General features: G+C 45.0%; 2 protein-coding genes and 1 long non-coding RNA gene across 7 annotated transcripts in view; 2 read left to right on the top strand and 1 right to left on the bottom strand.

The window, feature by feature from the left end:
- The window catches only part of LOC119626295 (uncharacterized), an 11,255-nt gene extending 136 nt beyond the window's left edge, over nt 1-11,119 (top strand). Inside the window, exons 1-2 of the long non-coding RNA XR_005242486.2 lie at nt 1-64; nt 4,530-11,119. The exon at nt 1-64 is cut by the window's left edge and continues 136 nt beyond it. This is a non-coding gene — a long non-coding RNA (uncharacterized lncRNA). The remainder of the gene's footprint in view (nt 65-4,529) is intronic.
- Nucleotides 11,120-45,143: 34,024 nt separating this feature from the next.
- On the top strand, nt 45,144-85,468 carry GARS1 (glycyl-tRNA synthetase 1). The gene is made up of 17 exons (XM_007981718.3): nt 45,144-45,540; nt 49,481-49,582; nt 50,633-50,735; nt 51,739-51,880; nt 53,424-53,512; nt 53,885-53,961; nt 60,331-60,476; nt 62,846-62,995; nt 66,305-66,467; nt 67,834-67,998; nt 72,266-72,373; nt 73,188-73,333; nt 77,415-77,500; nt 80,000-80,109; nt 82,876-82,969; nt 83,675-83,865; nt 85,164-85,468. The coding sequence occupies exons 1-17, from the start codon at nt 45,322-45,324 to the stop codon at nt 85,287-85,289; spliced, it is 2,217 nt and encodes a 738-aa protein (XP_007979909.1). The 5' UTR covers nt 45,144-45,321; the 3' UTR covers nt 85,290-85,468.
- Nucleotides 85,469-97,885: 12,417 nt separating this feature from the next.
- Nucleotides 97,886-133,130, bottom strand: CRHR2 (corticotropin releasing hormone receptor 2). Of its 5 annotated transcripts, none has more exons than XM_007981714.3 (12): nt 132,643-133,130; nt 128,205-128,330; nt 113,439-113,524; nt 111,419-111,528; nt 110,959-111,076; nt 108,669-108,822; nt 108,136-108,196; nt 106,533-106,605; nt 101,709-101,794; nt 101,359-101,494; nt 100,846-100,887; nt 97,886-99,414 (listed from the first exon to the last, which is right to left on the bottom strand). In XM_007981714.3, the coding sequence occupies exons 1-12, from the start codon at nt 132,701-132,703 to the stop codon at nt 99,274-99,276; spliced, it is 1,194 nt and encodes a 397-aa protein (XP_007979905.1). In that variant the 5' UTR covers nt 132,704-133,130; the 3' UTR covers nt 97,886-99,273. The 5 variants fall into 5 exon arrangements, with proteins under 5 accessions (XP_007979905.1, XP_007979901.3, XP_007979899.3 ...); XM_007981710.3 differs by lacking the exon at nt 132,643-133,130 and adding an exon at nt 128,468-129,639 and having other exon boundaries at nt 111,419-111,525; XM_007981708.3 differs by lacking the exon at nt 132,643-133,130 and adding an exon at nt 128,468-129,636.
- Nucleotides 133,131-143,460: the final 10,330 nt, after the last annotated feature.

Raw genomic sequence — 143,460 nt, 5'->3', positions numbered from 1 at the left:
TCCAGCAGGATGGATGCCGAGCCAACCCTGAGCTGGAAGAGACACCTTTCCTTCTTCCGAGCAGGTAAACTATTGAGTAACATCAAAGAATTTCATTTTTTCTACCCCTGAAAGATTTAAAGGTCTCCTCTTTTGTCAATATGCCCCTAGCTCTCCTGCCAGTTTTCTCTTGCCTCCTGCACAGTTTTTCTGTCTCCTTACTGTTGCTACTCTAAGATAGGGCTTTAGCCTATAGGCCAAATCTGGCCCACCACCTGTTTTTGCAAATAAAGTTTTATTGGAAGACAGCCATACCCATTTGTTTACATTTTGTCTATGGCTGCTTATACTCTACAATGGTAGAGCTGTGGCAGAGATTGCATGCTTGCAAAACAACATATTTACTATCTGGCCCCTTGCAAAAAATAAAAAGTTTTCTGATCTGTATACTAGAGAACGAGCTTCAGCTGATAAGAGATGATAAGGAAATAGTGCAACTCAAAATGGGACAACAAGGGAAAGAGAAACTAAAAAACAGAATATGTTCCTAGATTGTTGTGTGGGCAATGTATGGGAGATGAAGAATACTACAGTATTTACAAACCAGATAGTAAAAGCTTAAACAAGAAAATAAGAGTAAGAGCCAAGGAAGGCTGAGGTGAGAGGATTGCTTGTGCCCTGGATCGCCTGATTGAGACCAGCCTGGGCAACACAGGGAGACCCCGTTTCTACAAAAAACACAAACAAATAGCTGGGTATGGTGACACATGCCTGTAGTCCCAGTTACTCAGGAGGCTGAGGAGGGAGGATTTCTTGAGCCCAGGAGGCCAAGGCTTTGGTGAGCTGGGATTGTGCCATTATACTCCAGCCTGGGCAAAGAGCAAGACCCTGTCTTAAAAAATAATAATAATAAAAAAAAGAGCATTAAAAAAGGTGTACATATAAAATAACCACTGTAATAAAATTACAAACCTTTATAAATACAATTTTTAAAGTAAAAAAATACATTGCACAGAGAAAGAAACACAGCAGATATAATACATGATTAATATAAAGTAATGTGGCAGAATGGAGACCCAATATATCAGTAAATATGAGAGGACTCATACAAAGAAAACGTTTTTAATTTGACTCATCCTCTCAGCCTTCTTGGCTAGAACTCCCCATTCTCTCTTGAACCCACCCAATCAGGCTCCAATTCTCACCACCCCCACAGAAACTCTTGTCAAGATAACCAATGGCTTTTCAAGTTTCTACTGCTCTCTTTCCAATCCTCATTTTCCCAAGTCTCGCAGCAGTAGTTGACAAAGGTGATCCTGCTCTCCCCATCAAACACTTTTCTTTACTGATTTCTGGGATAGCACCTCTCCCGGTGTAGGGGAAGGAAGGAAGACTTCCTTTCCAGAGACTTCTCAGCATTTTTTGCTGGATTCTCCTCTTCCTGATCTAATCGAAGGTTGGATTCTCCCAGGTCTCCTTCCATGGACCTCTTCACTTTCCTCTCTTCTCTTTTTCTCATAGTATGTTCCATCATTCCCCTGGCTTTCATGGACAGGCTGATGATCTCCAGATTTGTATCCCAGACCCTGAGGTCTTCCCTGAGCTTTAGACTCACAGACCCAACTGTCTACTCAGCTTGGCACTGGCATCCATCCTGCTGGATTCTGCAGATCCTGCTACACAGATGCCACGGTGTGGTCTGTTTGGGTATAGATTAGACCTCTCAAACCTAATGTATTCAAAGCTAAATTCCTGATTTGTCATTCCTGCTTTGTTTCCTCTACAGTCTTCCCCATCTCATGAAGCAGCAGCACCATTCACCTCGTTGCTTGGTTGAACAGGGGGAGTCATCCTTGACCCCTCTCTCTCTCATAGTTTCTCAGTAAGTCCTGTTGGCTCTGGCCTGGCACAGTGGCTCACGGCTGTAATTCCAACGCTTTGGAAGGCCAGGACAGGCAGATGTCTTGAGCCCAGGAGTTCAAGACCAGCCTGGGTAACACGGTGAGACGCATGTCTCTATAAATACAAAACTTAGCTGGGCGTGGTGGCGTGCACCTGTAGTCCCAGCTGCTTGGGAGGCTGAGAGGTGGGAGGACACCTTGATCCAAGAGGTCAAGGCTGCAGTGAGCCGTGATTGCACCACTGCACTACAGCCTGGGCAACAAGCGAGACCCGGTCTGGGGAAAAAAAACAAACAAGTCTGTTAGCTCTAACTTGATCACTCTTTAATCTGCTCCACCAAGATCTCTGAGGGCTGAGCCACCCTCCTGTCTGGTCTGGGCTACTCCTGTAGCCTCCTAACTGGCTGCCCTCGCCTCTACGTCTGCCCCTGCTTTTTTCCTCCACACCTCCGCCAGCAGGATGATTCTAAAATGCAGGTCAGATCACACCACCCCTGCTCAAAACCCTCCAACTGCTTCCCATCCACACTTACAGGAAAATCCAAAGGACTCAATGTGACTTACACAGCCCTATGTATTCTGGCCCCTGCCTCTCTCTCCAGCCTCATTTCCTACTTTTCCCTCTCCTTCACCACATTCCAGAGGCCCTGGCTTCTCTCCCGTTTCCAGGACATGCCAAACACAGTCCTACCTTACGGCATTTCGCTGTCTGGAAGAGCCTTGCCCAGGCCTCAGTAAGGTTCTGTTCTCACTGCATTCAGCTCTCTGCTCTTCTGAGGGGTCCTCATAACAATCACACAAAACAGCACCGCTTCACTCGCTGCACTCAAACATTGCTTCACGTTTCCATAGTGCTCATCACCACTTGACAATACTCTGTATTAAACAGTTTTGGTGTTTTGTTTTGGTTTTTTTTTGAGATGGAGTCTCACTCTGTTGCCCAGGCTGGAGTGCAGTGGTGCGATCTCGGCTCTCTGCAACTTCTGCCTCCCAGGTTCAAGCAATTCTCCAGCCTCAGCCTCCCGAGTAGCTGGGACTATAGGTGCCCGCCACCATGCCAGGCTAATTTTTTTGTATTTTTAGTAGAGACGGAGTTTCACCATGTTAGCCAGGATGGTCTTGATCTCCTGACCTCGTGATCTGCGCCTCGGCCTCCCAAAGTGCTGGGATTACAGGCATGAGCCACTGCGCCCAGCCCAGGGTTGTTTTCGAAATCGGGTCTGTCACTCAGGTTGAAGTCCAGTGGCACGACCTTGGCTCACTGCAACCTCTGCCTCCCAGGCTCAAGAGATCCTCCCATCTCAGCCTCCCAAGTAACTGAGACCACGGGCATGTGCCACCACACCCAGTTAATTTTTTATATTTTTGGTAGAGATTGGGGTTGTTGTCTAGGCTAGTCTTGAACTCCTGAGCTCAGGCAATCCACCTGCCTTGATCTCCCAAAGTGCTGGGGTTACAGGTGTGAGCCACCATGCCCAGCCTAAACACTTTCATTTGTCTTTCTTTCCTCTAAAATATAAACTCCCTAAAGGTGATGACTTTGTCTTACTCACTACTCTATTCTCAAAATGTGGCACAATGCCTGAAAAATAGCAAGTGCTCAATAAATAATTGTTGAACAAATGAATGAATGGAGACATGGTCCTATTTTGGCCTGTGATTCAGTGTTTCCAAATTCCTGACAGATTTTAATCTTTGGGAATTAGGAATGAGAAATTAAAATGTATAAGCAGTCCGGGGAATTTCTGAAATCCTATATTAGGTACAGGTTGCCTCATATATGTTCATTTCTTTAAAAGATGAAACTATTCTGTCTGCTTTACAAAGGACTGTAGGTGGCTGGGAATCGTGGCTCACACCTGTAATCCCAGCACTGTGGGAGACCAAGGCAGGTGTATCACCTGAGGTCAGGAGTTCAAGACCAGCCTGGCCAACATGATGAAACCATGTCTCTACCAAAAATACAAAAATTAGCTGGGCGTGGTAGCACACGCCTATAATTCCAGCTTCTAGGAGAACCTGCTTGAACCTGGGAAGGGGAGGTTGCAGTGAACCAAGATCACGCCACTGCACTCCAGCCCAGGCAACACAGCAAGACTCCGTCTCAAACAAACAACTGTAGGCTATAGCAAAGACACCAACAGTGGAAAATGCCACTGAACATTATCAGATTGTATTAGAATAACAACACTGGGATCTTCTGGCAAGATTGCTACATGGAATTATGTGTCAAAGTTGCCAATTTAAGGACTTATTTTGCCTTCAAAACTTGTTATTTCTGGAACATCACTCCTAGAATTTGTATAAAGTATAATGTGTATACAGACTTATTAGTATTTATTTGATTTGCCAGAAACCTCACTGTTAGAAGCAGTCATGCCAGGAACACACTCATAACACTCAGCAGCTACAGGCCAGGCTGGCTGATGAGAGGCTGAAAGCGTCTCATCTGTGCTCTTCCGGGAGTGGTTCCCAGAAATGTCGGCCTTAGCCTGTGACCCACTATCAGCGTGCTGTTCTCTTGCTCCTCCCTGATGTCAGTGGATTCATTTTTACCAAAAATGTCTTGATGTTTATTGTTAAGCTTGAATTCCCACACAATTTTAGCACTTCCCCCATTTTCTTGATGTCTCAAATGATTTTTCTTAGGACTCAGAGTTGGAGAAACATGCATTTCCAGAGAAAAGCTGGGAAGAGACTCTTGCACGGAAACACTGTCTAAAAGCACTTTCACCTTGGTTGCTGGCAAACAGGCACGTAGCAAGCTACAGTTTAGGACCTGACGCCGCTTTGAAGGTGTGTCAGCTGGACACAGAAAACGAGGTTACGGAAACAACGGTCCCAGCATGGCTCACTCTCCACCACTCTGTGCTCTCTCTCCTCAGTCTTGTGGGGCTGGAGACGCAGTGGCTTAGAAGTGGGGTGACCTGGTTGTGATCAAAAGGCTCCTCCCTCTGTGCACCATCCATGGAAAATGTGCCTCATCTTGCACCACACACCAGCGGAAAAGGGAATTTTAGGAAAACTAGGACAAACAGAACTAAATAGAGCAGAGCCTCTAGTATGGGAAGAACAGTGCTTAAAAATTACAGAAATTACAAAAGATAAAATAAATAGAACATACTATATGAAATGTAAAACTCTTATGCATCATTTTCTAAAGAACAATATCAAAAGGCAAACGATATTACTTCCTTATTAGAAAACAATTTGGAAAAATGGGTCTTTTTTGCATTTTTGATACAATTTGCTTCAGTAATGCCACTGATTGGAATTTAAGGACATGATTCTAAATGCACAAAAGGAGATTTATATATGTGGATGTTGATTCAGCTCTTCCCTCTCTCCACCCAGAGCAGCCAGGCATGAGCTCATCCTCAAAGCTGGGCACATGGGGCCACTGTCCCAGGATGCTGGGTGTTTGGCCTATAAGGGATGAGGAAAGGAACTGCTCTTCATTGCAGAGACAGTGGGGCCTGATAAAGCTGTTCTGGCTACTAGATGGTGGTTGTGTTTATCGAAGACTACTGGATGCCTGCCAAATATCCGTGTTAGTCCATTTTCACACTGGTATAAAGAAATACCTGAGACTGGGTCATTTATAAAAGAAAGAGGTTTCATTGACTCACAGTTCCACATGACTGAGGAGGCCTCGGGAAACTTACAATCATAAGGTCATACTTTGGCAGAAGCAGAAGGAGAAGCAAGAACCTTCTTCACAAGGAAGCAGGAAAGAGAGAGGGCGCACGAAGCGGGAAGAGTCCCTTATAAAACCATCAGATCTCGTGAGAACTCACTCACTATCATGAGAACAGCATGGGGCAAACCGCCCCCATGATCCAATCACCTCCCACCAAGCCCCTCCCTTGACAAGTGAGGATTAAAATTGAGATATTGAGTTTGGAAGGCAGGAGGCGATGCTTCAGCCCTCTTGATGCTGGTTAGAATGTGCATCCGGTGACTCCTGTTAGTCCTGGTTCCTGAACCACAGAGGGAGTTGAACAGACTGGAGCTTATCCAGGCAATATGACCATCAGGAAACTGCGTCACTGAGGAAGTTCTGAGGGAGCTGGAACTAGACAGTTTAAAGCGATGGCCGGACAAACAAGTGTCTCCTAGGAGCCAATGGCTAAGGGCAGACGGAGCAGAGGGGTTGTGTATGGCCCCGGAGTGCAGAGCAAGTACTGGTGAACCGAAGTTACAGGGAGGCAGATGTCTGTCTAAGACAAAGAATCTTCTCTGGGTCAGAGCTGCCCATGTGGACCGGAAGCCTGGGGAGGAAGTGAGCAGCACAACCTGAGAGAAGTTTGAGAAGAGGCTGAGGAGTTCCTCTGCTCCCCCAGGAAGTGTGGAGCAGGAACCACATCTCAGATGCTGCAGGACCCAGGTGAGTCATCAGGAGGAGTGGCTCAGCTACAGGCACACACATTCGAAATTAAAACCAACAGCAGCATCAATAAACACTGTGCAGTCCAAGCAAAACCTGCTGCAGAGGTGGGATTCAGTGATGCCCAACCTCTGCCATGGAAAGTGGATGGGGCAGTATATTGGTTTCTTGGGGCTGCCGTAAGAAAGAACCACAACTGGGGGGGCCTAAACCACAGAAACTCACTGACTCACGGTCTGGAGGCTGGAAGGCCAAGATCAAAGTGTTGGCCGAGCCATGCTGCTGCTGAAGCCGCTGGGGGAGCCTCCGTGTAGTTGCTGGGAGCCCCAGGCGTTTGTGGCGTGTGGCAGCATCTCTCCAATCTCTGCCTCCGTCTTCACAGGGCAGTCTCTGCTCTGTGTGTCTCCAGATTTCCCTCTTCTTACAAGTAGCTTGTCCTACTGGGTTCAAAGGCCACCTTACTCCAGCAAGAGCTCATCTTCATTTAATTAAATGCATCTGCAATGACCTTTCCTGAATTAGGTCCTACTCTGGGGTGACTTTCTCTTTTTGGGGGACACAATTCAGTTCCTAACAGGGAGTCTGAAGTCCCCCCTGCTGGAGACTTGTCAGCCTGGAGTAACACCTCGCTTTGGAGAGGCTTTTGGCTTAGGCGTCGGTTTTTGCCTGGCTCATCTTCCTGGCTTGAATAAGCTTCCTCCTTCCCACCAAACTGCAAGGTCCGAGCACTATTTAGTGGCTGACCCACCTTCTCTTTGCTGAAGAGGAATACAGCATCTGGGATGCCGTAAATAAGAGCTGAGAGGGGCCTGGAGGACCTCTCTGAGGTCCCCCTCCAGGAGCGGGACCTCTTCTGCTTGGAACCCTCTGGCTCAGAGGCTGTCACTGAAGGCTTCTGGAGGCAGAACTTGTGCCTAGCTCCCGCACAGCCCTGGCTTTGCCGTGCTGTTGATTTGTGGGTAGCTTCTGCCCTCTGCTGGACAGAGTGAAACATGCTCTCCTTCCGTTTCCGAGGACTCTTGCCTCCCTAAATCACAAGTTCACAAACTCACAGAGCAGAAAAGGGCCAGAAGGTCAGCAGTCCCAGTCCCACTGTTCAGAGGCGGATACTGAGGCCAGAGAGGGGAAAGGCCTTGTTTAAGATCACACAGATAGTTAGAGGAGGAGCTGGGACTAGAAATGGGTGGCCTTCCTTCCCACAGCAGGGTCTGGAGGTGTGGAGTCCTGGAGGAGAAAGAGAAGGCACAGGAGGAGGGTTGCACCTTACTCCTAGTAGAGACACCAGAAAGCAGGTGGGCAGTGTAACCAGGACCACCAGGTCAGTCCACTCACCTAGGAAAATCTCCTATCAGGCTGTGTGAGTGATCCCAGCTTTGCCTAACTCCACAATCCTAAAAAGTCACCTATAAACAGAACCTTTGTCAATCAGATTATTTTCCCCTCTCCCACCTTCTCCTGTGTCCCAGATACAGGTTTGTGGCTCTTACCAATCTCATCATAGGAGGCCCAGGGATAGTATAGTAGTTAGGGCAAGCGCATTGCGCTAACAAATAGACTTAAAATGTATTAATAGCTCACACACAAGGGAAGTTTACTTTTTGCTCGTCAATAGTTCAGTGAGTCTATCAGAAAAGGGAGGGGAATGGCCGGGCGCGGTAGCTCAGGCACTTTAGGCGTATCACAAGGTCAGGAGACGGAGACCATCCTGGCTAACACAGTGAAACCCTGTCTCTACTAAAAATACAAAAAATTAGCCGGGCGCGGTGGCCGGCGCCTGTAGTCCCAGCTACTCAGGAGGCTGAGGCAGGAGAACGGCGTGAACACGGGAGGCGGAGCTTGCAGTGAGCCGAGATTGCGCCACTGCACTCCAGCCTGGGCGACACAGAGAGACTCCGTCTCAAAACACACACACACACACACACACACACACACACACACACAAACAAGATCGTCTCCAGTGACCCTTCCTCACTTGGGTCCACTGAGTCTCTGATAAATGGCTTAGTTATCAGCTTTGGTTTCTAAATTTGGTGGATGTGGAGACAGAACTGTGATCATCTTCGGTGCCCTATTAATTCCGGACTCTCTAAGTAGATAGCGTATGAGGGCAGAGTTCACCTTCTCCACTCTGAGAACGTTACACCTCTCCAGGATGGTGCCGAAGGAACCTCCACTCTGTCTAAATACTGAGACATCCTCTGGCTGAGCCTGATCAGTATATGAAATTGAGGCAGGAAAAAAGTTTGGACCTGAAATTTTCTTTTTATCTTGAAATGGCAAGTGAATTTAGTCTTTCAACTTTCATTTCCTACTGGGAATTTCATAATGGTACATTGTTTCTATTACACTGTAGGACATCTTATTGTTGGCATTTTATTACTGGGGAATCTTAGTTTGTCATTTAATCTCCTGGTGGAACATGGGATGAGCTCCATCAGACCATGTGGTTCCCGGAGGAAGCCGAGGGTCAGGCTGCTGATTCTTGCAGGCCAACAACAAGAGGCAGATGAACTGGGAAGGAAGAAAGTGTATTTTTATAACCAGGTACAGGAAGAAGACCTGAAAAATATCACCAGACCAACTCAAAATTACAGTTTTCCAGGGTTTATATACCTTCTAAGCTATACGTCTGCATGTAAGTGTGCATTCATCTAAAGACATAAGTGATTAACTTCTTCTAATCTATAACTAAGGTGTGAAGACCTTCTTCTGGAGCCTCAGTAAATGTATTGAATCTAGATGGGTCCAAGTGCTGGGGTGATTACCCTTATCATATCTCCTGCTAAATCACAGAGGTGTGAGGAGTTCATTTAGACCTCCAATAAAATTTGTGTCTTCAGACCCCCAGTAAAAACTTTTTTTTTTTTGAGATGGAGTCTCGCTCTGTTGCCCAGGCTGAAGTGCAATGGTGTGATCCCAGCTCACTACAAGCTCCGCCTCCCGGGTTCAAGCCATTCTCCTGCCCCAGCCTCCTGAGTAGTTGGGACTACAGGATCCCGCCACCACGCCTGGCTCATTTTTGTATTTTTAGTAGAGACGGCGTTTCACCATGTTGGAAAGGCTGGTCTCAAACTCCTGACCTCAGGTGATCCACCCGCCTCAGCCTCCCAAAGTGCTGAGATTACAGGTGTGAGCCACTATGCCCAGCCAATAACAACGTATTTAATCCTAAATGGGTCCTGTTGAGAATTCCTTCCTCCTCTTGTCATGGTTCAAGGCACAAGAAAGGCTTAAGCAAAAACTTGGAATAGAAGCTTTTGTTCTATTCCAGCCTTTGTATAAGGTCACTGGCTCCTTCAACTTTCAATATTTAACTTAATCACTCAGTCAGTGCTGGAACAGTTGTTACGGAGGCCTGCCTGTTCAGCTGCTAGAGAGACCTAGGATGCCACAATGTGGATGGGCAGAATTTAGGATGGGAAATAAACTAAGCAGGGAGTTTTCAGCCAAGGGTACAGTGTCCTTGGAGAGGATTTGATGTATACATTTTAACTGTTCCGGCCTCAGCTGATGCTTGGTTCATCTCCCAGGACTCTATTTTCCCACAGTCCTCTCCAATGGGTGCTCCTTCATCCCTGGGCTGCTCTAGACCACAACCTCTGTGTCTTGGGTAAAACTTTGCTACACTGAAGTTCTTGGCTCTTCCAGTCTAGTCAGTGTCCACCATCTGCCAACCTCCTGCTCTCTGCCTTCATCAGTGAAGACCGTGACCATAGGCTCTCAGCTTCCTCCCCACTCGGAAGCCTCCCATGACCCTGGATGACATCAACACGTTCCCATGAAGGGTCATACTAACACCCAAGCCCGCCCTATTGCTTCAATCTCTTGACCTACAATCATCCCCATCTCCATTAATTGTCACATTAATGACAATTCTCATGGCAAATAATGACAATTTGTCATTATTCAGAAATGCACCATTTCTGAGATATAGGTTTATTATCCCTAATCTGAAACTCTGAAATTTGAAATGCTCTAAAATCCAAAACCTTTTGAGCACCAATGTGATGCTCAAAGGAAACAATCATTGGAGCATTTTGGATTTCAGGTTTTCAGATTAGGGATACTGAACCTTTATAATGCAAATATTCCAAAATCTGAAAACATCTGAAATCTGAAACACTTCTGGTCCCAAGCATTTTGGATAAGGAATATGCAATCAGTATTACCTTCAACATCCCACTCTCTCTAACCGCAAACTCCCATCCTTCTAGCTCTCTAATTTACTTATTTCTTCACCTCTCCTTGTAAATGTTAAAGGAAAATAAATCTTGGGACTCCCAAAGTCAAAGTCACTAAGCCAAAGTGAAAAGTCAATCTGGGAACTGCAGGCAGACCTGCCTCTCATTATATTCCTAAACAAGATAGCTACAAAGATTTAAACAAACAAACAAACAAACAAACAAATCTACATACCTCCCTCACAATTTGCCCACAAGAAAATTCCTTGTGAACAAAGGACAGAGAACTCAAAGTCATCCATCTGATCACGTGAGACAAATGCATATCTGATTGCTTCCTTTGCCTTATGTTTCACTGAGCCAGGCTAAGGCTTAAGAGACTAGTCCTGTGAATTGTGTATGCAGTGAAAGGCTAATTAGAAACTCAAAGATTGCAACTGTTTTTCTCTTAGCTACCTATCACCTGGAAACCCCCTCCCTGCTTCCAGCCATCCCACCTTTCTGGATCACCTGATGTACGTCTTAACATATATTGATTGATGTCTCATGTCTCCCTAAAATGTGTAAAACCAAGCTGTGCCTCAACTACCTTGCGCACATGTCATCAGAACCTTCTGAGGCTATGTCATGGATGTGTCCTTAACCTTGGCAAAATAAACTTTCTAAATTGACTGAGACCCATCTCAGATATTTTGTGTTCACAACTGGTAACCACAGAGGGATTCTGAGTGGAGATGCCCCTGACCTTTGACAACTCTATCAGTGCGTGGTAGCAGCTTGAGCTGTTTTTATGGCTGAAACCAATAGGACAATTGACTGAGGCCTGGGAGCCATCCCACCCCCAGAGAATCCCTGATCTCCCCAAATTTGTTGAGATCGGAAGTTTATTTTTCTGTGCAACTCCTTTTTTGGAGTTTTACTTGCTTCCAACAAGGAAGGCAAGTTTTCCTGCTTCCATGATGATGGAAAGCAGGTAACTCCTTTCTGGAGTTTGGGCTCGTTTCCAGCAGGGAAGATGAGTTTCAGTTTTTTCCTGCTTCTAGGATGGTAGAGAGCAGACTTCAGCCTGAGACCCATTACTAGGTAAGTAGCTGAATTGGGGTTTTTGTCTTGGCTAGAGTTAAGATTAACAGCCGGCTGGTCTTAATTTCTCCTTACCTTTAGAGCACTCAGTGACCATATAAATTGTGTGATTGTGTGTTTGTTTCACTTAACTGTTTTTGTTGTTGTTGTTGTTTGTTTCTGTTTCTTGTTGTTTTCATCTTTTCCCATTGGGTTTGACCAACTCTATCCAACTTGATCAAATCCGAAGGAAAGTTCCAAATTATGGAGATCAAGACCTCTGAATTGGCTAAATTCCCGCAACTGAAAAAGAAAAAAGAAAAAAACAAAAAAGAAAAAAACAGCCGGCAAAAGGAAAAAAAAATTTTTTTTGATTTTTATTACCTTAGGAGCTTTATTTACATAACAAGGCCATCTTTTGCTAACCAAGCCAAACTGAAAGAACAATGGTTGTCCCCCAGCGATGCAGTTTGGAAACTAAGGTTCTGTCCTTATTTTCATCATGACCGCCTAAGTTTGGTTCCTAAATCAAGCCCTTTCTGGTTTGGTATTTGCATTACATTTGAAATATCAGCAATTTGTCCTAGCTAAAATACAGTAATGAGATTTGAAGGGAGTTTTTTTTAAGGAGCTTAATGGCTAAAAGCTTAAAAGCTAACATCCAAGGGGTGTGTGTGTGTGTGTGTGTGTGTGTGTGTGTGTGTGTGTATTTAAAGCCTTGTTTTTCTCTCCTACAACTTTTTGAGCAAAATTTTTTTCTCCGTCAACCAAATTCTGTTTTCTTCATTTTACTTCTGCTGCCTCTTCTTTCTCTTGCCACCCTCTGCTGAATGAGGAATCTAAAATAGTTTCTAACAGCCTGGGATTCCTTAAAGAAAACAGAGAAGGCACCAGACTCCCTTTTGAGGAGCAACCTCTGTTTTTCCTTATGGAACCCAAAGACTGTAAAACAGAAAAGTTCGTCTCAGATCTTACACTGCTTGCTTTTGTATTGTTACTGGTCTTTCTTTCTTTCTTTCTTTCTTTCTTTCTTTCTTTCTTTCTTTCTTTCTTTCTTTCTACTAAAATAATTATTTTAGTCAAAGAGTAATAACAGAGGTTACTCTTGGTTGTTTAAAGTAAGGAAGAGAGTATTTCAGACACTTAGAGAAAGGTTTATGTTAAGAAAAAAAAAAAAGGAGAGTGCACTTATAAAACCATCACATGGTCTTAGCCTCATAATAATTCTCTTTTTGGAGACCGAGGATTCAGTGTGGGCTCTGCCCAGAGTTCAGAGATCCAGTTAAAAGACAGACTAAATTTAGAACTACCTATATAAATGAAATCGGTCTTCTTATACAATCCTATGATAGATTTCTGTAATTTTATGTTTGATTTGGCTTTCATTTTTACTCTTCCCCTACTAGTGAGAGGTGAAGCCAGCTGGACTTCCTGGGTTGAGTGGCGACTTAGAGAACTTTTCTGTCTAGCTAGAGGATTGTAAATGCACCAATCAGTGCTCTGTGTCTAGCTAAAGGATTGTAAATGCACCAATCAGCACTCTGTGTCTAGCTAAAGCATTGTAAATGTACCAATCACCACTTTGTGTCTAGCTAAAGGATTGTAAATGCACCAATCAGCACTCTGTAAAAATACACCAATCAGCACTCTGTAAAAATGCACCAATCAGTACTATGTGTCTAGCTAAAGGATTGTAAATGCACCAATCAGTGCTCTGTGTTTAAAGGACTGTAAACCCACCAGTCAGCACTCTGTAAAATGGACCAATCAGCACTCTGTAAAATGGACCAATCAGTGCTCTGTAAAATGGACTAATCAGCAGGATATGGGTGGGGACAAATAAGGGAATAAAAGCTGACCACCCCAGCCAGCAATGGTAACCCACTTGGGTCCCCTTCCATACTGTGGAAGTTTTGTTCTTTCACTCTTCATAATAAATCTTGCTGCTTCTCACTCTTTGGGTCCATACTACCTTTATGAGCTGTAACAATCACCACTAGGGTCTGCGGCTTCATTCCTGAAGTCAGTGAGATCATGAACCCACCGGGAGAAACAACTCCAGACACACCACCTTTAAGAGCCGTAACACTCACTGTGAGGTCCACGGCTTCATTCTTGAAGTTGGCAAGACCAAGAACCCACCAAAAGGAATAAATTCTGGAAAATCTTGGCAACCACGAAGGGACTATAACCAATCAGTGAGTACCATTGGACCCCTTTCACTTGCTATTCTGTCCTATTTTTCCTTAGAATTTGGGGGCTAAATACCAGGCACCTATCGGCCAGTTAAAAGCGACTAGCACAGCTGCCAGACTAAAGACACGGGTGTCAGGCTTTCTGGGAAAGGGCTCTCTAACAACCCCTGACTCTTCAGAGTTGGGAGCATTGGTTTGCCTGGAACCAGCTTCTGCTTTTCCTGTACTTCTGGGCTGAGCTGAGGATTGGCAGAGAGGAAAGCCATTCAGCTCCAGGGTCCCGACAAAAAGTTGGCTGACTCTGTAGCCATGAGTGGAACTCTCAAAGTCACATCGCTCAAGCGAGACTCACCCATCTATCCTATCTATCCTGACCCTTGCCTCCTGGGTCCTAACGCCTGTCAGACAAACTTCCTCCTGCCTCTCTTCTCCGAGGCTAGTCCTGCTTCTAAAAACCACTCCCTATCTCTGATGCTTTCCTAGTTTCTCTTATAAGAATGATTTCTAGTATAAACCTCAGGACTCTGTTCCCTTCCTTAGGCATCTGGGCTCACCAATCAGAAAGACATAATTTTTGCCCAAAGCCCCACTGGGGGAGGACTATCTGGAATCTTAGGATCCCTCCTCAGACTAGCAGGCCTAACAAAAGCTATTCCTAAAGCTAGGATATGGGGAACTTCAGAAATGATATTGCTCCTATTCATATGATGAGAAGTGAGGACAAAAGATGTCACTCTTCCAACCCTGGAGATCCCTTCCCTCTCTCAGGGCATCGCCCTCCACTTCATTTTTGGGGCATAACATCTTTATAGGACAGTGGTAGGTCCCAATACTAACAGGAGAACACTTAGGACTCTAACAGGTTTTCGAGAATGTGTCAGTAAGGGCCACTAAATCTGATTTTTCTCGGTCCTCTTTGTGGTCTAGGAGGACAGGCAAGGGTGCAGGTTTTCGAGAATGCATCTGTAAGGGCCACTAAATCCGACCTTCCTCGGTCCTCCTTGTGGTCTAGGAGGAAAACTAGTGTTTCTGCTGCTGTGTTGGTGAGCACAACTATTCCGATCAGCAGGTCCAGGGACCGTTGCAGGTTCTTGGGCAGGGCAGGGGAAATAAACAAACCAAAACCACGGGTGGTTTTTTCTTTCACATGGAAAACACTCAGGTATCAACAGGCTCACCCTTGAAATGCATCCTAAACCATTGGGACAATTTGGCCCGCAAACCCTGAAAAAGAAGTGACTCATTTTCTTCTGTACTACAGCCTGGCCCAATATTCTCTCTCTGATGGGGAAAAATGGCCAACTGAGAGAAGTATAAATTACAATGCTATCCTGCAGCTTGACCTTTTCTGTAAAAAGGAAGGCAAATGGAGTGAAATACCTTATGTCCAAGCTTTCTTTTCATTGAAGGAGAATCTACAACTATGCAAAGCTTGCAATTTACATCCCATGGGAGGGCCTTTCAGCTTATCCCCATATCCTAGCCTCCCTATGGCTCCCCTTCCTATTAATGATAAACCTCCTCTAATCTCTCCCGCCCAGAAGGGAACAAGCAAAGAAATCTCCAAAGGACCACAAAAACCCCGGGCTATCGGTTATGTCCCCTTCAAGCTGTAGGAGGAGGGGAATTTGGCCCAAACTGGGTACATGTCCCCTTCTCCCCTCTGATTTAAAGTAGATCAAGGCAGACCTGTAGAAGTTTTCAGATGATCCTAATAGGTACACAGATGTCCTACAAGGTCTAGGGCAAACCTTCAATCTAACGTGGAGAGATGTCATGCTATTGTTAGATCAAACCCTGGCCTTTAATGAAAAGAATGTGGCTTTAGCTGCAGCCTGAGAGTTCAGAGATACTTATCTTAGTCAAGTAAATGATAGAATGACAGCTGAAGAAAGGGACAAATTCCCTATCGGTCAGCAAGCTGTCCTCAGTATGGATCCCCACTGGGATCTCGACTCAGATCATGGGGACTGGAGTCGCAAACATCTGTTGACCTGTGTACTAGAAGGACTAAGGAGAATTAGGAAAAAGCCCATGAATTATTCAATGATGTCCACCATAACTCAGGGAAAGGAAGAACATCCTTCTGTCTTCCTCGAGCAGCTATGGGAGACCTTAAGAAAATATACTCCCCTGTTACCCGACTCACTTGAGGGTCAATTGATACTAAAAGATAAGTGTATTACCCAATCAGCTGCAGATATCAGGAGAAAGCTCCAAAAGTGAGCCCTGGGCCCTGAACAAAATCTGGAGGCATTATTAAATCTTGCAACCTCAGTGTTCTACAATAGGGACCAAGAGGAACAGGCCGAAAAGGAAAAGTGAGATCAGAGAAAGGCCACAGCCTTAGTCATGGCCCTCAGACAAACAAACCTTGGTGGTTCAGAGAGGACAGAAAATAGAGTAGGCCAATCACCCAGTAGGGCTTGTTACTAGTGTACACCTTAAAAAAGATTGTCCAATGAGAAAAAAGCCACCCTTTTGCCCATGTACACTATGCCAAGGCAATCACTGGAAGGCACACTGCCCCAGAGATCAAAGGTTCTCTGGGTGAGAAGCCCCCAACGAGATGATCCAACAACAGGACTGAGGGTGCCGGGGGCAAGCGCCAGCTCATGTCATCACCCTCACTAAGCCCTGGGCACGTTTAACCATTGAAGGTCAGGAAATTGACTCCCTCCTGGACACTGGCATGGCTTTCTCAGTGTTAATCTCCTGTCCCGGACAGCTGTCCTCAAGGTCCGTTACCATCTGAGGAATCCTAGGACAGCTTATAACCAGGTATTTCTTCCACCTCCTCAGTTGTAATTGGGAGACTTTGCTCTTTTCACATGCCTTTCTTGTTATGCCTGAAAGTCCCACACCCTTATTAGGGAAGGACATATTAGCCAAAGCTGGAGCTACTATCTACAAGAATATGGGGAACAAGTTACCCATTTGTTGTCCCCTGCTTGAGGAGGGAATCAATCCTGAAGTCTGAGCATTGGAAGGACAGTTCAGAAGGGCGCAGAATGCCCACCCAGTCCAAATCAGGCTAAAAGACCCCACAACTTTTCCTTATCAAAGGCAATATCCCTTAAGGCCTGAAGCTCATAAAGGATTACAGGAAATTGTTAGACATTTAAAAGCTCAAGTCTTAGTAAGAAAATGCAGCAGTCCCTGCAATACCCCAATTCTAGGAGTCTTCCTAATTCCCAACATTAACATTGCCCCAGGAAATCAGACCCTCTCAGTGCCTCTCAAAGCTCAAGTCTGTCAGTGCAGAGTCATACAACTAATACCCCTACTTACAGGGTGAGGAATGGCTACTGATACAGGAACTGGAATAGCCAGTTTATCTCTTTCATTATCCTACTACCACACACTCTCAAAGGATTTCTCAGTTTACAAGAAATAACAGAATCTGTCCTTACTCTACAATCCCAAATAGACTCTTTGGCAGCAGTGACTCTCCAAAACTGCCAAGGTCTAGACCTCCTCATTGCTGGGAAAGGAGGACTCTGCACCTTCTTAGGGAAAGAGTGTTGGTTTTACACTAACCAGTCAGGAATAGTATGAGATGCCACCCTGCATTTACAGAAAAAGGCTTCTGAAATCAGACAACACCTTTCAAACTCTTATACCAACCTCTGGAGTTGGGCGACATGGCTTCTCTCAATTCTAGGTCCTGTGACAGCCCTCTTGCTATTACTCACCTTCAGGCCCTGTGTTTTTAACATCCTTGTCAAATTTGTTTCCTCCGGGATCGATGTCATCAAGCTACAGATGGTCGTACAAATGCAACCCCAAATGAGCTCAACTAACAACTTCTACCGAGGACCCCTGGCCTGACCCAGTGGCCCTTTGGCTGGCCTAGAGAGTTTCCCTCTGGAGGACACTACAACTGTAAGGCCCCTTCTTCACCCCTATCCAGCAGGAAGTAGCTAGAGTGGTCATTGCCCAATTCCCAACACTTGTTGGGGTGTCCTGTTTAGAGGAGGAATTGAGAGGTGAAGCCAGCTGGACTTCCTGGGTTGAGTGGGGACTTGAAGAACCTTTCTGTCTAGCTAGAGGATTGTAAACACACCAATCAGTGCTCTGTGTCCAGCTAAAGGATTGTAAATGCACTGATCAGCACTCTGTAAAAATGTACCAATCAGGGCTGTGTCTAGCTAAAGGATTGTAAATGCACCAATCAGCACTCTGTAAAAATGCACCAATCAGCACTCTGTGTCTAGCTAAAGGATTGTAAACGCACCAATTAGCACGCTGTAAAACCGTGCCAATCAGCGCTCTGTGTCTAGCTAAAGGACTGTAAATGCACCAATCAGCACTCTGTAAAATGGACCAATCAGTGCTCTGTAAAATGGACCAAAGCAGGACATGGGTGGGGACAAATAAGGGAATAAAAGCTGACCACCCCAGCCAGCAGCGGCAACCTGCTCGGGTCCCCTGCCATGCTATGGAAGCTTTGTTCTTTCACTCTTCATAATAAATCTTGCTGCTTCTTACTCTTTGGGTCTGCACTACCTTTATGAGCTGTAACACTCACCGCGAGGGTCTACAACCTCATTCCTGAAGTCGGTGAGACCACGAACCCACCAGGAGGAACAAACAACTCCAGACATACCACCTCTAAGAGCTGTAACACTCACTGCAAGGTCCGTGGCTTCTTTCTTGAAGTCAGTGAGACCAAGAACCCACCAGAAGGAATAAATTCCAGAAACACTAGCACCAGACTCTTTCTCTCTGTACCTTGAGATGTAAATTTCATATCTGACTTTTAAAGGAACTAAGAGTTCCTTTAATATGCATATTTAGGAGTATTTTAGCTGACAACTGCCTAGGGTAACAAGATCAAGAAATTGGAAGTCTAAAATAGGAGGAAAAAAAGTGGTCTTGTGAAATGATAAGCTCTACTTCTATCTGTATGTATAATACATCTATGTATTTATGTGTCATGTATATGATGTTTCACTACTAAAAACATATAAAAGTGCTGTAATTAATTGGCTTAAAGAAAATATGGGGCTTTAAATCAAATACTTTATCAGAGAAATAGAGATTTTAAGCCAAATGTCTTTTCAAGTTCATGTGACTTAAGTAAATCTTTAATAAATAAATAAGCTGATTTTGAAAGTATTCATGAAATAAAGTTAGAATGACTTCAGAATTGTCAACATACACTATTGTTTAAATTTATTGGTAAAGTGATTTCATATTTATCTCTGCTAGATGTCAAAATTTGGCATGAGGGTTATAAAACAATGAATGCAGTCCAAAGGAAAATTATCTTTGTGTAAAGTTTCATAAATAAGGCATTTAATATTGTTTAGTTAATGAAAACAACTAAATCCTGAGTTATTGGCCAAAAAAAGAAACAATTTATCTAGCCTTAAGTTTCTTACTTGAAATTCACAGTCTATACAAATGATTAACTGGGAAATAACTTTCAATGATAACTATCACAGTTTTCAAAAGTAATCTCAGTAAACTATTAAAAAATTAATTAGGTAAATGTAATGGAATAAATGCTTGTAATTAAACTTGTATAATTTAGAATCTAAAATTATATTAAGTTAAATAGTAGGTACTCATTAAACATCTGGGTCATTTCCAATCTAAAAAATTAGGCTAGGTGCAGTGGCTCATGCCTGTAATCCCAGTACTCTGGGAGGCCGAGGTGGGTGGATCACAGTCAGGAGATCGAGACCATCCTGGCTAACACAGTGAAACCCCGCCTGTACTAAAAATACAAAAAATTAGCCAGGCGTGGTGGCATGCGCCTGTAGTCCCAGCTACTCGGGAGGCTCAGGAAGGAGGATGGCATGAACCTGGGAGGCAGAGCTTGCAGTAAGCCAGTAAGCCAAGATTGTGCCTCTGCACTCCAGCCTGGGTGACAGAGCAAGACTCTGTCTCAAAAAAAAAAAAAAAAAAAAATTATAGAAAAATATTTTTCTAAAAAAAGAAATATGTTCTTATTTAAAGGAAAATAATTTTTTATCTAATTCAAAGGCTATTTAAAAGTTACTTACGAAACAAGGTAAAAGTAACCACTAAATAAAAGTAATGTAAAGAAAGTTATAAAAGGTATTTCTGGCAAGAAAAGTCAGTAGGAAGATAATTTTATCTGAGAAAGAATCTTGTATGGTAAATTTTTGGCCTAGAATAAAATGACTGGTTAAGAAAGAGGGATGTTCAGGACAAACCAGAAATTTCAAGTGTTACTGGTAGAGGATCCTGACTATAAGTCATCTGGGTTCTTGGCATTTTGCACAAAGAATTGGACAAAATGCACAAACAAAGCAACAAAAGAATGAAGCGATGAAAGCACAAATTTATTGAAATGAAAGCACACTCCACAGAGTGGGAACAGGCTCCAGCAAGCAGCTCAAGAGCACCAGTTCCAGAATTTTCTGGAGTTTATATACCCTCTAGAGGTTTCTTATTGGTTATTTGGTTACACCCTATGTAAACAAAGGAGTAGCCCATGACCAGTCTGATTGGTTGTGGTAGGGGACCAATCTGAGGTACTTCCCATTTTTTATCTGCAATGCAGTGCAAAGGGAGTAACCTCTGATCCTTTTGTTACTTGGGTGTGGAGAGGTGGGGTTTTTCTTTTCATTAAATCCTAGAAACTCAGCACAAATCAGCCTTAGGTTCCCTGTCTCCAGATCCTATTCTCCTGCCGCATTTTCCCCTGAGAGATGTGATCCCCATAAATCTTTCTGGGAGGCAGAAGGACTGATGGTGTTTCTTACATAACTACTTCATGCTGACTTGGAGCACAGTCCATACCTACTGGGGATTACAGAACTCTCACCCTGCTCTGTTTAGTGGAGACAAGGTTACTTCTTGATGGCTGGGGTTGACATCATTATCTGAAACTGGCTGGTAGCCCTGCTGCATGATTATAATGGTCTCTAGGCAAGAAGAAATAAAGCTGGTTAAAAGATTGAACAAACATGGTCCAAAAACCAAGGCAAGTATAACAATTAATAGTGGACCTGCCAGAGGAAGGAGACATGAACCCCAACTTAGCATTTTGACTAGGAGCCCAATGACTCAGACAGCTGTTGTCATATCTTATGGTCCCAATCGGCTAGTTTTTGGGCGGCATCCCTTACTCATCCTGATTGGTTGACATAAAAACAGCATTCTTCCTCTAGGAAAAAGACATAAGCCACCTTCTTCAGCATTTAGGAGATCCAGTCCCCTTCTATTTTGCAAAGCCACCACTGCCAAAGAGTCTATCTGATTTTGTAAGGTAATGAGAGTTTTGGGCAGTGTCACCCAAGCTTTCCATAAAATCCTTGGACAAGCATTGGTAATAGGATAGGGAAGTTGCAAGCCTGCTAACTCTCATTCCTACTCCTGCTGTTATTCCTAGCTCTACCAAATGTGGTATGAGTTGGATGGCTCATTTGTGTCTAGTGGTTGCAGTTAAAAGTATAATGAGGGATTGCTTGTTGGGAGCTATATTAATTTCGGGGGCTAAATAAACAACTGTACAAGTTCCAGGCCAATTGGCTGGTAAAACTAAGTAGGAACTGGTCCCACACGGGAAAAAGGGTCCTTGTTTTTCAAGACAAAATTGTTTTCTATGGCAAACATGTGGGTTAGCTTGTTGTTTTCACTTTCCCAAGCAATTAAGGTCCCTGCTAAGGTGGCCAAGGGAAAATGTGAACACAGCTAGTGGGCCTACCTTGACAGTACTTAGACTATGTATTCTTTAAAGTGTTCTTAACTAAGGATGGTTTCCATAAAAACTGTACAAGTTTTCTAAATGATGCAGCTTGGGTAACTACATAGCTTACATGAGCATGTGAGGGTTTAATCTGTAGGGTGTAGTTACATTGGTGACTTTAGGTGTCCCAGGGCCTGATCAAAATTTTGGCTTCTCTTAATACAAAGTGGTGCCTGGAATTTTAGTTCTATGTACATTGATATTGGGCCCCAAATGGGTTTCTGAGGGGAGCAGCTGCAGAAAGGTTGCTCTGATAGGACTGGGGAAGGTTTAGTGCTCATTCTGACATTGTAACCGTTGTCATTTCCATAATTTTGAGGCTATATAAGTCAGCCAGGTTCATTAATTTGAAAGGAGTTTCTCCCTTGTAGTTAGGATGATAGGTCATTTTTTCAAGGGCCCAAGATTGGGCTGGGATCAGGATAGTAGTGTGTTTGGATGATGATGGAGATAAACAAAGCCAACAGTGCTTTGCCAAAGCTGGACTGGTGGTATTTAACAGTCTTTGTGTTGAAGTTTTTAATAAATACCCAGAATCCATTAATCACCAGAGGGGTAAAGTGAAACTCTGTTGTAAAATAAAACTGATTCTCAGTATGTAAGGTCTTAGTATATACAGGCTGTGGGTGACCATTATGGCATAAAAAAAAATACTTGTTATTTTGTTCTATAGATAAAAATTAATTAAAACACTTTACTAAATTATTACAAAGAAATGATTCAATCCATTTGTAAGAAAGCAATTAAATTGTAAAAATATAAAAATGGCTACTATTATATATATTTATATTACATATATTTATATTATATGTAAAAATATAAAAATGGCTTATAGTAAATATACAAGAAGGACACCAAGGAAAGTTGATAGGAATTTACTTATCTTTTGGCTGCCTTTTAAACAGGTACTTCAGGTCTTACACAGGTTCACAGGTTTAGTGGCTGTTGGGATCTTCAGGTTCCAGGTCTGGGGCTTCAGTTATTGCAGGTTGGACCCTGGAAAGATGTATCCAACTAACTATTCCCAGTACTTTGACTGCAGAAGACATGGCCAGTACCACTGAAAACAGCCCCTTCCATTTGCATTGTAATTGTTCAACAGGTGATCCCTCATTCCATGTTTTAACAAGTATCTTATCTACTGGCCTGATTTTGGGTTGCTGGTTAGTTCCTGGTGTGGGGAGTCTTTGAGTTCTAAACTTCTGTAAAGCCTGATGAAATTGTCTCAGGTTAATTAGAGATGTTACTAAACTGGCTGTTTCTGGATCAGTAATTAGATCATTATTTTAAAATGGCCATCCAGGAGCAGTGGTTTAGGCCTGTAATCCCAGCATTTTGGGAGGCTGAGGCAGGCGCATCACTTGAGGTCAGGAGTTCAAGACTAGCCTGGCCAACATGATGAAACCCCATCTCTACTAAAAATACAAAAACTAGTCAGGCATGGTGGTGTGTACCTGAAATCCCAGCTATTCAGGAGACTGAAGCAGGAGAATTGCTTGAACCAGGGAGGCAGAGGTTGCAGTGAGCCAAGACTGTGCCGTTGCACTCCAGCCTGGGTGACAAGAGCAAAACTCCATCTCAAAAACAGAAAAGAAAGAAAATGGCCTTCTGTATAACATTTCATATGAGCTCATATTAATTATTGCTCTAGGAGAATTATGGGTTCTTAAGAGGACTACAAGCAATAAGCTGACCCAAATTTCTGATATTTTCTAACATCTTAGCTAACACCCATTTTAAGAGTTTGATTAGCCCTTTCTACTTTCCCATGTAAATAACTTTTTATTCTGAGATCCTAACAGCCCCTTGAGTTCTAAAAGATGGGTCTTTATCACGTTAGAGGCTTTGGGGTAATCCAAACTAGGGGATTTATTTCCTTTAAAACAAGCTTAGCAACTTCATGAGTCTTCTCTGTTCTCACAGAGTAAGCTTCAACCCAGCCAGTAAAAGTGTCTATTAGTACTACCAAAAACTCATATCCTTTGCAGATTGGCATATGGGTGAAGTCTAATTGCCAGTCTTCCCCTTTAACTTTAGCCAATATGTTCACACACAGAATCTCTTTTACAATTAATTTTTCATAAGCCTTCCACAACTTGTTCAAACCTTTAGATTGTTCCTATCTCACTTAAAACCTCCTTTCACCCTCTAAACTTAGGCAAGAAATCTACATTTCCATGCTTTTTACCAAAAGTACATTCTCCTTTTCTTACATGAATTATTTTCATAACTTACCCAGACCATCTAAAAACTGCTTGGACTTTCTGAGTTTTCCTAAACATCCTTCTTTTTAAACAACCAGTCATTTTACTTTAGGACAAGAATTTATCATACAAGATCTTTTCTCATACAAAGCCACCATCTCTACAACCTTCCCTCACAAAAACATATCTTCATATATATAACTCTTCACATCTCTCTCCCCTACTTACTGGTTCCTTACCACCTTGTTTCATAAATAACCCTTTTTTTAAAAAGTCCATAATTTGAATTAACTTTCAGATAACCTCCAAATTACACAAAATCATTCTTTCTCACCAATAACACATCTTTTTTGGGCATATTTTGTGTACAGAATTATATATTAACTATAATTCATATCCTTATGTATTAGTCTGTTTTCATGCTGCTGATAAAGACATACTCAAGACTGGGCAATTTACAAAAGAAAGAGGTTTATTGGACTTACATTTCCACATGGCTGGGAAAGCCTCACAATCATGGTGGAAGGCAAAGAAGAGTAAGTCACATCTTATGTGGATGGCGCAGACAAAAGGAGAGCTTGTGCAGGGCAACTCCCATTTTCAAAACCATTAGATCTCCTGAGACCCATTCACTATCATGAGAACAGCATAATTCAATCACCTCTCACCTACTGGATCCTTCCCCAAACACATGGTAATTATGGGAGCTATAAGAAGAGATTTGGGTGGGGACACAAAGCCAAACCATATCACCTTAGTAAACTTAAATTTTAGTGAAACCTTGGGAAGCAAAAAATCCTGAACTATCAGATATTAGCATTTTATAGATAAAAATAATTCCACAATTTTTGGGAACATATTCCTCCATATCACAACCCTTTCTTAATTGGAAATGACCCAGATATCCAATGAGCATCAAAAATACTTTTAAGATTTTAAATTACACAAAATTTACCTAAACATTAATCCTATTTACATGTACTTAATTCTTTCATTTTTTAACAGTTTATCTAGATTACTTCTGAAAACTGAGATATTAAACATCATCATTTAAAGTTAGTTATTTCTTTGTTAACCATTTTTTAATAGCCAATGAACATCATGTGTTCACCTAAATAAGAACCTCAAAGTTAAATACATAGGCACTTTTGCCAATAACCCAGAAGATTTAGCTAACAATATTAAATTAGTCTCATTTGTCAAAGAAGGCACATAAACTAAGACCATTTTGTTTTGGCTGGGTTCATAGTTTTATAATCTTCTATGCCAAATGCTGACACGTCAACATTTCTAGCAAAGACAAATATGAAACCCAGACAAAAATGTATGCTGACAATTCTGAAGACATTTCTATTTTCATTTTACCAATAATTTTAAAGCCAGCTTGTTTAGTAAAGATTCACTTAAGTCACATGAACTTGAAAATTGCTTGGACTTATTTATTTAATTTATGAGTGCTCTTTTATTTATAAGCTGATTTGGTTGACACAACGTGTAACAAGTGTACATACAAATAAATACATCTAGACATGTTGATACACACACAAACGAAGATCCAATAGCTTTTACCTTGGAACTCTGGCCATGAGATAGCAATACAAGTTCACAGGGTTTTACATGGTTACACTGTTTGCCCCAGTAGGTAATCCAGTGAAGGCTGTGAACCAAAATTTTTGGTAAAGCAGTTTCCGTGGCAGTTTGATTTTTAAAAGCCAAACCTCCTCAGACTCCAAAGAACACTGGAGCCAAATAGCACCAAAGGACAGCATCACGTGCTGACCAGCCCTGACCCTTCTTAGAACAGCAGCACCAAAGCCTGGATACATGCAATGTCATCCCACTTTCCCATTCAACAGCAAACTCCAGATTCCAAACAATATTGGGGCCAAATATTATTGCAAAAGAATATCAAACGTTTTCTCTTTAGATTATCAGGGTCAAATTCATTTCAATGGTTGAGGATGCAGCCAAGTGGAAAGTCAGGTGGAATAGATGGAGTGTTTCCTGTAGTGGTCTGCAAGAGAGAGAAAATTCTAAGGAAGGCTTAGTACTAGACTTGAGAACCTCTGCCTAGGGCATCCTGTTTGGAGAGGTTGAGGTCTGGAGTTGGATCCCCCAGGGCATCCCCCTTTGGGGTCCAGTCTAAAAGTGTCAGACATCTCTGACCTTAGTGGGCACTAGTGTTGCTTTGTATGTTTTCCCTCCAGAGGCAATGGTCTAATATGAGCTTTTCTTTTGTCCCTGGATGAAGGTCTCAGCTTCTAGCATCCTACCAATTTAGATGGGCCATATCTTCCTGCATTCCTTGCAAGACTAAGGAGGTTCCCGAACACTGTGGAGTTAACGGTACCAAGGTTGGTGGGGTATTCCCCATGAAGAAATGGTGCAGAGGGTATTTAAAAGATTGGGTTTATATTGGGTATATAAAAGATATATAGAATTTTTATGGGTTTCAGGGCAAGCAAATTGATGCCAAAGCAATGACCACCAAGCTCCCCTAAGTGGAGGTCCAAGATGTAGAATGTATTCTAAAGCTTGTGGGTCCCAAAGGTCCTCAGTCAGTCAATAGATTGACTAGAAGAGAGGTCAAAACATCTAAGAGATATTATCTTTTGTCCTTACAGGCTAACTCTGTGGAGTAATTTAGCTTAAGAAAAGAGGGTTTAAGACGCCTAAAATGTGTGTGAGTTCGCCCTGGATGAGCTTCTGCTGCCAATTGCGTCACAGGTAGGGATCAGGGACTACAACTAAAAAAGATACAAAAGAGTCCCTCCGCCTTCTGGGCAGGGAAGCTATCCCAGGTTCACTCCTTGGCCTTCAGGTGACACTAGAGAGTGGTCCCGACCAGTTGCCCTCAATTACCAAGAAGCTACTAGGAAACAGCCATTGAAAGACTAAAAAAAGGAAAAGGACTCAGGTCCGTCACCTGAACCGGGCAGTGGTGGTCAGGCACTTTCACACAGAAACCTTTCAGTTTCATCGGGGAGTGGCCCTGATTAGAAACCTGCATTGGCCTCTGTGCTTAGGCGCTGTCCACCGAGGGTCCCAAGCTGGAAAGGGAAAAAGAGAGAGAGAAAAGAGTTCCCCTGTAAGGAGCAGAGAGGAAAAGGGAAAACAAGAGAAGAAAAATAAATCCCAAACTTTGGGCTTACCTCCTGGCTGGCTCGCCAATATATGTTACTGGTGGAGGGTTTTGACTATGAGTCATCCGGGTTCTTGGCATTTTGAACAAGGAATTGGACAAAATGCACAAACCAAGCAACAAAAGAATGAAGCAATGAATGCACAGATTTATTTAAATGAAAGTACACTCCACAGACTGGGATTGGGCACCAGCAAGGAGCTCAAGAGGCCGGTTACAAAATATCCCGGAGTTTAAATACCCTCTAGAAGTTTCCCATTGGTTACTTCCTTATACCCTATGTAAATGAAGGAGTGGCCCATGATAAGTCTGATTGGTTGTGGGAGGTGACCAATCAGAGGCTGAAGTGAAGTTACAAAGTTACACATGAAGACATGGCTTGCAACCAGTCTGATTGGTTGCGGGAGGGGACCAATCAGGGGTACTTTCCATTTTTCATCTGTGAGGCAGTGCAAAGAGCCTCTGATACTTTCGTTACTTGGGTCTGGAGAGGTGGGGTTTTCCTTTTGATTCAGTTCTAGAAAGTCAGGGCAAATTGGCCTTAGGTTCCCTGCCTCCAGACCGTATTCTCCCACCTCACAAGTATGTCTGTGTAAATCATAAGAGGATTTATGGAAAAAAAAAAAAAACTTTTACATGATCAAGTTGTCTATAATTAAAGGGAAATTATTTTTAATGGTCTTTCCAGGAACTGGGTTTTAGTGTTTCCTAAAAACCATTTATATTATAAAGAATCTCAGCACTTTGGGAGTCCAAGGCAGGTGGCTCACATGGTCAGGAGTTCAAGACCAGCCTGGCCAAGATGGTGAAACTCCGTCTCTACTAAAAATACAAAACTTAGCCAGGCATGGTGGCAGGTACCTGTAATCCCAGCTACTCGAGAGGCTGAGGCAGAGAATTGCTTGAACCCAGGAGGTGGAGGTTGCAGCGAGCCAAGATCACGCCACTGCACTCCAGTCTGGGTGACAGAGTAAGACTCCATCACAAAAAAAAAAAAAAAAAAAGGAATTGGTTAGAACAATGGAATTTTCTTGAAGTACTGCTTCATTCTTAATAAAATTAATAGAAGACATTATAATTTTAAGCAAATTTCAACTTGTATTGCATCTCACTGTTTTCAGCTTTCTCTCCCCTTTTAAAGTGCCTGAAATAATCACTCTATTCTTCAACTTATTTTCAGCTTCTGTAAGTTTCGTTTTTTTTGGGTTCTGTTGTGGTCTGATGCTAAAAATGTTTTCTCTTAAAGGTCTAAAGGATATGTTCCCTTCCAACATAATATTCTGTGCTCTTGGCTTTAAATTGTTCTATGAAATTAAAAATTTTCACATATGACCCAGGAAACATTCTTCCTATGTCTAACTGTGTCCAGAATGGGTTCCTTCCTATGGGTTCTTGGTCTCACTGAGTTCAAGAATGAAGCTGCGGACCCTCACGGTGAGTGTTACAGTTCTTAAAGATGGTGTGTCTGGAGTTTGTTCCTTCAGATGTTCAGATGTGTCCAGAGTTTCTTCCTTCTGGTTGGTTCGTGGTCTTGCTGACTTCAGGAGTGAAGCTGCAGACCTTCACAGTGAGTGTTACGGCTCTTAAAGGTGGCATGTCTGGAGTTGTTTGTTCCTCTCAGTGGGTTCATGGTCTCACTGACTTCAGGAGTGAAGCCACAGGCCTTCACAATGAGTGTTACAGCTAATAAAGGTAGTGCAGACCCGAAGAGTGAGCAGAAGCAAGATTTATTGTGAAGAGCAAAAGAACAAAGCTTCCACAGTGTGGAAGGGGACCCTAGTGGGTTGCAACTGCTGGCTCGGGTGGCCAGCTTTTATTCGCTTATTTGGCCCTGCCCACATCCTGCTGATTGGTCCATTTTACAGAGTGCTGATTGGTCTGGTTTTTAGAGTGCTAATTGGTGCGTTTACAAACCTTTAGCCAGACACAGAGCGCTGATTGGTGTGTTTTTACAGAGTGCTGATTGGTGTGCTTATAAACCTTTAGCTAGACACAGAGGCTGATTAGTGCATTTTTACAGAGTGCTGATTGGTGCATTTACAAATCTTTTTAGCTAGACACAGAGCACTGATTTGTGTGTTTACAATCCTTTAGCTAGACAGAAAAGTTCTCCAAGTCCCCATCCAACCCAGAAGCCCAGCTGTCTTCATCTCTCATAACTAATTCAAGTATCTCTTTCATTAGTTTTGACTTGCAGTTAATCTAAATGGATTCTCCATAGGGAACAGCAGTCACACTGCAGAAGCTCTTTTCTTTTGCTTTTGGGTAACTGGCCTAACAACGGATTTTACACTTTATATTGAAATAATTCCTATGTCATTATCACTAAGTTTTGGTGTGCTTAGAAAAAACTGAGATTAAAAGAAAAAATATTTTTCATTAAGGTTATTACATCTGTGTAACTTTCTGTATGTGCTTTTAAAGTCCTTGTGCCATCAAGTTACAGGGTTTAGACTCCTGGGTCTAAAAAGGACGCCAAGTCCTGCTAAATCTTAAACCCTGACAGCAGTTAAAGCTTTGTCTTCAGACCCTGTAGAAGATACCAATCAAAATAAACTGTGTTCATGAGAAACAGGGCCAGAAATGAAAACTATTCAACTCCTCAAGACCCAGGAACTATCATGGAAGACATGGATGTGTGACATTGTAAGAGCCAATTTTGAGAGCTAAAATAAGTTTAGTTTCTCTATAAATTAACCATTAATGTTGAAGGCACTGATGCAAGACTAGCATATGGGCCTCTGAGTCAGATTAACAAGGTTTTCTTGGAGCATTAACCCACTCCTTAATAAAAGGTTATAAAAAAGGCTTATGGAAATTACATCTTATGGTCAAGATGATTAAACTATTTAATATTATAGACTGTTTATAAAATTTTGAAAAACAAGTTTAATTGACCTCATTCTATCTTGATTAAGGCTTATAGTTTGGGAAATGAAGTCTCCTCTCAAAGAATAAGGGTTTTTCACCTTAAAAAAACTCTTTGAGTTATCACTTTGTCTAAATGAACGACTTTATAATGACCTGTGATCCTACTTTGTGCTATTAAGTGTTTTAAACTTTTTGTTTGACAAACCTTCCAAAATCAAATTCTAACTTTGGTCCTCATTAATTTTTTGATATTAGTCCCCTGAAGTTCAAAAGAGACATGTTTGGTTTATTTGATATAATAAAATCATACAGGAAGTATTGTCAAGTAAGAAACAATGTTTAACCTTCTTTGGATTATATTTATGCACATGTGTTATTGGTATGTGTTTGAGAATTGTATGAAATTCCTGTGATTCTGATATGTCTTGGCATATGTTATCAATGGTAATTATGATTATTATGTAATTATGATAATTATAATTATGTAAAATTGTTGTATGCCACAGAAGTAACCAAACATCCTTGTCAATTGTGTCTTTATAACTGTTCTAAGACTTTTGTCATCCACAGTTGCTTAACTTTTATCCTATTCAAAAGGTGGTTTTATAATCAGCTATGGGACTCTGACAGGTGCTCCTGAATGCAGGCTTATAATAACTTTGGAGACTGTGACACTAGAAGAGAGGAAAAACTTCCAAGACTCCATTGGAGAGCTGAAATGTTCATGAATATCAAGCAGAAAAGGAGTTAACTGCCTGGACTGAACCAATAGAAAACTGAAATAATCCTTTTATGACTTTTTGCCTAAGACATTGCTGACCCTTTATTTTTCAGAGCCAGGAAAACTTTTGAGCTATTTATAGTTTAACAGTGGAGTAAAGTATATTCCTGTAAACAAAATTTGGAGCATATTTCTCTCTACCTGATTTCTCCAAAATTTAGAAACCAGTTGTGAGTATTCTTAACTTATGGCAATATAGTTATTTGCATATATGCAATAAGAATCTTGCCTTTGAGAAAGATTCTTTCTCAAGAATGTTCCTTTGTAACAGGGCACAATTGGAGACGCTGGTTATTTTACCAAGGTTTTGACTGGAATGGGATGCTTTCAAATACAAATAGACTCCTTTAAAGAATGAAACTTGACTTTAGAGCCAATAAAAACTCCTTGAGAAAGCTGGTCTCATACCTTGTCTACACAGTCCTGAAACAGGGTGACCTGTAGTGAGCAAAGAATGTCACTTTCTGACAGGCCCAAGAGCCCCAAGTTTTCTTGGGATGTTGAAATGAGGAATTCACTCAACTAATGCAAGTATTTGCAGGCACAGGCCAGGCTTAATGCATTAAAGTTAAATCTGAGTGGAATAAAGTTCCAGCAAAGCCAATAAAAAAAAAGAGGAGCCTATATAGCAAATAATTATTCTTCTGACTTTATGCAAATACTCCAGCCAAGTATAATAAGACTGAAACTTATTTTGCAAATGAATTCGTCCTACGACTTGTCTTTAGGGAAAATGAGACTGGAGAGAGGAAAATTATATTTCAACATAAACTATAGTACACCTGTTATTATATTCCAGTCTTGTCTTGCCTAATGTTTTTCTATTTTTATTATTTTCTACAGTTTGGATTGAATTCTAAAATTTTTCCTGGCTATAAGTCTCCAAAATAATGTTTTCAATTTTTTTCTTCTTTCCTTTACTTCCCCCCACCCCATTTTTCCTGATTTGAAATCACTTAAAATTAAGCAGTCTTTCTTAAAGCCCTACAAACTGAAGCTAGACAACATAAATTTCAGAAGAAAACAATAGCAACCTATTTACACACATAAACCACTTTCATACCTGCCTACTGACATGGGCTTCAGAGTAATACAGCCTATATCGATTTTCCAGGATTCTTCTTCATTTTGTTTGTTTGTTTGTTGTTGTTGTTCTTCCTTCCTCCCCCTATTTTCTTTTCATAGGACATGAGACTTCATAACCTACTAAAAATGAGCTTTCCAAATAACGTGGTACTTGTCCATCTAGGAATAAACTATCCTAGCCATGAGAGATCAGACAAAGCCTGAGACCAGAGACTTGTTTTCTTCTAAAATGCTCTCTCTGAAAGATTTTAAAAAGAAAAGGGGAGAGATGTGAGAGGAAAACAAATCTCAGGACTCCAAAATTACTAAGCCAAAGGGAAAAGTCAAGCTGTGAACTGCAGGCAAACCTGCCTCCCATTCTATTCCTAAACAAGATAACTACAAAGATTAAAAAGCTAATTGCTTGTGGACAAAAGACAGACAGAACTCAAAGTCATCCCTTTGCTCACGTGACATAAATGCATATCTAATTGCTTCCTTTTCCTTATTGTTTCACTAAGCCAGACTAAGGCATAAGTGACCATTCCTGTAAGTTATGTATTCAGTGAAAGGGTAATTAGAAACTCAAAAGAATGCAGTTGTACCTATGACCTGGGAGCCCCCTCCCTGCTTCATGTTGTCCCATCTTTCCAGATGAAACTGATGTATGTCTTACATATATTGATTGATGTCTCATGTCTCCTTAAAAATGTATAAAACCAAGCCGTGCCCAACCACCTTGGACACATGTTGTCATGTTATCAAGACCTCCTGAAGCTGTCTTGGATGCATCCTTAACCTTAGCAAAATTAACTTTCTAAACTGACTGAGACCTATCTCAGGTATTTTGGGTTCACATAAAGTTTTAGACATGGACTCACTGTAAAAGTAAAGCTTGTTGTTTCTAAGAACTACATCGCGGAGATGAAAAGAGGGGGACTTTCAGGCTGGAAACTATCACATCCACATTCCTTTGCACATCAGCAGCAGAGTCTTTCTTCATACATGGACACAATCCAGGCTCCTCCCTGAGAATTGCCTTGCAGTCAGCAGGAGATGCAGTGTGTTAGGACACTTAGAAATGAGAAGAGTTGGCTGGGCGCGGTGGCTCATGGCTGTAATCCCGGCACATCAGGAAGCTGAGACGGGCGGATCACTGAAGTCAGGAGTTCCAGACCAGCCTGGCCAACACTGTCTCTATTTAAAAATACAAAAAAATTACCTGGGCATTGTGGTGTGTGTCAGTAATCCCAAGTACAGGTGGCTGAGGCAAGAAATCGCTTGAACCGCCACTGTACTCCAGCTTGGCAGTCTGGGTGACAGAGCGGGACTCCGTCTCAAAAAAAAAAAAAGAAAAGAAATGAGAAGAGTTTATGATATAATGCAGGAAGGGAGGGGCAGACCTTGAAGACATAAACTTAATACATTTCAACACCATACATTTGAAAGGGGCCACAGGACTGGCCCAGAAAGCACTCCATATGTATAAAAGGGCTGCAGTTTGTCCGGTGATATAGAACATTAAGAATCTATTTGTTTGTTGAGACTTCAGCTTTCTCTTACTCCAAACATGCTGTGCAGTTTTGCCATGGAGGGCTGATGTCTTCAGTAGTAGATACCCCAAGTCTCTTGATGCCTCTTCTTTATCCCTACCAATTCTCTCTCTTTACTTCCTTCCCCTTCCAATCTTGAGGCCTATATTAGTCAGCTCAGGCTGCCATAAGGAAATACCATAGACTGGGTGGCTTATGCAATAGAAATGTACTTATTCACAGTTCTAGAGGCTAGAAATCCAAAATCAGAGTGGTTCTGGCATGGGCCCTCTTCCTAGCTTGCAGACGGCTGCCTTCTCACTGTATCCTCATGTGACAGAAGGAGAGAGCAAACTTCCTGATGTCTTGTAGGAGCACTAATCCCAGCATGTGGGCTCTACTTCGTGATCTCATCTAAACCTAATTATCCTCCAAAAGGCCCCATCTCCAAATACTGATACATCGGGAATTAGGGCTTCAACATATATATTTTGGGGGGCACAATTAGCCCAAAATATGGCCCAAGTCTATCATTTTGGTCATTCTTTTGCCAGTGGTCTTACTCTCATTCCCTTTTGTCCTCCTGGTGCAACCTTTTAGTCAAACCCCAGCCTGGGATTAGGCCAGTAGTCCCTTTCCATGGGGCAGCTCCCAGCTGTTGAGCACTGCCAGGGAAAATCAAAACAGATTAAAGACGTGTGGTCACTGAAAATTAGGGTCTTCCCAGATTCATGTACTGATATGAAAGAACTATCACTTATACATGGTCTTAAGTTTAAAAAACAGCAAGATGCATTTCAATAGGCTTAATGCAATGATTTCTGTAGAAATGTAATGTGTTATCTATGTGAAATGGACTTGTGTTTGCTTAGAAATAGTACAAGTTGGCCAGTCGTGGTGGCTCACACTTGTAATTCCAGCACTTTGGGAGGCCGAGGCAGGCAGATCACCTGAGGTCGGGAGATCAAGACCAGACTGACCAACATGGAGAAACCCCGCCTCTACTAAAAATACATGGTATTTTTACGGGCATGGTGGCGGGTGCCTGTAATCCCAGCTACTAGCAAGGCTGAGGCCGAAGAATCACTTGAACCTGGAGGGTGAGGTTGTGGTGAGCTGAGATCACACCATTGCACTCCAGCCTGGGCAACAAGAGCAAAACTCCATCTCAAAAAAAAAAAAAAAAGAAAAGAAAAGAAAGAGTACAAATTGTGAACCCAGCTGACAAAAGTATTTTTAAATGTAGAGGTAATTTAGGTTGTAAAAATATAAACAACACAAATGCATTCTAAATATTTAAAACCAGAGGCTGGGCACAGTGGCTCATACCTGTAATCCCAGCACTTTGGGAGGCCAATGCTGGGGGATCACTGGAGGCAGGTGTTGGAGACCAGCCTTGGCAACATAGCAAGACCTCTCTCTACAAAAACCAAAAAAATTAGCCAGGAGTGGTGGCACATGCCTTGAGAGGCTAGGGCAGGAGGATGGCTTGATCTCATGAGTTCAAGGCTTCAGTGAGCCATGATGGCACTAATGCACTCCAGCCTGGGTGACAGAGTGAGAAACTCTCTCTAAAAAATGTGTGTGTATATTAAATATTGATATATATTAAATATATGTGACTTGTCCCCCTCCCTCCTTATTCTTTCTCTCTCTGGCTTTCAATTTCCAAGCCATATGCTGCTATAATATTTGTATTTTCCAAAGAGCTTGTATTATTTTTGTAATTAGAAAGAATAAAGATTAAGAGGATGAAGAAAGAACTATGGTAAACAAAGTCTATGAATTAGGTTCCTGGGACTGCCATAACAAAGTACCACAAGCTTGATGGCTTAAAACATCAGAAATGTATCATCCCAGCGTTCTAGAGGCTGGAAGTCTGAAATCAAGGCCTCAGCAGGGCTGTGCTTCCTTGAGTCCCTGGGTGGCATCCTTCCCTGCCTTGTCTCAGCTTCTAGTGGTGGCTGCCACCTGTGGTGTTCCCTGGCCTGCAGCTGCATCACTCCATCTTCACTTGGCATTTTCCCTATGCAAATCTGTCTGTGACCAAACTCTTCTAAGGACTCCAGTCATATTAAGGGCCCATCCTAATGACTTCATCTTGTTTATATCTGCAAAGACCCTATTTCCAAACAAGTTTATATTCCCAAGTACCAGGAGTTGGGATTTCAATAAACATTTTTGGGGGATGCAATTCAATCCATAACAGTCTCCAAGCTCAGCTGGGCCTCCAGCACTGGCCTGAATTGTTTACACATCTCCCCAACAGGGTTTACGCTGGTGTTCTTTATAGGGGCTCTTGCAACCTCCTCCATCCTCCACAACATTACAGCCTGGCAACCTTTCCCCTCACATTTAACAGGTGACTTTACCTCCTACTTCACAGAAGTCACAGAAAGGAAATCTCTGAATTTCATGCAGCTTCTACCTCTCACTTCACTCATCCTCCTTTCCTGTTCTCCATCAGCATGTTCTTCCACAGGTCTAATCTATGTCTTATTTTTTTGGATCCCTTCTCACTGATGCAGGGAGCCTGCTCCTCTCCCTGTTCCCTCCATACCAGGAAGTGACACCACAATTTATTCATTTTCTTAGAGTAAAACTATCTACAAGTAAATATTATTTTCTTCTCTTGATTTTCCTCCCTCCTGCAGTATGTCTTTCTATCAGCAAGTCTGATTTGCTTCACTTTCAAAACAGCTTCTAAATCCAACCTCTCTTCACATCTCCACTATTTGTACCCTGAGCCAGGCAAGCTAAAGGGCACCAACAATGATTCCCTAACTAGTATCCTGCCGCCATCCTCATCCCATTCCAGCCCAATCTCCACATACAGCCAAAATCATCCTTTTAAAGCAGACATCAGACCATTTACACCCCTGCTTAAAATGCTTCAGTGACTTCTCATTGCACTGAAAATACAATTTTCTTACCATGGCCCACAATATCTATATGATTTAGCTTCTGCTTACCTCTCTGCTCTTATTTTATACCAGTCTCCTCTTCACTCACAATATTCTAGACAGACGGGTTTTCTTACTGTTCTTTTCACTGGCCAAGTAGGTTTCTACCTCAGGACCTTGGCACATGCTCTTATTATGACTGATTCCTTGTCATGTTCATGTCCTAGAGCAGATGTTCCTTCCTCAGAGAGGCCTGACCACCTATCTAAAGACCACCTTCATCTCACATCACGCTCTGTCAATTTTCCCTACTTTATTATTTTTAGAGTATCAATATCTGAAATGATGTATTAATCAGCTTATTTTTATTTTGCCAATCTGGTCCCAAAGACTATGAGCTCCTTGCAAATAGGAACTTCATCATTTTTGTTCACTGCTGCCCCTCCAGTGCCTAGAACAATGCCTGGCACATAGTAGGTGCTTGGTAACCTTTATTGAATGACTATGTGACAGGTGTAGGACTCTCGTGCAGCATAGAAGATTCACAGAGGACACTACCTCACTCCCATGACATACACGTTTAAGTCCTAAGAGGTCTCTTGAAGGCCAAAAGTTTGGTCACTCAGTGTCAAGTTGAAACACAGGAGTCCTTTCAAAGGTTCAGAATCCCATCACTAGGACCCAGTTTCCACCAGAGCAACACATGACCATTTCTCCCTGAGACCCTGGCATTGTCACAGTCAGTGAACAGGTCTCCATTTCTTCTGGCACCCACAGGCCTTGATTCTGCAGGTCTTCATCTCAGAGAAAATCTTGTCACTCTGGCCACTTCTGCTTCTCACTCTCCAAGCCCCTGAATGCCACCCCCCCAACCCTACTTTTACAGATTAGAAGATAAAGTTTTCCCTTACCTATGCCCTGGGAATCAAGGAGGGAGGGAAGGGAAACATACCTCTTCCCTCCTGAGGCTTCTGTACCAGTGAAATCAAAAGAGAATTAAATCTTACAACAAATGGCACTGCTTCAGCTATTGACACTATCCCACAGAATTCAAGGGACCTCACCTCCTCATTTTTGGAGGACAGAGGCTAAAACAAATCTTTGCTAAGGGAGGCTGGAAGTTGGGGCAAAACATTATTAATGGGTCACGAGCCAGAAAGGAGAGTCAATGAGAGAGGATTAATGAGGCCAGATCCTGGCCCACAAGCTGGGCTCACTCATCCTGCATTCTGAGGCTTCTTCAGTGCACCTATCTGCTTTGGCTCTTGCTAGGGCTGCGTGAGCCTAAGGAAATAAGACTGAAAAAATCAAGCCTTGTGTATTAGTCTGTTTTCATGCTGCTGATAAAGACACACTGAAGAGTGGGCAATTTACAAAAGAAAGAGGTTTAATTGGACTTACAGTTCCACGTGGCTGGGGAAGCCTCACAACCATGGCAGGAGGCAAGGAGGAGCAAGTCACATCTTACATGGATGGCAGCAGGCAAAGACAGTTTGTGCAGGAAAACTCCCCCTTATAATAACCATCATATCTCATGAGACTTATTCACTATCATGAGAACAACACAGGAAAGACCTACCCCTATGATTCAGTTACCTCCCACTGGGTCCCTCCCACAACATATGGAAATTCAAGATGAGATTTGGGTGAGGACATAGCCAAACCATATCACTTTGGAACTCTCAGCTTCTCAAGGGGTAAATGTTGATTAAATGACTATACGACAGGTGCCAGGGCTCTTACATGGCACAGAAGATTCAAGGAGGATACTACCTCACTGCTGTGACACTCATAGTCAAAGCCCCAGGAGGCACCTTGAAGGGACCTCCCTTCTCAAGAAAAGGAATGGTATACTTGGTTCAGGGAAGATCCCTGTATTAGTTATCTACCATGATGTAACAAATTACTCCAAAACTAGCAGCTTAAAAAACAACAAATATTTATTGTCTCAATGTTTTTGAAAGTCAAAAATATGGGAGAAGCTTAGCTGGCAAGTTGTGGATCAAGGTCTTTCATAAGGTTAGATTCAAGATGTCATCTGGGGCTGTAGTCATTTGAAGGTTGGACTGGGGCTGGAAAATCTACCTCCTGCATGGCTCATCCCCATGGCTGTTGGCAGGAGGCCTCAGCTCCTCACTGACTATTGGTACTAATCATAAAAAAGCTGGAGTGGCTATATTAATGTTAGGCTGAACAGATTATAAGATACAAAGTATATTTTGAGATGAAGAAGAATATTTCATAATAATAAAAATGTCATTTGCCAGTAAGATATAACAATTATAAATGTGTACATGCCTCATAACAAATTCAAAATACATAAAGCAAACATGAAAGAACTAAAGGGAAAAATAGACAAATCCACAGTCGTGGTTAGATATTTTAACTTCCTCGCTTAGTTACTGATAGAACTAGATAAAAAATTAGTAATGATCATGAAAGTTGTCAGAGTCTAAGTGGAATTACTTACGTCAAACTCTAACAAAAATCAATAAATAACGCTGGGAGGCTGAGAAGTGAGGCGGTGGCGGGGGGGGGCAGGGCTTGCACACATATCTGTGATAAGAACTCAGTTACAAAGACTCTCTGACGAGCTCTTACCCCCCCATGCCTGTAACAAGAAGTTTTGTCAAAGACTTCCCAAACTGCTACATGAATCACAAGGATAGCCAGTCAGATGTACAAGAACACCCGCCTGACACACTGTCTTCACTAATGAACTGGCTTCAACTCCTGTGATAAGCTGCTGTAACCAATATTCTCTTTGTTTCAAAGCAAATTATGTGTCCTTTTCCCTGTTGCCTTTAAAAGCTTCCCCTTGCCTCAGCCTCTTCAGATATGCCTATTGTCCCAAGAGCCCCATGTCCTGGATTTGCAAGTCCCCTGAGCATCTCAAATAAACTCAATATCTCTGGAGAATCTCCCTCTGTCTGTTATTTGGGGTGAAGTAATATAGAAGACCTGAACAACACTATCAACCACCTTGATCTAATTGACATGTATAAAACATTACATACGATAACTGGATAATACACACTTTTTAAGTACACATGGAGTGTTTGCCAAGATATACCATATGTTGAGTCATAAACAAGTCAGTAAATTTCAAAAGGCTTTCTCAGATCACACAGGAATTAAACTAGAAAGCAACAATTAAAATAATAGGATATGTTAAAAAGCCCTAAATATTTGGAAATTAAACAACACTTTTCGATAAGGAGTAAGTCAAGGAAGAAATCAAAAAGAAAATTAGAAAGTACTTTAAATTAAATGAAAATGAAAACAATGTATCAAAAATTTGTGGATTGAACTAAAGCAGTAAGTAGAAGGAAATCCATAATTTCAAATGTTTGTCTTAGAAGAAAGGCTTATAAATTTTCATACTGAGAAGCTAAAAAAGAAGAGCAAATTAAACCCAGGGTAAGTAAAAAGGAAAACTTATAAAGATAAAAGTGGAAATAAATGGAATAGAAAATAGACAAAATAATAGAGAACATTAACAAACCCGAAACTTTTATGTTTAACAAAATTGATAAAGTTGTAAACTTTCAGCAAGACTAATCAAGAAAAGAGCGGGAGAGAAAAAAACTAATTACTGGTATCAGGAATGAAAGAGGAGATTTCATTCCAGATCTTATACATATATTCAAATAATAATACTGGAATATTATGAACAACTTTAAAACAATAAATCTGATAACTTACATGAAATGGCCACATTCCTTGAAAAACAAAACTTACCAAAAGTGGCAAAAGATGAAATAGAAAGCATGGATGGCTCTGCATCTGCAAAAAAACTTTTCCACAAAGAAAACTCCAGAATTCACTGGTGAATTCTATCAAATGGTTATGGAAGAAATGAAAACAATCTTATAAATACTGAAATTTCAGAAAATAGAAGAGAAAGAAACTCTTATTTTATAAAGCCAGGCCAAGACCTGACAAAGATACAAGAAAAGAAAATGATAAGCTGATATTTTTCATGAACATACAGGCAAAAATCTTTATCAAGATGTTAGTAAATAAAATCCAGCAGAATATAAGAAAGACAAAATTAAGTTGAATTTGTTAATATTACACTAAATAGAGAAACATTGAACACTTTTCCCTCTAAGATCAGGAACAAGGCAAAATGTTCATTCACTGCTTCTATTCAATATTGTGCAAGATGACCCAGACTATGCAACCACGCAAGTAAAAGAAAAAGGCGTAAATATTGGAAAGAAAGAAGTAAAACTGATTCTATTTACAAAAGATATGCATATTAATATAGAAAATCCTAAGGAATCTACAACCCCTGCCCCTACAAAACAAATAATAGCACTTATAAGTAAAAGTTTCAACATCACTATACAAAATCAATTTTATTTCTGTACATTAACAGCAAACCAATGGAAAATAAAATAACATTTACAAGACTCAAAGAATAAAATACTTAGGAATACATTTATTTACCAAAATGCATTCAGTCCTTTAAACTCCCCGAATTAACCTACAGGTTCACAATACCAGCAGGTATTTTTAAAAAGTTGGCAAGTCAATTCTAAAATTTATATAGAAATAGAAAGAACCTGGAATAGAAAAACAATTTTGAAAAAGAGGAAAGGATAGACAATATACATTATTTGACTTCAAGAATTATCCTCAAGCAACAGTCATCAAGGAAGTGTGATACCAGCATAAAAATTATTGATAGATAAATGGATCATTAGAACAGAATAGAGACCCCAGATATAGACCCACCTTATATGGTCAACTTATTTTTGACAAAGGCACTACAGCTGATCAATGGCAATAATTTTTTGTAAGCCCTTCTTTTTTCCAACAAACAGTGCTGTAGCAACTGGATATCTATGTGGGAAGTGTCAGGCCTCTGAGCCCAAGCTAAGCCATCCTATCCCCAGTGACCTGCACATATACATCCAGATGGCCTGAAGCAACTGAAGATCCACAAAAGTGAAAATAGCCTTAACTGATGACATTCCACCATTGTGATTTGTTTCTGCCCCACCCTAACTGATCAATGTACTTTGTAATCTCCCCCACCCTTAAGAAGATTCTTTATAATCTCCCCCACATTTAAGAAGGTTCTTTGTCATTCTCCCCACTCTTGAGAATGTACTTTGTGAGATCCGCCCCCAGCCCCAAAACACATTGCTTTTAACTCCACCACCTATCCCAAAACCTGTAAGAACTAATGATAATCCCACCACCCTTTGCTGACTCTCTTTTTGGACTCAGCCCGCCCACAGCCAGGTGAAATAAACAGCCATGTTGCTCACACAAAGGCTGTTTGGTGGTCTCTTCACACGGACACATGAAACAGGAAGAATGAACTTTGACCTTTACCTAAAACTATACACAAAAATTAATTCAAGATGCATCATAGACCTAAACACAAAACTATTAACATTTTGGACAAAAATATGGGTGAATATCTGAGTGTAGGCAAAGATTTTTTAGAACCCAGAAAAAAAAAAAAAGAAATTGATAAATTAGACTTTATCAAAATTAAAAATTTCTGCTTATCGAAATCATCATTAACAAATAGGCACGCCACAGACTGGAAGAAAATATTCATGAAACATGTACCTAGCAAAAGACTGTATCCAGCATATCTAAAATTCTTATAATTCAACATTAAAAAGCAAAGACAAAAAATGTGGATGTTTCACAAAAGAAGAGGTACAAATGACCACTAAGCACATGAAAACACAATCAACTCTATTAATCACCAGGAAAATGCATAAAAGCCACAAAGAGATAAAGCTGTTAGAATAGCTAAAATCTGGAAGGCCAGCAACATCAAATGTTAACAAGGATGTGGAGCAACTAGAACTCTTACATATTGCTCATAAGAACATAACATAATACAACCACATTGGAAAAACTTGTGACAATCTAATAAAATTAAATATGCATCTATCATTTGACTCAGCAATTCTGCACCTAGATATTTACCCAAGATAAATTAAAACATATATCTACACAAAAAGATGTATGAGAATGTTCACAGTAGCATTATTCATAATGGTCTAGAATATGAAACAACCCAAATGTCTATCAACTAGTGAATAAATTAATAAATTATAGTATACTCACACAATGGGATACTACAGAGCAAAAAAGGGCAAATTTCTGATATGTGAAACAATATGGATTAATCTCTCACACATTATGGCCAATTAAAGACATCAGACACAGAGTACATATTACATGATTTCTGTTTGGGTGAGGGAGAAAGGACAAGATGGAGGAAGGTGAACAAGAAGGCATAATCCATGTTGCTTCTGGGTTCTTCCTCACCAAATTTCCCGCGGGCGGGAAAATGCAGCCCGCCCCGGGACGATGCAGATCAACCGAGCATGCGCCAGGTGATGTCAATCCAAATATCGAAACTTACCCAGCCACGCCTATGGAGACGCCCCTATTACGCCCTTATCCCACCCACTGCCCTCCCCCTTCCAGTACCAATGCATAAAAGTCCGCCACTGGCAGAAGCCAGCCTGACTTCTTCGGCCCCCACATTCGGGGACCGGGGAACCTCACCTGAGAGCTCTGGCGCGACTTCCCTGGCCCGCCCACACCTGAGGACCAGAGAACCTCGCCCGAGAGTATGCGCATATTTGCAATAAAAGACTGCCACTTTCTTATGTTCTTTGGCCTCATGTTTAATTATTTAGCTCTCCTAAATTAAATTAAATTTAACAAAACAATTTCATTTATACAACAGTCTAGATCTAAGAGGAAAATAAATCAAAATAGTGATTGCCTGGTTGTGGAGGGTGGGACGACCAGGATGACATGCAAGGGAACTTTGTGGGGTCAGGGAAAAATGTTCTTTATCTTGCTTGATGTTGGGGTTACAAGAGGGTATTGCTTTGTTGAAACCCGTTGAACTATACATTTTGTTCATTTTAATGTATGCAAAATGTATTTCCCTCAAAGAAATGAACTTTAATAAAGAAAGAAAAATATATGATCATACATACACAATACTAGGGCCTCTTGCAGGGCACTTAAAGAGCCCAACCGAGAAAGGGGCTAAACTCACTTGAAGCTTCATTAGCTATGTAGAAAATCTGCCTCTGCCCCCAGCTCACATTCTGGCCCAACATTCACTCAGTTGTGTGACCATGGACAAGTTGTTTGATATCTCAGTCCCTTGAATCCCACATGTGAAAACTGGGAATAATTATAGAACCTATCTCACTAAATTGGTGAATAAATTCCATGAGATAAATTAGAACGAAATGGTACATAGTGAGTCCTCAACAAACGTAAACTATTATTATTGTGCAGACACAGTTTTCAAAGGAAAACTGTTTGGGAAATTCTGCCAAGGGCCATGAAGGACCTACTGAAGTGTCTTGAGAAGAGAAGGGACACAGTCAGATTTGCCTTTCACAAATAATGACTGGGCCGAGCGCAGTGGCTCACGCCTATAATCCCAGCACTTTGGGAGGCCAAGGCGAGTGGATCACGAGGTCAGGAGTTCGAGACCAGCCTGACCAAAATGGTGAAACCCTGTCTCTACTAAAAATTAAAAAATTAGCTTGGCGTGGTGGCACGTGCCTGTAATCCCAGCTACTCAGGAGGCTGAGGCAGGAGAATCGCTTGAACCCGGGAGGCGGAGGTTGCAATGAGCCAAGATCATGCCACTGCACTCCACCCTGGGTGAAAGAGCGATAGTCTGTCTGAAAAGAAGAAAGAAAGAAAGAAAGAGAGAGAGAGAGAAAGAAAGAAAGGAAAGAAAGAAAGAGAGAGAGAGAAAGAAAGAAAGAGAGAGAGAGAGGGAGGGAGGGAAGGAAGGAAGGAAGGAAAGAAAGAAAGAAAAAGGCTGAAGCAGCAGTGGGGAGGATGAATTGGTGGGGGAGGAGGGAAGAACAGATTTGGAGTCCTTTCAGGACTGTTCTAACATGAAAATGGATGAGACATTATTGATCTAAGGAATTCTTTAGAAATAAAATACAGTTTTATTCAAAGGATATAGAATTTCAACATTTTAATAAAAATCTAAATAAAAATAAAAGTAATACTTAAAATGATTTTCACATTTAAAAATATTAAAATAAATTCAAAATTACCTAGTAAAATAAAAGCCCAATGAATTATAATTAATATCAAATCTTGAAATAAAAGTGTTTAAAAATATAACTGTTCAATATTGCAGAAACTTCTTAAGCAACCCACCCTGCTCATGTTGAATTGGAAGAACTTCTCCAGAACTGCACACTGGAATGGGAAGAGAACTAACATGGACTGTCATACTATTAGGAAAGGAGACTTCATTATAGTGAGCCCATCTACTCCTGCACACTCCTGGGTGGGATTGTGGGTGACAGGAGATGTTTGTGCTCTGCTTCAGTGGACACTGCCGAAGAGCTCCCAAGTGGCTGGCTGCACCAGTTGACACTCCCCTGAGCAGTGTAGGAGAGTCTCAGAGGGTCACTTGGCATTTTCCATCATTTTCATTTTGGCCATTTTTGCAGGTGTGCACAGTGCTCTTTTTATAACCAACACATTATTTTTCTCTTCTTTTTCTGGAGAGGGAACCCAGCTTTTCTAGGCCCTCCACCCTTTGGGCAGGAGGAACCAGGTGTGGGGCAGGCGGAAGCCATCTCTGGGTGGTTGGTCTGCTGGGGCCTAACCACAGGAGGCAGATAGATTGACGCTATGCCAAGCAGAAGAACTTATCAGGCACCTTTTGCCTTTCCTCATCTCTGCTGGTTCAAATCCTGCTCGCCTCGCAAGGGCAGATTGGAATTTACCTTCTCCAGAAAGCCTGGGGTGACCCTTTCCCCTCACTCCTCCGCCTTTCACCAGCGTTTGTCTTGACATCGGTGGACCAGGAATGTATGACACTGGGAAAATCATTAACCTCTCTGGGCCTATTTCCTCATCTGGGGAACATCTGCACTTGAGCAACATAAGTCTAAGGTCCCTATCTGATTTGATGTTTTGCGACCCTTCTAAGGCGCAGAGCGCGAAAGAACAGAAACAGAAGTGTGCGTTCAAGTAGGTCCGCCGGGATGACACTCGTGTAAAAACCTATGCTTTGAAGGTTCTCGTGTGCCTCGGCCTGCAGGTCTCGCTCAGAGCTGTGTCTCTGAACATCCACCCCACGATGCTGGGGTGGCTTTACGCACTTCTGTACAAATCTGTTCACTCGCAGCCCTACCCCTCGCCCGAGCCGGAGAAAACCCTAGGATGTGTCCTTCCGGGTTTTGTGTCGAATCTGCGGCGGCGACCCGGCGCCGCGTCGTGGGGTGGGGAATGTGCGGCAGCACGCGCGCCGCGGCGTTTACGCGGCGATTTCATCATGCTCCGGGCCGGGCCGCGCGCGCCGCTTCCGTCGCCACCCTCTCTAGACCGCCCAGGGCCGCCGGCTCATGCCCTCTCCGCGTCCAGCGCTGCTTAGAGGTGCTCGCGCCGCTCTACTGCTGCTGCTGCCGCCCCGGCTCTTAGCCCGGCCCTCGCTCCCGCCCCGCCGACCCCTCAGCGCGCCCTCCTGGGCCCCGATCTCCTTCCCCGCCGCCTCCCGGAGCAACATGGACGGCGCGGGGGCTGAGGAGGTGCTGGCACCTCTCAGGCTAGCAGTGCGCCAACAGGTACCGGTGTTTTGCGCCCTCTGCTAAGCCTTCGGCTCTTCTTCCAGGGCCCTCTTCTGGCTATCCTTCCCTCCTCCCCGAGGAACTGTCCTCCTCTTCGGTTACCCCTTTCTTTTCATTCATCCTCTGGCGTCTTCTTCGCCTCCCCCACTTTGGTCCCAAGTGCCCCGTGCGTCAGCCACCTCAACTCCTGCGGACCTCCGTCCTCCTCTCTGTTTGGATGACTCCCTGGAACCCCTCCGACTTCCTGCGTCCCTCTCCTCTGGCTCTGTTCTCCCTTCCCCATTCTGTCACAGCCCGCGTCTCTATTTCCAGTGGGGCTGGGATCTGTGACCCTTTGGTTCTCCTCGCCACCTAACTGAATAACCTTCAGTTTTCCAGGCTCTGCTGTACTCTTTGTGCACCGTGGGTGGATTGCTTCCTAGTACTTTCCGTGGTCAATGATGAGCCGAAGAACTGCCGGTTCTTTCGTCTTACGGCCAGGCCCTTTAATCTTCAGGACGCTTTGAATAGTGTTTCCTTATTAACATCTTCCTTCATTCAGTGCTTAGTTTAGCCGAATGATTGGCTGAGTTGAAACGTGGATGTGGGGAGGTGTCGAACTTCTTCTATTAATGCTTTGAACTCATCATCCTTTGCTCGTGTCATCTTTTCTGGCTTCTGAACAGGCCATTTGGAACCAGTGAGCTCTCAGATCGTAAACCTGGGAAACTAAATGTTGCGGAGTTACTTGGTGAAGTCAGCCATCCTTAGTATGGAATATTTTGAAATTTGATTTTCCCGAAGGTGAGGGAAGGTTTCATGGGCTGGAGGGCTTGGTGATTTAATGTAGACCTCCTTTACCTAGGGCACTGCCATAGAGATTAGAATTTAGAGATGGCGAGGAAAAGGTTATTTCAGATGATTCCCATATCCAATTAGGGAGAGCCAGAAGCTTGCAGTAGGACCCCGGAGATCGATGACCTAGTAGTAAACACCAAACGGGTTTCTCCTGCATGGGCGCCTGATGCAATAATTTGCCTTAGCTACAGAGGGTGGAACCCTCTCTCGGAAATAATTCATTGGGGCATAGCTGCCGCAAATTCAGCCACTTTGCCATCTGTCCTCTTCGCTGGTTTGAGCCTGACCGATTTTAATAAATAGCCTTTCATTTTGAAATATCACCACGGGCTTAACTTTTTTCTTCATGATTGGTGTCAGAACACAGATTGTATATTCTGTCTCCCTCCACCCACCTTCCACTCCACAAATAAAATTAGGTGTGGTTCCTTTGTCTTTTCTTAACTTGCCATTTTTTTTTTTTTTAAATATCCTTCCCTTTAGAAGGGAGCATACAACTAATTTGGGGAGAAAAAAAACCACACCCAAACCCCTCCCTCTGCCACGTTAGCCTGGAACTGCAGTGAAAATCATCCATCGGTAGTTAAGACTGGATCAAGTTAACTAAAGTAAACTTTGATCGCGGCAGCTTTCCGATGCTGTTACTGCCTTGTGTACTGTTTATATTGTCTTGATTATTAATTGTTTTGTACTTTAAGATATTTTGCGAGTATGTGAGTTAGTTGATTTAAGTTAGTTGGGATATTTTTTCTAATTTTCCAGGAACACACATATATCAGTTAGTTAATTGTGTGAATTATTGAGTCCGATGTCCGCTGAAAGATAATTTAAAGAGGATCTAATTTTACCTATTTTTGTTTATGGGGAAATGAGACACGCTGTCACCCCTATCCATTTTGGATAATTCCATTGTGAAGTGCAATTGAAAACCTTTCCGGAGTGGGATTTTTACTTAACGACTGGTCTTGTTAGTAGCACGTTTCATAGACATTTGTTAATCTGGAAAATGAATGAGTGAGCTTGTCACTTTAAGAAAACAGTGGTTACTATTTGTGGCCAATAATAACCTTTGGGGAAATTTTAGAATTTGAGAAAACGCGTATCTTTTGCTGTGAGCTTGGCAGCTTCACAGTCCTTAAAGATATTTGTGATGAGATGAGTGGTGATATTAACAAACGTGGATTTTTTTTTTTTTTTTTTTGATAGTAGTTGGATAATCTGCATAACTCAGTGAACCAATATTTTTCCAGGTGACCAGTGCATGATATGAAATCAGGTATTGGTGAAAGAGCCATTCAAAGCTTAAGATACATTAATAGATTTATTCTAACAGTACAAAAAATTCATTGCTATAGTTTCTGAGTTAGAAATAACCTTGAAGAAAGTAACACTTATCAGAGTTTTGAGGTAGTATCAAAGAATATCCACAATTATACGAAACGGCTTTTAAAATTATTTTTCCTTTTCCACCTATGTATGTCTTTCTTCATATACTTTACCCAGAACGTCATATTGCAAAAGAAGCAGACTTTCCACATTGGTCTTCTAGAATATTTCACAGATTACGGTTACCAAAATAATAAGTGCTAAACTCAAAATTTAAAAACCCACAAGGAAACGAGCCACCTTGAGTGAGACTCAGGGGAAATGGTAATAGAATTAGATTCTCCAAAAGTATTAGAATAATCACATACTTTTAAAATGCTTAAGATAATTTTTTAAAATAGAAGGAGGACTCAAAAACATGAGCAAAGAACAAGAGACTACCAAAAACAATCATGCAGTGTGAAAATGAACCACATATTGTATGGAAATGGATCACTGAAATTAAAAACTCTGTTGGGTGCCCAAGGGCTCTATCAATTTAACAACTTTAATTACTCAGCTGAAAGTTTTTCATCCTATATAGATAATATTTTGTTTGTTTTCTCAGATGATCTAGTTCACCATATTACTATAAATATGGAATTAGTATAGGTTGTTGGAAGTTAATAAAATAATTCAGAAATATTAGCAAGGAAAAAATTCCAACTATAAAGAGAAAGGCAAAGGGAGATGAGCCAGCAGTGACTGAGAAGAATGATCAGAGAAGTGGGAGGAAAACTGAATAATATTTTTTTGTTTTTTGTAAGCGAGAGGAGAGAGATTTAAGAAGGTGGTCGATTTATTGGTTCTTCTGTGTTCTCAGTACAAATCTTGCTCTTTCTTACTTTTTAATCAATGCTTTTCTCCCCTCCTTTTTCTCCCCTCTATACCCAAAGGAAAAAATTCACCCTGTGAGCAGTTATTTGTTAACTTGCCTGTATGTTCTTCTAGATTATAAATGAAGAGGGCAGAGACCTTCATCGTAATGACCACTCGCATAATAAACATTTGAATTGCATAATTCTTTTTTTTTTTTTTTGAGACGGAGTCTTGCTCTGCCGTCCAGGCTGGAGTGCAGTGGCCGGATCTCAGCTCACTGCAAGCTCCGCCTCCCGGATTCACGCCATTCTCCTGCCTCAGCCTCCTGAGTAGCTGGGACTACAGGCGCCCGCCACCTCGCCCGGCTAGTTTTTTTTTTGCATTTTTTAGTAGAGACGGGGTTTCACCGTGTTAGCCAGGATGGTCTCGATCTCCTGACCTCGTGATCCGCCCGTCTCGGCCTCCCAAAGTGCTGGGATTACAGGCTTGAGCCACCGCGCCCGGCCTTTTTTTTTTTCATTTTGAGATGGAGTCTCACTTTGTTGCCCAGGCTGGAGTGCAGTGACGTACGTGATCTTAGCTCACTGCAACCTCTGCCTTCCGGGTTCAAGTGATTCTCCTGCCTCAGCCTCCCGAGTGGCTGGGATTACAGGCGCCCACCACCACGGCTGGCTGATTTGTGTATGTTTAGTAGTGATGGGGTATCACCATGTTGGCCAGAATGATCTGAAACTCCTGACCTCAGGTGGTGAAGAGGGCCTTCCAAAGTGCTGGCATTACAGGCGTGAGCCACCACACTTGACCTGAATTGTATCATTCTTACATAGACTTTTTAAAAGGCATGCTTAAAAACACATTTCTAACATTTCTTGACTTCTGAAACCAATTCTGAATATAAATTCTTTTTGTTGGCTAGGGAGATCTTGTGCGAAAACTCAAAGAAGATAAAGCACCCCAAGTAGATGTAGACAAAGCAGTGGCTGAGCTCAAAGCCCGCAAGAGGGTTCTGGAAGCAAAGGTGAGTCCTGGGATGCTAAAATAGGAACGTAAGTAGGTATAGGATTGTTCATCTTTAATTTCTTTGACTGGGAGAGACCTAGAAAAGTTTCTGAACAAGTATCATTTGGTTTATCTGTTTATCCATAATGCCTTCTTCTCCTTTCCCTCTACCTGGTAGACTCCTCATCCTTTCAAAATGCAACTCAAAATGTCAACTTTTTAATAACGCCTTCCTGATCCTGCAAATTCTAGACTCAATACGCTACATGAATTTCCATGGAAAGGATTGTGCTCTTCTTTACGACTTCTCTTATGTCTGGAATAATGATTTTTGTTTGTTTGTTTTAAGGAAAAAGTCTGTTTATTTGATACCTGCTCCCAGACCTTTCAAACAATAGATCTTCCATAGATCTCCCATCACCAAACTTAAGTTGTTTGGGGTTTTAAATTAATCATTTTGCTATAGCAATCCACTAACAATTCAAATATTGCTTACATTGCTTATCAGTATCTACATCAAAGTAAACTTAGTCTTTTTTTTTTTTGAGATGGAGTCTCGCTCTGTTGCCCAGGCTGGAGTGCATTGGTGCGATCTCAGCTCACTGCAACCTCTGCCTCCCAGGTTCAAGTGGTTCTCCTGCCTCAGCCTCCCAAATAGCTGGGATTACAGGTGCCTGCCACCACACCCAGCTAATTTTTGTATTTTAGTAAAGACGGTGTTTTGCCATGTTGGCCAGGCTGGACTTGAACTCCTGACATCAGGTGATCCACCACTTCGGCCTCCCAAAGTACTGGAATTACAGGCATGAGCCACCACACCTGGCCAAGCTTAGTCTTGTAATCTTGGAAATGATCATATATTTTCCTAAATGATGAAGTAAAGTTATCTTTTATATTAATCAAAGGGAAAAAAAGACCTGTGGCTTCCATTGTTTTTAACCTATCAAAATCTTGTCTGTTTGATAAATTTTATATTTAATTCTGGTGAGGAACACACTAAATTCGGATACATAAGTTCAGATTCCCACCCACCCCTCCAATCACTCACTTTTTATTTAATCTCTAACAGGAGCTGGCGTTACAGCCCAAAGATGATATTGTAGACCGAGCAAAAATGGAAGATACCCTGAAGAGGAGGTTTTTCTATGATCAAGCTTTTGCTATTTATGGAGGTAAGGGATTAACAACAAAAAGAACTGTTGTGTTGTTAGTGGCTCTAATATTATATTTAAATCGAGAGCATGACTTGCCTGTTGATACCGCTTGTATCAGGCCACAAAGCAGAGGATAGATGTTTTGCTTTTGTTTGCTTGGAGTCACCATTTGGTGTAATACCTGTTATTTTTCTCCACTGTATTTAGTCTTGGAGAGCACTATTTTCCATTAGGATGTAGGGAATTGTTGGAGGCCCATGTATGTACTCTTTTTAAAATGCAGTGGCGACTGAGGAGTGACAGAGGGCCGTTGTCGTACTGGCTAACTACACTGTGCCCCTTCACACAGGGGCAGTGATAAAACAGTCCTTAGTTTATTCTTTATGGTCATCTGCCAGGAGAAAGCATTCGTCCCAGGGATGTAGATAAATCACTCTGAATGCCATATGAAGGTATATAGGCAAATACAATTCACTGATGAAATGTAAAACTGTATTTTTCATAGTCAGTGGATTATTACCACAATGTTAGACATAGAGTACTTTGCCACTGAAAGTTGACTTGAGTTTGGCTAAGCAGATCTGTAAATGTTTACCCTTTTGAGGTTAAATAGTGCCTCAAATACCCAGGAATAAAGTAGAGAATTGGATGCTAAAATTATAGATCATTGTTATCAGATGTTGTGAGAAATTATTTTCTAATTTTTATGGCAGAAAACTATAATCTGTTTTTTCATTCTGTTTCTTGTATAAGGGGAACTTTTATTGTAGATTTTGAGCTAGTCCTGCTTGAAATTAGGGAATAAATAGGAAATTAGTAAATGGTGTAAGAGCTTTTTTATTTTACTTCCATCAGCTAGCTGAAAGTAAGGCTCTTCAGTATTGAGGGATTTGCATTGTTGACTTGAATACACTTTTAGGGAGTATGTGAAGTCTTGTAGGTATCAGTTTCTCATGTCTCCTTGCCTTCATTTGTTCAGAGTAACAAGGTAAAGTATATGTTTTCCTCTCATATTCTGTAGGTGTTAGTGGTCTGTATGACTTTGGGCCAGTTGGCTGTGCTTTGAAGAACAATATTATTCAGACCTGGAGGCAGCACTTTATCCAAGAGGAACAGATCCTGGAGATCGATTGCACCATGCTCACCCCTGAGCCAGTTTTAAAGTGAGATCCTGCTTTGGAGTGGGGAGAATCCTATTTTAAATAAAACAACTTATTAAATTATTTAATATGCTTATCTAAATAACTTCCTGATTATAAAGAACTACTCATGTTCATGTAGAAAATCTGGAAAATATGGAAAAACAAAGAAACATATACCTTCTGCTCACAGATAGCCATGTTAAGTTGATTGTGTTTGTCCTTCCAATCTGTTTTTTCTGTATGTCCCTATGTATTTCAGTGTTAGCAGTACACTGCTTATTTTCATGTAATATAGATTAATATATACTCATGTCATTCTTCCTCTAAAGCATTTTTAATGACAGCATAGTATTGTTTTATGGAAGTGCCATAATATGTTAGTTTGTGCCATATTGAAAGCATTAAGGTGTTTCTCGTTTTTGACTGCACTGAATATCTTGATAGATGGATTTTTGGGTGTATCCTTGATTATTTCCTTAATACAAGTTTTTAGAAGTTCTGAGCAAAGGTATATTTGTAGAGATTTTCAATTAAATACTATTTGTATTGAAGTTTCAATGCAGAAACTTAGATTATTCCTACCAACATTATTGAAAGTAGGGCAGAATTTTTTTTTTTTTTTTTTTTTTGAGACAGAGTCTCGCTCTGTCGCCCAGGCTGGAGTGCAGTGGCTTGATCTCGGCTCACTGCAAGCTCCACCTGCTGGGTTCACGCCATTCTCCTGCCTCAGCCTCCCAAGTAGCTGGGACTACAGGCATCCACCACCATGTCTGGCCAATTTTTTTTGTACTTTTATTAGAGACGGGGTTTTACTGTGTTAGCCAGGGTGGTCTTGATCTCCTGACCTAGTGATCCGCCCACCTCGGCCTCCCAAAGTAGGGCAGAATTTCAGAATGTGAAACTGAACGAGGAATTCTTGCTGTTTTATAACTCGTCATTATTCATTTAAGGTTGCCTGGTGGAGAGCTAATTTTTACTATTGGCATCCGTTAGGTTCTCTTAGTAATTTCAGCCAGTTAAGATGAGGAATTCTGGATGATGGCTCTATAAGATCAAGACTACCTATCCTTTTAGCTACTTGTTCCACCAATAGGAACTTTGTAGAGATAATACCAATGTCAGTACAGGTTTCAGTGGCAGAAACCACTTTCTTAAGGTTCAATGTCTATACTGAACTGCCATGAATTCTTAACTAGTCAAATTCCCAATGATTTTGACCTTTGTTTAGATCACTAATAATAATGGCATAGGCATGGATTAATTGATCCTGAAGAATAGTACAGACTTTATGACAACTTGTAGAAAAGAATTGTCTTTTTATTGTGTGGTTAATGTGTTTTTTCTTATGGGAAGGAAGAATGTGGGAGAGGGTGAAAAAGATTTGAGGAAGAATTTTCTCTGGCATACTTTACCGTCTGTCATGGATACATCATTACTATAGATGTGGGAGCTTCCATCTTTGAGATACACAGATATAAACACTGATGGGGAATTATCTTATAAGGGAATATCTATGTGTAATTTGTATGAGAATGACGAATTGAGTTGGCGTTTGTTAATTTAGGACCTCTGGCCATGTAGACAAATTTGCTGACTTCATGGTGAAAGATGTAAAAAATGGAGAATGTTTTCGTGCTGACCATCTATTAAAAGGTGAGGTTCTTCATCTCCTTCAGGTAGGATTGATCAAAATAAAAGGTTTAAATTTTCTCTCAGATGTTCTCCATTAAATGTTTTATTGAGGCATAACATTCAAAGAGTAAACTGCACAGATCTTAAGTATATAAATCAAGTCCCTTATTTTTTAAAAAAGTTATGTGTAGATTAATTAGTTATATACAGATAATTTTTCTAATTAGCAAATGAATCGACAATACCATGACTACTGCTGTAAAATCAACCATGGGATTCATGTAAATTAAGAATTTTATCCATGGATTTACTTTTTAATTGTCCAGCATTGAAACTGAAAAGTGCATTGTCCTTTTTCCCATTGATTATCATATGTCAACACTGTTCTTACAGCTCATTTACAGAAATTGATGTCTGATAAGAAGTGTTCTGTCGAAAAGAAATCAGAGATGGAAAGTGTTTTGGCCCAGGTGAGTACTCTGGAGATGTTATCAGAGTAACCTAGGTGGTCGCTGTCCTTCTTCCAGTGTTTAATGATTGTTGCATTTCCCATTTTGCTGACCCTGGCCACATTGTAAAGAAGCAGAAGTTAATTCTGTCCTTTATAGCATCTCTTTTTTTGCTGTTTTATTTTCTTCTCTCTTTTGTGACTAACCCTTTATTTCAGCCAAAACTAACAAGTCAGTGTAAATAGGCATTAAATTTGTCTGTCCTTGGAAACTGCTTTTCTGGATTTAATAGCTAAAACCACAGGAGTGACTGATGATGGGGTAGTGTTCAGCACTGGTGTGGAGATTTCTGGGCAGATAACTTGATGAGCACTTTCTCACTAACTGTTTGATCTGCCTCTGCTTGGACCCTGATTTTGTGCTATTATTCTTAGAACCTCATCAGCAGGTCCCTACTTTTCTGTCCTTGCTTTTCTCAGTTTGCCTGTAGTTCTAAAGTTTTATAATTTGTATATTTAAGCTGACAAATTTTAGATAAGACAAAAAAGAGACCACAGAGATAATTTATTCTGACCTTTTGCCAATTGCAGGAATACTTTCTATATTAGAAGTAGTTCTTATCCTTTTTTTGAGTCACAGACCACCCTAAGAATATGATCAAAACTGCACGTCTCCCTGGGAAGATGCATGTGCTCAGGTATATATATATATGTTGCTGGTGTCTCACCTCATCTATCGGCTGTTCCATTTAGGCAAAGTATATTTCTCCAACACCATGTTTACTCATGAGGTCTACTGAGGCTCACTTCTTAAATTTTATTTACTTCCTTGGGTGAAAAACAAACAAAAAACCAGTACAGTGATTAAACCTATTTTCTTTATACTGATCTCTGTCTCTCTCTGTGTCTGAATATAGAACTCCCTAATTTGTTGTTTTTTTCTCATGGGAATTACTGGATACTTTTCCACTGTTCTAATTTTTTTTTAGCATGCTTATTTTTCTCTGTGATAGTTAACTTTTCAACATAGCTAAAATAATTTCTCCTTCATTTACATTGAAAACTCTCTTAATTTGGCTGTTGAATCGTCTGCTGATTTATTTTGATCCTTGTGGAGTATAATTTTATCCCTTGCTTGAAGCTCATTGTTTTAGTACAGTTACTCATGGTTTAGAAAATTATTTCTTATATTTTGATGCTGTTGAAACCACACGTTCATCTCATTTTCTTTTCCAAAGGCATGCCCTTTATTAGAAAAAATGGAAAGTGCCTCTAAGTATCCCTAAAATTTTCCATTCAGAATTTTAGATTTACTGAGGTTTTGTGTATATATATGTTTTTGACCTTAACAGTATCATTCATTTCCAAGTACGTTGTCAGAGTTGGGAAGTAACTAGTTGATTTGACAAGTCAATTTATTGTTTGAGCATTGGCCTTCTCTTTTACTTCAGATCCGTGTTCTAGGAGAGCAATTTGTTTTTTGATTTGCCATATCAGATACATGTACAGCTGTCAATATAATCTTCAATGAAAAGTTAGGGACCCATGGGAAATGGTGTAGCACTCAGAAATGGCCCTGGTGGATTCACTGGCTGAAAGCCCATCTGTTGCTTAAGCACAGAATATCGTTTTCTGCACCTTAGTGTCTGACTCCTTTTCAACTTTTTGAAGCACGATTGTTTCTTTAAAGGTCCTGATTCACCTTCTGTGGTAGGAAGACCTCTACTCCTATTATGTGGATTTAACAGCTCAGAACGAATTCTTTTGTTTCTCGTCTCTGTTTTTGCTGGCCCATCTCTGGATGTTCCAGTTTTAAAAATCATTTTTAACTTGTTTATGAAAAATTCAAAACATACGAAATTTTATATGTTAAATAAAAACGTAATAAACAATTATGTACCTATCCCCATGCTTCACTGTTAAATTTTTTTGTATCTTTTCCCCTCTCACTTTACTGACTTCTTTCCCCTAATTTTTTGTGTGGTAGGGTGGGGACAGAGTCCCACTCTGTAGCACAGGCTGGAGTGCAGGGGCATGAACGTGGCTCACTGCAGCCACGACCTCCTGAGCTCAAGCGATCCTCCTGTCTGGACTTCCCAAAGTGCTAGGATTACAGATGTAAGCCATGGTGCCCAGCCTGAATTTTTTTGAAGCAGATCTCAAACATTATTTTATTATACCTGTAAATTTTTCATTATCTATCTCTAAAAGAGAAAAATCCTTTAAAAATAAAGGCTTTTTAAATGATTTAAAAAATCCTTTTCAATCCTCTTACCTTGGGAAATGTTAATAATTTAATATCAAATATTTAATCAGTGTTCATGTTTTCTAGGCTGTCTTAAATATTTCCAGTTTTTAAAATTTGAATTGGGATCCAGATAAAGTCTGTACTTTGTGATTGGTTGATATATTTCTTAAATCTCTTCCAATCTATATGGCCTTCCTTCATTCCCTTTTTTCCCAGCATTTTCATTAAAATTTTTTTCAAGAAGCTGAGTCATTTGTTCCTTACTGTTTTCTACTGGAATTTGGTCTGGATTTGGCTAATTATGTTATTGTAGTGAGGTTACACATGTTCATCTTTTTCTGTATTAGATTTAGAGGCTTGACCAGGTATTTTTGGCAGGACATTTGGTTAAGTGGTGTTATGGCCTCCTGTCCAGAGGTACATAGTACCTGGTCAGCTCTTCTGTAGGCTGTGGCCATTGATGTCCATTGTTTAGGTGCATTAACTGATGAGGGGGTTTCAAAATGGTGATTTTTGTCATTCTGTTATATATTTTTTTTTTAGCTAGACTATTTCTGTATGGAAAAACTTTTTCTATCAACTATTTGATTTCTCTGAGACACCATTTATAAAGAAAAGTGAGAAAAAGTGCTTAATCCATTCTCCCACCTATTGTCTTTTTTAACCTGTTTTCCATTAGTTGGTTCCCTAACATCCTTCAGAAATTCATGAGTTCCTGCCTGCCTTTTCCTTTTTTCTTCCTACTGTTGTGAACTTTAGATTCAAATATTTGATATTCAGTCAGTTGCATTTATCTTATTGATGGTTAAATTGTCCAGTCTTTGGTGACTAGGAGTTCTCCGCCAAGTCCTTTTGACACAACCCGAGTAGTCTCTGAAAACTTCCTTTAATATGACAAGATATTGCCATCTCATCTTGTACATTTCCTGTCCCAGACTTGGAATAGACATTTCTCCAAGGAGCCCTGGTACTTATTAGTGGGGATGGTATTGATCACTAATTATAGACCTTGTCAGTGATCTGAGCTAGGAAATTGGTATTTTTTAAAAGGTAAAATTTTCGTGAGTTAATGTAGATACTTAATAGTTTACTTAAAGTTAGGTTTATGTGGTTTTTACTATGTTAATCTTAAATCTCTCACCTTCATGTAAGCCTCACCAAAAATCCCACTTCTCAGCAACAAAACATGACTATTGACATGCCTTATCTCCCACTGTATACGTTAACAGTCTCAGAATGACAGTACCCACACCACCATCAGCAATATGAATGTTAAAAACAGTTAAAAACATTTTTATTCTTTTCTTTAGGGATATGCCAGCAGTGTGTAGTCTTACAGTCTGATAACTGTATTTAAAGTCACTTGGAGTCATTCTCTCTCTGTGGTTATGTCATCAGCTAGATATGCAGTTAGTCCATGTATTTCATTTTATTTTCAGTATTCAGGGTTTCATTTTTAAAAAGTTATATTATAATCATATAGCACAATAGCAAAGACTTGGAACCAATCCAAATGTCCATCAGTGATAGACTGGATTAAGAAAATGTGGCACATATATACCATGGAATACTATGCAGCCATAAAAAGGATGAATTCACGTCCTTTGCAGGGATATGGATGAAGCTGGAAGCCATCATTCTCAGCAAACTATCACAAGGACAGAAAACCAAACACTGCATGTTCTCACGCATAGGTGGGAATTGAACAATGAGAACACTTGGACACAGGGTGGGGGACATCACACACCTGTCGGGGGGTGGGGTGGTGGGGGAGGGATAGCATTAGGAGAAATACCTAATGTAAATGATGAGTTGATGGGTGCAGCAAACCAACATGGCACATGTATACCTATGTATCAAACCTGCACGTTGTGCACATGTACCCTAGAACTTAAAGTATAATTTTAAAAAATTAAAATTTGTTTTATAATCATATAAAGCATTTTTTATACCTCTAAAGGCAAATCTAAAAAACAAGGTATATTTAAGTAGTCTACTATCTCTCTTCCCTTCACCTTCCCTCCTTCCACTTCCCTGCTTCCTGAGGAGTTTTTAACTTGAAACAACTGCCTTTTTTAAAAAAATAGAATATAAACAAAAACGTAGATACTTGTATTGCCCCCCTTTCTAGATAAATGGTTGCATTCCATACACACTTTTCTCCATCGTGGTTTTCTTCACATAACAAAATATTTCAGAGATTGGTCCCTCATAGTATATAGAGATTGCCTCCTTCCATTTTATAGCTACATAATTCTGCATTGTGTGGATATATTTTATATAACCAGTTGTCCACGCTGGACATTTGGGTTATTTCCCATCTTTAACATTACAGATAGTGCTGCATTGAATAATCTTGTGCTTATATCTTTTCATGTTTTTGCTATTGTGTCTTTGGGATAGATGCCTGGAAATGGGATTGCTGGGTCAAAGGATACATACAAATGTAATTTTGTCAGATATTGCCAGATTCCCTTTCCCAGGGGTTTTGATTTCTATCTATATTGGCGGAATCTTTTTCCTCCTGGTTTCTTTTTAAATTATGCCTTTTATTGGAAAGCACTATATATTCTTGAATTACCTGGGAAATAGATGTTCCTCAGGCTCTTTGACTTTCTGCTGTAGTAGGACCAGCTTATATTTACGGTACCCGTGTCTTGAAGGTCACTGGAACAGTTTCCTCATTGATCCAGCCTCTTGGGTAATTGTATAATGTTATTTTGTGGATTCCCCCTAAAATTCTGTAGAAATAGAGTCTAGAAGGCTTAGTGTTTTAAATCGCATGTTCAAACCTGGAACATGTGGTTAGTGTGAGTGAGTTGCCTTTTTATGGAGTGGAAATACCATTGGATTTATGAGGGGAGCAAACATAATTGCTCTTTATTGAGTAGGTATTATGTACCAGGTCCTGCCTGTGCTAAGTACTTTACATGTTTTTAATCTTAATAATAGTCTTACATAGTGAGGTAGATGCTCTTCTCCCCTGTTCTTAGAGAGGTTACGTAAGACTTAATCTGTAGTCACACAACCCATAAGTGGCATAGAGTTGGGAGATACACCCAGGTCTTTCTGAACTCAAAACTTCAGTTCTTATGGCCATTAATTGATTTATTGAATTACTTTGTTTCTATTAGGAGACTTTTAAGTTTTAAATATTGCTTACTATTAGATGGTTTGTCATAGCCACTTGAAATTCTTGAATTGGAGGTCATACATCATTTTACAGGATTTGGCATTGATGATCAATGTATAGAATGTGCAATACACTGGAAAATGCTGAGGTTAATAAGATACAGCTTCTATCTTCTAGGAGCTTAATATCTTAGCTCCTAAGGGAAAGTTCAATGCACATTTAATTACTCAATTGAGGAGAGGGTGGTGGCTATTAATGGTATATTTGCTTGACTGGATCTTTAAAATACAGAGAAATGCAGAAATGCACCTTAAATGTGTTCAGAGTAGTAAAATTCAGCTTTGTAAACTTATTTATGTAATTTCAGATTCTTGCCAACTAATAACTGTTATAATTGAATAAGAGGTATTTTGCTTTATCTTTCATTTTGAAACAGTGACTATATGAATTTTAGGTCCCAGAAAGATATTGTGTTTCTCTCTCTTGATAAATGGAAAGTGTGTAAATTGGTTATGGGCTTTTTATTTTTATTTTTATTTATTTGTTTTTTTTGAGACGGAGTCTCAGTTGCCCAGGCTGGAGTGCAGTGGTGCGATCTCGGCTCACTGCAAGCTCCGCCTCCTGGGTTCACCCCATTCTCCTGCCTCAGCCTCCCGAGTAGCTGGGACTACAGGTGCCCGCCACCATGCCTGGCTAATTTTTTTTTTTTTTTTTTTTTTTTTGTATTTTTAGTAGAGATGGGATTTCACTGTGTTAGCCAGGATGGTCTTGATCTCCTGATCTCGTGATCCACCCGTCTCGTCCTCCCAAAGTGCTAGGATTACAGCTGTGAGCCACAGCGCCTGGCTGGTTATGGTTTTAATGTGGGTGTCCTGAAGGTTAGGTTAAGTGTGATGTCTCTGAATTTTGTGTGAGTTGTAACAGTGGATTGCTAGGGTTATATATGATACTTTATATCTTATGCCTTGTTTTCTTTGTCTTTTACACTAATTTCTTTATATGTCCTTTAGCTTGATAACTATGGACAGCAAGAACTTACGGATCTTTTTGTGAACTATAATGTAAAATCTCCCATTACTGGAAATGACCTATCCCCTCCAGTATCTTTTAACTTAATGTTCAAGACTTTCATTGGGCCTGGAGGAAACATGCCTGGGTGTGTATCACTTATTGTTTACCTGTTTATGTAATGAAGTTTTTAAAATTGCTTATAGTAAAAGGTAAATATCAATGTTATGAAGGAAAAACTTTTAAAAAGTGATATACAGAACTACAGATGAATATATTATGGAGAAATAATGGCAGAAATAAGTCTTACTTTAAAAAAATTCTTTCTGAATATAATTTCTGTTTTGGTATATATGTATTTTTTGGCCATAAAATAGATATAAAATCTCTGATTACTATATCTTCTAGTTATAGCTGCATAGGGCAGAAGGGACAGTTGAAGAATGGTTTTGAAAGCCATTGAACTTATTGCTGAAGGATACTTTAGAAACCATTTAGTTTAGCCTGACACTGTCCAATGGAACTTTCTGCAGTGATGGAAATATTCTGTAATCTGTGTTGTCCGGTGTGATTAGCTACCAGCCACATTTGGCTCTTGAGCACTCGTAATGGGTCAAGTTCTTCTGAGGCACTGAATTTTAAAATTTATTTCATCTTAATTGAAATTTAAATAGACATGTGACTAGTGGCCTACCATATTGGACAGCATAGGTGTAGCCTGTTGATTTGAAAGATGTGGTTTTCACGGATAAAGAATATCTAGTTAGTTTACAGTATGATTCAGAATTGGAATCTTTATCTTCTGATTCCTTGTCCACTGTTTAACAGACTTAGCCAATGTTCCCTTTCATAGCTTTAGATATTTTTCTTATGTTACGGTAAGAGAGTAGGTTTTTGCTACATGAGCTAGATAGATCATGTTTCCCAGAGGAGGGACTGAAGAATAAGAAAAATTAATTGTGACAAAATGTGTCACAGTTAATTATTCTAATGAGACATCAGATTGATTTGGAATATTTCATGGAAAGAGGCCAGTGGCAAGCCTTTCGTTTTGGCCATATGTACAGAGAGTCATAAAACGAGACATAACCCGTGACCCAGACGTTCCATTTCTGGGAACAGATCTAAGGAAATAATTCAGAAGGAAAGGAAACTATACTTACAAGAAGTATATAAACTAAAAGTAGAAATAACCTATTCAGTAATTTGAGAGTGGTTAAACAAATTATAGTAAAGTGGATTAGTTTAGTATAATATTCTGCCACTAGTAATGTGAGAAATTTGTGCTATTATTTAGAAAATGGAAAAGTATAAAATAAATAATACATAATTTTATACATAGTAACTGTAAATATGCATGTAAACTTTACTTACATTTGGATTAAATCTGGAAAGGGCCATAAAAATCAAAAGAGTTCGTTTGTTAAGTAAGAAGAGGGTACAATTTTAGGGTTTTTACCCCTTGGTTTTAAAGTTATTTTAGTAAAATACTTATTTTGAAGTAGGCCACTGGGAGCACTTCCTTAGTGGATGTTTTGCACAGGATATTTCCTAGGAAATTGAGAGGGCAGTGGCTTTAATAGTGTATTTGCTTGACTATATCTTTAAAATACAGAGAAATGTGGAAGCCTCTAGTTGAAAATATAAAATACTGCAGAGAATAAAATGATTTGAAAAACATTGAAAATTACCTGACTTGGTGAGGTGATAGTGATAAGTAAGTGCTGATGTTAAATGTGAGCCCATACTGATTTCTTTTTAGCCCCTCAGTTAAGCTTTAATATGTGGGTTAACAGGGCTAAACATAGGTGTAGGTATTATTTTCCAGAGGATCTAAGATTGTCATCTGCCTTCATGTACATGATGACTTAGAAAACATCAGGTGGCACTATGGGAGAGGTGGTGTTTTTTTTTTGTTTGTTTGTTTTTTGAGATGGAGTTTCACTCGTTGCCCAGGCTGGAGTGCAATGGTGTGATCTCGGCTAAGTGCAGCCCCTGCCTCCCGGGTTCAAGCGATTCTCCTGCCTCAGCCTCCTGAGTAGCTGGGATTACAGGCATGTGCCACCACGCCTAGCTAATTTTGTATTTTTAGTAGAGTCGGGGTTTCTCCATGTTGGTCAGGCTGATCTTGACTCCCAACCTCAGGTGATCCACCCACCTCAGCCTTCCAAAGTGCTGGGATTACAGGTGTGAGCAACTGCGCCTGGCCTGAGGTGGTGTTTTTAAATTATTTTTATTTCTGCTTTTTGAGAAATGGAGTTTTGACTCACTGATGTAATTAAATGAAATGGCATTGCCAACAGTAGTATTGCCACACTAATTAATACATATTCTAATACTTGCTATGAAAATGTTTGATACTGAGGAAAATATTTCTAAAACTTCATTTTAGGGCCTGTACAACTTTGTCATGAAAATGGTATATTTAGGACTTTTAGGATTTGTATCTAGAATTTCAGGATTGTTGGAAAACATAATTTCTTTCTTTGTAACAGACTGATTTACTTAAATTTATAGGTACTTGAGACCAGAAACTGCACAGGGAATTTTCTTGAATTTCAAACGACTTTTGGAATTCAACCAAGGAAAGTTGCCTTTTGCTGCTGCCCAGATTGGAAATTCTTTTAGAAATGAGATCTCCCCTCGATCTGGACTGATCAGAGTCAGGTACTGCTCAGGTTACTCTTACAAATTAGTGAATGACCTTGGCATTGCATTGAAAATGAAAACTTGCTATATTGAAACAATTCTGCTTCATAATCCTGATTATGAATTTATTTTTGTCTTCTCCAAAAATCATGTTTTACATTTGGAATCCTCTAAATGTAATCTCCAGGATGATAGGCAGTTTTGAGTGACAAAAGTGAACTTGAAGGGAAAGGAAGGAGGATGGAGAATATCTTAAATCTCACCTGCTCCAAAATTACCTTTTTCCTTGTTCATCATATATTTCAAGGATGGTAGTATCTTGATTGTCTAAACCAAGGCATTCCTGGCAATGGTGATGTGTATGAAAGTGTGGAGTGGGGATAGGGTGAAAGTTATGACAGGAGGATTGTTCTAGGTGTCTAGGGCAGACAACATTGGTAAAGTTGGGGTGAGGATGTATCAGTAACCAACTGGTGTTCTGGACACAACCTCTGTCCAGGTATTTGGGGGCCTGTATGACAGAAAGGCCAGCAAGCAAGCTTACCCTCATGACTCGTATTCACTCACTTGCCTCTATTCAATTAGCCTACTTTTGTCTGATCTATCCAGGGTTGTGTGGGAAGGCATATTGGGGCTGGTGATTTCCACATTTCTTTAGAAATTTATTATGACTTAGCTGTTTATGACTTAAGCTTTTTGTGATTTCTATACATGTTATTCCTGGTACCATCTCTCAGTGTAATACATTCCATATAAAATATGAGGTGTAGCTCAACATAACTTTCTAAGGCCCCAAAGTGTTTTCCCAGCCCCAGCGCCCACCCATTTCCTGTCTTCTCTTCTTACTCACTGTAATTACAGACTTGAGTCATAACATAGCCCAGGCACTGACTCTGAATCAAAGCATCCACAGCACCTGCCTCATCTTGTGAGTTCCCATGATGCCATCTGGGAGAAGATGCCTACGTTCTGTGCAAACTGTATCTCTAGGCCCTTCAGGCTTATAATTTAGGAAGGAGGGACTTACAGAGGAAAGAATGTGCACAACTTAGAGGAAGTGGGGGGAAGGACCCCTCTGGGCTTTCATGTAAAAAGAGGAGGTCATCAGAAACTTTAGCCAGGTATGATAGCAATGAAAAATTTGTCAGATTTGAGTCTTCGCTTTATTTCCCAGTGTCTGAGTGTTTTGTTTGTTTGTTTTTGACTGTTTCAATATCTCGCAAGCATGCCTTCCCAAACTGAGGAAGCTGTGTAAGACTGACCTTGTCTAAAGCCAGTGTTACGAAGAGGGTTTACACAGAGAAGGACTGAGAAGTAAGGCAGTGTCTGGGGCCTGTGCAGTAAAAAAGTGGTGGGTAGGGAAACCAACTTGGAACTTGGGAGTGATCCCAGGGGTTAACTGGTGGAAAGGCTCTGGGGTTTGTCAACAGTGTATTCTTTGGTCATTTTTACTTCAAAGTGTTGTGTCGGAATTCTGGCTAGTTTTGTTATGTCCCTTGCAAGTTCCTGACCAGAAGTCCACTAATTTTTTCATGAGTCAGCATCCTCCTGGCTTTTGTTCCATGGTAGGACATGTAGTGTTCTGATTCTTCTTGATGGCAGAGTTCTCTGGTGATTAATCTTTGCATAGCTGTATTTCCTTTTGTTAGTTTAGGGGTATTAGATTGTTCATATGAAGATTTTCTAAAATTTTATTTTATTTTGATTGACTTGTCTGTCTTCCTAGCCTGTGTATATTTTAGTTCTCTACAGTTTCAGGTACAGTCTCTGAACGCAGATAGTTACTCAGAATTCTGATGATTCCTGCCTCCTATCTGAGCTGAGATTATTGATGAGTAAATTTTGTGTGATTTGTATGATTTCAAGTCACACAGTGTGGTGCTTTGATATGCTTAAACATTGTGAAATGATTACCACAGTCAAGCTAATTAACATAATTATCACCTCACATAGTAACTTTTTTTTTTTTTTAGTGGTGAGATCTACTTAAGATCTACTCTTTGAGCAGATTTCAGGTATACAGTAAATCATTAACTATAGACACTGTGCTGAGATTTGTGACGGAATGGATGGAAAGACTTTGGCAGCAGCCTTTTGGAGATTCTAAACAGGGCCCTTAATTTATCCTGTCCCGCATTGTAGATGTTCAGTTGCTGTCAGCCCAGTTACCAGCTATGTGAGAACAAACATCATGTTTGTTTCTCTCACATTTATATGGGCGCAGAAGATGTTTCCTAGTTGTTGAAAGACAGCTAAAACATAGGTGCTGTAGGACCAAATAAGAGACACTATTAAAAAATAAAATTTAAAAATTAAACCTCTTTTGCAGTATATTTCATGTATTTTTAGGATCCATTTAAGCAATTTTACATTACTTGTAAAACATCTGAAATAATCATGGAAGTACACCAGAAAATGTGATTTTTCTTGAAAGAAGAGAGATTGATTTTGACTCATAAAATTAACTTGAAACACTTTCCCCCCAAATAGCTACTAAATTGCATTCAGAGAAATCTCTTTGGGAAACCATTACAGTGTGCACTTCATCGTTAGGTAATTAGCTTGATGTTAGCTTGTTCAATTCATGCCTTATGTCCTTTGCCTTGAATAACACTTTATTTAAGAAACTCTTACTCCAAAGAAACCAGCTGTATGATGCCATTATTAGTCATTTACTTTTTTGTAGCAGTAAAGAAGAAGAAATCAAACTGCTGTGAAAACTAAAGAACCATTTCATTTCGCTTTTAATTTCCCATTCTTTGAATGGGATGAAGAACTTCATTTAGTGTATACTTATAAAGACTTGCTAATGCGTTAAGGAAAACCATTTTATCTGGATGTCACTATTCAATATCTTATTTCTTATTTTGCATGTGCTATTTGCGTATGTTTTCCTAATTTAAAAAACTGTATTAATCTGCCTTTAACAAGTTATTTTCAGTTAAAACTAATAATCTTTTTGAATGTAGCTGGAGGGAAGGAATTAATACTTCAGAGAAGTTAGATCATGTTTATTTTAAATAGTGAGTAATAAAATTTTCATTAATGTGTTTAAAAATAACAACCTTCACATGTACCCCATACATTTGTAGAAATATAATACATCAAAAAAATAAAAATAACAACTACCCAGACAAATTTAATTCAAAATTTTTTTGGCCATTCCCTTAGGAAACCAACTTTCTGTTTAGTAAAAAAGATGACTGTAGTATGGAGCCTTTATCACTAGAATGCAGTTGAAAATAGGGGCCTTATTTACTGTTTGTTTTATTATTATTATTTTTTGTAGTTAATATGCAGATATATTACTTATGTTTTTGCTTTCAGAGAATTCACAATGGCAGAAATTGAGCACTTTGTCGATCCCAGTGAGAAAGACCACCCCAAGTTCCAAAATGTGGCAGACCTTCACCTTTATTTGTATTCAGCAAAAGCCCAGGTCAGTGGACAGTCCGCTCGGAAAATGCGCCTGGGAGATGCTGTTGAACAGGTAGGATTCTGGAGGTAACTTAACTTAGATTGTGCCTGTTCAGGGTTTGCAGTAATTAGCAAATTCTATGTGTTCTGGGTAACAAAGTATTTTATTTTGGCGGTCATTTGCTTTTTATACAGTACTTGGTTTTGTACAGAATTTATTATACAGTATTATTATAGTAAGAGAAAAATCACCTGAACATCTCAATTTGTGGGCCTTGGGGCTAGCATGAAAAAAAAAATGTTTAGCAGAGCGCTTGGAAAATAGATCTTGGTTTGCATTGTGCCTCACCAATCTGACTCTCAACAGTATGTACTTCTTTGGGGGAGACAGAATTGGACCCACAGAGAGCAAGCCCTCTGGGTTTCAGACTCTTCTGTATTCATAGCAGTGGAATAAGGCCTTGCATATAAGCACTTTGTAAATATTTGCCTGGAGAAGTGAGTGCATGAAAACTTGCCAACAGTAGCTGCTGTCCACTAGTGGAATGAATTGCCTCGCGGAGCAGTGAGCTTCCTGGCCCTGAAAATATTCCTGGCAAGATTGGTCAATAGCTTGTCAGCCACTTTGCGGAGAAGACCTCTGCAGTGTATGGAGATGGGGCTAGATGTTTTCTAAGGTCCTTCCAAACACTAAAATGATTATGTGTACTCTATGGAGTTCACAAATTTCAGTGGGTAAGGGTACATTAAAATCCCCTCAACATGTCTCATTACTTTGGTTAATTCAGAAGGGAATGTCTTTGCCATTCCTTTTTTTTTTTTTTGAGATGGAGTTTCGCTCTGTGGCCCAGGCTGGAGTGCAGTGGCCAGAACTCCGCTCACTGCAAACTCTGTCTCCCGGGTTTACGCCATTCTCCTGCCTCAGCCTCCCGAGTAGCTGGGACTACAGGCGCCCGCCGCCTTGCCTGGCTAGTTTTTTGTATTTTTTAGTAGAGACAGGGTTTCACCGTGTTAGCCAGGATGGTCTCGATCTCCTGACCTCGTGATCCGCCCGTCTCGGCCTCCCAAAGTGCTGGGATTATAGGCTTGAGCCACTGCGCCCGGCCGTCTTTGCCATTCTTTAGTGTCATTATGAATATTGTTTTTAGTACTGTAGATATAGAAGGTATGAGGTACTGGGCTGAATTTTTGCTGACCCACTAAGTATGTTGGACAGATTTTGAATAACTGCATTATCATCATCTTGATATTAACCCATTAAAAAATAACCAAGATCTCATTCTGAGTATTTGAAATTGTTTTGAAAGCAAGATAAAATAGTTTGCGTTGGGTTTCAAATATTTTTCAGTAGAAGTCAATGGAAAATGGTATCTTGGCTTTCAAATTAATGTGTGTTTTCTTTTCTTCCTCCATGCTTGCTTTCTTACTGGTTGATTTAGGGTGTGATTAATAACACAGTATTAGGCTATTTCATTGGCCGCATCTACCTCTACCTCACGAAGGTTGGAATATCTCCAGATAAACTCCGCTTCCGGCAGCACATGGAGAATGAGATGGCCCATTACGCCTGTGACTGTTGGGATGCAGAATCCAAAACATCCTACGTAAGTGGAGTGCTGTTTACCATATGGTTTTCACATTGTTAACTTAGGAGCCCAAAAATGGATTTTTGTGCACTTTATGCCACAGAGGAACAAAGGGAAAAGAAAAGAGATCTTTTCCTGAGCAAAATGGAAAAAGCAGTTGCCTCCTGCCTTTTTATGTGTCCTAAGGAGCCCGTTGTAGTCTTAGACAGCTGAGAGAGTTAGTTGATGATGGGACAGTGCTGATGTGTACACTAGCTGTACAGTGTATTGGCAGCATTACTGGCAATATCCTGGAGTGGATCTAAGACACATTGGCCTCTCCTTCCTGGCAAGAATCCCAGCAAACATTGGAAATGGTGGAGAGGTTGAGTAAAGAAACTCATAGTGCTCTTAGCTCAATGAGCTATGTGGTAGCTTTGGGGAATATACTAGTTGATTCTGATCTCTTGCTTAAGTATTACCTTTCTCAAATGTTATGTATTTAACTCACAATTCACAGATGATCTCGAGGTACCCTGCTGCCCCTGTGCCCTGTCACCCCTCCAGCCTCCACCACCAAACATGAACATCAGTACTGAAGCTGAGGGACGAAAGGCATTTGCGTATAGGAGATGCTTTCTATACTGGTGGCAGGAGGAAATGTGGCATCTAAAACAAGGCTGAGAGTCTTTTGGCATTTCCCTTCTTGGGTGTTAGAGAGGCTTCCTCACCTGCATAGAAAGAGACTTTATTCTAGTCCAGGGTCATTTGTTCCACTGCACCCTTTGTTCAGTTTTCACTCTTTATTTATTTATTTATTTATTTATTTATTTATTTATTTATTTTTGAGACAGAGTCTTGTCTGTCGCCCAGGCTGGAGTGCAGTGGCCGGATCTCAGCTCACTGCAAGCTCCGCCTCCCGGGCCTACGCCATTCTCCTGCCTCAGCCTCCCGAGTAGCTGGGACTACAGGCGCAGTTTTTATTTTTTTAAATGGCTTTCTTTTTATGGATTTTTGAAAATCAAAAATCAAAATCAGTCATATTTTAAAAAGTAATGACTACTTTTTTAAAAACAAAAAGGAAAAGATAATTCTGAAGAGTATTATGTAGAAAATGAAACTTCCAGTTATGTGCCTCTCCCCAGGTGTTTTATGTCTCTTCTTTGTATTGAGCAGACATTTTCTATAAAGGACCAGATGGTAAATATTTTTAGCTTTATGAGTCTCTGTCACGTAACTTTGTTGTTGTTTTTTTTTTATAGCTTTTAAGACATGTCCAGACTGGCTGGGTGTGGTGACTCATGCTTGTAATCCCAGGACTTTGGGAGGCCGAGGTGGGAGGATTGCTTGAGCTCAGAAATTTGAGACCAGCCTGGGCAACATAGCAAGACCCTGTCTCTACAAAAAGTACAAAAATTAGCCAGGTGTGATAGCACGCCCCTGTAGTTTCAGCTACTTGGGAAGCTGAGGTGGGAAGATCACATGAACTTGGGAGGTTGAGGCTGTAGTGAGCCATGACTGCACCACTGAACTCAAGCCTGGGCAACAGAGTGAGGCCCTGTCTCAAACAAACAAAAAAAGATCATGCTTAGCTCCATGGTCTTGGGTATGTCTGCCTTCTCTAGATGATTTTTCTATGTGTTCTAACACACACGCGCATAAATGCATAATAATCTGCATATGTTTATAAATGGCTATTAATGATGTTGTTTTTAATATATTCTTTTTCCCTTTGGAATTAGGAAAGAATTACTGTAATCTTTAGGATTTTCTTAGCAAGCTTGCTTGACATATGTCAAAATGATAATAGTAATTATTCTTAGCATTATGGGTGATCACTAATTTCTTTACACTTTTTGGATTTTCTGGGACGACTTTTTATTTTCAGATCAAACCAACAAAATGTTTTTCCTTTTTTATGAGAAAAGATTATTTCTTTTCTTTTGGTTTCATACCCAGCTCCTTCTCTTAGTTTGCTCTGACTCTAATTTCAGATTAAACCAGATGTTATTCTTGCTGTCTCCATTAAGTAATTTGCTTAAGTCTCACAGCCAGTGAGTGGTGAGGCTGGGATATAAACCTGGCTGTCTGACGCCAGGCCCATGCTCTTAACAGTCATGCTGTACTGCTTTATAAACCCACTGTATGCCTGCTAGTCCTTATCTGAGTGCTACTGGGAGGCTGGGGATCAGAAAATGGAAAGTCACTGGAAAACAGGGCTAAATGAAACAAGAAGCTCCAGAGTCCCAGATGCTCTTAACGAGAGGGGAGAACTCCCTTAGAGAGTTTAATACTTTTGTGTGCTTTATTTTTTTTTTTTTAATAAAAAAAGTTACCATTGTAGTTAATGCCACACCAATCCCCTTTCCCTCCAGAGAAGTAATCACTATCCCAACGTTGTTATTCTCAGGCACGTTTTTATAATTTTACCTTTTAGTGCATAAATGTTAGTTGACATCTTTGGTAAATTATAACCACCAAACTGTATGTTTAAGAACATAAGTATATTTACCAGTCGACATGTATAGGGAATGTCAGATTGCCAGATTGCATGTTTTTAGGCTTTGTTCTTTAATTCCTTTTGTTGTTTTGTGTTGGAGTTTCTGAGCTCATATGAGTTTTATATTTGCTTGCTTTATTACAAACACCCCATGTGATAACATGTGCTTGGAAAGCTGAGTAGTTTTGTCTTTTTTTTTTTTTTTTTTGAGACAGAGCCTTGCTCTATCACCCAGGCTGGAATGCAGTGGTGCATTCTCCGCTCACTACAGCCTCCGCCTCCTGGGTTCAAGCGATTCTCCTGCCTCAGCCTCCCGAGTAGCTGGGATTACAGATGCATGGCACTGCACCTGGCTAATTTTTGTATTTTTTGTGAAGACGGAGTTTCTCTGTGTTAGCCAGGCTGGTCTTGGAACTTCTGACCTCAGGTCATCTGCCCGCCTCAGCCTCCCAAAGTGCTGGGATTACAGACATGAGCCACTGTGTCTGGCCAAGCTTAGTAGTTTTGATGGTTTAATTTCCCCAAACTCTTTGGATCAAGGACAAAAAAAAAAAAAAACAACGAATCTTCGTGAGAAGGACTAACTAGATATCTACCAAAATAAACTCTTTACAAACTCTTTTTCTTATTGAAATAACGGATTCTTAAGAGTTTGTCATAGTTGGGGTTGCTATAAGAAAGTACCACATATGGAGTGGCTTATAAACAACGGCCATTGATTTCTCACTGTTCTGGAGGCTGCAAGTCAGAGATCAGGGTGCCAGCATGGTCTGATTCTTGTGAGGGCCCCATTCTCAGTTGCATACTGCCAACTTCTTGTTGTATCCTCACATGGTGAAAGAGGGCAAGAGAGCTGTCTGGGGTCCTAGATTCCAGTGATTAGGGCTCCATCCTCATGACCTAATCACCTCCCAAAGGCACCTCCTTCTAATACCATCATGTTGGGAGTTAGGATTTCAGTATACGAATTTTGCCAAGGACACAAGCATTCAATTCATTGCAGGTTCTTTGAAAAAATTTAAATTTTGCTTTTTAACAGTATCTTATGTATGTATTTATAAGACAGAGAACCTGGCATCAATGTGATCATAATGCTCTTATATAATTTTATTGTGTGACCTAAACTTTATCCACTCTTATACTGAGTTGTCTTTTGTTCAGTAAAGAAAGTGAATTGAATCCAAATGCCCACATTTATGGCAAGCTGAAGTAGGTGTTTAGTCAGCCATCTGATATCAAGTTGTGAGAACAGTAGGTACTTCATCCAAAGAATTATGGTTTCTGCCAAATTCATTTTGATTCCTGTTCACAAATTTGAACCAAATTTACAGGCTTTGTCTAGGTTCACATTTAATTTCCGTAATTAAATTCCAGAATATATTAGTTTACACCACAGACTCAGTATGACAATATAAATCCATCCGGAAAGGAAGACTATTTTGTGTACAGTGTGAATTATATATTTTTTCTTTCATTTTTTTTTTTTTAAAGATGGGGTTAAACTCCTGTTGCCCAGATTGGTCTCAAACTCCTGACCTCAAGTGATCCTTCCACCTCAACTTCCCAAGTACCTGGGATTACAGGCGTGAGCCATCATACCCAGATCCGTGTGAATTATATTTTATAGGTTTATTAGCTGCCTAATATATGAGGCTATTCCCATTTCAAATATTTATAAAATTTGAATGAAGATTATATAATCGAATTATCCTTGAATATATGAAAGGGTTATAATCTGCATGCATTTGTGAATGAACCCAATGTAAGTATAAGTAAGTAATGTTTTTATTGATTATATCTTTTTAGGGTTGGATTGAGATTGTTGGATGTGCTGATCGTTCCTGTTATGACCTCTCCTGTCATGCACGAGCCACCAAAGTCCCACTTGTAGCTGAGAAACCTCTGAAAGAACCCATATCCTTTCTGTTCACTCCAAAAACTCAGGATTCACATGTGAACATCTTGCTAATGACTAAGTCCAAGTCTTTACCGTGTTCTACGGATAAATGGAGATGTTTTTGATACCGTAGTAATACTTGTTTAAACCTATTATTTTACCTATCTCTTTGTTCCTTTCCTATTCTCTGCACTTGTAGTCTGACGTGTGCCCACTCAATGTTTGGCCTTTAAAAGAAGCATATTGAGAAAAATGCTCTGAATATCTTTCAGAGCGTTAATAGTTTTTCTCAGCTGTTTCCAAAATGCACTTCACACCTGCACCTACCTACATGCTCTTTAAATAAAGGGTACCTGGTGAAAGCTTTTTCCATTAAAAGATGAGTGTCATTTGATAGTAGATGAAATAATAATTTAACTCACTTGGTCTGAAAATCAGCAAAATAGAAATTTTCTTTCTTTACTAGGCAGTGAAGTTATGAGCTGATTTCTTAGGGGTAGGTCAGTGACAGGAAATAGATCTTGTTTTGGGCATTTTAGAAATAAATTCTTATCAGAAGTTCTTATGCCATGGGTTGGTCATTACTGATTAGATAATATCTCTTTTTTCTCACTGTAACTGGAAAAGTTTCTGTTGATGGTATTAATTTTGGGTGAGATTTGCTTGAATGATTTTGTGGACAGGTGTTTCATCTTGTCTTAAAATCAACATAAACAGGATCTGGAGTACTGATAGAGAGCTGGGGTGGTTTTAAGTGATGACTGTTCTCAGGCTCGTTTTCTGAAATACTGAGGCAGTGCTGTAGTTTTGGATTCCTTGACCACTTCATACAAAACAGTCAGTGTTGTTCAGTTTGAACCCAATAAGGGAGCAATTGGTAAGGCGTATAAGAAGGATGCAAAACTGGTGATGGAGTATCTTGCCATTTGTGATGAGTGCTACATTACAGAAATGGAGATGCTGCTGAATGAGAAAGGGTAAGATTTCAGGTGTTTAGTCTTCCACGGACTCCAGTCAGTTGTATCTTCGGCCAGGTTCTAAAAGTTAGGGTGTGATTAATTTCTTAAGATTTTTTGCAGGTAAGTACTGTATCTTGGCTGCATTTGAAGGACTGTCTTTGCTGAGATTTTGGCATTATAGCCTGGAAAAAGATTTGAAGTAGTATATAAAGACTTTTTTTTTTTTTTCCTATTAACTTTCTTAAAGCGACTTACCCAGCTAGGAAGGGTTAGAAACTACATCTACCTCTCAGGTCACTTCTCCTTTTTGGAGGTTTAGAATACTCTCTGTAATTGTTTAAGCGTGAATATAAACAATAGAGAAGGCGGGGCATGGTGGCTCACGCCTGTAATCCCAGCACTTTGGGAGACAGGCAGATCACGAAGTCAGGAGACCATCCTGGCTAACACGGTGAAACCCCATCTGTACTAAAAATACAAAAAATTAGCCGGGCATGGCGGTGGGTGCCTGTAGTCCCAGCTACTCAGAGGCTGAGGCAGGGGAATGGCGTGAACCTGGGAGGCGGAGCTTGCAGTGAGCCGCGATCTTGCCACTGCACTCCAGCCTGGGCAACAGAGCAAGACTCCGTCTCAAAAAAAAAAAAAAAAATAGAGAAAATCCTTTAAAGGAATACAACAAAATCCAGCCCTGAACAATGTAAAATTTACAATATCCAGCAAACGATAAAAATTACTATATATATATATGAAATAGCAGGAAAATGAGGAGTAAAGTCAGTTGAAAGAAACACCTAGAAAAAACATGATGTGGTAAATACATAAGGATGTTAAAGCACTTATAAATATACTTCATGTACTCAAGGGTGTAAAGGAAAACATGAACATATGAGGTGAGAAAGGGAAAAATATATGTGTAATATGGATATAAACACATGTTTTTATATATATAGACAACATGAAACATTTAGAGGCAGTATCTCAAATGAAAATGTCACTGGATGGGATTAACAGTAGATTAAACATTACAGAAGAAAGATCATTGAACTCATAGCAACAAAAACTATCCAAAATGAAGCATAGAAAAAACAAGACTGGGAAAAAACTGTCCAGTGGGACAATATCAGACCATCTAATGCATGTGTAATTGAGAGTCCTAGAGAGGGCGTATAGAAAAAATATTATACAATAGCTGGAAATTTTCCAAATTTGATGAAAACGATAAAACTACAGATTGAAGAAGCTTAGCCCCAAGCAGGATAAACACAAAGATGACCATATGAAGACACATGAAAATCAAATAGCTAAAAACCAGGGATGAAGAGAAGAACCTTTAAAGCAGCTAGAGGGGAAAAAGACTCATTACATAAAAACAAATGAAGATAAGAATGATTAGAATTCGTATCAAAAACTATGCAGATCACCATATAATGGAATGAAATCTTTTAAAGTGTTTTAAAATTCCTACACCCAGCAAAAATATCTTTCAAAAATGAAGAGGAAATACTTTTAAGACCCAGCTTGCCCAACCTGCGGCCTGCAGGCTGTATGTGACCCAGGATGGCTTTTGATGCTGCCCAACACAAATTCATAAACTTTCGAAAAACATCATGAGTTTTTTTTGCAGTTTTTTTTTTTCTTTGCTCATCAGCTATGGCTAGTGTTAGTGTATTTTACGTGCAGTCCAAGACAGTTCTTCTAGTGTGGCCCAGGGAAGCCAAAAGATTGAACACCTCTGTTTTAGACAATCCAGGGCTCTGAAATTGCACTACCAACAGACTTCTACTATGAGAATTGTTAAAGGAACTTCTCCAGGCAGAAGTATGAAAGTTTAGATCTACCCAGAAGACTTAAGAGATCTAGAAATGATGAATATGTGGGTAAATAGAAATGGCATTTTCTTTCTCATCTCTTAATTTTTTTAAAAGATAATGGAGTATTTAAAGTAAAAATAATAATATAGGCCGGGCACGGTGGCTCAAGCCTGTAATCCCTGCACTTTGGGAGGCCGAGACGGGTGGATCACGAGGTCAGGAGATCGAGACCATCCTGGCTAACATGGTGAAACCCCGTCTCTACTAAAAAATACAAAAAACTAGCCGGGCGCGGTGGCGGGCGCCTGTAGTCCTGGCTACTCGGGAGGCTGAGGCAGGAGAATGGTGTAAACCTGGGAGGCGGAGCTTGCAGTGAGCTGAGATCTGGCCACTGCACTCCAGCCTGGGCGACAGAGCGAGACTCCGTCTCAAATAAATAAATAAATAAATAAATAAATAAAATAAAATAATAATAATACAGAATTTATAACACGTGGAAGTAAAATGTATGCTATCAATAGCACAAAGGGTGGGAGCAAAGAATTAGGAATATACTCTTGTGAGGTGTATACGTTATATATGAAATGGTGTAATATTACTTGAAGATAAACTGTGATAAGTTAAAAAATGCATAGAGTGAACTCTAGAGCAATCACCTGGAAAAAAACCACAAAAAAAACCAAGGGGTGTAACTAATAAACCAATGGTAGAGATAAAGTAGAGTAAGAAAAAATATTCCACAAGAAGATGGGAGAGGAGGAAAAGGAACAAAGAACAGATGGGACAAAGATGAACTCTTGCAAGTTAAAGATATCTGTTTCAGAAAAATTTTAAAACATTTCTGGTCTTCTAGAATTAACATCTATTTATACTAAAACAATATCAAATCCCATTAAAATGGACTAAGTTATATTACTAATTAAATATCATTATCCATAAACACAGTTTGCTTTATTACTTATTCTCAAGTAATGGCTGTCTCCTTGCCAATTGCAACTCTTTTTTTTTTTTTGAGATGGAGTCTCACTCTGTCACCCAGGCTGGGGTGCAGTGGTGCGATCTCAGCTCACTGCAACCTCTGCTTCCCAGTTTCAAGCAATTCTCCCACCTTAGCCTCCTGAGTAGCTGGGACTACAGGTGTGCACCACCATGCCTAGCTAGTTTTTTGTATTTTTAGTGGAGATGGGGTTTCACCATGTTGACCAGGCTGGTCTCAAACTCCTGACCTCAGGTGATCTGCCTGCCTTGGCCTCCCAAAGTGCTGGGATTACAGGCGTGAGCCACCATGCCTGACCCAATTGCAACTCTTTTATAGCTGTTCACTATGATACACTTAGACTGTGCTCACAGAGAGGGTGAATATAACACTGTGTATGTAATGGAACCTTTAATGCACACACACACACAGACTTCAGACAGAATAGTAAAAACGGGAGAATTCAGTGAACACCAGTCAGATGAGGCATGAGATTATCACAGGTGGAAACAAGCAAAATGCAGTTGTTATGTATGCCAAGTATCCAGCTTCCGAGACAACCACATGAGGGCTCTCTATCCTAGCACTGAATTGCTTGGGAGGCAAGAGAAATCCAAATTGATACTCAAAATGTGAGGAAACACCTCCTAAGCTGAAATACAGGTATTACATGAAACTATAAGAGTGAATTATTATAACCTGAAACTGAATGGGCATATCTCAGGACACAAATACATGGCAGCCAGTGATTTGGGGTGGGGGGATAATATTTTATATTGCCGTATGAAACAGAAACATTAAACTTCTTTTAAACTGATCTTCATCAACACAAATGTCAAAATTTATTTTGAAAATAGTGTGGGCATTGGACTGTAAAATTACCTTGTAAGATGGCATGCTGGTTCATTTGTACATTTGTTGGGACAGTAATGAGAACCCTTGTGTTTTTACCAGCAGGCTTATTTCTGACAAAGTTGTTATTATTCTAAAACTGAATTTTCAAAAAGTTGTTTTTGGTTTTACTTTGATCTCAAAACCAAAGGTCATTAAGTCATTAAGTCACTTGTGGAATTTTATGAAACTAGTCAAAATTTGGTGTATCTCCTCAGAGTACTTTTTGGTGCCATTGTTAGAATAATACTTAATTTGGTGTTTCTTATGAAATAATTTAAATTTGACATCACTTATTATATCTGGAGAGTTGATCAAGTTATAAAAATAAAAAACAATTTAGCAATCTACAAAATTCCTTTAAATTAAGGCATGGGGTGCCTGTTTGAACTAATACAAAATGTATTTTGTTTCTTTGTAGGGAATTTACAATTGAAACTGAAGGGAAAACATTTCAGTTAACAAAAGACATGGTCAATGTGAAGAGATTCCAGAAAACACTATATGGTAAATTTGTAAAAATGATAAACAAAAAGTCACTGCTCCCTAAAGCTTTTGCTGTTGTTTGAGACAGGGTCTCGCTCTGTCACCCGGGCTGGAGTGCAGTGGCACAACCTCTGCCTCCTGGCTGAAGCATTCCTCCTCCTGTCTCAGCCTCCCAATTAGCTGGGACTACAGGAGCACGCTACCATACCCAACGAATTTTTGTATTTTTTGTAGAGATGAGGTTTTTGCCACGTTGCCCAGGCTGGTCTTGAACTCCTAGGCTCAAGAAGTCCACCCGACTCGGCCTCCCAAAGTGCTGGGATTACAGGCATGAGCGGCCACGCCTAGCCCTCATTCCCTGTCTTTTTTGGCAAAATAACGTATTAAAAAGTCCTTTAGGGGCCAGACGCGGTGGCTCATGCCTGTAATTTCAACACTTTGGGAGGCCGAGAGCGGGTAGATCACAAGGTCAGGAGTTTGAGACCAGCCTGGCCAACATGGTGAAACCCCATCTCTACTAAAAATGCAAAAATTTCGCCGGGTGCAGTGGCTCACGCCTGTAATCCCAGCATTTTGGGAGGCTGAGGTGGGTGGATCACGAGGTCAGGAGATCGAGACCATCCTGGCTTACATGGTAAAACCCCATCTCTACTAAAAATACAAAAAAAATTAGCTGGATGTGGCGCCGGGCACCTGTAATCCCAGCTACTCAGGAGGCTGAGGCAGGAGAACGGTGTGAACCTGGAAGGCGGAGCTTGCAGTGAGCTGAGATCATGCCACTGCACTCCAGCCTGGGCGACTGAGCAAGACGCCGTCTCAAAAACAAACAAACAAAAAATACAAAAATTAGCTGGGCATGGAGGTGCATGCCTGTAATCCCAGCTACTCGGGAGGTTGAGGCAGGTGAATCCCTTCAACCCGGGAGGCTTGCAGTAAGCCGAGATTGTGCCATTGTACTCTAGCCTGGGTGACCGGGCGAGACTCTGTCTCCAAAAAAAAAGCCATTTAGACCAGTGATGTTTCATACTTTTTTAAAAGTTAAGAAGATGATTGTTTTTTTGTAGAACAAATTATGTGAATCAGGCAATGAGTAATTTGGAGCATATATGGAGGATGCTGAAGTTTATTTGTGGCTGAATTGAAATTCCTGGAAACAGAATAGTAGTGGGTGTTTGAGAAGCTACTGCCAGTGGAGAGAGTGAGCCTTTGTTCTTGGCCTGTCTTGTAGCCAGGCTTCCGTGAGCAGTGGTAGGAGTAAGCAGGGGCTTCTCCATCACGCTCTGGGGCTTTATAGCCACGATCCTGGTAGCTAGTTCAGAGCTGCACATCACCATTACTCAGATACCACAGAAGGATGGGGGGGGAATGCCTTGATCATGTTTCTAAAATATTACTCTTTATCGTAGACAAACAGGATCTCTTTTCCTCTACATGTGTGAGGTTTTGGTTCCAATGATCTCATTTCCCAAACAACATAAACTCTCCAAGGTTATGCCCAGTTATCTTAGACCTGGGCAGTGTTTAGCAGTGCTTCTTCCTTTCCACATAATAAGTAATAATTATCAATGTATTTCCTGTGTATACCACGGGTGTTGTCTTACCCACAGGAAGAGCTGTAGGCCACTGTAAGATGTCTTTGATGGACTGCTGTTCTTTGAGCAAACTCTTCCCTAAGGGTGTCCTGACCCCAGAACATTGGTAATACAATGCCAGTAATTTGGTTCTGAACAAGTTCTCATCAAGATAACAAGCTAAAAAGTTAAAGAAACACAAACCGTGTAATACTTTTTGCGTGTAGGAATTGTTTTTGTTAATTTTGCCAGCTGTGTTAGATTTTAAATTCTAGCAAATTCTTATTAAAAGCCTTAGATTTTTTGTGCTTTCTGGGTAGCCAAGGCAGGTGATAGAGACAAAGTGTAGCTGCTGCTATTCGTAGTTTGCCAACTGGTGAAGAAACATTCTGGTAACTCAGGTTTCGTTTTTACACAGTATAAACAGAATTTGGTGAAAGGTTTTTTCCCTCCAACTTTCTCTTCGAAGTCATGTTTCCTATTAGCAAATAGTTTTTAGGTATGTTCTGGTTTCTTTGTTCTGATATACAGAGATAAAAAATCCATCTAGAATAGAGATATTTTTAGTGCTAAGAATTTTTTTTTTTTTTTTGAGACCAAGTCTCGCCCTTGTTTTCCAGGTTGGAGTGCAGTGGCATGATCTTGGCTCACTGCAACCTCCGCCTCCGGGGTTCAAGTGATTCTGCTCCCTCAGCCTCCCGAGTAGCTGGAATTACAGGCACCTGCCACCACACCTGGCTAATTTTTGTATTTTTAGTAGAGACAGGGTTTCACCATGTTGGCCAGGCTGGTCTCGAACTCCTGACCTCAGATGGTCCACCCACCTTGGCCTCCCAAAATGCTGGGATTACAGATGTGAGCACTGTGCCCAGTGAATTGTTTAGAGAGAATCTGAAATGCATTATGTGGTATTTGAGAGAATGTTATTGAATTTCTATCTCTTTCGCAGTGGAAGAAGTTGTTCCGAATGTAATTGAACCCTCCTTCGGCCTGGGTAGGATCATGTATACGGTATTTGAACATACATTCCATGTACGAGAAGGAGATGAACAGAGAACAGTAAGTTATCATGTAGTGTGCTGTTATAGTGTCAGATAATAAAAATGTTCTGAATTACATTGTGAAGTACATTAATAAGACTCTAGAATGATCAATTAGTTATTACTATTGTCTACTAGTGCTGTTAACATTCATCTTTGCTTAAGTTTTTATAGACAAACCACTTTCCTGTGTTATCTTATTTGCGCTTTAGGTTATTCTAGAAGCTATTGTTTTAGTTGCCTGGTGCTCTCTATTCTGAGACTGAACCAATTACTTTGGGGAACAATCTACATTATGTCAGTGGAAGGAATGGCACTTTCTGGATATGCTGTGTTTTCAGAAATTTGGGAAGGATGAGATGACTCATAGAATTTAGCCAGACCACTAAGCTCTATCTATAGTCTGGTAAAGTATCAAAGGGAACCTCCTCAAACTGCATAAAATTGTCTGGGGTACTTTTGGGGTAAAGATATGAATTCCTAGGTTCTACTCTGGAGATGCTGATTCACTAGGTCTAAGACTCAGGGATCTGGGTGTTTTTTTAATAATAAGAACCCTGGGTGATTTCACTGTGAAAGCTTGACAGATCATAAATGGGATAATAGTTATCTGGGGTATAGCCTTTCCTAGCATTCAAGTATTGCTGAAGATAGAAGATTATAAGAAGTCTTCATCAGCTCCCACGAATTTTCTTTTGGTTCTGATGCTTCTGAATCACTGCTCCTTGCCTTCTTCCTCTCTATCTCCTTGCCTTACTTCACCATTTTTACCTCGCCTCTGCCTGCAGAAGTTACACTCCTGGTCAGATTGCTAGGAAAGCCAACCAGAAGAATGGCTAAAAAGGAGAGGTTGTATATGTTAGGTTAATTGAAAGAAACAGCGTCATCCACTTGGCCATTCTAAAGCTTGAGTGTATGTAATGTTAGACATCAACCCTGTGGTTCTTTCTGGGACATTTAACCTTGAAGGATGAACTAGTGCATTCTCGGCAGCAGTACTTCAGTCTGACACACTATTGTAATACATAGCTAATAAAGTTAGTACTATACTCTCTGCCCTGAAGTTGCATCTTCATTTCCCAACCTTGAAGAAGCAGCCCTATTCATTCAACCGATTGTAAGAACCTGGGCTAGGCCCCAGGTACGCAAACATAAGGCTTGGTTCTTTTTGAGAAATGATGACAAACATAACTGCGTGTGTTCTTTTTAGATGTCAAGTCTGCTTCAAGCTTTTTCTGCTTATTTTTCTAATAAAAAGGTTTTAGAAAATCTTTTAGCTGTTCCTTTGAATCTAACTACAGCTTTAATAGAAATTTCATAAGGGCTAAACAAGAATAAATTAGTCACAGTGTTTTATGAATTGCGTGAATTCCCATGATGAAGAGAAATTTGATTAGGCTGTGGGAAGCCAAAAATGCTTCTAAATTGTTAGCACCTAGTTCCTCAATCTATTTGCCTATAAATTTAGTAGAAAAACATTGCTAGTGAAATTCTAAAAATTATTTTTCTATAAAGTCAGGTCCCTATTACTGTCTCATATTAAATAGAAATATCACAAGATGGAGGAAGGGAATATAGTTCTGAACCTTCTGTGATGTGAGCAGCAATGTTGGTGGAATACAGGCCTTACTTAGAGTGGGATATTCATTGCTTGGCATTAAAGGTTCATTGAACTTTGGGTAAGAGGCTAAACTGGAATCTGTGTCATTCATTATTTTTATGGGACAAATTTATTCTGTGTTTTTGCCTTCGAGTGAACCTTTTGTACAAGTATTAAGAACTGCCTTCAGTTCCCATTTCCAACCCAAAGTGGTAGATTGGTTTGCCTTCCACAGAATATTTTTATTTTTGCTTTTTTTTTTTGGTCTCGCTTTGTTGCTCAGCTGGAGTGCAGTGGCATGATCTCAGCTGACTACAGCCTCAAACTTCTCGGCTCAAGCAATCCTCCTGCTTCAACCTCCCGAGTAGCTGGGACCACAGGTGCGCCTCACAATGCCCAGCTAATTTTTTAGTTTTTGTAGAGATGGGGTCTTGCCATGTTGCCCTGGCTGGTCTTGAATTCCCGGGCTCAAGCAATTCTTCTGCCTCAGCTTCCCAAAGTGCTGGGGTTACAGGCAGGCGCCACCGTGCCCAGCCTTATTTTTGCTTTCTTTGATTTCTGAGTTACTCAGAAATTATTTCAGGGCAGTTTAAGAAGGCTGTATGTACTTTTTAGTGTAGGTATATGGAGCATCTTTTTTGTTTTGTACTATTTCTTTTGGACATATGTTTGTGAGCTAATTAAACTTTTCTGTTTCACTGGGTCACTAAGGCTCATAGGTTCTTTTCTTAAAAGACAGAATAGGCTTTTGGTTTGGGGCACTGCCACTTGTTTGATGATTTAGGTAGTCTCCACAGAAAAACTGTCTTATGTGGGACTAAAAATTACCATCTTTTATATGTAGTAGCTTTCAGAATGCTTTCACATCATTTGACTTTTTTAGTAACGGGCTTGTGAAGCAAGCAGAGCAGGTGGTGGAGACCTGCTTTTTAGATGGAGAAACTAAGGTTTAGAAAGAGAGCTCATGAGTTGGCCCAAATTTGGAGCTGAAACCAGGTGTTTCTGATGCTGGTTCTCCTGCTTCTCTTTTGCCATACTGCTTTTCATGTCATGTTTTCTGGCATTTGGGTAATCATGTTATGCTTGAACACTTGCTGAATATTAACCTCTTTTGGTTTGGGGTATTAGCATTTAGATATTTACGAATTAACATATTTGGATTTTTTTTCTTTTTAAATCATCCAGTTCTTCAGTTTCCCTGCTGTAGTCGCTCCATTCAAATGTTCCGTCCTCCCACTGAGCCAAAACCAGGAGTTCATGCCATTTGTCAAGGAATTATGTAAGCAAATTCAATTGGGTAAACTCCATGGGAACACCATCAGGAGACTGAATCTTAGGAAATGTATCGTTTATTTCAATAAAAATAGAGATTGAATAAAGAATATAAATGATTTTATAAAGAGTACATGATTTTAGCCTGTACTCTTATTTCTAAGAGAGAGGGTATGCTTGCTCAGATGTTTTATTCTGGCATTTGAGTGAGTCAAGGTAGGACCCAAGAGTCAGATTTAAAAATTATTTCCTTCTCATACTGACGTTGGTGCTCAGTTCATCGAGGGAACCCAAGTGGAGTGTAGCAACCCTAGTGGATCTACAGCTACAGAATCCACTGCCCTGAAAGGAATCCTAGTGGTCATCTGGCACATCCCACTTATTTCAGAGTCGGGAAGTGGGGAGAGTCCATTGACCTGCTCAGAGCCATAAAAATGGAGGTGGTGGAGTCAGGACTCACCTTCTGGCCTTGGCTCTTGGTCCTATATTTGTTCCCCCTATAGCTGTATCAGATGGAGGTATGCGTGAAGATTTGGATTCTCGCAAGGGATTTATTAAACTTTAGGGATGTTTCTTTGTGTTGCAACTCAACTTGTTGCTGTCTTGTCTTGGTCCCTTGTACAAGTCTGAGCTTGTAAGAAGACAGTAGTTAGATAACATTGGGCTTAACTCCATTGTTCTATTTTTAATTTACTTTGTTTATTTTGGATAGCGGAAGCCCTTACCAGGCACGGAGTGTCTCACAAGGTAGACGATTCCTCTGGGTCAATTGGAAGGCGCTATGCCAGGACTGATGAGATTGGCGTGGCTTTTGGTGTCACCATTGACTTTGACACAGTGAACAAGACCCCCCACACAGCAACTCTGAGGGACCGTGACTCAATGCGGCAGATAAGAGCAGAGGTATCTGGCCTTCTGTTTGGCATTTTTAGCCTTAGAAATGTGTACTGCTTCTTACTGATTTGTGTTGGATTTTGATGTGTATATGCTCCCTTTCCTTTTTTTTTTCTTTTTAATTTTAATGAACGGCTTCTATAAGACAGAGCCCAGATTCTCAAGTCCCCCTGGTTTAATTATGAAAATATCCATTAGCACTTCTCTAATATTTTATAACCATTTGTATTGCTCTGGGCTCATTCTCCAGCAGTTTGCTTTTATACTTGTTTGTTTATTGGGCAAGAGAAATATGATCCCAAGAATTTGTTGCCATAGTTTTATTGGTAGGCTTTTGAGGGGTTAGACATTTTAATTTTTTATTTTTACAGACACGTATACATGTGTATGTATAAACTTTTCCATGTTCAGATATTCAAAACAGTGAATGATGTTTCAGTAATTTTGTCAATAGGAAGGCAGTAATGCAGATGGTAGAAGCACAGAAGGGGAAGGATGGGTGGTAAGGGAAGGGAAAGAGTAGCTGCTCTAACTGACGTCTGCCTGCCTAATTTATCAACTTTGAGCACATATTTCAGGTGCCTGTTCCGTACTTAGCTTGATACAGATACTAATAGGGAAAACAGAAGCAAAAGACTGCTTTTTTTTTTCTGAAGGAGTTTATAGTCTAATCCGGAAGTCGTGAATTTCTAGCTTGACTTTTTAGAGACCATCTGGCTACTCTGGACCTGTGCACCCATCTGGGTGTGGTTCTCAAAAGTGTAGTCCCTAGACCAGCAGCATCAGTGTCACCTGGAAATGTGTGAGATAAGAAAAACCTCCCCAGACCTACTACATCATAAACTGGGGATGGAGAGGCAGAGGGGGCAGGCAAAACTTTTTTAGTTTTAATGAGACCTCCAGATGATTCTGATGTGCCCTCGAGTTTGAGAACCATTGCTGTGTGGCAGCCAGTGTTTGATTTTGGCTGAGGAACAGTGGCCTCCTTCGTCAGAGCTCTCCAGTTTGCCAGTCTTATGTAACTCCCTCACACGAGTTACTTGACTGACTCCTGTTTGTTCTAATAGTTAAATTTAATACACATGAAGTAAGGGACAGGCGATTTAGAAAAGTTAGGAAAGGCTTTGTGGCAGAATTGAGTTGTCTGGGGGAACTGGTGGGCATTGTGGGCGAGAAGAAGAACATGGACCCATGCCCGGCATGACATTGCTTGGCTCTGTGTAAGGTTTCCTGAGTTCAGGATGAATCTTCTTCTTAAAAATCTGAACAAGTTGGTTGATACTTGGCTTCTCTCTCCTTGTCTCTAGGTCTCTGAGCTGCCCAGCATAGTCCGAGACCTAGCCAATGGCAGCATCACATGGGCCGATGTGGAGGCCAGGTATCCTCTGTTTGAAGGTCAAGAGACTGGTAAAAAAGAGACAATCGAGGAATGAAGACAATTTTGACAACTTTTGACCACTTGCGCTGAAAAAACAAAACAAAACAAAAAACTCTTATCATGTCCACTTTACAAAAGAAAACAGCATTGTGATTACTCCCAGGGACTGTATTTTATCTTCAGTGGCTGCCTGATTTTACCCCCACAATTAAAGTTGAAGGAATCCTGAACAAACTTGTGATCTATTTGCTCGTGTTTTTACATTTTCAGCAAGGCTGTTTCTCCGACATTTGGGTAGACATTCTCATGGCTTAATGTTAAACACAGTTAACACTTTTAAAAAATTAACAGCTTTATTGGGATATCATTTACATACCATAAAAATAACCTGTTTTAAGTGTACAGTTCAATGATGTTTAGTATATTTACAGAGTTGTGCAACCACCACCACAAACCAATTTTAGAACATTTCCATCACTCCAAAAGAAGTCTCATGCTCATTTACCTCACTCCCATTCTAACCTCAGCCCAGGCAACCACTCCTCTACTTTCTGTCTATTGATTTACCTTTTCTACTCTTTATCTTTTTCTGAGAAAATGATGCATCGTGCAGATACTGTGACAACAGTCTCCAAGCAGATGAAATGACTTCTGGGAAAGACTGAGGCGAGGATGGGGTGGCAGGAGTGGTGCAACGGAGGAGGCAGAGTGCTGGGGTGGAGCTTTAGGACTGCTAACCCCACTGCAGATTCTCCAGGAGGGGAGGGCCTTGACAGATTTGCTTTCTATCTTAAGGCATGCTTGTACTCAGCTCCCTGAAATCATTAAGCTCCTGATGCTAGGGGAACCCATCTGTCTCGTCTGATTTAGCAATTCCTGACTATCACACTGTCTTGATTCTAGGCTAGTAGTTTTTGGCTCGGGTTTTAAGGTGCTTTACTTCTTTTATGTTTTTGTATAGAAAACTCAGAAGACTATGCTTATTTGGAAGGGAAAAATTCAAGGTTGTGTGAACTCGAGCAGCTATTTATTTCCAGAGCTACTACCGTGTCTAGTGTCCCCACTTCCTCCCCCGCAGTTTGGATAGAGGAGTGGTGGTCTCCAGTGTGCCCTTTTGTCTCTGGTGTGAAGAACAATTGAAGTTGTGATTTCTTAGATGTAAAGTAGGAATCTCCCAGGGATTTCCCTCATTTGTATCTGATCTCCAGTGGTGCCTACTGCAGTGCTGTACACAGTAGGTCTTCAATAAATAGTCTTTGGATGAGTCTTGAATTTTTGAACAGACTTCTTTTTTGAACAAACCTCTTTGGAAGGAAAGCTTTACACTGAAGCTTATTTCTCTTCTGTCTCATACTTTTATGAGCTTTCATTATTAAATTAGAAGTAGCCAGATTTAAAATGAACTGAGTTTTCATTTTCTAGAAAATAAAATCCCATTTTCTAGGGATTTCTCTCACTTCAAATTCCATATAATATAGCTTGTAACTGGGCATATGTTCTAGCAGCTTTACATTGGCAGGGGGCTGCCCTAACTTTGCATTTATTTACTTCCTTTTACAGCAGGTACCTCCATAGTCAAACAGTCACCACAGCCTCAGACATTGGTTTAAGCTCATTAATAGGGAAAGATACATTAAATACACAGTGAGATTTGCCTATCAGATTGGTGCCAAAGTAGTTGCGGTTTTTGCCATTAAAAGTAATGACAGGCTGGGTGCGTTGGCTCACGCCTGTAATCCCAGCACTTTGGGAGGCCAAGGAGGGTGTATCATCTGAGGTCAGGAGTTTGAGACTAGCCTGGCCAACACGGTGAAACCCCTCTACTAAAAATATAAAAATCAGCTGGGGGTGGTGGCACATTCCTGTACTCCCAACTACAAGGGAAGCTGAGGCAGGAGAATCACTTGAACCCGGGAGGCGGAGATTGCAGTCTGCCAAGATCATGCCACTGCACTCCAGTCTGGGCCCAGAGTGAGACTCCATCTAAAATAAATAAATAAATAAAAATAGTGACAAAACCTGCAGTTACTTTTGTGCCAACCTAATACTTTGGATCATAAAGGAATTGGAACCAAACCTCTCTTCCTTTTTCATTGACGAATACATTTGTCGTGAGGTAGAGGCTGGATATTGAATCTGCAAGCCCTCTTTTGTTCCTTCCCCTGGGTAGCAGTGTGTGATTTCTCCTGGAACACCTGCTCTAAAGCGGGTCTCTCAAGTGACTGATACCTGAGTGAGGGAGACGGGCCAGCAGCAGAGCTCTCTGGTTCTGTCTGTACCATATTTGCTTGACTTTAAGCACAAGAGGTTGAAGTGCTGTTTTCTAAATTGAGAGACTCTTTACACACGAGTTTGCATATGCATATGCACACACTTCTGTGCAAGCCCAATGTGTATTTAAAGCATGGATCTTTCTGGCTTAATGCTCTTTGAGGCCTTTTAATTTATTTATATACTTGTATTTACCAGACTGTGGGCTAAACAAGAGCGAGATAAATAGCATTGTATCTCGGAGAAGTTACTCCTGTTCATTACCTCTCCCAAAAATAGTGATGGGGGAAGGTCAGATTCTAGCTAATTTCCGTGGACTGTTATGTAAGAACACAGGAATTAGGTTTTTTTTTTTTTTTTTTTTTTTTTTTTTTAATTCTTTTTTTTGAGACGGAGTCTCGCTCTGTCGCCCAGGCTAGAGTGCAGTGGCCGGATCTCGGCTCACAGCAAGCTCCGCCTCCCGGGTTCACGCCATTCTCCTGCCTTCGCCTCCCGAGTGGCTGGGACTACAGACGCCCGCCACCTCGCCCGGCTAGTTTTTTGTATTTTTTAGTAGAGACGGGGTTTCACCGTGTTAGCCAGGATGGTCTCGATCTCCTGACCTCGTGATCCGCCCGTCTCGGCCTCCCAAAGTGCTGGGATTACAGGCTTGAGCCACCGCGCCCGGCCGGAATTAGGTTTTTAATACTTAGGTTGGAATTTGGGGCATTCAGTCAAATGCAACGTGGAGTTACTTCTAGAGAGGCTATCAGTGCCTGGCTTCTGCAGGAGTCCACCACTTTAATGTTGCTCAACAGCTCCTAACAGCAAAATAGTGACTATAGATGGTGTTCCAGAAAAGGAATTCATCACCAAGTCTAAAGAACATGGAAATGATCTTACTGTTTTCACGAGCTGGTACTAGAGATGTCAGACATCTCAAGTTCTTTGTGATAAGAACTTGCAAAATCATTGTTTTCATTATAAGTCACATGAAATACATTCATTCTAGACCTTTATTTACTACTCCCTTAACCAGTGTAATTGCAGGGTAATGGCAGCAACTGTCTTAGTCAGTGGAGTCTATTCCTTGAGAGGGCTGGATGCCCTAGAGATAAACCCAAATTATCTCTGGTTATAGTTGCCCTGAAATGAACCTTCTTTCCCAAAGAAAAACGATTACCTGTATCTCTTGGGCTGGGCTAGGATGAAGAGGCTTTGAGAGCATTGCTTGCACCGGCATCTTTGCTGATAGTCTGACAATGTTTAAGGCAGGTGTTTGTGGCATTTGGCCAACACCAAAGTGAAATTTAGTTGAAGATTCAGTAAGTAAGTGGATGACTAATTTTGCTGTGCCTCAACGTTCACGTGTTGTTGCCTTTTGAATAATTCTTGGTTATTGAGCTGCCTCTAAGCAGTAATTGTGTTAAGGCCGTGTGGATGTCTGGAGGAATGTCTCCTCTAGAAATTGGGATGTGATTTGGGAGTATCACCACGGGTTGCCTGAGAGGCACAGCCTGCAGCTTCACGCTCCTGGCTAAGAGCCACTTCACTCTTGCTGCTGACATGCACCCCTCTTGCTGGATAGGCTGTCTTCCTTGCGTGTTGAAGGACACACCTTTGAAAATCTGTTGCCTCAGTAGAAGATGTTGGGGCAGTCATTCTCAACCCTGGCTGCACATTAAAGTCACTTGAGCTTTAAAAAAATACTCATGTCTGGGCTCCTCCTTAAACCAATTTAATGAGTTGAGGGTGGGGCCTGGACATCAGTATGTTAAGTCCCTTAGGAGAAACACCACGACCACTGTTGGCACCTTGTGAACTTTCTAACCGTGTGAGAGGCTGGACCCGTTGCTCTCTCAAAAGGGGTTTCCTCTGAGAATATGAATTTGTGGGACATTGTATCCAGTGAGACAATTAGAGAAGTAGATGTGAGGGTGGGGAAGTGAGCAGTAGGATTTCTGTTTTCCTGGGGAATTTTAGGAACCTTATTCTTGCTGGAACCTTATTCTTGAGGTTGGTGGTGCCAAAGAGCAGAGGGGTGCTGTGAGCTCTGGGCCGGAAATAAAGCAAGCTGGCTTCTTGTCCTGACTCTTCTAGTGTCTGACTCTTCTAGTGTCTGAACCTAATGGTAGTTTCAGGAGCTTGATGCTGGGAAGAGAGAGCCCTTCTGACTCTTTGGGAGCCAAAGCTCTCTGCCCTCCTTTTTTTAATGTGCAAGACTTAGTGCAAAGTGAGCCTGCATAGAATTTGCCAGCCTATGCCTGCATTTGTTGGGTCTTAAAACTCAATCACCAATAATTAGCACAAAAGCAGTTATGCTAACTGAAACAATTTAGGCAAGTTAAAACCTTTTTTGGCTCCTCAAAACTCACTGTTCTGCATCTAAGTGTGAACTAATTGACAGTGAGATTAAGTGCAATGAAATTGTGGGAAAGAAAAAACCCACTGGCAAGCTTTAGAAAGTCTTTATTAATTTTTTTTTTTAAATTTGAGCCCAGATTTTCCATTTTTTTGTCCAGCCTGTCAACTCCACCTCCACCAGAATCGGGCCACTTCTCACCACCTTCATGGCCACCAGCTTGGGGCAAGCCACCATCATCACCCATCTGGTTTATTGCGAAAAACTTGTCTGAACTCCCTGCTCGTGCCCTTGCCCCTTCATCAGCAGTTTTCCACCTGGCACCAGAATGATTGCCAGAACTCAGTGGCCTTTCTTGCCTTTCTTTCTTTCTCTTTCCTTTCCTTCCTTCCTTCCTTCCTTCCTTTCTTTCTTTTTCTTTCTTTCTTTCTCTTTCTTCTTTCTTTCTCTTTCCTTTTCTTTCTCCTTTCTTTCTCCTTTTCTTTCTCTCTCTCTTTCTTTCTTTCTTTCCTTTTCTTTCTTTTACCCTTCCTTCCTTCCTTTTCCGTTCTTTTTTGTTCTTTCTTTCTTTCTTTTTTTTTTTTTTGAGACGGAGTCTCGCTCTGTCGCCCAGGCTGGAGTGCAGTGGCCGGATCTCAGCTCACTGCAAGCTCCGCCTCCCGGTTTTACGCCATTCTCCTGGCTCAGCCTCCCGAGTAGCTGGGACTCTAGGCGCCCGCCACCTTGCCCAGCTAGTTTTTTGTATTTTTTTTTTTTAGTAGAGACGGGGTTTCACCGTGTTAGCCAGGCTGGTCTCGATCTCCTGACTTCGTGATCCGCCCGTCTCGGCCTCCCAAAGTGCTGGGATTACAGGCTTGAGCCACCGCGCCCGGCCCGTTCTTTCTTTCTTTTTCTTTCTTTCAGATGGAGTCTTGCTCTGTTGCCCAGGCTGGAGCTCAGTGGCACAATTTCAGCTCACTGCAACCTCCGCCTCCCTGGTTCAAGCAATTCTCCTGCCTCAACCTCCCGAGTAGCTAGGATTACAGGTGCCTGCCACTGCCCCTGGCTAATTTTTGTGTTTTTAGTAGAGATGGGGTTTCACCATGTTGGCCAGGCTGGTCTTGAACTCCTGACCTCAGGTGATCCACCCACCTCAGCCTCCTGAAGTGCTGTGATTACAGGTATGAGCCACCTTGCCAGTCCAGCTTTTTTTGTCCTGCAAGAATAACATGTGGATCTACACCCACTCCCCTGCCAACCACCCCCCATGCTGGCCCTTTTCCAGTGACCCCAGCATGCCCAGGACAGGACCTTGGTACTCAGTGATATTCTGTCTGCCCGCAGTGCTTCGTCCAAAGATGAGGTTCCCACAACCACTCCCTCATCTCTGGATGTCATTCAGTAGTCGCCTCAGGCCTTCCTCAGCTGCTTCATCTGAAGTTTCAACATGCTCTGCATCCCCCCCACAACCCCCACATTCAGACACATCCCTTTTATAATCACCTTCCTTGTTTTCTTTTTCCTCGTGGGCACTAAACACTTTAAAAGTGTTTTACTTTTTTATTTTGTTTAATTTTTGGTCTCCCCATTAGAATGAAAGTTCCACGAGGACAAGGATTTGGGTCTGTTTCGTTCTTGGCTGTATCCTCAGTGCCTAGGGAAGTGCCTAGCACTTAGTAAGTCCTCAGTAAATATATGAATGACTTAATGAACGAATGAATCTTTCCCTGCAGGGCAGCTCCACATTCCGTATTTTGGTATAAAAATTGGCTTATTTAGAAATGGCTACTCTCACACACAACTCACCCCTTGGCTCAAGCCCCACGTCTGTACTCTGCAAAAGGCCTGCAGCCACTGAATGCTCGGGCACAAAGGCAGGTTTCCAAACTTAGTAGAAGTGGTGCCCTTTTTAAAGGAAACAAGACCTCCAAAGCCGCTGTAGGACACCAGGAATCCCCATTTTGAGAAATTTTCGCTAATGTTGTATACTTACTCTAAGACCATCTTCCATTTGACCCTGAAAGAGAGGTAACTGGTAAGCATTTTTAAAGATTATCACTAAAATAAAAGTAAATTTAAAAATCTTTATAACACTGGTGGACTCTGAGAAGGGGTTTCATGCAGAGAAACTATAAGACTTTAAGGTCTTTTAGAGACAAGAGTTCCTGGGCTGGTTGAGGCATCCTGAAAGGAACAGTAACACTGGGTAACTGGTATTGGCAATTCGGGGTTGGACCAGGAGTGGCCCTGCCTTCGAACCCTTCACGACCTGACGGTGAGGTCTAACCTCACATACAGCGAGGGTGGCCACTGAGGAGGCTTGGCCCTGGGCCCAGAAAGGTGACATCGCCCCATGCAGTGGGGAGGTGGGTCCCGTGGGAGTCAGGGCGAGCGCAGGGCCTCGTGAGCACTCCTGCAGCCTGCTCACATGTGGGTCCATGCCTCCCAACATGTGTTTCAGGGGGCCTGGGGTGGGGCATCTAAAACACAGCCAGGCCTGAGGACCACCAACTTAGGGAATTCTTGCTAGCCAAATTAGAGTGTTTTAATTTTATCTTGATGTTAGGGGCTTATAAACTTGGGTCTGTAGTTCCTTCAAGGATTTCTGTAGAGATATCATGCTCTATTTATATCCATCTGTGTTTTTCTAGGGGAATGGATCTATCCCATCTCCAGGGGGTCAGCTCCCCAAATGAAGTCCAGGTCTGATTGCAGGTCCTGGGGGCCTTGTTCCAGATGGAGCTCCTTCATGGGGAACCCCACCAACATTGGCACCTCATTTCTTCAGATGCAAAGACCTTCACATTCAAGTCTGCAATGAAGGGGGAGGGGGTGGCCCAGAATCTTTCAAACGGAAGGATGAGATGGATCTGGAGACACCAGGCTGGGGTGTTAATTTGTTTAGGAATCGGGGGCCTCCATGGAGCACATGTGGAAAGTCCCTGAATGGCCAGAGGGAGTATGGATTCCCTTGTAATTGCAGGTACAGCATTTGGGCCAAGCAGGAAGCACAGGGAAAAGAGGTGGCTGCACGATGGCTGATGGGCCCCCCACTGGCCTTTGCCAGAGAACACTGGACTAGAACTGGGATTGAAGGAAGAAATAATGAGTCTTAGGATTTCTCCACCTTCCTGGGTGGAAGGGCCTCTGTGGGGTTCGTGATGCTTTATTGTTTATATTGATTGGGCCTTAGAGAGCTAGAGGGGGCCTTATGTGGTGCTCTACAGAGCTAATTAAGAAGCACAATTAATTACTTTGTCGTATTCACAGCAGAAGCTGAAGGACAGTTTTTTTCTGAAACTGGAATCATTAGCTCCTACTTGCCCCTGCTCAATCATTTGTCCACCAAGCAGACACTGAGACGGAACTCAGGACGTCACCTCGGAAAATCCCTTCTACTCAGGTTCTCCTTTCCAAAGCGCAGTAGCTAACGTTCAGAATTTCCTATGGATCTGGCTTTCATCATTCATTTATCCAAGCAGCGTCTGTGGACCCTGCTGTGTACACATACAAATGTGGGGTTTAAGTAGAGTGATCATATAATTTATTGTCCAGACTAGGGCTCATAAGAGTGAAAGGTATGCTATTAATTACACCAGGTCACAGGAATCATCCTGGACTAACGGGGGCAAACCACGTCTCATCCCAGCTTAGGGAACTGCGGAACTGCTGAAGGGCAGCCTGCGTCCTCTGCCAGTGGGAAGTCGAGAGCCATTGAGGCCTGGGGCCCCTTGGGGTGAGGTTAATCTGGAGACAACTGCAGGAGAGTCTGCAGGGTGTGACGGAGGCCCTCCCGCTCCCATCTGCTGTCACTCATGTGCAGTAGAGAAGAGGTGATGCCCTCTGTCTGGGACTGGCCTCTGGGCTCTAGTAAAGGTAGGGTATGGAGCCACAGACAGATTTCTCCCACTGTGCAAAGCCAACAGATCTCTGGGACTTCTTTATGCCTTTGGTCATTCTTGTGGGTTAACCAGCTCTGGGTGGAACAAATAGGAAAGGCTGGTTTATTTAATGAATGTTTCTAGGGTTTCTCTTGAGTGCAGAACTCTTGCTGCGGGCCTAAGAAACAGCACATGCCCCCTGGAATGACCAGCCCAGCAGTGGAGTCTGCGGAGACTGCTGAAGGAGCCCCAGAGGGGACACTTCCAACTAATGCCTAGGATTTGCCGGGTGATGGTTCTGTGACAAGGGAGGCCTGCTACAGCGCTGTGTGGGAGGGCCTCGAGGCCTGAACAAACAAATCCCTAAGAGGAAAATCTGGCAGAAACTCAGTCAACACAGGGCAGTGATGCCCTCTGCCCATTTCTCCTGCTAATTAACATGTCTAAGTGGCACAGCCCCCTCAGGAAAATTAGTGGCACCTTCAAGGCAGAGCCTGGAAGCCATCCTGGGCATATTGATGAGTAGATTCACATGTTTTCTTTCTTTCTTTTCCTTGTTTTTTTTTTTTTTTTTTTGACCGAACCCCACTCTATCCCCTAGGCTGGAGTGCAGTGGTGTGATCTCAGCTCACTGCAACCTCCGCCTCCCGGGTTCAAGCAATTCTCTTGCCTCAGCCTCCCAAATACCTGGGATTACAGACGTGTGCCACCACACCTGGCTAATTTTTGTATTTGTAGTAGCTATGGGGGTTTTACTATGTTGATCAGGCTATCTCGAACTCCTGACCTCAGGTGATCTGCCCACCACGGCCTCCCAAAGTGCTGGGATTACAGGCATGAGCCACCGCGCCCGGCGTCGCTGTCACTTTCTATACCACATGTGTGTGTGTTGGAAAGAAGAGACAAGGGATGTGTCTTTTTCTTGCTGGCCCACACCCCTGCTGTAAGAATCACCTGGGGGCTTGTGAAGCGTGTGGATTCCTAGACCCCACCAAGCACGACTCCTGAAGCCTGCTGTGCAACATGCCACCTGGTTGCTTCCAGGTGTGCTCTCAGAACAGCGGGCCAGGCTCCCTGGCTGAAGGGGTCCCCCTGCTTCAAGTCCCTCCTACGCTCTCGGCCACCCCCACCACTGGTTCCACCTGAGGGACAGCTGTTTACCGCCAAGCCCTCCCCGACCCTGACTGAAATGTCACTCTAGGAAAGAACTCCCCTTGGGCCTCCCATCCCCAGGCCTGCCCCCATGCCCCATGACATGTGCGGGGGATACTTTGTTCTCCTGAGCGTGCCATTTTCTAGTCCCTTCACGTGTCCCTCGTAGGACAGCCCCCTTCCCATCCAGCTGCATCAGCACACATCTCCCGCCTGCCCAGGCCCTCTGAAGATGCTGGGGAAAGCAGAAGCGGCACAGCTGGGCTTTCTTTCCCTATTCTGTTTCTGGGGCATCCGGAAGTCCGGGCCTGCATGGGGGTGAAGGGGAAAGAAGTGGGGAGGGCAGCTGAGGTCCTCATGCCTAGAAGCCAGCTGGCTTGGGGCCACTGTGGGTGTGGGCTAGGAGATGGACACGGCAGGGGGCTGAGGACAGGCGCAGGCTGCGGGAGCCAATGTGTCTTTTGCCTGCCTTTTCCTTGTGCTGTTCTCAAGCAGATTTTGAGTTTCTTGAAACAGGAACCTTGTCTTTCTGTTACTTCCATACCTGGCACACCCTGGTATTCTGTGAATGGGGAATGATGGAGGAAGGTGCGTGTGCCTCCCTCTCTGGGTCTCTATGTGTGTTCCTACAAGTCTCTCTGTGTTCCTGCCCTTGTGTCATTTCCATCTGGGCCTCCCTCTCTGTGGCCACGGGACTGTTGGCCTCTGTCTCTAGGAAAGTCTGTACGTTGGAAGGACTTTCTGCGAGTGCCATCCCCCACAGGTCTTGAGGCTTCAGACCCTCGGGTAGCACCTCCACCATGGGCCCTCCCAGCAGGGGACCTGGGAGAGAAATGCCATCCCTGCCGTTCACCTCCTGCCCCACAGATGCTCCACCACCCACCACTCCTGCTGCCATGTGTCATTTACCAGCTTCTACCCCAGCAGGTACTTTCTAGCCTCACTTTGATGATGACCCAGGGACTTGGAGCTGTGCTGGGGTCAGGACAGAGCCTGTTCCTCTCTCTTGGAGTGGGGCCAAGAGGCTGGTGTGAGGACCTGCAGCTGGCTCAGGTCTTCCCCAGTTGTGTAAATCAGGGTGGGTGAAAGGGTTAAACAGGGACCCTAAGAGCCCCCAGGATCTGGGTGCTGGAACTTGCCTGCTTTGGAGAAGGAGAGTCTGCTAATGAGGCCACTTTCCAGGAAGGCCGGCTCCACAAGGTGCTGCCAGCGCCGGAGCAGATGCTAATGAGGACTGGCTTGGCTTGAGGAACAGGTGCCTAATGAGTTTAACAAGTAGGGACCTACAGAGATGGCCTAATGGCTCTGGTGGCATTTTAAGGGCAGAGCTCAGTGGGAGCCATAACCAGGAGACCGAGTAATGAGGGATTCAGGGCTGGGGTGGGACCAAGGAGGAGCCTCCTCTAAACTGGAGAGAGAGTGCCTGCTGAACAAAGGTTAGCAACTTTGATGCTTTTCTCGGTGTTGGCCTTGGCAGGCCTGGACTCCCAGCAGGGATCACAGGCCCTTGGTCCCTCCAGGGAGCAAGGGACAGTTGGCATAATGAGCCGGGAGCTGCATTAAGAAGCAGTGATGAATGCCTGGGACTTGGTGCCAGGTTCTGCAGCGTCTGCTCCGATAAGCACCTGCTCACAGCTGGCCACAGAAATCTCCAAGTGGCCTCTTGTGGGCCCAGCCATTTGCAGCTCCTTGCTCTACAAGAGCCCCGATGATGCTAACGGATGCGGCCATCATGCTGCTGCTGGGTGTGCAGTAAGACTTTCTAAGATACCCTGAGTTCTGAGTTCTGTCACTTGAGAAAATAAAATCAGGGCGCCCCAACCTCCCTGCCCTCTTGACAAGAGAAGCAGGGCTCACACTTAACCTGCAGTGCACTCCCGCACAGCTGGTGGTGAGAAACGGAATGAGCTGATGACATGAGCACCCAAAGCCTACTGCGAGTCAGATAATGTTCAGTTCATCTTTTCCAGCCAAATTGAAAGGACACTTAATTAAACAGCCAGCTGATAGGTCATTTTGGTGGTAGATCACTATGCAGTTTTGACTGTACATCTCAGCAGGAGGATAGAGAACTGACTGGCAGTGCCAGATCATCTCCTGAATTGAAAAGGCTTCTCAGCACAGCCCACTATAAACGGTTAAAAAGGAAAAGAATTGATGCTGAGTCCCAATTTATTCTAGCAATAAATATTCACCTAGAGATTCATGAGCCATTAACTTCCTATCCATTTCATTAAGCTGTGTTTTCAATACATTTTCCTCTTTAGGTTTAACTAGTTACTTATAAAAACTTTAGGTATCTATGTTGTTTTAATCAGCGGTTTACTATATTTTATATCAAAAAATAATTGTAATAATTCAATCCAGAAGATTATTGTAAAAACCCTTGAACCTTTGGTCATAGAAAATGAAATATCTTAACTTTAATTCATACATATATTGTGTGGCAGAGAAGTATGACAAAGCGAGCAATAAAACACTTTGAGCCATAAAAGTAATGCAGTAGTATAAAATTCTGTAGGGCCATGGAATGAAGCTACACATTAAAGAGGAAGGAAACAATGTCACATTTCCCACAATTAAATCTGAGCTGGCCAGCCTGAGCAACATCATGAGACCCTGTCTCTACAAAAAAAATACAAAAATTAGCCTAGCATGGTGGTGCATGCCTATAGTCCCAGCTATTCGGAAGGCTGAGTTGGGAAGATCACCTGAGCCCGGGAAGCGGAGGTTGCAGTGAGCTGAGATCTTGCCACTGCACCCTAGCCTGGGTGACAGAGTGGAGACCCTGTCTCAAAAAAAAAAAAAAAAAGGAAGAAGAAGAGCTGGGTCAGGTGTTTTTAAAATAGATGAGGGTGGGTGTTAAATCACTGTGGTGTTCAGAATTCATTTGATATATTTTAAAGTGTTGCAGCAGTTTTATTTAAAGATGTAAATATTTACAAAATGACAGAAATCACACCTTTGAAGGTTTTAAAGCTTAAGTAAAAAATACTACATGTCAACTTAAAAATGTGCAAGATGGAATACATGATTTTTCAAAATTTATTTTTGTAGGGGTACCTAGAGCATTGGTTCCTTTTAGAAGCAATGGCCTGATGCTTCTCCCTCCCTGACTCCTGGGACTCTGCTGCAGGGACACAGGGACGGAAGCCAAGCCCAGAAGCTGCCCCGGTCGACTGAGGGGCCTTGTCTACCCTTCCCACCAAATTCCAGAGCCTTGGCCTTTGGGACAGGCCCTGGCTTGCTGGATGAGCTGCACACCTCCTCCAGGCTGAACCAAACTGCCCTTGGTTGGGGGCTGGGGCCAGGTATTAGCCTGGTTGGAGTGATAAGGGACAGACCTGCCTGCAGGTGCTTTGACCATAAAGACTCCAAACCTACCAGAGGTCAGAGAGAGAGAGAACTGGCCTGAGGCCAGGGCCCGAGTCCACTAAGGAAGATGGATGTGGCCCCTCAGACCCAGCCACAATCCTTGGCCCACACCACTCTTTGGATGCCTGGGTGACTTGACCTGAGGGGAGGCCATTTCCAAGAGGCATGGTTTATTTCACAGAGAGCAGGGATGTTTCTGAAGGGGAGGCTGGAGGGTGAAGGGCAATGGGGTGTGAGTTTCAATCACCGAGGACATAGTTGGTTTCCGCTATTCCCATCCCATGCCTCCATCCTCCACACCTCTGCTCCTCGTTTTGCCCCGCACGACGCAACTGGTTGACCTAAGAATGTGGCTGCCCTGATGGCGTCTTCCTTGATTCCCTAATCTGCAGACTAGGCAGAGTCTCCCAAGCCAGGCCTAGAAGCCCACATCCTTCATGGAGCCCCTGAGGCGGGAGGATGGCTGGGGAGGGGACAGAGGAACAAGGGTGGGGCACAAGTGAGCCTCTCTAGGTGACAGCCCCTGGGATAAGGCAGCCAAACTGATCCTTTGCTCCAGCTGGCATACCCCACCCAGCTGCAGGGGCACCACCGAGTGTGGAGGCCAAGGGCTGGCGCAGGGCCACACCGTCACTTGACTGCTGGCACCGTGAGTAGGGCAGGGGAGCCCCGTGTCTGCCACTATAAATAGCTGTGTGCGTTAGACAGGCCCTTCTCCACTCTGGGCCTCAGTTCCCTCTCTACAGTGAGGCTCTGGCCAGAGAGGCTGGGATGGGCAAATGCCTGCAGACATTTGACCGGCTCTTCTCAGGGGGTCCTATGAATTCCCTCTGCTCCCTCTCACACTGAACCTGGCGGCCCCCACTGGTCCCTGTCCCTTGGAGTCCCCCTTGGCTGCCGCACCCCTTCTTTCCTGCCAAGCTGGAGAGCTGGTCTCTCCCCTCCCATTTCCTGCCCCACCAGAGCCTGCCCAGCAAGGAGAACCCAGAGGAAGAAAGTGAAGAAGGACGGGGGAACTGCGTAGGTGGGCGACTGAGGGGTCACACGGCGGCTGTCTGCTTGATGCTGTGGAAGCTGATCCGTGTGGGTGATGTAGGAATGGACATGGCCCGGGCCACGGGGACTCGAAGGGAGTGATGGTCCTGCCAGCGGTGCCACCTCTTCCTCACAGCCGAGCGCACCTGTGGAGAAGGCAGAGGCTCAGCCGGCTCCCAGGGACCAACCCTGGGCTTCCGGGACAGTTTCCTTCCCTGCTCTCTGCTCTCATGGGTTGACTGCCACCCTCATGCCAAGGAATTGTCTGCTTCCAAAACCGAGGTCCTTCTCTGACCCTGTTGCCTCTCTCCAGGGGCCCCTTCCTTATCCTCCTGGAGAGGCTTGACTCCACACCTCCTTTACTCCACACTGTCCTCCCAGATCATCCAGTTTCTTCTGGACACACTGCCTTCCCTTCCCTGACTCACTCTGCCACCTCAAAATTAGCATCTTGGGACCAGAGAGCGCAGCTTGGAGACTTGGCCCCCTCAGCCTTCTTGGGCCTCTGCTCCCGCAGGGCATTGGTGGTGTGCGTCCAGCTCACACACCTGGAGCGCCTCTTCCTCCCTCCTGAAGACCGTCCCCTCTGCAGCCCTCACCTTCTCTAGCTCCTGCTAGACTCCCCTGCCTGACTAACCATGGTGTTTAATGCCTGAAAGGGAAAGCTCTCTGTCCTGGTCATTTCTAAACTTGGCTGTACCCAGGGCCATTTAAGCTTCATTTGTTTGGCAATTGAAGAATTTTTCTGGAAATTGGATGGTGTCCCTCACATCCTAGCTTGTACATGGTTCGAACAGAATAAATGCTCCATAAACATCCTTTGTTTGTTTGCCTTACTGGCCCCCTCTCTTCTTCTCATCCAGACCACAGAACCCGTCTCTACTGATGGACTTTGCAAGTGGAATGTGCTTTCATCCACAGAGACACAGGTCTGCAGAGACACCTTGCCAGTGCCCTGTGCCAAGACAGGCAAGTGCATTCCTCTGGAGTGTTCAGAAGCTCCCGGGCCCTGGGGGCTGTGTTTGCTCTTTGCTGTATGTTCTCATTCACCCCAGCCCAGGTACGAGTGTGCTTCTCCCCTGCGTCAGCTGCACTGGGGCTCTGGGCCTCAAGGTTGGTGCCAAGCTTCACAACCGCCTGACTCCCCAGAGCCTGCTCTCACTGTGTGGGCTTTTCTGTGGCAGGTAGGGGGGAATGTGCTGGTCTCTCTTCTGCTCCCTGACTCCATACAGACATGATTGCATGATAAACATCTCTTTCTGGAAGCTTCCTCCTGTCACTGCCTTTGCTCTGGCTTCTCTCTTCCATGAGGCCCTGCGGCCTGGGCTTCCCTGCTCATCCAGCTCTCTGAGTGCATGTGTGGGGCACTGGCATGTTATTTCGGGGCTGCATAGTTGACCTTCTAAACTGGCTCCAGCCCCTGCGAGGAGGATTCCTGTTCCCCTAAAGCCAGGTGGTATCTCAAGCCTTCCCCTCCCTGGGACTCCTGCAAGGCTGGGCAGCACCACTGGAGCTGCCCTGGAGTGGGATCTGAGGACCTGGATATCCCAGGCCCCCCCGCAGACCTGGCCTCATACCTCTCCATTGAAGAAGCAGTAGAAGACGGACACGAAGAAACCCTGGAGAGGAAGGAAAGAAGGGAGTGATCAGTGACCTGCCTGCAGAACTGCTCTGCCTGGAGGGGTGGCATTGGGGACAGGATGGTTGGGGGAAGGCTCTGACCCAGGAACCCCTGGAGTCTGAGCTGGGTGGGGTCCTAGCCTTAAGGTGCAGATATTCCACGGTCCGCTGGAGCCAGGCAGACTCCAGTCTCCTCAATATTGTGTGACCTGTCCCAGGGCATTTGGCCGGGCTGCCTGCATCCTCAGAACAGGTTCTGGGACAGTAGGTGCAGGCTGGTAGGACCCAGATGCAGGCTGCGTGGGGATGACGGGCCAGGCTCAGGCTGAGCGTGTACAGGCTTCTGACTCTGTGGATGTAACTGAGCCACGGGTGTGCCAGTCCCGTGGGACCATCTTAACGAGGGCATGGCTGCCAGAGCAGCCTCAGGAAAGCTCACTGTGGGGCCCCCATCTGGTCTTGGGCCCCACCTGGAACGACTGCAGGAAGGAGTTGAAATAGATGAACACGATCTGCGACAGGTCGTCCTCCCCGGGATTGACAAAGAAGAGCATGTAGGTGATGCCCAGGAGGGGCAGGAGCACCAGGGTGGCCTTCACCGCCTTCCTGGGGGCAAGAGGTGGACACAGGTCTGAGCCCATGCGGCAGGCAGGGCCTCACCCGGTGGGATGGCGGGAGACACTGTGGCTGTGTTTCTTCCGGGAGCTTGAGTGAGCTCCCTGGGTGAGGCCTGGAGCAGACGGCTCTGCCAGGAAGCAGGGGGACAGCCCGATGACCTCATCCTCTCCCAATTGCGGGGTCAAGGCACCCCCTCACATACCTGTACTGGATTGTCTCGGATGTGGTGGACGCGCGTAACTTTGTCATTAGGATCCTGACGATGTTGAACAGAAATATGAAATTGATCTGGAGGGAGGGCGGGCATGGGAAAGAGGGAAAAGCAAGGAGCATGTGTTTGAGATGAGCTGAGAGGCAGCCCCCTTCCCCACAGCCCCCTGGAAACCCACGTCCCATGTACACACCTATCCTACCTGTCCCCCTAGCACCTGCCAGCATCCCAAGGCCTGTGCTCCTCCCTCGCCAGGATGGGGAGACAGCCCATTTTCCAGGGCCTGCATCTCCAGCCCGGGCTTGAGGAGGAAAGGCGGCAGCCTCTGTGGGTCGTGACTGAGAGCACGGGACATGCCCTCTGAGGCTCAGAAAGCCCCCAACCCTCTCCCCCGCATAGGGACCCTACGGAAGCCCCTTCCTCTCTCTGTCCCTACTTGTTGACTGAGGGGCTCTCTGAGTCCCTTGCATGTCACTGGCTCTAGGTCAGCCTGAGGTCCTTCTGACTGAGGACAGCACTGCCCTGGTGGGGCAGACAAGGCCAGATGGAGGGATTAAGAACTCAGTTGCTGAATGAGTGATTAATCTGCCAGCATCCCCCTGTGCCCAGGAACTCCAGAGCCTTCGTAGGCACCCTAGACAGGGAAGATGGATGGGCTGCAGGACTGGCTCTGAGGCCCCAGGAAGGGCCTCATTTATCTTTATTCTGAGTTTTCCCTTAGCACCAGAGCCTCCCCACCCAGCCCCTGGACCTGGAACTGGCCTGTGTGGCTCCCCAGTCACTCCCTGCTGGGTGTGGGTCCCCGTGGGCCTGCGAGTGTCTGTTCATCTGTGTCGGCTGTGACTGTGACTGTGTCGTCCCCTGGGAGCTGCAATGTGGGTCTGTGGGTCTATCCTTTAAGCACTTGTGGAAGTGGGTTTGCCTCACAGACCGTGTGCATGCGTGAGCATGGATCTGGGGCCGGGGCACGTCTGTGTTTCTTTTCACCTGCCTCCGAGCGTAGGTAGGCAGGCAAGGGAGCGTGTGTCGGCCTGACACAGTGGAGCTGTTTCCTGACAAAGTGCTCATGGGCCAGAAGGAGACACATGTTAGTCCACGGGTGTCTGCTGGCTCGTGTGTGCACACCCACTCACACACACACACACACACACACACACACACACACACACACCCCTCTGAGGATCTGTCTAGAAAATCCATTGGTCCTTAAGCTTGGGCTGGGCCCTTCTAACCCTCCCAAGTTCTGAATCCTGGCTGGGAGAGGAGAGACACAGGATCCAGGCAGATATCCTGAGACTGTCAACCCTGTAGCCTCTGAATGCTCCCCACAAGCTTTCGGGTAGCCCTAGGGGCAGGGAGAGCTCACATCCCACCTCAGCTACTGCCTGCTGCTCTCTTACCACATAGTGGTATGGCCTCGGGGGTCCAAGGGAGGGCTGGGGGTGGAAAGCCTTCAGCAGGGCTGCCATGACCTGATACCCCCAGCTTTCTCCTAAGGCTTACCTAATTTCCAGCTCCTGGGTCTCCAACATATTCCCCTGGATCACGGGACACAAGTCACCTTAACATATAAGTGAATCCTAATTTTCTCATACAAGTAATGCAAAGTATTTGACCTTTTCTGATTCTTCCTGACTTCCCTGAGAGTAGAAACTGTTGGAATCAAAATACACTCTCATTTCTGCCACATTTTCTTGAATTTAATATCAATCTTTGGACATCCATCAACCCACTAATCAGTTCAATTATCCACCCATTTTTATTCATCCATCCATCCATCCATCCACTTACCTACCAACCAATTCATTCAATTACCCACCTACTTTTATCCATCCATCCATCCATCCATCCATCCATCCATCCATCTATGCATTGTTCCTTCCTTCCTTCCTTCCTTCCTTCCTTCCTTCCTTCCTTCCTTCCATCCATCCATCCGCCTAGCCAACAACCAATTCATTCAATTATGCACCTACTCTTTTATCTATCCATCCACGCACCCATCCATCCACCTACCCAATAACCAATCCATTCAGTTATCCACCTACTGTTTTATCTGCCCATCCACTGGCCCATCCATCTATCCATCCATCTACCTAGCAACCAATTTATTCAATTGTCCAACCACTATTTTACCCATCTACCCATCCATCTAGTCAGTAAACAAGTGATTCCTAAGCACCTCTTGGCTATAGGGCCCTGTTTCTTGTGCTGAGGCAAGGTCAGGGACAAGGTCGAGTGTGGAGCATCTGGGAGACAAGGCCTTGTTCCCATCCTTACACTTGGCAGGCATTTAGTTATGTGGCCCCACTCATCTCAGCTTGGCTCTATGTAACCTGAAAATCCTTCTTTCCTTTGAGCCTGTTTCCCAGCCTCCCACTTCACACCACCACAGGCACCTTCATTTCTCTCCAGGGATCCTTCTGGTCACCCTGCCCACACTGAGCTCTCCGACTTTCCATTCTTGAACTCCACCTCCCCCCTAAAAACACACTCCAATTCTTTAGTAAGAACTGTCTATTGTACCCTGCCTTTGTTCAGCCTGTTTCTGGTTTTATTTAATTGTTCATTCATTCAATGAATCAATGGACCATGTGTCAGCCTCTGAGCCAGGCATCAGCGATGGGGAAGTGGACAGGCAGTCAGAGCCCCTGCTTGCAGAGGGCTTGTGGCCTAGCTGGGGGCCTGGAGGGGTTGGGGTGGGGGAGATGACACCTTTCCTAAGGTGTCAGAAAGGCCTGGAGAAAGGGCGGATGGGCTAAGAACTGAAGATAAGCCCCCCCACCACCCACACATGAACTGAAGCACCAAGTCCTAGTCTCATGGCTCAAATTTTGACTGTTCTAATTTGCAGTTGTGTGGCCTTGGGCAAGTTGCTTAACCTCATGAGCTCCTGCTGCCTTGTCTACCCCCAAGGGGGCTAACCACAGAGCTTGCCTTAGAAGATTAGCACAATGCTCACAGAGAGCACTAAGACCTGTGTCTGGCCTAGTGACTGCCAGTCCTTTCCCATGACACCAACAGTGACAACACCAGCAAGAAGTCAGGCTTCCTGCAAGCTCAACCACCTGATTCACTTCTCAGAACCAGAAATAAGTGAGTATCTCTTAGCAGCAAAAATGCAGCTGTGAACTGCTGGGGAGTGTAAGGATGGCAGGAACACCAAGCACGTGTCCAACCTTGAAGACAGCAGGCAGATGGTGGGGACAAAGCAGGAGACCTGTCTTTGAGCCTCAGCCGTGCTAGCTATTAGTGGTGACCTTGGGCAAGCCAATTCATCTCTCTCGGCTTCTTCATCTGTAAAATGGAGAGCATAACCCTACTTCTTTTAAGACTTGAGCATGCAAGGGTTGGAAATAACGTAGATAGAGCTTCTGGAAGGGCTCAGCTTGGAATCTGGAAGCCCCTGTTGATGCAAAGAGCTGGGCCCAAAGGAAAGAAGGAAAGGGCTTATGAGCACAGATGCCGGGGTGGAGCCAAAGAAGGGGTCTGGAAGGGAGCTGGGTCTTGACACTGAGCTCTTGCATTCCTCGCCTCCTTTTCTCTTGGCATTTCCTCACCACCTGTCCAACATCTTTACAGATGGGGCTCACTCTCTGCCACCATTGGTCCCCCATCCAGGCCAGCCTTCCTTGGCTCCATCCCAAGCTCATCAAAAGCCTTATTCCTCCAGGATGGCCCTTGGCAGCTGGTGGGAAGAAATGGATCTCATGGGGTTTCTGTTCACACTGAGGGGTGAGTGACTCACCACAGCTGGGAGTCCAAGGACAATCCTACTAGCTGCTGACAAAACCTGGTTTCTGCCTCTGAAGTGAACCAAGCCCTGACAGTGGAATTTCCAGCAGTGGGTGAAAAAACTTCCTAGCCGTCATCAGTTCGCATCTATCAAGGACACTCCAAAGATGGAGGTCAAATGAAACCCAAAGTCACAGAAAAAGGAGAGTAAGAAAATAAAAGAGATACATAAGAATTGTCTCCAAGGTAGACAAAAGAAAGCCCCACCAGGCACCTTCTGTGTGCAGGAGGAGATGGCACTCTCGCTGAGTCTCCCAGAAGGAACTGTGGCCCTTTAAGGAAGCCGGTACATACAGGAGCCTGAAATTACTGAGCCTGAAATAAGTCTTACGTAAATGCCAATTTCTTACGGGGCTTTTATGTATGTCTTTCTTTCTTTCTCTCTCTCTCTCTTTTTTTTTTTTTTTAAAGGTATGATATATAATGGGTTCCTTTTGCAGAATGCAGCCTCTACTTGAACTCTCCCTTAATTAAAGCTCTTTGTGGATTAAAGATGTGTGGCAATTATACCTTAGATGCAAATACATTTGGCAAAGGGCGGGGAGCTGGACAAGGAACAATTGCTCATTACGCTTCATCCCGGTATTCTCCACTCCAGGCTGGGGGCGGTGGGCTGGACCCAGAGAGGGTCGCTGGGTGCCGAGGGGAACGTAGGTCTGGAATGAACAGAAGTCCGCACACTCTTCTGTTGTCACCAGCTGCCTGCTCACCTGGCTGTCTCAGCATTGTACAGTGTCAGACCAGGAGGGCACAGGAAGTCTACCCATTAGATCCTTTCTCCTCCCAGAGAAAGAGCCCTGAGGTCACCAGTGTGGTGTGGGGCTGCGCCAGGGCATCGAGCGTGAGGAAGGGAAGGCTGGGTGGTGCTGGGGCATAGGGTGGCACAGACAGGGTATGGGAGTGGCATATAGAGTATGTGTGCAGGGCCACCCATGCCACATCTTTGCCACTGTCTCTGCCTGGGTGGACCCTCCGCTGTCCTCCTGTCACCCAGCCCCATCCCAGCCACCACTGAGGACCTACCAGGAGCACGAGAATGATAGGGCCTTGGTAGATGTAGTCCACCAGGTCACCGGGCTCCTTGCCAAACCAGCACCTGTGAAGATGGGGTGGCTTTAGGGGGCCTGCTGAGCTGGAACTGAGGGAATCCCCCAGACTTGGGCCCAGGGTCCTCCAGCTTTACCCTTCCTGAGACCTAGCCTCCAGGACTGACCCTTCCCAGAAAGCCTTGGTGGAAATACCAGCTCCACTGACCACCCTCACCCACCCAGGCTGTCTTTTGCTCTACACGGTGGGTCTGATCTCCCCAGCCAGACTGAGGACAGGTCATGGGTCTCTTGCTCCTCCTCTCTCACCTGCCCCATTGCAGCCTGCTAGGCACAGGACTGGGAATGCAGGAGGCACAGGGAGAGCTGGGCTCCCCCTTGCTGGTCCACAGCCAATTGCGTTAGGCCACCTGTTCCCATATTGCTTGAAACCCGCTGTTCTGTGTGCCAGGCACTCACTCGGCCACACAAAGCAGCAGATGTGGAAGTGGAGTCTTCCTACCTCCAGCCTGGGATTTTGTGTCTTTGAGCCAACACTTGTTCACCCAGTGAAGCGAGTTGCTGTCTGGCTGGCCTCACAGGCTGCCGGAGGCTTAGTTCATTCTCTGGGGATGCTGGTCAGGAGAAAGGCTTTAGGGTCTGGGTCGGCCAGCAACTGCTGGACCACAAGGAGGGGCCATCAACTTTGGGGAATTCAGTCCTCTGAAATCTTGGAGGTCATCCAGTGCAGACCTGCTGCAGATAGGATTCTCCCTGTCTTCCAGGGTTTCTGGTCTCTGCTTGGACCCCTCCTTTGACAGGAAGCTCACCACCTACCAAGGCAGCCCTCTTCTTCTTGGGCAGCTTTTACTCTTACAAGCTCTTCCTACTGTTGAGTTTCTGGAACTCCACCCCATTCTTGTCCCCACTCTGAGGACAGATCCCCTCTGCTCTCTCCAGGCTCTGAGACAGACCCCTCAGAGATTTGCATACAGGGTGATGTTCCCTAGTCCCCACTGCTCTCAGCTGGTGACACTCGACTTCCTGGCTGCTCCCTGGCTGACCCATGGCCAGAGTTGCTGTCATTTGGGCTGTGGTTCAGCATATCACAACCTGTGGCATAGGGAGAACCTCAGGATGGGACACTGACCCAGGCATAGACTGGGACTTCAGGAAAAAAAAAAAAATCTCTGTTAAATGCTCATGGACTCTTTAAATGCTCATGGACAGCCCTGGATGTCATGTGCGGCCTTGGCCCCTTCCACATACCCTGGGCCAGAGCTGCCACATCCAAGTCTGAGGAGGTCTTACAAAGACCAAAGGGGGCGTGCGTGGCACGGAGGTGGGGTGCGGGGAGGGGCCGGGGAGACACTGCAAGGAACCACGATTCCTAACTTAATTCAGCAAAGTTCCTTGAGCCCTACTACGTGAGTACCTCTGAGTGCAGGGCTATTTTTTTCAATTTAAGGACAACAGGACAGTGAATCTGTCTAAGTGTGGCTACAACTCCTGCTCCACGGCTTGGTCAGAGCCCAAGGCTGACCTTTCCTAACACCCCACACCCTTCCCCATGAGCCCCCATGGTTGGCCCATCCACTTACTGTTCATTCTCATAGTAGAGCTTGCTGATGGCCCAGGCGATGATGATGGGACAGGGGATGCCTGAGAGAAGGACAGACTTGGGCTGCAGGGGACCGATGGACAGGGACCTTCTTGTAGGACATATCATGGCGGACCACAATGGGGCTGGGACCATGTTTTTACTCTTCCAACAGCAGGTTACCCATAACCCCAGGGGTGCCCTGTCCCTCGACCCCTGGCCCATGCCCCCGCCCCTCTCTCCAAGCAGGGATGCGTGATTTTGTGATAGAGTAGAGCCAGCCAGTTTCTAAGCCAGAGACAAAGGCCTTGGTCAGGTCCTTCCTGGCAGGGGGAGAAGAGCTATTTGAGGAATATCCTTTGGAGGGACCTTTGCTTGTTCCTCACCAGCATGGAGGGAAGTAGCTGTATCCACGGGACTGGGCTGGGGGTGAAGGGCAGGGCCGGGCTCTGGTCCTTGGACCCAAGACGAAGGGAAATGGCCTGGTGAGAAGTCCTCCCCCCAACTAGGCCCTGCTGCCCCCGGGACCCTCACACCATCCAATGAAGAGGAAGAGCCACTTGCGCAGGCGCTCGGTGGAGTAGGTCATGACGATGGCCGTGTGCAGGTAGCAGCCTTCCACAAACATCCAGAAGAAGTTGGTCACCACGAAGTAGTTGAAGATGGTGGTGATGCAGCGGCACCAGACCTGTGTGCAGGGCACAGGCTGTCAGGAGGTTGCTCGGGGCCCAGGCAGGACATACACATCCCCAGGCAGGGCAACAAGACACAGGGTTTCCCAAAGGGGGTTCGTGAATATGCCATCAAATACCAGTGAACCTCACTCTGAAAAGCCTCATCCTTTTCTAATTTTTCTTTCTAGTAAAGAGAGAGAGTCTGGCTCTGAGCTTTCTGTAGACAGAGGCTGGAATTCAACCATCTTGTTGTATTTTTATTTTAGTTTTTTTGAGTCATTTTCAATCCATAGCAAGTCAGATCTGCTTCCTTTTAGGGATGGGATATGGAATTTCATTTTTAAAAAAATGAAAAAAAAAAGTGAGTAAAGTGAGTCAAGGGTGTATGAAGTGGGGCTGAGGCCAGGGAGGGGATACTCCAAAGAGTATCTGGGTTTGGGAACTTCTGGACTTGGCACAATCATTACTGGCTCTGGAGGGAAACTTGCAAAGTACACGGCTGCTGGCAAGTCACTGCACCTCTCTGAACCTCAAAAAGTAACACTGCCTTCCAGGGTGGTTGAAGGAAACAGAGGATAACAAAGACAGGCACGAGGGTAGCTGTGTTGTGGCTGTGGTTGTGCCTGCTGTGGTTCCGTGCCTTCCCAGCAGAGGGGAATTTGTCCCTGTCCCTCTGAGCAAGGCTACTTTCCCCAAGCACAAAGTTTACCTTCCCAAAGGAAGCAGGGAGGGGAAGCCCCGCCCCTCTAGAGCCACAGTGGGCCACAGCAGGGCCAGGGTCTAGGCCTTGGGCTTCCACACCAGAGCTCCTCTCAACAGACCCCCACCTGGTCATCTTCCCCACATGCTCATCCCCAGGGCACCCTGAGAGCCAAGGCTGGGACATGGGGAATGATGGAGACAGCTCAAGGTCCAGGGACCTGTGTGTCAGAGGCTCTGCTTCTGGCTCTGACAGCCCCGGTTCTTAGATAACCCTTCTGTCCTGAGCTGCTGGCTGCTTCTGGGCTTCCCTGTCCGGTCCCCATGGCTGTCTTCTGGGCTTCCCTGCACAGCCTCCTGTGGAGGTCTGTCTCCTTTTTTTTCCAAGAAAGTCCTGCTGAGGTGGGAAGCTACCGAGCCCCTCCTCCCAACCCTACTTTTCCTCCATGGTTGATGATGTTCTATAAGCACAAGCCCACGTGGGAGCTGGAAGGCGCCCTCAACTTGAGTGAGCCTATTTGGTTCTGAGGCAAGGTTCTTTGTGGGACCATGTTAAGGATCACACCAGGCTGGTGTCTGCTAAGGCACAGGCCACCCAAAGGAAATGTACTGAGAAGTCTCTAATGGTTTGCCACAGGGCTCTGCGATGGCCCAAAACTAGTCTATACTTTTACAATGGCTTGGACACAGTACACAGCAATGGACAGAAATCCAGGGTGGACAGTTAGCATGTGGGATAGCCCCTTATGTAGAGGTATCATCACTGCATGTGACCTTGGCTAGTCATTCAACCTCTGTGAGTCTCAGTTTCCATGTCTATGTAATGGGGAAAATGATCCTTGCTAGTCTCATTGGGATTCAGAGAAAGCTCAACAGAGGTTAGTTCTAGCCTCTTTTTCTCAAAGAGGTCTTTGAGGACATCTGAATCCACAAGATGAGGAGTGGACTAGGATAAATGTGTCTGGAGTCAGCTTTGTGAAGTTTCCAGCCTGGCAGCTTCCTGCTCCTCCCAGCCCAGCTCTGGTGGGACAGTGGCTAGGGTGGAGGCAGGCTCAGGTATGGTTTTGCACCTGAGCCACAGCCCAGATGACAGCATTCTGGCCATGGGTCAGCCAAGGAGCAGCCAGAAAGTCAGGTGTCACCAGCTGAGAGTAGTGGGGACTGGTGAGCATCAGTCTCTGTGTGCAAATCTCCAAGGGGTCTGTCTCAGAGCCTGGAGAGAGTACAGAGGATCTGTTCTCAGAGTGGGAGCAAGAATGGGGTAGAGTTGCAGAAGCTCAACATTAGGAAGAGCTTGTAAGAGTAAAAGCTGCCCAAGAAGAAGAGGGCTGCTTTGATAGATAGTGAGTTTCCTGTCAAAGGAGGGGTCTAAGCAGAGAGCAGACAGAGAGATGGTATCCCCAGAGCCCAGAGTCTCCCAGGTCTAGCCCCGAGTCTCCCCGAGCAGTGACCTCATTGCTCTCGTGCACTTCATGGTCGATGAGTTGTAGCAGGAACCACATGACATTCCGCAGGATAAAGGTGGTGATGAGGTTCCAGTGAATCACATTCCGCAGACAGCGGATGCTCCTGTGGGAGGTACAGGTCAGGGGTCAGCCAGGGTCACGGGTCAACTGGGACTGGATTTGCCCTGAGGCCAGGTAGACACTCAGCCTAGGATGAGGGCAGGGCTGCACTAGGAGCCACTTCCCACCCATGGTGGCCACAGTGAGGCCTCTGAGTCCAGCTCCCACTCTGCACCCCACACGCCTACTGGTGATCTATGCCCTGGCATCCTGCCCAACCCCCCCTTTCTCCACTGGCCCTTTTATCTGCTGGACCCCACAGTGGAGGTGAGAATGTCTGGGAGAGGTGAAGGGGGTACTGTAGGAGGAGGGAGGAGGAGAAAGTAAGGCAGAAGGGTGGACTCACCGCAGGGCCAGGAAAAGCAGGAAGGCAGCCACCAGGGCTGCCACAGATACGCAGTGGCCCAGGTAGTTGACGACAAGGGCGACGCGGTAGTGCAGGTCGTACTTCCTCTGCTGGACAGACAGACATGGGCAGGGCAGACGGGGGCATGGGCATGTGGGGGTGGGGCTGGGTACTCCAGCCATGGCCACCTCTGCGTCCTGACCTTGGGGGCAGAAGTGCTCCAGCTGTCATTGCCATGCCTGGCTCTTAGAGTTCGTTCCTGTTGGCCCTGGGTGGCTCTTGTTGTGATAAGTGGCTGTGGTCAGGCCTTCCAACATGCATTTATTTTTAGTTTTTTAGAGATGGGGTATCAATCTGTTGCTCAGGCTGGGGGTCCAGTGGCTATTCACAGGTGTAATCATAGTGCACTGCAGCCTTGATCTGCAGGCCTGAAGCAATCCTCCCACTTCAGCCTCTCAAGTAGCTGGGACTACAGACATGTGCCACTGTGCCGGGCACCAACATGCACATTTGGGGGCACATTTTGGGAGGTATGGGTACAGATTCTTTAAAAAATTCTAGACTCAGGCCGGGCGCGGTGGCTCAAGTCTGTAATCCCAGCACTTTGGGAGGCCGAGACGGGCGGATCACGAGGTCAGGAGATCGAGACCATCCTGGCTAACCTGGTGAAACCCCGTCTCTACTAAAAAATACAAAAAAATAGCCGGGTGAGGTGGCAGGCGCCTGTAGTCCCAGCTACTCGGGAGGCTGAGGCAGGAGAATGGCGTAAACCCGGGAGGCGGAGCTTGCAGTGAGCTGAGATCCGGCCACTGCACTCCAGCCCGGGTGACAGAGCGAGATTCCGTCTCAAAAAAAAGAAAAAAAAAAAAAAAAAATTTCTAGACTCTAGAATGCTTCTCCTGAGTTTAGTCTCAGCCCAGATCCCAGCTGGCTGAGTGACTGAGGTTGGGTTGATTTTTATCTCTGGACCTCAGTTTTGATGTCTGTACAATGGGGCCAACCTGCCATCCTACCTCAGAAGCAATGGCCTATGGGAGGCCTGGGGTGGGGTGCATTGAGATTACTCTGCCCTGGAGACCACACGAGAGGGTGCACTGTCTATAGAGAATTTAGAAATTTTATTCAAACTGAATAAAAGTCAGTTGACTTTTAATTATCACCAAGTGTTGGCAATTTGAAACAAAGTCAGTGATGAAATACTCCTTCCTGCCAGGGAGAGCCACCCCTTCACCCTACCCACCCCCTGTGTTGATTCTCCACTGCTGGAGGGGCAGAAAGAGTGGCGGTGAGAACTGAGGGCTGGAAACCTCCCTGCCCGTTGAGTGGCCTCCCTGCAGAACCCCTGTGGCTCACATTTTGCAGAATGACTTTCTCAGGGCGGGTGAATGTTTTTCCCCTCTCAATTTGGACTTCATTTGGGGAAAAGTCCCAGCCCCACTGAGGACTGTGCTGGGTAATGAGGAGGGGACAGAGCTGAGATGTATCCTTTTAGGTCAGGAATGAGGCGTAGCCTCAAGGAGAGGAGTTCGGTGCCTCAGCAGCACCGAATTGAATTCCAGAGCAAGAGCTGGAGCAGGGCTCCAGAGAGGCAGAGCAGGACCCAGCTTCCCATGGGGACAGCCCTTGTGGGGTTGCATTTGTTGCCATGTGGAGTCACAGAATCAGAATGTCAGATTGGGAAACTGAGGCCCAGAGGGAGAGGAAGGTGTGCAGCCACACAGCGTCTAAGATGTTGGGAGCATTGATTACACGGTCATTCCCTTTTTGTGTCACATGCCACCTTGGCTGTATCCTCTAGCAGCCCAAGCTCTCTTGAAGGTAGGACTCCATGTCCCCCTTCTCTACTCCTCTACAGTGTCACTGAGCACAGGGCAGGACACTGGGGGCAGGGGCAGGAGGTACAGAAGGGAGTGGCTGGGTGACACAAGGATTGGTTTGCCCCCCTTGGGATCCTCTGTGTTCAACCTGAGTCCTAATACGTGTGTGAGGCCTGGGGTCACAGCAGGTGAGGGCCACTCACCTTGTCATCCAAAATGGGCTCACACTGTGAGTAGTTGATCTTTGAGGCCCACGTCCCATTCTCCAAGCATTCTCGATAGGCATTCCCTACAAAAAAATGCCAACTGCCAAGAGTCAGGCCACTCCCCTCCTCAAGAGCCCTCCCTGGCTCCCTAGTGCCCACAGGATAAGGTAAACACACCTCAGCTCTCCTAGGGCAGGAAATACAATGTGCATCTGAAAGTTTACATGTAAGCCACTTATGTGAAAATAGCACAAAAGACTCATCTTACTAGATTGCTAAAGGCATGCTAAAACCCATTTTAGATACAATCTTTGACTAGCACTTTGTACACTTTCATTTTGTTCATTTGCTTCAAAACTGAATCCAATTGTGAGCAGTGGGTTGTGCATGAAGATTCACTGCTTTCAGCATGCCACATAATTTACATCCTCATCTCAATTGTTTTATATTTGAGATCCATACTTCACCAATATCAGCATTTCCATTTTAATAATAGCTACCATTGACATAGCATGTGTTTCCCATGTGCCAGGTCCTCTTCTAACTGCTATGGATACACATATCCATTCAATCTCCACAACCACCCCATGAAGTAGGCATTAATATGAACCCATTTCAAAGAGGAGGAAACTGAGGCACAAAGAGATTAAGCTGCTGGCCAAGGATACAAAGATGACAAGAGGATTCAAACCCAGAAGTTCTGGCTTCAGGTCTTCTGTTCTTAACCTTTAGGCCATATGAAGTAGTGGCAAACAGGAATGAGTGAATTCTGGGGACTCAGGGCTGGGCCGCTGCTCTTGGGCTGCTGCTGCCTGGGAGGCCACCATGTGATGTCTCTCAATGTTCAAGAACCAGCCTCTGTATTCAAGTTGGAATACGATGTGTGAAAAGACGTTTCAAGGAGCATTGTCCTGTGCACACAAGTGCAGGTTTTGTCAAGGGGGACGGTAGGAAAGTTGAAAAATGCTCATATTTGCCTTTCTCTCTATCTCAGCTCCAACTGTCAAGGTCTGGCTCCTAAGACACCCCCTCCATACGCCAGCTCCAATCAGGAGGAAGCCCTCCCACCTGAGAAGGCCCGGAGCTCTCCAAGCCTGCCTCTGCTCTGCCTTCCACACTAGTGTGTTTCTGACCTCCCGGGTGGGTTACAAATGCTGAATGTTCCATTGTTTGGGGGTGATTTGTACCAGGGTTCATCTCTCTGACTAATGGGCAGTTGTCTGTGAATTTTTCTTTTTAGCATATGTTAGATATACAATGTAAAGCTAATTAAAATAAATAGCTCGTAGATCACAGAGTTGCAGAGCTGGAGGGGGAAACTTAGGTTGTTTTTGGAAGCAGTGTGTTCTGAAATAATTAAGTGTACTTAAAAACCCACTTCCGTTGAGCCCGATGAGTTTGAAGCAATGGAATTGGGAAAGAGCACTTGCCGAAGAGCAAAATCAATGGGGAAGATTCTATTAGCTTAATTGTTTTTTAGTTTGGTGCCTGGAGCTCATCCATTCTTCAAACCCAGGGTCATGACTGGCCTATTCCTTCCTCCTGGGCCAAGGCCCATCCCTGGCAGGGCCCTGCCCTCCCTCTGCCAAATGAGTCAGGAAATGCCCTGGTCTGATGCTGATTCTGACTCCCAGGAAGAGGAAGCCTGCTCCCCACCCCTAGCCATGGTGCCCAACTCCCCAGGTGGGCTCTGAATTTGATACCTAGGACCATCTTTTCTTACCAACATTCGTGCTCATGAAAGGGAGAGGCTACCTCAACTTGTGAGGGTCGGTGATGGTGATGTCACCGAACTAAAAAAGTAAGTGTGTAAGGAGGGTAAGTTCTTTTGTGAAATGAACAGTCCCTCCCTGATGGGGGTTTACAGTGTCTCTGAACAGTCTATGTGAGGTGAGGCAGACCAGAATCCTGTCTGTGTTTCAAAGGTCAGAAAAATTTATCTTCTATGTGTTCATAAATATTATCTAGCTTTCCTGAAGCTCAATGCTAGGCCCCTTCCTTCAGGAAGACCTCCTTGATTGCTTTCACTCTATAGCTCTCTCTCCCAAGCACCTCCAGTCCTGACCGCCTGCGCCCCACACTCCAAACCTTGCCCGATGACCAGCCCTGAGCTGTCCAGGTGAGTGAGTCTGGTCACTCTGATCAGTGTGGGGGCTCCCTGAGGATGGGGCCTCGGAACACTTGTTTCCCAAGTATGATATCCTGTGGTGGTACTGATAGTGGGGTGGACTTGCAGGTGGGAGGGGGTCAGGATAGAAATGCTGCAAATCAGAGACCTTTCCTCTCCCTCACACCAATGTCCATGGGGTCCCAAGTTCCATGGATCATTTCTCCTCCTTTTCTTTTTCCAGAGTTCACTCCCCTCCTGCCCATCCCTCCATCTGCTCTCTAGTCTTCTTGCCTGGACTGCCACAACGGCCTCCTCTCTCACTTCCCTGCTTCTTCTCTTGCCACCTTGACCATGTTGATTCCTGCTTAAAAGCCATCAGTGGCTGTTTATTGCTCTCAAGAATAAAGTCTAATTTCTTAGCATGATAGTCAAGGCCCTTGATACACAGGCCCCAGCCTAGCTGCCCTGACCCATCTCCAGCATTCTGCATGGCCACTGGCATTGGCACAAACAGGCGTGGCACATACCCTCTTTGTGTGGATCCACCTCTTAAAGCACCTCCTCCTTCTTACCCACTGCTCACAGATGAACTCCTACCCATCTTTAACCCACTCTCAAATGCGACCTCCTGCATGGAGCCATCCCCAACACCCCTAGGTCTGAAGCAATCCTTTCTTTATTTCCCCCTCTATCCCTTCCCTTGTAACGTAGTTTTTCCACTTTATTGCCCTTGAACCACAATAACACATACATTTTATATTATAATCCAGTACACACACACACACACACACACACACACACACACACACACACACAGCATCCAGTTTCAAAAAGCAAGATTTAGCTTGAGCACAACTGTACTATTTTCCTATCCAGCCTATTCTAATGCCTTCTATTCATTTCACACACAAACGCTGATGATGACCCACTAAATTGACTCCACAGTCCACTCTTGCATCACAATCCATAGTTTGAAAAACACAAATTCTGTTTTAGTGCATTTGCCATAATTCACTATGAATTTCACATCTTTGGACCTAATCGTTCTTTTCTTTGGTACTGGACTTGAGCTCCTTGGGGACAGACAAGTAAGTAGAAGCCATATTGGAGCCACCAGATCTCCCTCAGGACAGAGCCACTGAGGAAATGTGGGCTGAACAGAATTGACTCAGGCCTGCTGACCCCTGGGAAAGCAGGTAGGATGCAGTAGTGGGAGGGGACTTCCCTCTCTGGCAGCCCAGCCCTGCCTGCAGATAAGCTTCTGGCTATAGACACTGGGTATCAAAGGACTGGAGGACAGATGTGCCCCACTCTTCGGAGGAGCTGTCTGCTGTAGCTAATGAGGGCACTGGGCCCTCAGGCACAGCCTTGGACAGGAGAGAGTAAGATGGAAAGAATCCCCTCCACCTCCTGGAAACCATAGATGGATGGGCACACACTCTCAGGGCAGATGGCAAGGCTAAAATTGTGGGGCTGGATGCAGAGAGGTGGGTGCCCATTACCATAGCAACACAGGTGCCCCTGCTGAGGATCAATGCTGATGATGTGGAGTGTGGGCTTCCAGGGGCATTAGGGTCTGAATGATGCAGGCAGGGTCTTCTCTTGCAGGACTCTGTAGTCTGGGAGGCCTGGTTTCCATGCTCAGAGTGGCCGAGGCCTGCCAAAAACCCCCATTACAATGGGCTCTCCCCGTTTCAGATGCTGACACTTTGCAAAGAGTTCCCAGTTCAGGCAGTTACCTGGGGTGGTCCTGAAGCCTGGCTAGGACATGAGAGCCTGTATTCTAGCTGTAGTTTTGTCTCTGGATAGCTAGGTGACCATGACTAAGTCCCTTCCCTCTTAGTCTCAGTGTTGCCTCTTAGAAAAACTACAGTAAATTGATTCTCTATGATGTTTGGCATCTCAGGTGTATCAATTATATGTTATGTGAGACTCCCCAGTCTACTAAATGCCAGTTAGCATCCCCAAGCTATTGTGACAACTCCAAGCACCTTGACATCACCTTCAAATGGTTGGCACTTCTATCTCTGATACCGTCTGGAGAGACATGGACCATAGGAGACAAGGACCATGAGGGGCTATTTTTGGTGGTGGTTTTGGGGGAAGGAGTACAAGGGACAGGGGTAGGCATGGGGAAAAGAGTGAATGGGACTGTGGTGAGGCACAGCAATGGGGTCATTGGCTATTTGGAAAGAAAAGTACAGCAAGTGAGGGAAAGGCTGGATATGGTGGCTCATGCCTGTAATCCCAACATTTTGGGAGACTAAGGTGGGTGAATTGCTTGAGCCTGGGAGTTTGAAACCAGTCTGAGCAACATGATGAAACTCCATCTCTCTCTCTCTAAAAACAACAACAACAACAACAACAACAAAAAAAACCAAAAAAAAACCAGGCGTGGTGGTGTGTGCCTATAGTCCCAGCTACTCAGAAGGCTGAAGTGAGAGGATTGCTTGAGCCTGGGAGGCAGAGGTTGCAGTGAGCTGAGATTGTGCCACTGCACTCCAGCCTGGGTGATAGAGTGAGACCTTGTGATGATGATTATAGAAGAATAAGGAGGATGAAGAGGAGGAGGAGGAGAAAAAGAAGAGGTAGTACTAGTAGTAGTAGTGGTGAGGGAGAGAAAGTGATGACATTGAGGTGGGGAGGGCCAGAAGCAATATTTACAGAAGGAATGAAGTCACTACATGGGATCGGAACTTTCAGCACCGCGGACAGCGTAATGCCATTCTTCATCCCTGCCTATCTCTAAGGTTGGGGACCTCGGAGAGCTCCTAAGAACCAGCCTTCCCACCTGATATTCAGACCTTGGCCCTGGGCCCGGCCCAACCAGGTCACGCCAATTCATGCCCCTTTTCAAGGCCCAGCTCCAGCCCCAGTTCCTCCAGGTAGCTTCCATGACTGTTCCAGCTCCCCAAGGGTCCAGCTGCTTGTGTCTGCCTGGCTCACACTAGGCTGGGATTGTTCTTTCACTGACCCCTGTAAAGGTGTTGTACTTTCCTAACCAGCCCAGGTTCTCTGGAGCAGAAGTTTGTCTTATTTTGTACAAGGCTGAGAACCCCTAAAGGCATGGCCTGGTTTGCTGTCATTTCTGGCCCTTTCTTAAGTACTGCACAAAGCTGAGCACACAGGATCTCAGGATGGACCAAGGCTGATGCTGTTTCCTAGGTTACTTGGGAACTCATCGAAGGTAGGAGGCTCAGAGTGGGCCAGGAAGACAGTCTGCCACCTTGTATGCCCATGCTCCACCAAGATGCATGGCAAATACAAAACAGTCACACACTCAGGAGGAAGCCAGATCACATGACAAGACACCACGGGTAGGCTGACCCAGCTGCCAAACTGCAGACATTGCAGTCCAATCCCACATGGGGGAGGGGTGTCAGTCTCAAACAGCAAACTTGTGGGCACCATCCTCCAGGTTCCTGGCATGAAAGCTTTGACTGTTCCAAGGGAAGCAAGTTGGAAACTGAGCCATCAGGCATCTCCTTGGGAATTAGGAAGGAAGGTAACTTCTGCATCTGGTCTGGTGGGACCTGAAGAGAGAAACTGACACGTCTGGGGTCACTCAACCATGAAGAGGCAGAAGATCTCTCTCCTCTGGGACACACTTCCTCACAGGAGACCCTGGAGTTGGTATACCTGGAGTTGGTGTACATAGGTGTACCTATGACCCTGTGTTTCAGCAGGTGCCACCAGTTATGCCACCTCTTCAGTGTCATTGCCACTTAGTGTCCAGATCCCCAGAAGATAATACCTTAGGGGCCAGATATCCCACTCTCAATTCCTTTTACTGCCTGTAGTTAGGCCACTCCAGATCCAGCCATCTTCTTGTCTGGCTTGGGGCCTAGTGGGGAAATCTTTGACCTTGACTTTGAGTCACCTTTCTTACCTACATTTTTTGAGATGGGGTCTCACTCTGTCACCCAGGTTGGAGGGCAGTGGTGTGATCTTAGTTCACTGCAGCCTTGAACTCCTGTACTCAAGTGATCCTCCTGCCTCAGCCTCCTGAGTAATGGGACTGTAGGCATGTGCCACTATGCCATGATAATTTGCTAATTTTTTTTTTTTTTTTTGGTAGAAATGGGGTCTCACTATGTGGCTTTGGCTGGTCTCAAACTCCTGGCCTCAAGTGATCCTTCTGCCTCAGCCTCCCAAAATGTTGGGATTGCAGGCATGAGTCACCATGCCTGGCCATCTTTCTTGCTTTTTGTGGGAAAAACCTCTCAGCCAATGTCTCCTCCCAGCTTGGCCTCCACTTCCTGGACTGGATTGCTTTTCATCCCCAGTTAAGAGACTTTTGGGGAAGTGTGGCCAGAGCTGGGGTGGTCCGATGTATAGTCCTGGTGCTAACAGCATGGTTTTCCTGAGCTTCCCAAATGAGGTGCATCTCCTTGAGTCAGTACCCTACATTGCCTGGAGGCCACTGCAGGCTAAGGAGGACTGACCAACGTTGAGGCCCACCTTGCATATTTCTGTCTTGATCCAATCACAGCAAATTGGTGGTCAGAGAGGAACAGGCAGCTGGTGATGTTCACCCAAGCTCAGACCCAGACTGACATAGAAGTGCTAGGTTGAGTTTGGGAGTCTACTATTGCCAACCTCAGCCAATGGGTGGGAAAGGCATCCCCAGGGCCCTCTGTTGGTGATGTCTGAGATTCAGGCCAGGGAGCTTGGATTCCATTTCTTAATGTTGTATGGACACAGCTCTCTGAACCTCAACTGCCTGTTCTGGACCTCCAGAAAGCCTCAGCTCCCTATTTTCACAGGACTTTTCACTCACAGTGCCCTGCTATCCTTAAGCAGAATCTGTAAGCATACTTACAGGAGACAGTGGGGAAACTGAGTCATAGAGGCATTGAGCAGTTTAATGAAGACCATACTGGGTCTATGAAAAAGGGAAGGGGGAGCAGAACCCAGCTCACTGTGTAAGCTCTGCCCTCCCCAGAGAAGGGGCAGTGGGAGGAGGCCCCTACCTCATGCTCCCGCCTCTACTGTACAGGGCTCCCTCCTTCCAGCCATCCTAGTAACGCTCAGTGGGCTCGTCGCCATGACGCCGGCCTGTGGAGGAAGGTGGGGAGAGGACGAACAGAGGACCCCTGTGGCAGAAGTTGCCTTGGAACTAAGAAACATCACTAGAACTCATCAAGTCCTCCACCCACCTGGCGCAGATAAACTGAGGTCTGAAGAGGGGAGACAACCTGCCCAAAGTGAGAAAAGCAGTCAGTAGGATGGTCAGAATTAGAACTGGCTTTCAGTTCATGGTTCCTGTGAAGTAATGCAGGGAGAAGACAGCTGGCTGGCAGAATGCCAGCAGCTTCCCTCCAGGGGGGCAAGTGGCTGCCTTTCTCTATAGGCTTTTAGGCACCAGACCTTCTCAGTCTAGATAGACAGACTTCCCCCTCCCAGGACATCCCCAGAAACCACAGAGTTCTGGGGGCCCTCAGAGACAGCAAGGGAGCACCACCCCAGAACGAGGATAGCCATTCTTGGTGTGGGTGGGACTCTCCCCTCCCCAAGGACATGATGGCCTCTCCTTCCGGGCCCCAGGCCACCTTCAACTCCCCTCCCCTTGCTGACAATGTCCTAGCTGTCCACAGGGAGCCCCAAGCAGCATCATCTCCCCTGTGTGCCATGGCCCCACGAGGTCAGCATGTTCGCTGTCCCCTTCAAACAGATAAGAAAACCGAGACGTGGACAAGGAGGGCCTACCAGTCCCTCAGTGAGTCATGGCAAACCCAGGACTTAGATCCAGCCCTGCTGAATCTGAGCCCAGGTTCCTTCCACTCTCCCTTGCCCCAGCGGCTCTCCTGGCAGGTGCTGTGTGTGACAGGGACTGCCTGCCTGACTCTGGAGCACCTGGTGGGGGTGGGCAGTCAGGGGGGCCCAGATGCCTGCACCTGGGGCCCTGACAAGAAGCCCTGTGGGGATCTCCCTGAGGGTTACTGAGATGGGGCTCCTCCTTTAGTCCTTTTTCAGGGATCCAAGCTCCGCTGTGGCATTGGTGGTAGGGAGTGCACAGGGAAGGATGCTGGGACCTCTGACTTAACAAGCAGGAGGTAGGAGAGGAAATGGCCAGAGTATTCTGGTCCTGCACCATAGGGCTACAGACAAACAGCCGGTGTCTCTAAAGCCAGCAGAATCGAGGCCCATGCCCTGGTCCAACATGTGAGGCCTCCATGATCTGGCTTCTGCTTCCCTCCCTCCTCCTCCACTTCTGCTCCCCCCCTCCCTTCCATCTGATACATCATTAGCTCAATTTTTCAAGGTACTGTTCAACAAGACTTTCTCCATGAAGTCTTCCAAACTTACTCTCCCTTCCGCTTGGAATAATTCCTTTCCATGTGCTCCGACTGTCTTCACTACGCTATTTTACTTGAGAGCATATATTAGAAAGTTCTCTTTGAGAGTCTGCCTGTCACTGTTTCTAGAACAGGAGCTCCTGGAAGGCAGGCTCAGGTCTTATGCATCTTTGAAAACTTTGTCTCTAGGCTTCTCAATGCTTTCTGGGGGAAAGGGTGAAATACAACCTCAATAAGGGGTGAGCTGGAGCAAGATGATTAGGTGGCTGGAGGATTCCTGGGGAGAGCAGGAGACAGGAAAGATCAAGATGCATGCAGAAGTGGGTAGAAAGTAGAGCAGAAGCGAGGAGTTTCCGGAGCCAGCAGAGGCCTATCAGGGCCCAGACTTGCTGTAGGACTCTGGGCAGCTGTGTTTCCCTCTCCTGGGCAGTCATTTCCTACCCTTAAGTGGGGAGGGGAGGGCTGGACTCAACGTATAGAGGGCTCTGCAGCTGGGCAGCTCTGGAGTGTAGGGTGGCCACAAGGGCATCCACTTCTGCTTTATTTCTCTTCCTTCCTTCTTCTCTTAGCTAAACCTCTGTGATGGCTGTGCCCATCCCGCCTTCCCTCTCTCCCAGCAGGGAAGCTGTTCTCACACATGGAGTAACTGATGGGCCTTGGAGAATGGAATAGAGTCAGGGCGGGATCAGGTCTCACCGGTGTCTGAGAATGCAGACCTAAGTTTCCGGATTTACAGCTTCTACTTCTTCAACCCAGAGGGCAGGGTCTATCTGGGGTCCTCCTGAGGCTTGTACTCCTGCACTGTGCCTGTCCTCAACAAACGTGGCATCCCAACTGCTCCAAGACCTTTAAAGTTTATCCCCACTCCCTCCAGAAAGCCTCCCAGGAATGTCCCAGTGTCCACCAAACCCCTCTTCCTGATCTCTGACTGTTGATTTGCACAAGCCTGGTAGATAAGCAGCCTGGGGCTTCCTGAGGGCAGGTTTCAGCCTTTCTTATCACCTCTGGCCCTGAGGACTGAAGAAGGGATTAAGCAGGCAGACCCAATGGGAGAGACCTCTCTGGCTGGAGACCACTCAGCTTATGTGTTTCCATTGTAACACAACCAGTGTTTCAGCATGTCTCTAGAATGGGGTTCTGGGAAGTGAGGACCCTCTAACCTCCCCATGTGGCTAGGTTAGATGGGATGCCCCTTCTTCCCCTGTCCTGGCAGATGCCTCAGTACAGATGACCCCGGCTGTTCCCAGTAGGACATTGTGGAGCCTGCGGTCAAGGAGGCAGAGGCTGAGCCAAGCTGCACTTAGTGGTTCCACAGAAGGAAAATGGACCATGGCCAGGAGGGAGGTGGCAGGATCCTCCTTTGCAGCCAAAAGGACCACAGGGACAGGCAAGATGAGGTGCAGGAGGAGGGCAGATAGAGTGAGGGATGTGAGCTGGGAGATGGTGGGTTTGGAGATGGAGCCGGGGGACGGAGAAGGCAGTAAGGAGAGATGGAGAAGGAGAAAGAGAGAGAAAGAGAGAGAGAGGTAGAAAAAAAAAGAGAAACTGAGAAGGACATAGAAACATACACACAGAAACAGAATCACACATAGAAAAAAACAGAAACAGGGAGACAACGAGACAGACACAGAGACAGAGATGTGCACAGAGATGGGCTCAGAGAAGTCCATGTGGAACAGGGAGAGGTGGGAGGAAAATGGGATATAAGTGCCCTACTTCTGGCCAAACCACTTCCATGCTAATCCACCTCCTTTCTGAATACAGATAGGGAGACTGAGGCCCAAAAAAGGGATAAGACTTGCCCCGATTAAATTGAATATGGACATTTAGGATTGTTTCTAGCCACCCAGGATTTGAACCTGTGCTCGGGGAATGCTGGGGGAAGACCGAGGCTACCTCCCCACCAACAGCTAAAATGCCAGATCCTTACTTCCCAGGCTCCCTTGTAGCCAGAGCTTTGGCATGGGACCTGGTGCTCCACATACTCCCCCAACCATCAGATGCACCTACCTGAGGGAATTAGTGAACTGGGGGCCCCCAGATGGAGACAGGGAGAAAGCCTCTCCAGAGATAACTGCAGGAAGCTTAAGACTCCAGGTTGGCCAGGTGCAGCGGCTCACGCCTATTCTCCCAGCACTTTGGGAGCCAGAGACAGGAGGATCGCTTGAGTCCAGGAGTTGAAGACCAGCTCTGGCAAAATGGCAAGATCCACCTCTACAAAAAATTTAAAAATTAGCCAGGTGTGGTGGCATGTGCCTGTAGTCTCAGCTACTTGGGAGGCTGAGGCAGGAGGATCACCTGGGCACAGGAGTTTGAAATTGCAGTGATCCTTGATCATGCCACTGGACTCCAGCCTGGGTAGTAGATTGACATCTTGTCTCAAAAAAAAAAAAAAAAAAAGACTCTAGAGTAGTGGTGGTAGTGGTGGCAGTGATGGTAGCAGGGCTGTGTCCTACCTAGTGGCCAGGGCTGGTGGTGTTGGCAGGGCCTTTCAGGGAGAGGGAGGTCCCCTCACTGGGCTAGCTCTGCCCTGTGTTCTTGGCTTGGGGCCCCAAATCTGGTTCTCTAGCCCACTCTGGATTCCATAAGCTCCCCAATATATTTTTTAAAAATTTCTTCTCTGCTTAATCTAGCAGAGTTGCTTTTTGAGAGGCAGCAGAACCTGGGTTTGAATCCTTGTTCTGTTATAAGTGACTTAATTGCTCCACACCTTATTTTTCCCATGTGTAAAATGAGGATAATGCTATGTCTCTGTCACTGGATGGTGCAAGGATTAAATGAGTTAAACCACAGTACAAACACGTGGAAGCTCAGCCATTGAAGTGCCAGCACAGGTTGTGTAGAGAACACCCGAGGAGACTCTTGTGCTTAACTTGGCTCTGCCACTGACTAGCATGTGTGGCCATGCACTAGTCCCTTCCCTTCCCTTGGCCCTGCTGCATCTGGAAATAGCTCTGGGTAAGATGGCTCAAGGCTCTGACCCAGCCTCCCAAACTCACACACTGTAGCTATTTGCTAACCCCACATCCAAAGGACTTCTAAATGCCTTATCTCCACTCTTGGCGCTCTCTTGAGCTTTTCCCAACCCAGCCGGCTGCTTTCTGGACATCTCCGCTCAGGTGTCCCTCCAGCTCCTCAAAGCCAACTATGCTCAACTGTTTCTTGTGTGCCCAACGCTTTACCTTGCTGTTTCTCACCATATCTTGTCAATTTCAAATGCCCAAGATTGCTGGCGTCTTCATCCTCATTTGCTCCCACAACCTGTAGTCTACCTGGCTCTGTGCAGAAGTCCCCTTACCTCTCCTTTCCCTCCAGAGGACAGTGTGCTCCCAAAGCTGAGCTCCCCTGCTCACAAGCTCACCCAGGCTCCCTCTGCAGATGGTGAAGCCCTGTAGAATGGCCTGTATCACCTGACCTCCATGCTCCTCCCCAGCCTCATTGTTTCTCCTACTCCCTGTTCTCCATACAACACTCACTCCCCCCAAGGCACAAAGCCCGGCCTCTCTCCATGCTTTGCCCAGTCCCCTCAGCCTAGAGGGCCTCTCCTGTGCCTATTACACACTCACCTGCTAAAACCCAACCTGTCCCCAGAAGTCCAGCTCAGAGGGCTAAGTCCTCCCTGATCCTCCAGGCTGGAGGTATAAGTCTTCTTTCCAAATCTCTAAGCTCTCCTCACAAACCAAATGCCTCTTATGGAGGCAGTACTGCTCCATGGTTAATAGTGAGGGCTGTGGATTCACCTGCCTGCACTGGTGCACAGGAGCTGATTAGGACTTTGAACAAGTTACTTCATGTGTCTGAGACTCAGTGTTCTTGTCTGCCATATGGGCATAAAAGCAGTGTATATCTCAGAGGGAGTGTGGGTGAGTGGGATTATGGATGCCTGAGATATGGATACAAAGCTCTCTCAGTAGTAGCTGGCACCTGGAAAATGATCAACACTTGATAGCTTTGTGGCAGATTCTGTGTGCTCAGTTGAGTTGAAAAATTGCAGAGACTAATATTTAAACTGCTATCCCCACCCGGGCGATTCCTGCTCGCTAAGGAATGAGGCTTCAGTGGGGGTTTGGCTATAGCATAACAAAATTGGGGATGGAAGTAGAGCCTGAACGCTCCTGTTCTTCCCCTAGGCTTCTCATGGAGTTCTCTCCCTCTGTCATTCTTTTTAAAGGAAGGATCCCATGGAAAAGTCAAACAGAGAAGAAGGAAGCAGCACTGATGTGAAGAAAGGGGAGGACGGAAATCAATCATGCATTTCCACAGCCATTAGCAGCCTTTGCTCTTCCCACCTAGGCTGACCTCATAGGTACTGGTTAATGGTAAGTGCTCCCCACCCTCCACCAGCTCCTCTCATTCTTCAGCAGTTGCAGTGCTGGGAGCACTTTGGTCTAAATGAAGAAAATTGTTCATCAGATACCGAGGGCTAACTGGCCCTACTTTTACCAGCCTGGGTGGTGCGCCAACATTTTATCAGCTTCTCATTAGACTTAATTGATATGAATGGCCTGATATGTGCTGTCTGCAGCACCTTTGGGAAGCCTTCCCTATCATCCACCCCCACCCCAATTCCATAGACCTTGTGCTTCCCCCCAATCAGCGCATTCATCATTCTGTTCTTTTTGTCTGTTGCAATTGTGAGTGGGAGTCTCAATACAGTGCCCGTGCAGTGGCTGGCACATAGTGGGTGTTCCACAAATTGACTGAATATTACTGTACTCAGTTCGGCTATGAAGCCCTGCCCTGGGAAAGGGGGGCCTCCAGGCTGGTTGGGGAGAACAAGGCATAGCCCAGGCTGGGGTAAGAACCAAAGCAGAGCTCCCTGAGGTTCACAGGCTGTGGGCTGAGATGCTCCATCACCCCACTTTACCCTGGATGGCCCTGAATCTCCGGGCCCAGTCTGAATCAGGCACGCTGATCTCCATTGCCCCACTCCACACAGCTCATGGAATCCTAAAAATACAGTTTTATAAGGTCAGGAATAGGAAGGTACAGGGAAATCATTCCTTCTGCTTGCACACTTCCTAGCTTGAGGATCTTACTTCCTTCCAGGGAGATCTGTTTTAATCATGGATAGGAAGCATGTGCTCCCTGGGCCCACCAGAGCCCTCAGCTGGTGCAGCCAGGGGAATGCAGCTTGGCATCAGGTGCAGGTGCATCTCTCTTGCCTTCTAACCATCCCTCATGGCAAAGCCCTCAGCCTCAGCTTCTGAAAGCGTGTGTGTGTGTGTGTGTGTGTGTGTGTGTGTGTGTATGGGTGGTGGAGGTGGAGCTGGGCCACCACTCAGACACAGACACTCTGAGATGGCTTCTAAGGATGGTTCCAGGATGAGAGGCTTCAGATAAACAATCCAGATAGGGTCTCAGCGTGCTTGGCAACTGGGGTCCGGCTAGAGATGTGAGGGGGGTTCTACGTAGGGCAGTGATTTCTGCCCCCACAGCCTCCTGCAGACCACACGCCTGGCTCCTGTCCCATTGTTCCACAAGGCACAGACAGGCACCTACACACATGCACACATCCAGAACCCACACTGAACGACCCCACCTGGAGGCTGTGTAACTCCAGCAACCTCTGCTCCCCTTTCCCCCAGAGCCTCAAGCCAGTCCGTGACTTGCCAGTAGGAAGGCAGGCACAGGTTGTTCTCCTTGAGAGGTGGTGTTGGGGGTGGGGTGGGGGTAGGGGTGGGGGCTGATTCAGACACCAGTCATCATGGGGGCGCAGGAATAATGCTGCCCACAGCCCCTGACTCAGCCCAGCAGGTCAGTCCTGGGACCTCGGATTAGGGAAGATGCAACACCCCGCACCCTCTGGCTTAGCATAACCTACGCCTGCATGTCCTTCCCACAAAATATGCGCTCGCCCCAGCCCTCCTGCCTCCTGCCCTCCTGCCCTCCTCCTCTCCACTCTGGTAGTAAGGTCTGGTCACTGCACTCACTCTGGGGGATTTGGGACTTAGCATATCCGCCCTCCTGGGACAGGTCCCCCTCCTGGGCAGGGGAAGCATTATCTAAACAATGAAGCCCTAATGGGGAACTTCAGGCAACGGGAACCTACAATGAGGGAGGGAGGTTTACACTTAAAGAGGAGGAAGTATTTCTTTCTCCCCTTTTTGGGCTGTCACCGCATGGAGCACGGGAATTGTGGGCAAATCACTGGCTTACTGAGGTTAGACGCTGTATTGGGGGTAGAAGCAGAAGGCGCGCCCCCAACATTGTAAGGGGTCCTTAACGCCAGCGGACTGCGGTACCACGGCCCTCAGCTGCTTTGTGACACTGGGTCCGGAATCCTCTTTACTCCCTAAACCGCCTTCCCTGGAGGCCGGTATAGAGCAGGCAGCGAGAGCCGGGGGCACTCACGGGTCGTGTTGTACTTGACGCCGTTGAAGTACTCGGGGCACGGCCTCTCCACGAGGGCTCCGGCAGCGCTGCGGGGCCAGCACGTTCCGATCTGGTCCAAGGTCGTGTTGCAGTAGGAGTAGGGACCTGGCGGCGCGAGAGAGCGCAGTAGGGCTCAGAGGGGCCCCAAGGGACGCCGGGCTCTCGGAGCGCGGGGTCAGGGGCGCACTCAGCGCGCAAGAGAAGGAGCCCGGGCAGCCTCCGACCTCGCGCCTCCCGCCTACCCTCGGGGTCCAGGGGTGGCCCCCAGCCGTCCAAGAGCAGCTCTTCGGCCAGCGCCAGGCTGCAGTTAACCTCCAGCAGGCTGTGGAGCAGTGCCGCGTCCATCGCGCCCCGCAGCCGCGTGCGGAGAGGGAGTGGGAGTGCGCGCTCGGCGTGGCTGCGAGGGAGTGGCCGCGAGAGTGAGCGGCCGAGAGGGCGCGGGCACCTGGCCCCCGCCAGCCCAGCTCCGGTCTCCCGGGCAGCCTCTGGGCGCCGCCTCCGGTCGCCCAGAGCTGTCAAGTGGGGACCTTTCCGGAGAGGAGCTGCGGAGCGCACCGAGCTGCGGGTACAGCCGCTCCGCCGCAGCCAATGGCGGCGCCGGGGGGCGGGGCCGGGCGGCTCCTCTCGGAGGGGCTCGGACTCCAGCCCCCGGGCCCCCCACCCTGCCCAGAGTACGGCTTCTCAGTTCCCGGCTGTCTTCCACTCGCGGCGTCCAGAGGAGGGCCGTGGGCTGGAGAGCGTGGGCCTGGGGTGACGGAATGCCCCGTGCGTGGATCGCAGACCCCAGAGCTGCAGGGGGCAGCAAAGCGCTCCCACCTGCCCCCCTGCCGGAGGAGAACACTGCAGCTCTCCTAACCGAGGGACAGCCGCGATCCAAAGTTCGAAAGCTCTCCGCCTGAGCTTCCCCTCAGTGAGAGAGGACACTGAAGGGAGGCAGGGACCGAGAGCCCATGGGCAGATCTGCACCCTCCAAAAGCCTCTATAGCCTCCTGGAAGGAAATGGATTGGGGAGGCCTGGAGGGAAACAGGGAGACACCCAAGAGTCTAATGAGATCAAGTGGCCTGAGTGGGTTGAAGACCTTGGATCAGGCCGTGGAAGCTGGAATGGAGAGAGATTTCCGAGGGGCAGCCAGACCTGGTGAGGAGGAACTGGAGTGGGTGGCTGGTTTTAAGCAGGAGCCCCGAAGCAGGGATAACATCGGGTCTCCCGCTTGAGTGACCGGATGGCCATTTAATCAGATGGAGTTAAGTCTAGGGGAGAAATTGGCTGAAATTATCTGGAAGGCTTTATACACTCAGGTGTTGGTGCCCTGGGCACCAGAAAGAAAGTGAGAATGTGTCTCTCTTCCTCCAGGCTTGGGCAGGGCCTCACCTGACCCTGGTTTCCACACCAGGAACGGGCAGGGGCCGGGATAATTAGGCCCCACAGCAGGTGTGGAGGAGCTGGAAACTTTCCCAGGGAACTTGCTCACGTCCCCCAACCCCAGACTGCCTCCTTGGGGTTCTGCTGTGGCTGCACCCTCAGAGTGCCCAGGGCAGGCCTGCTGTGTCTGCCTGCTGAGTGGGGCATCCGGCTTGGGCAGCAGGGCCTGGAGTAAGGCATGCTTCCACTCAGGCTGTGTTTTGGTCTAGGTTCTGACTCTGCTCTCTCTGCCATGGTACCCCAGGCAGGACTCTTGCCCTCTCTTCTGGGGCGTTCTCCATCAGTGAAATCTTCCCCGAGGCCCCTCTCAGCTCTGAGACTCTCTGGTTCTGAGTTATGAGATGGAGAGACTGGGGAATACATACATGTGTGTTGTGTGTTTCTATCTTTAGAGGGCAGGGAGAGCTGGAACCCAGTCTCAGGAATGAGTCCTGTTCCCCTGCCATCCTCCACATAAACCTAAGCTGCTAGGAGAGGCTGAATCCACCATGAACCAGCACCATGCCCTGGGCAAAGAGAGGCGAAGCGGCAGGCAGGCTGCTTTTGTGTGCTCTGCTCTCACCAGCCTCCATATTAATGGTTCTGTCACTGCCCAGGCAGAGCAAGTGAGGCCACACTAAGACCAGGGCTGAGCCCTGGAATCTCTCCAGGGCCTGCTGACTGGCAGGTACAAGGTGCTGAGCAGTCAGCCAGGTCTATCCTCTGCCTCCTGAATGGACAGTGAGAGCTCATGCTCAGCTCTGGGCAGCTGCAGAGGTAGAATTTCCTTGGTCTTCGTATTATCCAGTGCCAGGAGCAGGGGAGGACCTCGGCAGAGTCCTACCCTCCGTTCCTAGACTGAGCCCTATTACCCAGGATCCCACACAGGCCAGAGTATGGCTGGCCAGGTGAGCCCATGTATTCACAGGGAAATAGTATCCCTCATATACAGAGGACGGCCCTTTACACAGCACAGTGCAGCACAGAGGAAGGGAGAAATCCTAAGCCAAGCTTAAGTTATTAACCTTGTTTGTTACTGGAGCCACCGCCTGGGTGGTGCCTAAAGTGCACCACCTCCTGAGATGCAGCTATGTCCACAGGTGGTGTGCTCCCAATGACCAGAGGCCAGGGACTTCTCATCTCATGTAGATTTCTGCAGAATGGAGGGTTGGCCTGGGTGAACTGGATCGCTCTTAACTGGGAGATCTCACATACCAAAGATTCCTCTGGGAAGTAATCATTTCAGCGGCAGAGTCAAAGGCTGTTCTGCATCCTGAATGAGCAGTTGGGGTCTGAGCACAGACCCACAGACCCAAGGTCCCCTGGATGTGGGGCCATTACTTCATGGATATTATTATAGGCACAGTTGTCATTCTAGATGTGACACAGGAAAAACTAGAAAAGGTAGCAGTTTGGGAACAAATTGATTTTACAGCTCACTTTAGTGTCTGCAAATAGGTAAATGAGGAGGAAATTGGCAAAAGCCCCAAACTTCCCTCAATTTTACTAAATCCAAGTACAAACAAACAAAGACGGGGGCCTTTTTGCTAACTAAAGAAGCAGAGGTAGATTAGAGGCTTTGGGATAGTGATGGGTTCCCCAGGCTGCAGGCCAGCCCCATCCCAGCTGGAGACCAGGCATTAGGGGATAAGTATTTGGAACAGTTTGTGTCTCCCCAAGCTGCTGGGGACATGTTGGCAAATAGGTTCAGGGAAGTGTGACAGGTGCTCGGGAAGACCCTTGTGTACCATAAGCAGCAGGGTAAGGCAGGTGCCTCTGGTGCCCTGTATCCCATCCCATGACCCACCTCTGATGTCAGCTGTAGCGGCAGTGGACAGTTCCAGGCCAGCTCAGACACACTTGCAAAGCCTACTACGTGGCGTCAGATGTAGGCACAACAGAATCGCACACGGAACCACAGTTATGCATCTTCACCATAAACACACATTCTCTCTCTCATTCATCCCCTACCACTCAAATGTCAGCTGGAAAACAGGATTTAAAGGCATAGGATGCATCTTTGCTTCTCTAAGGGACTGTCCTTGATTAGACTACATAGATAGGGAGTCTATTCAGGCACAGCTGGAAGAGTTGTGGTGTTTCCTGGGAATTATGATGGGGTTGCTGAGGGCGCAGAGGTTCCAGAGGGGCCTGAAGGTGCCTCACTCTTGCCTTGTAGCACTGGAGACAGGGGTCCCAGGCCAGGCACCCGCTCCTCACCCTATCCTACTCCACTGCAGGACAGAGGAAGTGGCCTGGTGTCTTCATGTCAAACCATGGGACAAAGCTGTGGGGACAGAAAGGACCCTCAGTGACATCCAATCCCACATTCTTGTTTTACAAATGGACAATAGGATTCCCAGACAAGGAAAAGAGGTTTCCCTCCCCTGCTTCTCCCAGGCCATCCTCATCTCTGCAGCAGCCCAAATGGGCTCCCGGTCTCCTCATGGCGGATGAAATGATGTTTTATAATTATGATCCTGTCATTCTGCCTCATAGGAGTTCCCCTACCCCGTTGCCCTTGAGATGGAGACCACTTCTTTGGTATTGCAAAGAAGGTCCTTCATGATCATTTATCCCTCATCCTCACCCTCCTGCTCGATTTGAAAGGCCCTCCAGAACAATGTGTCATTCCTGGGGAACCATCTTTGGTATTGCAAAGAAGGTTCTTCATGATCATTGTTCCCCATCCTCACCCTCCTGCTTCATTTGAAAGGCCTTCCAGAACAATATGTCACTGCCAGGAACCATTCTCTATCTCTGTTCCTTGTTTGTGTTCCTGTACTGGAAATGGCCTTACAGCTCCACACTCATCCTTCAGACATGCAGCTCTTTGGTGACCCCATCTGCTGGGTGCTGGCCTATGTCACATCCAGGTTGCTTTTTATTCATTGTCTCATCTACCAGCCCGTGCCTCCCCAAGGGCAGGACTGGTCCTGTTCACTAACCCATCCGCAGCACCCATTGGAATGCTCTAGGCTTCAGCCCAGTGAATCACTAAGAAAGAACAGATACCTTGGCAGAAGAGCTGAGGAAAGCCTAGGACCCTGTCTTCAGGCCACGGCTCTCTTCCCATTTGACCAACCCTGGTGTATGTGTGTGTGTTGCATTGAGGAATTATTTCAAGGTATCTTTGAATCCATTTGGATTCTTGGCCAAGTGTGGTGGCTCACACCTAAAATCTCAGCACTTGGGGAAGCCAAGGAAGGCGGATTGCTTGAGTCCAGGAATTCAAGACCAGCCTGGGCAACACAGTGAGACCCCCATCTCTACAAAAAATAATAAATAAATAAATAGTCCATCTGGATTTTTATATTGTCTATGGATGGGATAAATAATATGCCTCATAATATATGCCCTAATATTTTTCAAATATATGTAGATGCCTCTGTGATGAATAAAATAGAAATAATCTATTTAAAGTCTGCCTGAAGTCATAATCGCTCTTGTGATTATGCATGTGTTTCCTTTTTCAGGGGCATACAGTTGAATTGATCATAGTTTCATGACCCTTTGTCATTATTAGCCCGTGCATTAGCCCATGCATGGCTTAACTTTATTTTTTAGTCTTTATTTTATTTAATCTTTTTATTGTATGTAGTAGACAATATAATAAACCTACCACCCAATTGGAAACTACATCATTACTAGTCACTTATGTATTTATTTCTATTCTCCTTCCCCAGAGGAAACATTCCCTTGACTATTGCATTTGTCATTCTCTGGCTCATATTTTTTTTTTTCAGTTTTCTCACAGGTATGTACATCTAAAAGACACAGTGTTTGGTTTTACTTGGTTTTGAACTCTGTGTTAGTCATGATGTATTTCCTCAAAGAGTGGACACTGAAAAGAAGGTCATTATCATGTGGGGACTTGAGAAATGATTCCTGAAGCTCGAGGGACTCCCTAACAGCCTCTACATCCACCATCCGGTCATGGTTCATACAGGGTAATGCATCCCCAGAGTGGCTGCTAGGCAGCGTCACCAGCGATGAAGTGGTTGAATATTTAATGACACGGCGAAATGTTCACTCTGAGTTATAAGAGGAAAAAGCAGGTGACGAAACTATGGACACACTATTATCCCATTAAAAAAAAAAAAAAGAAAAGAAAGAAAATGAAGAAAACAGTTGAACATGAGGCTCTACGGATGCATACATTCTTGAGGGATATGAGGCATTATAAAAATTCCTGGGTTGCGGGAGAACAAGTACTTATTGTCTTCTTCTTTGAGTTACATTTTTTTGTGCCCAATTTTATAGAAATCATGTGGATCCCTTTTGCAAATGGATGAATGCTGTTAGAAGCTGAACAGGCAAGGCTGTATGTTTGGAGAAGCTGGGACCCTATCCACTGCACTCAGAGGGGGGACCATCCCCCAAGGGAGACAGGGAAGGGTCTGTGCCACCTACTGGAGAGAGGGCAGGGGAAGGCAGGGAGAAGGCTGTGGGTCTGCTGACAAACCCGCGCTGCCTCTGAGGGTCAGGGAAGGCTGGGCCTTCCTGAAGGGAGGGGCCTCCATTTCCTGTCTGATGCTGGCATGGCCTGTGCTGGGTGTCCATGTGGGCTGTCATTCAGCCTTCACTGTGAGCCTCTGAGGTGGACTTAGACCCATTACTAACTAGATGAGGAAACTAGCTTCAGATGGTGTCACAGGCTGAACTGTGTTGCTCCAAAATTCATATGTTGAAGTCCTAACTCCCAATACCTCAGAATGTGGCCTTGTTTGGATTTAGGGTCTTCGATGAGGTGATTAAAGTAAAGTGAGGTAAGTGGGCTTTAATCCGATAGTACTGGTGTTCTTAGAAGGAGAGGAGATTGGGACACAGACACGCAGAGGAGACAGCATGTGAAGACATAGGGAGAAGAAGACCATCTGCAAGCCAAGGGGAGAGGCCTCGGGAGGAACCAACCCTGCCCACAGCTTGATCTTGGTCTTCCAGTCTCCAGAATGGTGAGGAAATCAGCTTCTGCTCAAGCCCCCAGTCTGCGGTGCTTTGTTCCAGTGGCCCCAGGACACTAGGACACTAACACAGATGAGTTAGGTAAGTTTCCAGGGTCTGGGCGAAGCCGCTGGGTGGAAGAGCTAGGATCCAGACTTAGGTCTACCTGATCCCAACAGCTGAGCTCTTGACCGCCCCAGAAGGAGAACAGGCAGCAAGACTTTCTCTTTGATGCCTGGCTTGGGCAGCGCCTGGAGGCTGGGTCCGGGTGCTGGCCAGTACCCTTGTCTCCTCGTGCCCTGGCAGTGGCCCCAGGCCCGAGTGAGGGTCACCCCCACTCCCATCCTGTGGATGCAGATCTGGGAAGGCCAGGATACAGGGTGGGACACTGGAGACATCTCTCTGGAACCCAGCAGAATCCAGGGCTCTGTGTAGCTCTGCAGTGGCTGGCCCTGACCCTGTGAATCAGCCACTGGAAACCTCTGAGGGGCCAGAACTCAGGGCCAGGCTGCTGCTTTGCAAGTCCTTACCAGGAAGTGACACCTGTAGCCACGGCAACCAGAGAATGTTTAGCACCTTCTGCCAGTGTCCCCGGAGTTGGAAAGCAGAGGAGTCATCTCCTCCTTGAACTCCTGAATGCCAGCCAGCTGACTTACCTCAAGGGAGCTGGGAATGGGGAGGGGCCTCCCAGTCAAGCCCTTCATTATCAGGGGCAGGCCTGAGCCTAGAATGGGGAAGGCGCCTGCCTAAGGCCCCCCAGCCAGGCAGAAATCAAACCAGGACTGGAAGCCGGTACCCCCACCCACTACCCGGCTGAGCCTAGGCTGGCCTCACGAAAGCCTCTTCCTCCCCTAGGGCCCACCCACATCTCCGGAAGCTGCTGGAGGGTGGTGGCAGAGGGTGCCTACCTGAGAGGTTGGTGAGGCTCATGATGGTGTGGCAGTACTGCTCCAGAAGTGCCCACAGGCTCTGGCTCTGCCCAGCTGCCTAGGGGAGAGCAGGGATGAGGGTCAGAGATCAGGCCCAGGCTAGCCATTGACAGCGCCTGTCTGTCCCCATCCTATCCTATCACTCATCCCTTACTCCTCTTAGTACAGAGAGGGAGAACGACGAGGAGGGAGATGCCCACAGCCACATGGAGCAGCAGCAGCCTGGCCTGGGCTAGACCCAAGAAAGGCCTCAGAAGTGGCCCAGTGCAGCATTGTCTCCTGGCCAGGGGTCTGCTCTGTCCATCCCTTAGCTCCCAAGGCTGTCTCCTCCTCAGGCTGGGATGTGTCCCTGTGATGGGGCTCATGTCCTTCTGTCAGCAAAGCCGGGTGAGGGGTGGGTTCCATTCGTTGTTCATTCAACCGACAAATATTTGCAGAACACCTACTGTGTGTCAGGCCCTGGTTGGGGGGACTTGATGGGTATCCTTCAGGTAGTCCCAGGCCAGGTAGGGATCCTCTAGACTTAGAAAGTGCAGAAGGAAGAGGAGGCAAATGCATGATTTAACTTCGTTTCCCTGTCACACAGGTAAGCAGGCACTTGCAACAAACAGCATTAGGTTAATACACGAGAGAGGTGCCTAACTTGGATTCAGGAAGACAGGGAAGGCTTACTGAAAGAGGTAGCATTTTGGGGCAACCAGAAAGATGAGTAGGGACAAAAGAAGGGACCATAGGGCCAGCTTAGGCACTCACTAGGGAAGAGATGTGATTGTTGCAATAATGGCAATTCCATCCAAAAGACAGAGAAGCACCCAGGATCCCATCTCCTAAAAAATATTCAGAATGGGTGCTGGATGTGCATGGATAAAGTAGATGTGGGCATGTGCACCCGTGAAGGGACCATCTTCCGTTGGGAAAGATGGATAGGATGTTCAGCTTTACAGCATGTATGATTTACTGAGGAGGGCAGGGGTAGCATCACAGAAGAGGTCATGCTAATGTGGGTTTTGAAGGGTGAGTAGGAGCTTGCCAAGCTGATCAGGCCAGGAAGGGCATTCTAGGTAGAGAGCACAGCATGTGCAAAGGCAGAGAGGCTGGAAAATGCATGGTGTATGACTGAACGAGAGCAATGCACTCTAAAATTCTAACTCTTGGCCCTATTCCTCCCAGGACCACTCCTTTCTTGCTCTGTGGTCAGCGTGTGTGTGTGTGTGCATGCACACGTGTGTGTGACTTTTGTGCCCCTCCCAACCCTGACATTCCTGATTCTGGGATTCCAGAAGGCACCGCTCCATCAGTGGGCAGCCCCTTCTCTTCCTGCTGCCTGTCAGATGTGATCCTCCTGGCAGCTGGGTCAATGTTTGCCCCAGGATGTCCCCAGGGGCCAGAGCCCAAAAGCCCTCAAACATCACGTTCTCCACACTGGCCTCAGTCCGTTTCCTGTGCTGGGCCTGGAAGCTGCACGCTCAGCCTTACCACATCAGCCTGGAGCTTCTAATGAATGATCCCACCTGCGCAGACAGGAGAGTGCTGCCCCCTGCACCCCTCCCGGAAGCCTAGGGTGAGGCAGACACCATTTAGAGGCACTCACTGCACCTGTGTTCCGCTAAACTCCCACCCACGATGTGAGGTACTGAGGGAAATGCACAGGAGCAGGCGTGTGTGTTGTGTGTGTGTCTTGGCACTGTGGGGGCCTCCTGAGCTGTCAGCCAGGAGTTCTGGCCTCTTGGCCTGTAGGACAAACCCTGGGGGCCATGGTCTTGCTGTCTGCATATCAAAGGAGCTGCTGAGATTTCCTCAGCTCCAGCTTCTCCGGCATCAGGAAGACCTTGCTGACCCATTGCCAGGGGTCGGGGGCGCTGGGGAAGGGAGGGAACACTCCAGACACTGAGACCTTCCAGGAAGAGTTCCCAGGCCCTGCTTTCGGTTGGGTCTGGGGAGAGTGAGGGTTCTAGGCCTGACCCATCACCCTCTTTACGGCCCCCATCCCCCTTGTTTGAGAACCGTCCCTGGGAGGGTTCCTAGTCAATCCCAGCCTCTGGAGGTCAGGGTATGGGCAACCCAGAAGCCTGCAGTGTCCATGGTGCACCCTTAGGCAGACACAGCCATTCCATCTCAGATGTTAGTGCCTTCTCTCAAAGTCCCTGAGCTGTGACATTTGTAGCCGCATCACTGAGGTGATCTCCTGTTTGACTTTACTGGGAGTTCTGATGCCTGCTTTGAACCCATGATGGGGTCAGGGCATCCTCCCCCAAGACTCAGGCAATGTGGGATTGTCCTTGCCTTGGATTCTGTGGTCTCAGGCTGTGGCCATCTTCTGGCTGAATAAGCACTTTGTGGGGAGTGGGCACAGGGTTACCATATTCTGCAATTGATGCTTGCTCTTTGGGTCTGAGCAAAATTTAGGGCAGGCATATCAGAAGTAATTTTCGGAATAACCCCAGATCCCGGCTTCATCTCCTATAACTTCTCTGCTGGCCCCAAAAGCTGGCACAGCCAAAGATACTCATTCTCTTCAAGGGGCTTGTTTGGGTGGATTTGACTCAGTCCCAAGTTGTAATATACCCTGTAGGTGTCAATTCTGGGCAGAGCCCCTGGTGGTGGTGGTGATGGGTGGGCAGGGAGGAGGAGGAAAGGGAGGCTGCTGTCCTCAGAAAACACATGGTCCAGGAAAGTCAGGGACAGACACATCTTGGATAATCCCATTCCAAGAACTTGAGAAGAGCTCTCAGAGTGGGTAGAGTGCACACATCCCTGTGTGCAGAGTTCTGGGGATGCTGGGCTTAGCTGTGTGGCTTTGGCAAGCCACTTAAGTTCTCTAAGCCTTGATCTCCTCATCCTTAAAATGGGGATGATACAAATCCTATAGGATTTTGAGTGCATTCAACAAATTACTGTTGGTCAAGAGCCTGGCATGTAGACTGCACATGCTGAATGGTGACTCTTGGCAAGGACTTTAGGAGGGGGCTAGTTCGAGAGCTCAGTGATGGGAGGTCGAGTCCCCTTGTGGGGACTCCCAAGGCCCAGCTCAAGCTCTTCCTGCCCAGAAAAGCTTCCTGGAAACCTTGTGCCCCTCTTCCCCAGCTCTCCAGTCAGTGTGGGACTCTGTTTGCCCTCAGCAGCCTTCCCTTGGACAATGGGCCCCTGAAGGCACACCCTCCACCTCCCACACTGAGCTCACTCCTCAGCGGCGCTCAGTGAATGCTCATTGAGGAAACTGAAGGCCCTTTGGAGAACTGGGCATTGGAGTGGAATCTAAAAGGATGGAAGGACTTGGGCCATGAGTAGGGCAGGCAGCAAGAAGAGGAGAAAGTGACACAGGCAGGAGCTGAGAGAGCAAAGCCTCAGAGGCAGGCAAGTCCAGGGTCCACACAGAAAACTGTAGAATCTGGTTTGGGGGTGCCAAGAGGAGAGGGGAAACAGGCAGGAAGAGGAGGCTTCTTTCATGCGAAGTCAGCACTGACTCTAGCGCTAGACCGGCCTCTAAATGCCCTACAGAAGACAGTGGATTTAATCCTCACAGAAGTCTCTGAGGTAGCTGCAAATAACCCCATTTCACAGATGAGGCTGCTGAGGCCCAGGGAAGCAAAGTCACCCGCCAAAGGTCCGACTTCAGGTAAGGGGCACAGGCAGGATTCAAGCCCAGACAGTCGGCAGGTTGTGGCTTGGTCAGGTACCCATGGGAAGAGCTGGTCCTGGGTGAGGAAGTGAAGACCTGTGGGTCACGGATGCTGAGAGGACCCCAGCCCCAGAACGGGGTTGCTGTGGGGCTCAGGAGGCCGCTCAAGTGAGAAGCCCCTCTCTTGCCACAGAGGAGCAGAGGCCTTGGAGGCAGAGAGCTGGGTCATGGGAGGCAGACCCAGCCAGTGGGCAGGACCTTGCAGAAGAGAGATGAGGAATTATAAATATTAGGTCTTAGCCCCCGGTTCCTGACACAGAATCCCTAAAATCTTTGGAATTTCCTAGGTGACAGGAGTGTCGTTTGTTCTAATGAGGTGACTCTTGGTGGGCTACCAAATGGAGCTGGTTACCAGAGAGACCACGCCATGGTTAGAAGGTTGGAGCTTTCAGCACCTTCCTATGCCTTGAGGAAGGGAGAGGGGCTGGAGATTGGGTTAATATGCCTTGGTAATGGAGCCTCTGTGAAACCTCTCAAAGGTGGGATTGGGGGCTTCTGGTTGGTGACCACTTGGTGGTGCTGGGAGGGTGGCATCCAGCGAGGACATGGTGCTCTGTGCCCTCCCCACAGCTTGCCCTGTGTGCCTCTCCACCTAGCTGTTCAGCTGTATCCTCTGTGATAGACTTTAAAATAAACCGGAAATAGAAATGTTTCCTTGAGTTTTGTAAAATGTTATAGCACATTATTGAACCCACAGAGAGGGTCATGAGAACTCTTGATTTGCATAGCCTGTCCGTCGAGAGAATGGGAAGCCCTGTCTTGTGATTGGCATCTGAATTGGGGGCAGTCTTGTGGGACTGAGCCTTTACCTGTGGGGGCTGATGCTGACTCCAGGAAGATGGCATCAGAATTGAATTAAATTGGGAGACACCCAGTTGGGGTCCCCAGAGAAGTGCAGAATTGCTTGGGGCAGAAAATCCACACTTTTGGTGTCAGAGGTTTGTAAGAGTGTAGAGAAGAAATAGACTGTTTTCCTGTTTCCATGATTCTCTCTTCTGAGGGAAGCATCTTGGGCATGTGTGCTAATTAGCTCTTGGCTGTCCTAGGACAGAGAGCTCCCCACCATCCACACCCCAGCCCGTGAGACTGACTGTATGCTGTGGGAGCCCAGGGTCCACATCTGTGTCCCTAGTCCCTAGTTCAGAGCCTGGCACATAGCAGGTGCTAAATAAATGTTTGTTGACTGACCAACTGCTTGGATGGATTAATGAAACCATGGCCCCCTCAGCCAGGTAGAGCTACATCCCCACCCCTAATTTTGGGAGCCCAGGTTCTGGGCTTTTCCTGCTTGCTATATTTCCTTCTCTCTGAACTTTGCTCTGAGCCTAGCCTGTGTGAGGGCTCAGGTCCTGGTTCCCGCCTCTCAGTGCCTGGCATGGGAGGCTGTCACCTTAGAAGAGGCAAAGGAGAGGCCCTGGCTGGGAAAGGACGCAGGAGTGAGAGCCAATACTCCAGCTGCTCTTCTTCCACCTTGGATCCTATCCAAACAGAACCTGTGCCCGGGGCCCGGACAGGCCTCAAAGGTGTCGCCTCCCTGGAGCCTGGGGGTCTGGCCCAGTCTAGTGTTCCCTCCGGGACCTGGTGACAAAGCTTCTGTCTATATTTAGCCCATGGTCTAAGCTGGGGAGATTTACAGGACCACACGTCCTGGGCCCAGGCTGCCAGGGACCAGAGGGGAATGGGGTGAGCTCCCTCCCTGCTTCCTCCCTCTGCTTCACAAGGTCAGAGAAGGACTCAGCTGGGAGGGGCAGGATTCCATCCCATGTTTGCTTTCATTCAGTGGATTTCATTGAGCCTGAGCTCAGGCCCTGCCCTAACTTAGGGAGCACAGAGTTAGAGGAAAGAGCAAGAGGAGAGGAAGAGGAGAAGGAGGAGGCTTGGAGGGGAAGACTGGAAAAGAGGGAAGGAAGAGTGCAGAGGAGGAGGGAGAGGGAAGGGAGGAAAGGAGGAAGGAGGAGCGGGGAGGAGAGGGGATGATGATGATGATGAGGAGAGAAGAAGGGGTCAGAAAAGGGAGAGGGGGAGAATGAGGAGGAGAGCAGGAAGGAAGGGGAGGAAGAGGAATATGGGGGAAGGAGGTGGAGGAGACTGGGAAGAGAAAGGGGAAGGGGTGGGGGAGGAAGGAAGGATGCACGAACAGGGAGGAGGGGGAAGAAGGGAGGAAGGTGGACATGAGCAAGGAGGGGGAGGAGGAGGCAGTCAGGCCCTGCATAGACATAGGGGGCAGTAATGGGAGCTGAGACTGGCTGAGGGGAGGGTGAGGGGTGGGGAGTCGGACGAGGGAAGTGGGTCATTATTTCCTGGCGTGTCCAGGCAGGCTCCTTGGAAGAGGAGACTTTGGATACTCAGTTCTAACTTGTAGGGTGTTGGATGTTGAGTGAGGACCCCCCCTCCCCGGGCAGCTCCCAGGGGCTTTCTCGTCCCTGAGTCTGTGCTCAGACAAGTTCGTCTTCCTACATTCCTAGTTCCCCTCCAGCTCCCCTGAGAGGCTTTAGGCCTCTCCTCATTCTGTTGTTCTCTCTTCTCTCTAAACGCCCGTGAATGCCTCTCCCCTCAGTCCTGCTTGCCTCCCATGTGCCGAGCCCTGGGCCCTGAACACTGATGGGGAAGGAGGGGGACGGGGAAGGGAGGGAGAGGTGACTTGGCCCAACATAGGGGCAGGAACTGGCCAGCAGGAGGCCCTATAACAGGCTACTTGGCCTAAAGTTATCTCCTTAATTATCAACACATCTAATGTCCAGTTTGCCTAAAAGTCACATCTCTTCTGATTTGTTTTGGCATCTGTCTGAATGTCCTAAAAATAATTCGACATTAAAATTAAATAATGTTAAAATTAAACTTCTGTTAAAGGAAGGGAATCTGGAGTCAGGCTGTGGGTTGGAATCCTGGCCCTGCCATGTACCAGCTGAGCAGCCCTGGGCACATGAGCTCACCTCACTTCCTCATCTGCAAAATGGGGATAGGATGGTTTTAACTTGTGGGGTTGATGTGAAACTAAACATAGGTGAGGTGAGTCAGTGCCCATGATAGGCCCTGTAGGGCTGCTAGGTAAAATAAAATAAGTTATTGAATCATCTGTTCCCCACGGGTTTGCAATGGTTAAAAATTAGCATTTTGAGAAAGACAAACATCGCATGTTATCGCTTATTTGTGGGATTTAAAATTCAAAACAATTGAATTCATGGATATAGAGAGTAGAAGAATGGTTACCAGAGGCTGGGAAGGGTGTTAGGGGATGGGCTAACAGGTACCAAAAAAAAAAAAAAAAATAGACTGAATAAGATGTAGTATTTCACAGTACAACAGGGTGACTGTACTCAATAATTTAACTGTACATTTAAAAATAACTAAAAGTACAACTGGATTATCTGTAACACAAAGGATAAATTCTTGAGGGGATGGATGCCCCGTTTTACATGATGTGTTTTTTACACATTGTATGTCTGTATAAAAATATCTCATGTACCCCATAAATATATACACCTACTATGTACCCACAAAAATTAAAAATAAAAATTAAGGCCAGGCATGGTGGCTCACGCCTGTAATCTCAGCACTTTGGGAGGCTGAGGTGAGTGGATCACGAGGTCAGGAGATCAAGACCATCCTGGCCAACATGGTGAAACCCCATCTCTACCAAAAGTATAAAAAAAAATTAGCTGGGTGTGGTGGTGGGTGCCTGTAGTCCTAGCTACTCAGGAGGCTGAGGCAGGAGAATCGCTTGAATCCAGGAGGCGGAGGTTGCAGTGAGCCGAGATTGTGCCACTGCACTCCAGCCTGGGCAACAGAGCGAGACTCCATCTAAAACAAAACAAAATAAAATAAAATAATTATAAGTATAATTAACATTTAAAAAGTTAGAATTTTGGAAGAAGTGACTGTAGATAAACTGGCTGAGGAATGCTTAAAATGGTTTAAATTAAATGAAGTAGAATATGACAGCTAAGAAGATAAAGAGTAGTCCCACAATTCTTAAAGGCTGCAAATTTGAGACTTAGGAGGAATACAAAATTAAGTAGGCATTGCCCTCAGACAGATTTTTTTTTTTTTTTAAATACTGAAACACCAACAAAATGGCAAAAACAGAGACTAAATGAGCTAGATAGGCTAGAAAACGCTCCGAAGGGAGTTGAATTTTTGGGAAAAGTCATTCAATGCATTAGCTGCTGGCAAATGGCCCTGGAGCCCCAGCCCTGCCGACCCTCAGTGTGTGCGTCTTAGGGTACATGGTGGACTTGGTCTTTGGTGTGAGCCGGACAGGTCAGGGACGGTCCAGGGACT

This window comes from Chlorocebus sabaeus, chromosome 21 (assembly GCF_047675955.1).
Source record: "Chlorocebus sabaeus isolate Y175 chromosome 21, mChlSab1.0.hap1, whole genome shotgun sequence".
In the NCBI taxonomy this organism is placed as follows: Eukaryota; Metazoa; Chordata; class Mammalia; order Primates; family Cercopithecidae; genus Chlorocebus; species Chlorocebus sabaeus.
This window is presented reverse-complemented; position numbering and strand designations above follow the sequence as displayed.

What these genes read in the sequence shown, in the direction of transcription:
- GARS1 (XM_007981718.3), top strand. Translation starts at nt 45,322, where the DNA reads ATGCCCTCTCCGCGTCCAGCGCTGCTTAGAGGTGCTCGCGCCGCTCTA. An exon ending in TGCTGACCATCTATTAAAAG is followed by an intron (nt 53,513 to 53,884) that starts GTGAGGTTCTTC and finishes CTGTTCTTACAG; the next exon opens with CTCATTTACAGAAATTGATG. An exon ending in CCTGGAGGAAACATGCCTGG is followed by an intron (nt 60,477 to 62,845) that starts GTGTGTATCACT and finishes TTAAATTTATAG; the next exon opens with GTACTTGAGACCAGAAACTG.
- CRHR2 (XM_007981708.3), bottom strand. Translation starts at nt 128,570, where the DNA reads ATGGACGCGGCACTGCTCCACAGCCTGCTGGAGGTTAACTGCAGCCTG. An exon ending in GCCACCCCTGGACCCCGAGG is followed by an intron (nt 128,331 to 128,467) that starts GTAGGCGGGAGG and finishes TCGCGCCGCCAG; the next exon opens with GTCCCTACTCCTACTGCAAC. An exon ending in CTGCTTTTCCTGGCCCTGCG is followed by an intron (nt 111,077 to 111,418) that starts GTGAGTCCACCC and finishes TACCTCCCACAG; the next exon opens with GAGCATCCGCTGTCTGCGGA.